General features: G+C 43.2%; 2 long non-coding RNA genes and 1 pseudogene across 3 annotated transcripts, besides 5 other annotated features; 1 reads left to right on the forward strand and 2 right to left on the reverse strand.

Annotated features, from left to right (window-relative positions):
• Positions 19,152 to 19,901: an enhancer, noted in NCBI's record as "OCT4-NANOG-H3K27ac-H3K4me1 hESC enhancer chr7:68568933-68569682 (GRCh37/hg19 assembly coordinates)". NCBI's record gives its function as "activates a minimal SCP1, AML or CMV promoter by ChIP-STARR-seq in naive H9 embryonic stem cells {active_cell/tissue: H9 hESC(naive)}" and the evidence as "EXISTENCE:reporter gene assay evidence [ECO:0000049][PMID:30033119]".
• Positions 19,882 to 21,081: an enhancer, noted in NCBI's record as "CDK7 strongly-dependent group 2 enhancer chr7:68569663-68570862 (GRCh37/hg19 assembly coordinates)". NCBI's record gives its function as "activates an origin of replication core promoter dependent on BRD2, BRD4, P300/CBP, MED14 and CDK7 cofactors, with strong dependence on CDK7, by STARR-seq in HCT116 cells {active_cell/tissue: HCT116}" and the evidence as "EXISTENCE:reporter gene assay evidence [ECO:0000049][PMID:35650434]".
• Positions 19,902 to 20,650: an enhancer, noted in NCBI's record as "H3K27ac-H3K4me1 hESC enhancer chr7:68569683-68570431 (GRCh37/hg19 assembly coordinates)". NCBI's record gives its function as "activates a minimal SCP1, AML or CMV promoter by ChIP-STARR-seq in primed H9 embryonic stem cells {active_cell/tissue: H9 hESC(primed)}" and the evidence as "EXISTENCE:reporter gene assay evidence [ECO:0000049][PMID:30033119]".
• LOC105375343 (uncharacterized) lies at positions 31,076 to 65,409 on the reverse strand. The gene is made up of 3 exons (XR_927647.1): positions 65,323 to 65,409; positions 61,178 to 61,332; positions 31,076 to 31,288 (listed from the first exon to the last, which is right to left on the reverse strand). It is a non-coding gene; the product is annotated as an uncharacterized LOC105375343 (long non-coding RNA).
• RNU6-832P (RNA, U6 small nuclear 832, pseudogene) lies at positions 40,476 to 40,580 on the forward strand (annotated as a pseudogene).
• Positions 46,687 to 47,092: a silencer, noted in NCBI's record as "fragment chr7:68596468-68596873 (GRCh37/hg19 assembly coordinates)". NCBI's record gives its function as "represses an EF-1alpha promoter that drives an FKBP-Casp9 reporter gene in an ReSE screen in both phorbol 12-myristate 13-acetate-treated (for megakaryocytic differentiation) and untreated K562 erythroleukemia cells {active_cell/tissue: K562 | K562(+PMA)}" and the evidence as "EXISTENCE:reporter gene assay evidence [ECO:0000049][PMID:32094911]".
• A 12,217-nt stretch (positions 65,410 to 77,626) lies between the features above and the next one.
• LOC105375344 (uncharacterized) lies at positions 77,627 to 89,679 on the reverse strand. 2 transcript variants are annotated; one of them, XR_001745023.1, is made up of 3 exons: positions 89,526 to 89,679; positions 87,872 to 87,951; positions 77,627 to 78,463 (listed from the first exon to the last, which is right to left on the reverse strand). It is a non-coding gene; the product is annotated as an uncharacterized LOC105375344 (long non-coding RNA). The 2 variants fall into 2 exon arrangements; XR_927648.1 differs by lacking the exon at positions 89,526 to 89,679 and having other exon boundaries at positions 87,872 to 88,038.
• Positions 102,325 to 103,524: an enhancer, noted in NCBI's record as "BRD4-independent group 4 enhancer chr7:68652106-68653305 (GRCh37/hg19 assembly coordinates)". NCBI's record gives its function as "activates an origin of replication core promoter dependent on BRD2, P300/CBP, MED14 and CDK7 cofactors, and independent of BRD4, by STARR-seq in HCT116 cells {active_cell/tissue: HCT116}" and the evidence as "EXISTENCE:reporter gene assay evidence [ECO:0000049][PMID:35650434]".

Genomic DNA, 144,179 nt, shown 5'->3' on the forward strand with positions numbered 1-144,179 from the left:
GGGGATTTAGAAAATACCACCTTCTAAGACTCACCTACTCAATCCACCTGTGGGCGGTTATTTTTTTTTTTTTTTTGAATGAGCATGGTTGTGCTCCAATCAAACTTTATTCATAAAAACAGTCAGTGGGGTAGATTTGACTCATGGACCAAAATTTGACAATCCATTTTTTTTGAACAGCATTATTGTGTTTTTATTAATCCTTCACATAATTATTTTAAAATATGTAATGTACAGCATGAGTTCTATGTAGCCTTTTGAAGAGTGACACTGGAACCTATCAGGGGATGGGGGGCAAGGGGAGGGAGAGTATTAGGACAAATACCTAATGCATGTGGGGCTTAAAACCTAGATGACGGGTTGATAGGTGCAGCAAACCACCATGGCACACGTATACCTGTGTAACAAACCTGCACATTCTGCACATGTATCCCAGAAATTAAAGTAAAAAAAAAGATAGGGTGGTTATTTACAAAAAGAGTTATATAGCAACACCCAATTGGGGATAGTTTAAACTTATCTTCCTAGGGGCGGGGGCTACTCAAATAAATGTAGAGTGCAGTAAGTCCTCAATTAATGTCCTCAATAGGTTCTTGGAAACTGCGGCTTTAAGTGAAACAATATATAACAAAATCAATTTTACCACAGGCTAATTGATATAAACAAGAGTTCAATTCCCTCGGCATGCCTCTGGTCACAAAAACATCACCAAACTTCTAGACCAAAAACGCTTCTAGTATTAAACATTGAAATAAGTGTGCATTTTAAATATAGTCAAGAAAGATTAGGCCTGGCATGGTGGCTCACACCTGTAATCACAGCACTTTGGAAGGCTGAAGCAGGTGGATCACTTGAATCCGGGAATCCGAGACCAGCCTGGGTAGCATAGGGGGACCTTGTCTCTACCAAAAATACAAAAATTGGCCCATCTCATAATCTGGTCTCAAAATAAATAAATAAATAAATAAATAAATAGATAGATAAAAATGTAAAAATAATGGATTAATAGAAACAATTAAGATAATTATTTATCCAATTTTTGGTGAATCAGTGAGTGACATAGTCACTCACTGATTAGTGAGTCATAGTGGTGATAGATTAAATTCAGGAATAAACGTTTGCAAAGTGAGAATTGTAAGGTACTCTTCCTGCCACCATGCAGTTCAACAACACTCACAAATGTGCCAGTCCCACTGAACTCTTGCATATCATATCATTTATTGTCGTGCATTTGTGTGATTATCGTATACTTTACAAAATTTTATTTGACAATAATTTGTATTTATTTATTTATTTCCTTACTCGCCAACCGACTCATTCCAGTTCAGGGTTGCAGGTGGCTAGAGCCTATCCTAACATCTCAGGGCACAAGGTCAAGAACCAGCCTTGGCCAGGTCACCATATTCCATCACAGAGTACACCCCTACACACACCCATATTCATGCAGACTTGGAGAACGTAGATATGCCAGTTCACCTAACTCACACATCCTTGGGACATGGGAGAAAATCATCCAAGTACCTGAAGAAAACCCAGACAGGCAAGGGGAAAATGTACAAACTCCACACAGACAATAGCTCCAGCCAGGAATCAGTTTGTTTGTTTGTTTTCTTATCACCGCTATAATAAAACAACATTGAACAAAATGACATTATCCAAAGACCCACTGTGTATCACTTCTGAGTAGTAAGGGAAACATGTATGGTCAACCAGGCATCAGTTCTCTTTCTGTGCCGCTCTTCAAAAACATCCGTGGTAAATGCCCCACTGTTAATAGGCAGCTAGACATGCAAATAGGTTGCTGTCACACAGCGTGGTAAAGGGGGTACCCACAAGGGGTTCAACCGGATACCAAGAAGAGGCACCTCATCTATCCCTGTGAAGACAGGATGCAGAAGGACCAGGGAGCGCTTTCAGAGGAGGTGATAGCAAATCTGAGTCATGAAAGAGTAGATATTCTGTCTCTTGCGCCACTTTTAAAATTTTCACCCAATATGACCTTTCCCTTCTGTGATGGATAATTTCATGTGTCAACTTGATTAAGCTTATGGTGCTCAGATGTTTGGTGGAATACCAGTCTAGATGTTGCTGTGAAGGGTTTTTTTAGATGTGATTAACCCTCAACCCACCCATGGGTGGTTATTCACAATAAAGAGTTAAAAAGCAGAATCCAATGGAGGGGTATTTTAACCCTATCTTCCACAAGGGTGGGGGCACTCCAATAAATGTAAATATAGATTACAGTGCATCCTCTTGGTAAACTCTGAATAAAGCTGATAATTGTCGATAATGTGATGGGCTTCGTCCAATCAATTGAAGGCCTTACAGGCAAAGAACGGAGGTTCCCTGAAGTAGAAGGGATTCTGTCCCAAGGCTGCAACATGGAAGCCCTGCCCGAGTTTCCTGCCTGCTGCCCTGTGGAATTCAGCCTCAACTCTGCCACATCAACTCTCACCCAGGTCTTCAGCCTGCTGACCTATCCTGTAGATTCTAGACTTGCCATCCCCACGATCACATAAGCTAATGTCTTAAAATAGATGACATACGGATGAATGGATGGGGAGATGATAGATAGATTAGATAGATAGATAGATAGATAGATAGATAGATAGATAGATAGATGATAGATAGATAATAGAAAGATGATAGAGGAGACAGCCAGGGATATAGGGAGACAGAGATAATAGAGATAGATGGAGAGATAACTAGGTAGATAGAGATATAGACACATGACAGAGAGATAGATAACAGAGACATAGATAGATAGATAGATAGATAGATAGATAGATAGATAGATGATAGATAGATAGATAGATAGATAGATAGATAGATAGATAGATAGATGAGATAGCTAGGGAGATAGGGAGAGAGGTAATAGAGATAGATGAAGAGATAGAGAGATAACTAGGTAGAGATATAGACACATGACAGAGAGATAGATAACAGAGATAGATAGATGATAGATAGACAGATATAGACACACAGAGAGAGAGAGAGAGAGAGAGAGAGAGAGAGAGAGAGGCCGGGCACGGTGGCTCACACCTGTAATCCCAGCACTTTGGGAGGCCAAGACGGGTGGATCACCTGAGGTCAGGAGTTCGAGACCAGCCTGACCAACACGGTGAAACCCTGTCTCTACAAAAAAAAAAAAATACAAAAATTAGCCAGGCGTGGTGGCACATGCCTGTCATTCCAGCTACTTGGGAGGCTGAGGCAGGAGAATCACTTGAACCTGGGGGGCGGAGGTTGCAGTGAGCCGAGATCGCACCATTGCACTCCAGCCTGGGTAACAAGAGCGAAACTCCGTTTCATGAAAAAAAAAGAAAAAGAGATAGATAGATAGATAGATAGATAGATAGATAGATAGATAGATAAGATAAGATAGAAATAGATGACAGAGACAGGTAGGTAGATATACAAGTATAGAAAGATAGATGATAGATATAGATAGATACATACATAGAATAGATGAATGAATGAGTGAATGGAAGATAGGTAGATGATAGATAGATGATAGATAGATAGATAGATAGATAGATAGATAGATAGATAGATAAATGATGGATGGATGGAAGATAGATAGACATAATAGATGATGGAAGATGATAGATGATAGATAGATAGATAGATAGATAGATAGATAGATAGATAGGATAGAAATAGATGATAGAGACAGGTAGGTAGATACACAAGTAGAGAGAGATAGATGATAGATATAGATAGATAGATAGATAGATAGATACATACATACATAGAATAGAAGAATGAATGAATGGATGATAGGTAGACAGATGATAGATAGATCGATAGATACATAGATAGATAGATAGATAGATAGATAGATAGATAGATAGATAGATGATGGATGGATGGAAGATAGAGATAGACATAATAGATGATGGAAGATAGATAGATAGATAGATAGATAATAGATATATAGATATATATCCTATTCGTTCTGCTCCTCTGACGAGCCCTCATTACCCACACAATTGGTGGGTTTAACTGCTTGGTGAGTGACTGTCCAATGACCAAAACCAAGGAGAATTTCACAAGGGGATTTTATAATGTTACGTGCACCATGTAAGGAGAACACTGGGGATAGTTCCCAAAGCTCCCCTAACAAAGGTGAACACAGGGCTTTTATTGGGATGGTTAGCTGAGTCACTGAGTGTCCGGGTGGAGTGAGAGCAGTGCAGACACAGTCGCAATCATGCTTCTACATACATTGTACCTATGGAAAATGGTGAGTAAGTTCCCCCAACCTCGGCGGGGTTTTCAGGACGACCATGAAGAGTGTTTCCCAAAGCTCATCTCCAACTCAGGCATCTCTGGATCCAACCAGTTTTTGTTTTTTTCTGGAGCTGAACTTCTTCCTGCAACTTTTTGAAACAAGAAATCAAGGTGCAGCTTTTTCACAGTGTGGACCAGAAAACCCAGGAACTCTGAGTACGCCCAATGCACCTCCTAAATCACAAATCTCTAGGGGGAGGGAGTTCTGATAGAGCTAATTCAGGACCAGTGACAGCAGCAACCACTCCATGAGGCCTGGGCAGGGGGCGAGTGTGAATCTAAAAGTCAGTCCTTCCATGGGGTGGCTGCACCACCACCACCAAAAAAACGGAGCGACTTCCCTGGCAGCTTAGACATTCCTCTCCTGAAAGAGCAAGAAATCCCTGGGGCCAGTCCCTTGTGGGGATGCAGAGATGTACTGCTAAGTGCCAGCACCCAGGGAAGGTGCTCAGAGGAAGGTCCTCTGGGATCTCTATTCTCTTATTCAAGGGACTGGGAATGCCACCAGGACTTGGAATGACAGTAGGCAAGAGACTCAGGGACAGGGCAAGGGTGGCGGAGAGAAGGAAGAGAATTTACAAAGGCTACAAGTGGAGCAAGAAAAAAAATCCACTGCCAACAGGTGGGTCTCTGAATTCTCATGCATTCCCTCTGCTGTCCTCTGCCCCCCCAAAATGGAATCTGAAATTCATGGTTCTAAAATTCTATAGGTGATTCTCTCCATTCCTCATCATACTCCACAGACTGGATGCTTGTTTGATGAGGGTTTACCTACACCGATTGATGTTCCTGGTCTCAGGAGCTTGGTTCTCAAAAAGGAGCTGAGACAAACAGCTCCAGAACCCCAGAAGCAGCCCCCAGGACACTTGGGAGTTGACTCAAACTTGCAGGAAATACAGCAATAAAGTGAAGGCAAGAACTGGTCTCAAAAGGAGCTCATAGAACACAGAGATGCAGACAGGGCGCAGTGGTTCTTAGGCCTGTAATCCCAGAGCTTTGGGAGACGAGGTGGGAAGATTGCTTAAGTTCAGGAGTTTGAGGCCAGCCTGGACAACATAGCAAGACCCCGTTTCTTTTTTTTTTTTTAAGTTAAAAATTAGCTGAGTGTGGTGGCACATGCTTGCAGTCCCAGCTACTCAGGAGGTTGAGGTGGAAGGATCACTTGAGCTTGGAAGTTGGAGGCTGCAGTGAGCTCTCATGGCACCACTGCACTCCAGCCTGGGCATCAGAGCAAGACCCTGTCTCTATAAATACATGAATAGGTATATAAATATATAAATAAAGAAATGAATGAAGATGAGCGATTGGGGTGGATGGAGAAGTAAGGAAAGTCTTCCTTAGTCATGCTTTGAAGAAAGGCTCCAATTTGGTAGCTGAGCACTGTGATAAAGGATACGTCTTATTGAAACAAAGTATGTGGGGGAAGGACAGGAGCAGCGAGGAGACCCACCTGTGCTAGACTGTGCAACTCAGGTGTGGAAGTTGACGGGAAGAAAGGAAAGAAGGAAGGAAAGAAGAAAGGAAGGGAGGGAGGGAGGAAGGAAGGAAGGGAAAGAAAGAGAAGGAAGGAAGGAAAGAAAGAGAGAGAGAAAGATGAAAGAAAGAAAAAGAGAGAGAGAAAAAGAAGAAAGAAAGAAAAAGAAAGAAGAAAGAAAGAAGAAAGAAAGAATGAAAGAAAGAAAGAAAAGAAAAGAGAGGAGGGAGAGAAAAGGAAGGAAGGAATGAGGGAAGGAAGGGAGGGAGGGAAGGAGGGAGGGAAGGTAGCGGAGGGAGGGAGGGAAAGAAAGAACAACAAAGAAAGGCAAGTGAGGCTGTACCTGGGCTTTTGGCTTATCTATGAGCCCCACCCTAAAAGTGCAAGACACTCTCTACAGCTCTACAGGCAGCATTCATTCTGAAATTCTCCCTGACTCTCTCCTCACACCTGATTCTGGTTCTCTCAGAGCCAACCCTGCTCACTGTCCCAGGCTCCAGCCTCACCGTGACACTTGGTATGGTTGGCCCACCCCCAAGTCTCAGCTGTTCTTAATAAAAATCCTGGTTTGTCACACCGTTAATTGGCCTCCATCTGCCTTGGAAAAGCCCCCTCTGATTTGATTTGGCTCCTCGAACAGGCTCCCCTCAGTTCCCCATGAGCAATGAGCAGGCCTCCAGGTCACAACACCCCTTGCTGCTGTCACCTGCTTCTCCACTCGACATTTTTCCCTGAGTCCCTATCATCAACAGTTGTCATTGCAGCTCCCATTTTAAATGCTCATTATTTGCCATTTTTAATAGAGATACAAATCCAGATTATAAAAAGCACTTGTAAAAATAGAACATCTTTGCTTATAGAATAAAGCAGTTCGTGTGCACACGCACCCACACAAACACACGAAACCAACCGTTTGTGAAATGCCTGTTTGCAAAATAAAGCCGCATTCTCAAAGCTGTGAATCACACTGTCCCCAGAAAACGGTGCCACTTGGCTGTGACCACAGGACAGGGTCAGTGAATCAGTCTGCTACAAGCCAACTGAGGAATTGCAGCCTTGTAGGATGCATTCAATGGTCATTTCTACCTGTCACTAATTTCCCTTTCTGGATGAGCAACAGCTCTATTAATCAGGAAAGACCTTGATGGATGCAGCTTTCCTATCTCCAGATTCAGGTGCACTGTGGGTAGCTTGCAGAGCATGACAAGGGCACCAGGCCGGCCAGACTGCTCGCCACTGCCTGCATGGGTCAGTGAATCTGATTACAGTGCTGCTTGGTCCAAAGTGTCTCGCTCTGTTTTTTTTATTTATTTTTTTTCCCCTCTCCCTAAAGAGTGGTGTGATTACTTTATGCCAACCCACTCAAGGATAATTCATACTGTCAGGAAACCCTTGTGTTTGCCCATTATCCGACAGTTTTGGGCTCACCTCATATTCCAGAGTGGCATGATATAATGTAACACATTTTGAAATACTGTAAGGCAATAACCAAAATAACACAGTTTGACATCTTGAATCTCAGAGGAGGTAGGCACACTCTGGCTACACCGTATTTCCACTTCCCCAGTATCTGCTACTGATAGAATTTGACTTTTTACAGCATTATGTGTTTTTAAATGTAATTAGAAAAGTGAGGTGTTAGCATAAAAGAAAATTCTCAGGCTTGAGAAGAACAGTCAGTGGCATATCCATCCTCAAATTGAGACCCTCCAGTGGGACTCCATGAGCCCACGCATATGACACACTGTAGATTTTAAAGAATCAGTGCACGGCCGGGCACAGTGGCTCATGCCTGTAATCCCAGCACTTTGGGAGGCCAAGGCAGGCAGATCATGAGGTCAGGAGTTCGAGACCAGCCTGGCCAACAGGATGAAACCCCATCTCTACTAAAAATACAAAAATTAGCCGGGCGTGCTGGCACGTGCCTGTAATTCCAGCTACTCAGGAGGCTGAGGCAGGAGAATCACTTGAACCTGGGAGGGAGAGGTTGCAGTGAATTGAGATGGCGCCATTGCACTCCAGCCTGGATGACAGAGCAAGACTCCATCTCAAAAAAATAAAAAAGAATCAGTGCACACCTCATACCCCATATCATATGATGAGACACTGCCGACTCATTTACAGGAGCCTCAAAGCCCTTTGTACATCAAACCCATCCAACTGAACCACAGCTATTCACTGTGCACCTACTACGTGCAAGGCTTTAAAAGGAAATAGTTGGTAGGTGGATTGGAAATCAGGAGGGTCATGATGAGGTGCACCTGTCAGCTTAGGGTAAACATGGAAAATTTTCCGGAAAGTTTTCAGACCTGCTTGCCCAGTTGATCTGAGGGTTCTTTACGTGAGCCAAAAGGAAAGGTTTGGGCCAAGCAGAGAGTCTTGTGATGCTGTCTCAGCGTCAGCATCGCGAAGTTCCGAAAAGCCAAGAAAATTCACGACCCCAGCACTAAGGTCCAGACTTGGCACAGAGTCCATTCTAAAGAAAACAAACAAATTCTTGCAAACAAAGAAACTCCTCACAGTCCTTCCTCCTCCTCAAATTATTACCCAATCCATCTTTTCTTTCACTGTAAACATTTTATTTTATTATTTTATTTTTTGAGATGGAGTATTGCTCTGTCACTCAGGCTGGAGTGCAGTGGTGCAATCTCGGCTCACTGCAACCTCCGCCTCCTGGCTTTAAGCAATTCTCATGCCTCAGCCTACTGAGTAGCTGGGATTACAGGTGTGTGCCACCACGCCTAGCTAATTTTTTTGTATTTTCAGTAGAGACAAGGTTTCACCATGTTGGCCAAGCTGGTCTCAAACTCCTGACCTCACGCAATCCACCCCCATCGTCCTCCCAAAGTGTTGCTATTACAGGTATGAGCCACCGTGACCAGCCTCCAGATATAAATATTTCAAAGTAGCTAGAAGAGAGAATTTTGAATGTTCTCACCACAAAGAAAGGATAAATGTTTGAGATGAAGGATATGCTAAGTACCTTAATTTGATCATTACACAATATATACACGTATCAAAACATCACACTGTACCCCATAAATATGTACAATTATCATGTGTCCATGAAAAATAAAATAAAACTTAAAAAAAAGAAGTATGATGTCACATCTCTTGAAAACCTTTCACCATTCTCAATTGACTGAGGAATTGTTTAGCATGACATTCAGAACTCTGAGATTCTTGCTACATTCTATATTTTCTGGTCTTATGTCCAGGGAACAGTCCCCAACCTTTTTGGCACCAGGGACAGGTTTTACAGAAGACAATTTTTCCACAAGAGGGGGTGGCAAGGGGACATGGTTTCAGGATGAAACTGTTCCACCTCAGATCATCAGGCATTAGATTTTCATAAGGAGAACACAACCTAGATCCGTTGTATGCACAGTTCACAATAAGTTTCATGCTCCTATGAGAATCTAATGCCGCTGCTGATCTGGCAGGAGGTAGAGCTCAGGTGAGAATACACACCTGCCCATGGCTCACCTATCTGGTTCCTGACAGGCCACAGACTGGTACCTGTGCCAAGGGATGCTAGAAATTACCTCACTCCAATTCTACAGGAAACGTTATCATCCCCAATCATACTTATGCTGCCAATCTTTGTCTTGCCATCCCTTCAATCTAGAATTCTTTGCAGCCCCTTTCCTGTCTACAAGACCCCAACTTATTTCCAAGCCCATTGTAAATGTCATCTTCCCATGAATTCAGTAAAAGCTAAGCAGTTTTATCGAAACTTTAAATCAATTGTTGGATTTATTTTATGTTTCATAACACATAAGCAACTAAATTGTCTCTTCACTGAGCACTTACTATGTGCTAGCCTTTGTATATTCAGCCTTGACACACACTCTATGTTTTAGGCTGTTCTTGCGTTGTTATAAAGAAATTCCTGAGACTGGGCAGTTTATGAATAAAGAGGTTTAATTGGCTCTTGGTTCTGCAGGCTGTACAGCAAGCATGACACTGGCATCTGCTCAGCTTCTGGGGAGGTGTCTGAGAGCTTTTATTCATGGTGGAAAGGGAGGTGGGAGCAGACACATCACAGGGCAAAGGCAGGAGCAAGAGAAAGAGTTGCTGGGAGAAGTGTCACACATTGTTAAACGACCAGATCTTGCGAGAACTCACTCGGACAAGGACAGCACCAAGGAGATGGTGCTAAACCATTCATGAGAAATCCACTTCCATAATCCAATCATCTCCCACCAAGCTCCACTTCCAACACTGGGAATTGGGCAGGGACAAATATCCAAGCTGTGTCACCCTGCAACATAGATACTGCTATTATCCCTACTTTTACAGAGCAAGAAACCAAATTGAATTAAAAGGTCTTAGACTTTCCCCAGGTCACACAGCAAACAGGAAAGCTAGGAATCTAACCCAGATCGACGGACACCAGAGCCTGTTTTTATTTAACACACTATTTGGTACACCCTCAAAAGAAAGAGGTCTCGTTTAATTTATCTTTAATGCTCCATATCTAGGCTGCAGTCCGTGATCAATAAATGTCTGTTGATAGAAGGAGAGAGAGTAGAATATCATCAGACTTTCCCAAGGTTCACCAGGGAAACCAGGAGACTCCTTTGTAATTTGGCTGAAGTAACTATTCAGTGAACATTGAATCAACTGTGAATTGAATTGAGTTACCCCAAGTAATAGAGCTAGATATGTCTCACGAATTGAAGACAGAGAACTCCCTTCTATATGAGTTTGCAACTTATCACTGTCAGAAAGACTGGGCAGGGAGAGCTGGGCTCAAGCCAGCATACACAAAAGAGTCTAAAAAATAATCAATTGAATTCAAATCGCCATACATCATGGATGTTTAGACCCAGGGAGGACCTGGGAGACCATCTGCTTCTCTTCTTTCATTTCACAGAAGAAGAAAATAAGGGCTAGTAGAGAATGTGGCCCCAGCAAAATCATCCAGGTTGGTGGAACCACATCCCTTGCTGCCAGAATGCCTGCCTACATTATTTTCTTTCTTTCTACATATTTTTCATTATTATTGCCTTGGATGCCTATTTAGAATTTTTACTTATTATTTAATTAATGAATATACTGGGTTTTTTGTTGTTGTTATTATTTCTGGGGGCCTTTTTGGGGCAGGGTCTCACTCTGTTACCCAGACTGTAGTGCAGCAGCACAATTGAGGCTCACTACAGCCTCAGCTGCATAGGCTCAAGAGGTCCCCCAACCTCAGCCTCCCAAATAGCTGTGACCACAGACGTGTGTCACCACTCCCAGCTTATCTCTTTATTATTTGAGGAGATCAGGTCTCCCTATGTTGCCCAGGCATGTCTCAAATTCCTGGGCTCAAGCAATTCTCCTGTCTCTGCCTCCCAGACTGCTGGGATTACAGTCATGAGCCACCGCGCCTTTACTGTTTTACTTTAAAGGATTGTCGCTTAAATGTTTTGTTTCCATTTTTGACCCCTATAAAAGGGTAATTTATAACATCAGCCAGCAAATAAAAGCCATATGTCTATGAAACTTCCACTTTTAGATATGGAATGTGACCTTTCTAGCCATCAGTCCAGCAAACGATTTTACAGGCCCTCATGGTTGAGATAAATGAGACCAAGTCAAACCAAAGGGGGACAAGGCAGGGGTCAGAAGGCAGGAGAACGGTGTTAAAATACTTAGGAGTTGCAATGCGCTCAACTGCAATACACATAAAACACCACTCAAATAATAAAGGGAATGCACGCCAGCTCATGCCACTGAAAAGTCCACAGGAAAGGTTGGCATCAGGTAAGGCTTGTTCTGGTCACACATACAGTACATTCATGACTCGATTTCACCTGCTTTGCAACTGAGGTTGCCGAGGTGAAAAAAAATCATAGTTTTCCATCCTCAAGGAGCTCCCTGCCTATTGAGGGAGACAAATAGATTATAGCCATCTCCTAAAAACAGTCATCTGAGTATGCTGAATCCACTTCCTCACCACCTATTCAGCCTTGAGCCCACTGTGAGTACACACTGAGAGATAGGCAGGCCACTTGAGAACAGAGCAAGGGGTACTTCCCCAGCCTAGGCAACCACTCAAACTCCTCCTCAGAGTGGCCAGGAGGTACTCTGCATCCTTAAAGAACTCAATAAAATTAGTCTGGGAAGAAACATAAGCACAGGGACAAAAAATAATTATGGGTCACAGTAGGAAATTATGGACTATTAAGTGGTAGCAGGGAGCAATTCAGAAAGAGAAAGGGAAGAGAAGAAGAAGCAGGTGGACCCAGATCACAGAAAGCCTTTCATATAGGGTGGAGAGATGCCATATACAGGAAGCATTGCCCTTTAAGGACTCCCAACAAAGGTAGATTTGGGGGTTCTTGGCATAGAGGACTGGCCAGCCTGAGCAACAGAATAAGGCCCTTTTAAAAAACAAAAAACAAAAAACACGTCCATGATGGGGACAACAGTGCAACAGTGGGGAGACAGAGACCTTCCAATAATGGGCTAAAAAGTGAATACCGTAAGAGTTGGAGAAGTGGAGCCAGGATACCCAGAAACTCCTTCCAGAAGTTTGATCATAGAAACAGGTGAAAGACTGGACAGAAACTAGAAATGAATATTGCAATGTAAAGGGGACAGTCAGTCCTCTTCCTGGCCCGAATTAAGTGAAGTAAGTACTGGAAGAATAAGTCGGAGATTTTTTTGTAGGCCCAGAATTCTGGGAAAACCTTTTTCACATGCCCGAGTAAGGGTTGCTGCTGTACAAGCTATTGATCTATTAGGTCCACGGGTTCTGGCCACGTGCAGTGAACCCTATGACCACAGTGTGCTTACTATATCACACTGGCTGGGTGCAGTGGTTGACGCCTATAATCCCAGCACTTTGGGAGGCCAAGAAGGGACGATCACTTGAGGCCAGGAGTTTGAGACCACCCTGGGCAACATAGCAAGATCACGTCTGTACAAATAATTTATAAATTATCCCAGTGTGGTTGTGCACACCTGTGGTCCTGGCTACCCAGGAGGCTGAGGTGAAAGGATTGCCTGAGCCCAGGAGGTCAAGGCTGCAGTGAGTCGTGATCATGCCACTGCACTTCAGCCTGGGTGACACAGCAAGACGCTGTCTCAAAAAAAAAAAAAGCTTAAGAACTTCAAAGATGTATTCTTACATTAGCTGAAGAACCAGCAGAATTCTCTACCTGGGGTCCATCAGAAAATTGCCCTAAAGCACCCACTGTACCAAATTAGATCCTCTTCTTTTTATGTTTTGTTTGTTTTGTTTTGCTTTGTTTTGTTTTGTTTTGTTTGAGACAGGGTCTCACTCTATTGCCCAGGCTTTCACTGCAGCCTTGACCTCCTGCCTCAGCCTCTCAAGTAGCTAGGACTACAGGTGCACACCACCATGCCTGGCTAAGTTTTTCTTTTTTTTTTTTTTTTTTTTTTAAGTAAAGACAGGGACTCGGTATGTTACCAGGCTGGTCTTGAACTCCTGGGCTCAAGTGATCCTCCTGCCCCAGCCTCCCAGAGTGTTGGAATTACAGGTGTGAGCCACCGCACCCCACCCCACCTAAATTCTCTTCTGGTCCATTCCAAAAGGTTTTAGTTATGTTCTATTCCTATGAGAATAGAGAAAAATAGTTACTCAAGTCCGTTTCTGGGTTCTGTGGCTGAGATGAGGAACCTGGCTGGGGATAATTACGTGACAGCTTACTATTTATTTTATTGCATTCTGACTTTTTTAAAAGAAAAAAAAAAAGCTGGTCGTTTGGCAAGTAAACATAGCTTAGTCCAAATATTTAATTTAGCAAAATAAGCATCATGCCAGTGTAGATGTATGTGGGACTGCATGAATGCTACTACTCTCTTCAATGGTAGGAATTTATGCAGATGTTTTATCTGAAATGCGCAAATGAGACTCTTTCAGGTTTACAGAAAATGCAATGTGGGGGCCAGGTGCAGTGGCTCATGCCTGTAATCCCAGCACTTTTGGAGGCCGAGGTGGGCAGATCACCTGAGGTCAGGAGTTCAAGACCAGCCCGGCCAACATGGTGAAACCCCCTCTGTACTAAAAATACAAAAATTAGCTGGGCATGGTGGTGCGCGCCTGTAGCCCCAGCTACTTGGTAGGCTGAGGCAGGAGAACAGCTGGAGCCTGGGAGGCAGAGGTTGCAGTGAGCTGAGATCATGCCACTGCATCCCAGCCCTGCAGCCTGGGTGACAGAGAAAGACTTTGTCAAAAAAAAAAAAAAAAAAAAAAAAGCAATGGGTGGGGAGTTCAGAAGGGACTGCAGCAAGCCCCATCATGCTGGTAACAGGAACCAGGGTTTATTGACCCCTAATGGAATCTTCTCTCCTGTCCTCTGCTCTTTGTCTGTCAGAAGAGTGTTTTCTGATTATTTTCCATTAAATGCGTCATTTGCATTCACTCTCAGGAGAGCACTTTTGAAGCATCCTCATTCTTTTACGCAATCACTTAGCATGGTGCTCTGTGAAATCTGTGGTTTGAAAACCTTCGTGTTGCCCCTAATCACATGCTTTTCAGTTCTCCTCTCCCCTTGCTTGAATTCCTAGGACGTGTGCACCTGATAATCAAGACTTATTCATTGGAAGCCTTCATTGCATTTGATGTGGATAATACAAATTTTACTCGCGAAATGCTACTCAGGGTCTCACTTTTGAATGAAGACGTTGATTTACTTACATTTTCAGAACACACACAATAGGCGGAGAATTAAAATAATGGACAACAACTAATAGAAAACAGGTGTGACTCCAAAACTTAAATTGTGCATTCCCCGGTCTTGGAGAAGCGCTGGGAGAAGGATGTTTACCATACAATAACAGAGACAGCAAAAAATAAAATGAAATAAACAATACATTCACATTGAATGAGTGTGGCTTTCCAGCTGGGGCCCATTTCAGCATCTAGCAGCGCAACCAAAAATGAATAGACAAAGATGGCTAAACTAAGTTGATATTATTCCCCTAGACACTGGCAAGAAGATGGCAACAGTGTAATTTGATTTCAGTAAAATGTTTTCTAAACAAGTTCGGGGACCGTATCATCTGGGTTGACAAATTGAATACCAGGGATGAAGTTCTCCTAATAAGGTGGATGCGGTGACTTCATGAGAGAAACGCATCAATCAAATCCACTGGACTTGAGGGCCGGGTGCGGTGGCTCATGCCTGTAATCCTGGCATTTTGGGAGGCTGAGGTGGGTGGATCACCTGAGGTCAGGAGTTCAAGACCAGCCTGGGAAACATGGTGAAATCCTGTCTCTACTAAAAATACAACAAATTAGCCAGGAATGGCAGTGTGCGCCTGTAATCCCAGCTACTCGGGAGGCTGAGGCAGGAGAATTGTTTGAACCTGGGAGGCAGAGGTTGCAGTGAGCCAAGATCATGCCACTGCACTCCAGCCCGGGCAACAGAGCAAGACTTTGTTTTAAAAACAAACAAACAAACAAACCAAATCTACAGCTGAGAAGGCAACAAAATTTCAGGGAAACACAGAAAAGCACCAAAGGCCAAGCCTTCAGACTAGCTCCTGATGTGTGGCAAGGGAGGGTTTAATCTGCTGGCCTGCAATCCACAGGACAACTTGAAAGTGAAAAGGACTGTGTGTGGTTATTTCTTCTTTTCTTTTGTTTTGGTTTTTGTCTTTTAGAAACAGGATGTCGACGTGTCACCCACGCTGGACTGCAATGGCACAATCATAGCTCACTGCAGCCTTGAACTTCTGGGCTCAAACCATCCTTCTGCCTCAAACTCCCTAGTAGTAGCTGGGACTAAAGGCCTGTACCACCACTCCTGCCTTTTTTTTTTTCTGTAAATATGAGGTCTTGCTATGTTGTCCAGACTGGCCTGGAAGTCCTGGGCTCAAGGGATCCTCCTGCCTCAACCTCCCAAAGTGTTGAGATTATAGGCATGGTCTGCATGGTTATTTCTGGAATCCTGTGCCTACTCATGCTGTAACACTGAATTCGCTCCACTGGCCAGCTTTGGCTGAATGGCATCGTGTTTAAAGCACCTCTTTTCCTCCTATTCTAAGCTCTGAATTACACTCTGCCAAATTAGCCTGACTCCATACCCAGGGCATTTCAGAAAGATGGATCCATGTCACTTACGGGAACTAAGAAGGGACCAAAAAACTGTTATTTTTCTTTTCTTTTTTTTTTTTAAGACAGAGTCTCACTCTGTTGCCCAGGCTGGAGTGCAATGGTGCTACCTAGGCTCACTGCAACCTCCACCTCCTGGGTTCAAGTGATTCTCCTGCCTCAGACTCCCGAGTAGCTGGGATTACAGGCGTGTACCACCACACCAGGCTAATGTGTGTGTGTGGGTGTGTGTGTGTGTGTTTAGTAGAGAGAGGGATTCTCCATGTTGGCCAGGCTGGTCTTGAACTCCTGACCTAAGGTGATCCACCCACCGCAGCCTCCCAAACTGCTGGGATTACAGGTGTGAGCCACCACACCTGGCCAATAAACCAGAAAGGATTCATTCCGTAAGCTGGGGATTGAATTCAGGACACTATTGTGAAGGAGTAGAGCTTTAGCAACTGAGCTAATGCACAGAGTCATTTTTCTTTTGGGCACTGACCACCTGGAAAATCCAGGTAGGGAAGAGAAGAGAAGAACTGGAAAGCCTTTGTGACAGAAAAAAAAAAATACAGGCCTTATAATACAAGGATGATCAAGAAAGACACCTATAGACCCTATTCACATCTTCCATTCAAGATAGCTTCCTTCTTCCTTTAAAATGTCTTGGGGGCCAGGCACAGTGACTCAGGCCTGTATCCCAGTGCTTTGGGCAGCCAAGAGAGGAGGATCACTTGAGGCCAGGAGTTAGAGTCCAGCCTGGGCAACGGAGCAAGACCCTGTCTCTACAAAAAAATCTAAAACTTAGCCAGGCGTGGTGGTGCACGCCTGTAGTCCCAACAACTTGGAAGGCTGAGGCAGGAGAGTCGCTTGAGCCCAGGAGTTAGAGACCAGCCTGGGCAACAGAGCAAGACCCTGTCTCTACAAAAAAATATAAAAATTAGCCAGGTGGGGTGCTGTATGCCTGTAGTCCCAGCAACTCAGAAAACTGAGGTGGGAGGATCACTTGAGCCCAGGAGTTTGAGACTGCAGTGAGCTATGACTGTGCCACTGAACTCCAGCCTGGGTCTGGTTCCAGACAGAGCAAGACCCCATTCTGCAAGCCTGCCACCCCCCAAAAAGTGTCTGGCCATAGCTCCTCAGATTCTCTTTTATAGACAGTAAGAGCCAAAAGTTTGGAAAAAACCTTAGAGAAGTCATCTAGTCCAACTCTCTATTCAAGGCAGTGTCCACTATGGGCATAACTCTCAAAATTCATGAGAAACGTGTTGAAATACATATGCCTGAATCTTTCCCCAAAATATTCTGATTCAGTAGATCTAAGGCTGGGCCCAAGAATCTTCATTATTAACAAGCTCCCAGATGATCCTGATGCTGGAAATCTGCAGAATTCACTTGGTGAAATGCTATATCCTAAGTTTCCATGTGACACCAACGCTTCAAAACCTCTAGGGCTGTGGTTTTCATGTCCAAGCAGGCAGCCAGCACTCAGGCAGATTTTATTATTAAAAAGGAGGCCAAGGGGCTGAGCATGGTGGCTCATGCCTGTAGTCCCTGCACCTCGGGAGGCTGAGGAAGTCAGATCGTTTGAGCCAAGGAGTTCAAGACCAGCCTGGGTAACACGGCGAAACTATCCCTACAAGAAATACAAAAATTAGATGGGCAAGGTAGTGCGTACCTATAGTCCCAGCTACTCAGGAGGCTTAGGTGGGTGGATCACTTGAACCCAGGAGGCGGAGGTTGCGATGAACAGAGATAGCACCACTGCACCCCAGCTTGGGCAAGAGAACAAGACCCTGTCTCAAAAAAAAGAAAAATGAGGTCAAGGTAGGAGGATTGCTTGAGCCCAGGAGTCTGAGACCAGCCTGGGCAACATAGCCAGACCCTGTATCTACAAAACATAAAAGATTAGCAGGTTGTGCCTGTGGTCTCAGCTACTCAGGAGGCTAAGGCAGGAAGATCACTTGAGCCCAGGAGTTCGAGACTGCAGTGAGTTATGATCCCACCACTACACTCCAGCCTGGGCAACAGAGTGAGATCCTATCTCAAAATAAATAACTAATTTTAAAGGACTTGCTTGTTCATTAGCCCACTGGCGCCGGCTCTGCATCCCGGAGCTGCCTGCAGCTATTCTTCCTCCTAGAACGACCCTCCAGATATTAGAAGACCCCTGTTTGCCCTTCCCCCTGAGATTTCCCTTTTCCTTTCAGTTTCTTTCAATGGTTCCTTTTCCTGATTTAGGATCAAGTGCAAATGCATGGAGCTATGAGACCCACCATGACACTCACACCTGTCTCTGTCCAGGCCCATGGTTCCTCAGTGCTTGCTTCACACGTGAGATTTCCACAAAACCCAAGAGCGGTTGTCCACACACATTGCAGCCGTAGGTTTCCATGCCTTAGCTCATGGTTTGTTAGTTTTGTTTTATTTTCGTTTTTGTTTTTTTTTAATGTGAAATATGTTTCTCTGACTCCTCTCCTCTTCTCCGCCTTCTTTTTGAGGTGGTAGAACTTCAAGAGTCACTCAGGCCAGGTAGCCTCTAAGAAATCTTCATCACACCACAGATCAAACCCCATGCAATTTCTGTGTGCTTCGTTTCACCCCAGCCTTCCTCTACTATGGCATCAATCGCCATGTTATTCATAATTATCTGTATTCTAGCTGGGCATGGTGGCACTTATCTGTAGTCCCAGCTACTCGAGAGGCCTAAGCAGGAGGATCACTTGAGTCCAGGAGTTTGAGACCAGCCTAGACAACATAGCAAGACCCTGTCCCTACAAAAAAAAAAAAAAAAAAGTAAAAAATTAGCCAAGCATGGTGACATGCTCCTGTAATCCCAGCTACTCCAGAGGTCTAGGTGGGAGGATCACTTGAGTCCAGGAGTTTGAGACCAGCCTAGGCAACATAGCAAGACCCTGTCTCTAACAAAAGATAAAAAATTAGAGCGCTTGGTGGCATGCACTTGTAGTCCTAGCTACTCCGGAGGCCTGGATGGGAGGATCACTTGAGTCCAGGAGTTTGAGACCAACCTAGGCAACGTAGCAAGACCCTGTCTCTACCAAAAGATAAAAAATTTGAGCACATGGTTGTGCATGTACTTGTTGTCCCAGCTACTCCAGAAGCCCAGACAGTAGGATTGCTTGAGCCTCAAAGTCGAGGCTGCAGTGAGCTATGATCACGCCACTGTACTCAAGCCTGGGTGACAAAGCAAGTCTCAAAAAAATAATAATATTATAAAATAATATAAAAATATAAAATATATAATATTATAAAAAATATAAAATTTATAAAACATTATAAATAAATGTAATAGCCATATAAAGAGATATAGGGCAGAGTATGGGAAAAGAGTGCAGAGCTCTGAAACCCTCTCTGGGCACACCACCCTCCCAGCATCTCAATGTGTCCTCCAACTCAAAAGCTCTCTAAGTCCCATCCTTTACAGTTTTATGGAGGTTCCATTATGTAGGAACGACTGATTAAGTCACTTGCCATTAGTGATTCAATCTCCAGCCCCTCACCTCTCCCTGGAGGTCAGGGGATGGGGCTGAAACTTCCAGCCCTCTAACCCCATCGTTGGTTCCTCTGGCAACCAGCCCCCATCCTCCAGGAGTTACCTCATCAGCATAAACTCAAGTGTGGATGAAAGGAGCTTATTATGAATAACAAAAGATGCTCCTGAGTCAAATAGGAGTTTTGTTTTAAGTTCTTTGAGAAATCACCAAACTGCTTTCCACAACAGCTGAACGAATTTACACTCCCACCAGCAGTGTGTAAGCATTCCCTTGTCTAAGCAACCTCACCAGCATCTTTTATATTTTGACTTTTTAATAATAGCCGTCTTCACTGGTGTGAGATGGTGTCTCATTGTGGTTTTGATTTGCATTTCTCTAATGATTCGTGATGTTGAGCATTTTTCCATGTTTGTTGGCCACATGTATGTCTTCTTTCAATATGGGTCTATTCATCGACTTTGCCCACTTTTTAATGGGGTTGTTTGTTTTTTCTTGTTAATATGTTTAGGTTTCTTATAGATTATGGGTATTAGTCTTTGGTCGGATGCATAGTTTGCAAATATTTCCTCCTATTCTGTAGGTTGCCTGTTTACTCTGTTGATAGTTTCTTTTGCTGTGCAGAAGCACTTTAGTTTAATTAGGTTACATTTGTCGATTTTCGTTTTGGCTGCAGTTGCTTTTGGTGAAAAACTGCCTGTGCTTATGACCTGAGTGACAAAATAATCTGTACACCAAACCCCCGTGACACGCAATTTACCTATATAACGAGCCTGTACTTCAGGTCAGCTGCAGAGAGCCACTCACTTATGGTCACACCACAAAGGTGTAAACCAAAAATAAAATTCCTAGGCCCCAACCAACTGAGTGAACCCCTTTCTTAAACAAGGGGATCTGAAAAAACTAAAACTAAAAAACTAGTTCAGGTCATGGCAGAAAGAGGGGGACATGTCCCAATATACCCCTTCCCTTTGGAGTTCAGGCACAACTAACCAGCATTAACATTAAAATAGAGATCATAAGACCACAAAACAGACATTTTGTAGTAATAACGTCAGAGGCGTTTGAACCTGAGTGAGCAGAGTGACTCCATCTTGAACAGGGGCTGGGTAAAATAAGGCTGAGACCTGCTAGACTGCATTCCCAGGAGGTGAGGAATTCTTAGTCACAGGATAAGACAGGAGGTTGGCATAAGACACAGGTCACAAAGACCTTGCTGATAAAACAGGATGCAGAAAAGAAGCCGGCCAAGACCCACCAAGATGGTGATGAAAGTGACCTCTGGTTGTCCTCACTGCTCATTACACTCTAATTATAATGCATTAGCATGCTAAGAGACACTCCCACCAGTGCCATGACAGTTTACAAATGCCATAGCAACACCTGGAAGTTACCCTACATGGTGTAAAGCAGGCAGAAACCCTCAGTTCCAGAAAAATTGCTCACTCCTTTCCTGGAAAACTCATGAATAACCCACTTCTTGTTTAGCATATAATCAAGACATAACTATAAGTAACCTTCGTCCAGCAGCCTACACCCCTACTCTGCCTATGGAACAGCCATTCTTTACTCCTTTACTTTCCTAATAAACTTGCTTTCACTTTACTCTATGGACTCACCCCAAATTCTTTCTTGTGCAAAATCCAGGAGCCCTCTCTTGGGGTCTGGATCAAAACCCCTTTCCAGTAACAGTAATATACCAATTTCCAACCTGATTCTGGTATAGCATCACATGACAGAGAGCAGGCTCTGAAGGAAATCACAGTATTTTACCCCAAAATATATGTCTTTGTCATATTTTGAAATGACCCTGCAAAGCCGTCTCTTGTGGGAGAAATTTGCGTTCTGTAGAGAATCTCCTTCCCTTTCCAGGCCTTTTCCTGACCCAGGAGAGAATTAACTAAGAGTCTGACACCTTTTAAGATCCTAAAAGAGGCATTTACCATCCATTCTCTCTGAAGCCTGTTACCTAGAGGCTTCTTCTATGTAAAACCCAACTTCCCTATCTTAACTCAAGCATCTATTTTTCTGCTGACTTCAACTCTTTAGGCAAAGCTAACTTCTTCAACCAACTGTCAACCAGAAAATCTTTAAATTTACCTAGTGACACGTCAGCTCCAGCTTCAAGATGGCCTGTGTTTCAGGGCTGAACCAATATATACTTTCTAAGAAGATGTTACCCGAAAGGTGTCCCAATCCAGACCCCAAGAGAAGGTTCTTAGACCTTGCACAGGAAAGAATTCGGGGCAAGTCCATAGAGTAAAATGAAAGCAAGTTTTTTAAGAAAGTAAAGGAATAAAAGAATGGCTACTCTGTAGGCAGAGCAGCGGCATGGGCCGCCCTACTGAGTATACTTACACTTACTTCTTGATTGTATGCTAAACAAGGGGTAGATTATTCATGAGTTTTCCAGGAAAGGGGTGGGCAATTCCTGGAACTGAGGGTTCTTCCCCTTTTTAGACATTATAGGGTAACTTCCAGGTGTTACCATAGCATTTGTAAACTGTCTTGGTGCTGGTATGAGTGTCTCTTAGCATGCTAACGCATTCTAATTAACATACAATGAGCAGTGAGGATGACCAGAGATCACTTTTGTGGCCATTTTGGTTTTGGCCGGCTTCTCTTTTTTTTTTTTTTTTTTTTGAGATGGAGTTTCACTCTTGTTGCCCAGGGTGGAGTGCGATGGCGCCATTGCGGCTCACCACAACCTCCACCTCCTGGGTTCAAGCAATTCTGCCTCAGCCTCCTGAGTAGCTGGGATTACAGGCATGTACCACTACACCCAGCAAATTTTGTGTTTTTAGTAGAGACGGGGTTTCTCCATGTTGATCAGGCTGGTCTCGAACTCCCGACCTCAGGTGATCTGCCCACCTCGGCCTCCCAAAGTGTTGGGATTGCAGGTGTGAGCCACCACACCCGTTGGCCAGCTTCTTTACTGTTTTATCAGCAATGTCTTCGTGACCTGTATCTTGTGCCAACCTCCTATCTCCTCCTGGGAGATGCAGGAGGAAGAATTCCTAACTTCCTGGGAATGCAGCCCGGTAGGTCTCAGCCTTATTTCACCCAGCCCCTATTCAAGATGGAGTCGTTCTGGTTTAAACACCTCTGACATATTTTGACAAATTGGTTTATGTCTTTACCTGTAACTTCTGTCTCCCTAAAATGCATAAAACCAAGCTGTAACCCCACCACCTTGGGCACATGTTCTGAAGACCTCCTGAGGCTGTGTCATGGGCCATGGTCACTCTTATTTGGCTCAGAATAAACCTCTTCAAATGTTTGACAGAGTTTGGCTTTTGTTGTCTATAGCAATAACCTACATCTAAGTCACATCCTGACCCTGAATGTGGTGGGAATAGAAAGGCTGGGATGTTTTTGCTCGTCTTGGGACACTCCAGAGGCCAATACTGATCCAAGCTCCTGCTTCATTGGCTGAAGATTTGTGGGTTCTGCTCCAGTTCCCCATCTTTCTCAGTTCAGTCCTGTTTCCTTCTTGCTTCCTTTCCCCATAAACATCCTGCACCCCAACCTTTGTCTCAAAGCTGCTTCCAGAAAGCCCAGCCTGTGATACCACAGTCTCTTGACTACAAACCCACTGTTTACTTCCATAAGAATGACAGATACATATTTTTTTAAGCTTGAAAAACAAACCCTCAACACATCTATGCCTGAGGCAAAGCAGGGCAGAAGATCACAGGGTTTCTGTTATGCCAAAATCTCTCCTAGGTAAACGCTGCGTGCAGGCATCTAAGCCCCTGGAGGTGCTTCAATTTATATTTCATGTGCAAACACTCTAAGGAGGGCTGCGTGTGGAAGCCAGATCAAAACATTTATCCTCACTGTGTCTTGGAAAAAACTTATTAGCTGGCTGTATACAGATATTGAAGAGGAGCAGAAAAATGGAGGGAAAGAAAAAGAACAACCACCAAAAAAAAAAAAAATCTGTCGCTACCAGTTAAATAGAGAAGGCTGGTAGCAACAGATTTTTGGAGAGCCAGGGCTGCAGGTGGCAACTGTAATATATTGTTATGCATCGCCACCAGAGCCCTTGTAGAGCAACCGCAGACCATGTCTGACATTGCCTTCGCTGACCTTTTCAATATTGCCCCAGCGCGGTGGAGCTGGTGTTTCTAGAAGAATTCAAATCGAATGTACTCAGGCAGAAAGGATTTGGCTGTGGGCAAACCCTATCAGTCTCTTCACGTTTCGCCTTGTCATTCTCATGTAAATTGCAATTCTTTATTAGCATGGCCAGTCTTCTACCCAGGTGCAAGATGCTCCTGTCTAAATGTTAGCGAGGCCACATCTGCCTGCTCAGAGCAGCAGGGCTCCTCTGGCTATGACACCAGTTCAGATGGTTTCCCCGGGCATGCAGAGGCAGGGAGACTGCCAGGGTCCCACTTGAAAGTACAATGGGAATGTGAAGTTCAAAAAGAAAGGGGAGCTGGGCACGGTGGTGCAGGCCTGAAGTCCCAGCTACCTGGAAGTCTGAGGTGGGAGGATCGCTGGAGCCCAGGAGGACGAGGCTGCAGTGAGCTATGATTGCGCCACTGCACTCCAGCCTGAGTGACAAAGGGAGACCCCACCTCTAAAAAAGGAGAAGGAAGAAAGGGGAGACCAAACTTTGTCATTCAGTCAACTCTTTAATTTTTTTATTTTTACTTATTTATTCATCATTTTAGACACAGGCTCTCCCTCTGTTGCCCAGGCTGGACTGCAACAATGCAATCATAGCTCACTGCAGCCTCAAACTCCTGGGCTCTTGTCATCCTCCTTCCTCAGCCTCCTGAGCAGCTGGGACTACAGGCACGTGCCACCATGCCCAGTTAATTTTTTTAATTTTTTGTAGAGACGGGGGTATCACTATATTGCCCAGGCTGGCCTTGAACTCCTGTGCTCAAGTGATTCTTCCACCTTGGCCTCCCAAAGTGCTGGGCCTCCCAAAGCCACTGTTCTTGCCCTTCCTTTTATAAATTTCCCCAAGTACACCAATCTCTTCATGTCTCACCAGCACATAGTCATTGGCAGAGGAGACTCTGGGGAGAGCTGCCTTAGGAGACAGAGGGAGCCTTAGAGAGGCTTAGAGTGCAAGTTGGTAACACTGTGGATTATATAATCTTTCACTGCTTTCTCTGCTGCTAAAAGCATGACCAGGTTGGTAGCAATCATTTAAGGCCCCATGACTGCACATGGCAGTGCTCCAAGATCCCATAAGGACAGGCTCAGAGATCAGGATCTCCTGCCAAAGTGTTTCTCTTATTCCTATTCATTGCTTACCTTCCTTGCATACAGCCACAGTTCTCAAAGTGTCATCTGCATTGCAGAAGCATCGGTAGCACCTGGGAGCTTGTCAGAAATGCAAATCCCCAGGTGCCATCCTAGACTTACTGAGTCAGACAGTCTGGGGTGGGGCCTAGCAAACCGAGTTTTGGCAAGCTTTTCAGATGATTCTGATCCACGCCAAAGTGTAAGAGCTCCTGCTCTGATAGAAGCCTTTGTCTATCTCTCTAGCCTAATCTGCATCTAGCTCAGGGACTTTTAATCACTTGAGGGGAGGGGACTGTATTAGTCCATTTTCACACTGCTATTAAAGATGCTACCTGCGACTGGGTAATTTCTAATGAAAGGAGGTTTAATTGACTCACAGTTCTGCATGGCTGGGGAGGCCTCAGGAAACTTAAAATCATGGTGGAAGGCAAAGGGGAAAGCACGACACGTCTTACACGGCTACAAGAGCAAGACGGGGACAAGGGAACTGTCAAACACTTTTAAACCATTAGCTCTCATGATAACTCACACACTATAACGAGAACGGCATAGGGGAAATCCATCCGCATGATCCAATTACGTCCCACCAGGTCCCTCCCTCAACACATGGGGATTACAATTTGAGATGACACAGAGCCAGACCACGTCAGGGACAGTAGGTTTATCTCACCATGGTCGCCTCCTTAGAGGCGTATCTAAGGAGGAGAAACTTTGCCTGGCAAAGCAGTCAACAATTTAATGTTCCAGAAACATGGAGACAATGAATTAGAAGAGAATGAACTGACTTCTCCAGTGGCTGGAGGTCAATAATGTAGGGAAAACTAGAACCACCCCTTCCCTGGCATTTTTGGGGGCAGGTGAACCTCCTGGAGATATAGCCATACAAGGGAATCTACGAACTGTGATGTTAGGCCAAACTTGGTGGGTCATACCTATAATCCCAGCACTTTGGGAGGCTGTGGCAGGAAGATCTCTTGAGGCCAGGAGTTCGAGGCCAGCCCGAAGAACAAAGGGAGATCCTATCTCTACTAAAAATTAGTGAGGCAAAGTGATGTACACCTGTAGTACCAGCTACTTGGGAAGCTGAAGCAGGAGGATTGCTTGAGCCCAGGAGTTCGAGGCTACAGTGAGCTGTGATCGCACCACTGCACTCCAGCCTGGAGGACAGAGTGAGACTCCCCACTTGAAATAAAAGAGGAAGAAGAACTGCGATGTTGAGAACCCAGGTCTGATTTCACGTGGCACTTTCTCGGCTGGGCTATCAGTCCACATACACAGGAAACTGGTCATTAGTGAGAGATGGAGAGCAGCACCCAGGCACTTGCAGGCTTAGAACAGGAGCGATCAGGCTGTACCTCTGCAATGGGGGAGGACTTAATCCCAGCAAGTGGCAGAAATACTTGGCAGGAGAACCGAGGCAGCAGCCCAGTATGGGGACAGGATACAGAGGAAGATGGTTCTCGACCCAGATAGCAGGTCGATGGCAGCACAGTCATCTCCAGCTGGCTAAGGCCTGACTTACGCATCCTGTCCCAGATAAGGTTGGCTCAGGAGCTGGGGAGCCTCATTCTGATAGGAAAAGGATCAAAACAGCCTTGTGAGGAAAGACTAGAAAGACAAGAGCAGATGGATCCAATCCAAACTTACAGGTTTGAGAGTTTAAATAAATTCAAGGACTTTTCTCCCCACAAGCGAGGGATCTGAGGAGTCCATTGAAGCAAATACAACAGACACTCTGTGCTAAAAAAGAAAGAGCTTATAAAGAAGGCGGAAAAGGCTTCCATCACATCAAAAAGCTCTGAGAAAACAATATTTTGTCAAGTTAAGTGTAAAATAATCAAAAACATGTGGATAATGTCTCTAAAAATATACACAGCTCTGAAAATCAAGGTGGAGAAGAAGCTGATAAAATCTGTTTTGGTTTTGGCAGAATTCAACATGTTTGGGAGCGAGGTGCACCTCTTCAGGAAACAGGTTTTTCCTATTATTTTTCTTTCTCCCCACTCATAATCCTTGGGATTCAAGGAGGTTTAGAGGGAAAAGATCTTCAAAATCATCTCCTGGGCTCCCTCATTTAACACACGCTGAGGCTTCAGAAGGTTCAGTTATGTATAGAATTTCATAAATAAACAATGGTAAACCTTAGAGCACTGGAAAACCAGATCAGAGATTATTTTACTAAACAGAATTTCCTCTGTTATCTTTGTCTTCAAGTGACATATCCAGGAGCCATTCAAGACCAAGTGATTCACATACTCCATGGATCTTCTTTCCTACACTCAGGCCATACCTAGACATTGGGTGTATTCATCCTTTTTCACACTGCTATGAAGAAATACCTGAGACTTGGTAATTTATAAAGGAAAGATATTTAATTGACTCACAGTTCCCTATGGCTGGGGAGGCCTCAGGGAACTTATCATCATGGTGGAAGGGGAAGCAGGCACGTCTTACATGGCAGCTCGCAAGAGACAGCCTGTGAAGGAGGAACTGTCAAACACTTATAAAACCATCAGATCTTATGAGAATGAACTCACTATCACGAGAACAGCATGCAGGAAACCTCCCCCATCATCCAATCACCTCGCATAGGTCCCTCCCTCAACACATGGGGATTATGGGGATTACGAGTCAAGATAAGATTTGGTGGGGACACAGCCAAACCATATCATTGGATAAAGACAAATTTGATAGATACATCCTGGTCTTGGGCCTTGCCAAACTTGGGAGCTAAACCAGGAGAGATGCCCCACGTCTGCAGGGTTTGTGCCTTCTCACTTATCTTAGTTTGTAATCTGAAAAACAAAGTGTATTAGTCCTTTCTTAGATTGCTACCCAAGACTGGGTAATTTACGAAGAAAAGAGGTTTCATTGACTCACAGTTCCACAGGCTGTATAGGATGCATGGCTGGGAAGACTCAGGAAATGTACAATCATGGTGGAAGGTGAAGGGGAAGCAAGCACATCTTACATGGCAGGAGCAGGAGGAAGAGAGAGAAGGGGGATGTGCTACACACTTTTAAACAACCAGATCTCGTAAGAGCTCAGTCACTATCATGAGAACAGAAAGAGAATTACTGGAAGAGATTACCGAGAATGTAGCACAAAGAGATGAGGAAAGGAAATTTGGTCTAATATACACCTAATCAAAGTTCCAAGAGAAGAAAGTGTACAGAACACAGAAGAGAAAATATTAAGAGAAGTAATCGCTGAGAATTTTTAAAAAACAGTGGAAGATGTAAATCTTCAGATTTAGATACCACAACAAATCTAAAGCAGGAGTCGTAAAAAGACCATTGTATTAGTCCATTCTCATATTGCTATGAAGAACTACCTGAGACTGGGTAATTTATGAAGAAAATAGGTTTAATTGGCTCATCGTTCTGCAGGCTGTATAGGAAGCATGGCTGGGAGGCCTCGGGAAACTTACAATCATGGCAGAAGACAAAGTGGAAGCAAGCACATCTTCACATGTCAGATCAGGAGAGAGAGCAAAGGGGAAAGTGCTGCATACTTTTAAACAACTAGATCTTGTGAGAACTCACTATTATGAAAACAGCAAGAGGGAAATCTGCCCCGGTGATCCAATCACCTCCCACCAGGCCCCTCCTCCAACACTGGGGATTACAGTTCAATATAAGATTTGGATAAGGACAGAGCCAAACCATATCACAAAGTCAAGGTGTGGGAGTGAGGATCATTAAAAAGTAACTAAGAAGCCCAGCCATGAGATGCCAAGGTCCATCATTCATTGAGAGACATTAGAGACATGTACATAATTACATAATGATAAAAGGGTCAGTTTTCCAAGAAGACATAACACTCCTAAACGCACACATGCCAAACAACAGAGCCTCAAAATATATCAATCAAAACTGATAGAGCTGAACAGAGAAACAGGCCAATCCACAACTGGAGACTTCAACACTCTATTCTCAGCCATTGACGGAACTACTAAACAGAAAACCAGTATGAATACAGAAGAATTGAGTAACAGGGTCAACAAACAAGATCTAGTCGAAATATATACAACACCCTACCCAACATCAGCAGAATCTGCATTTTTTAATCAAGGGCCCATGTAACATTTACCAAGATTTGTGTTTAATGTGTGTGGTTACATTTAAGTCTATCACCTCCCATTTGTTTTCTACTTGTCCCTCTGTTGTGTCATTTGTCATCTTTTATCTTCTTTATTTGCTTATAAGCTATAACTCTGTGCTCTTTATTTTGATGGTTTTTTCCATTTTTTCAAATTTTTTCAATTTCTCACAATTTACTTTCAAACAACATACCATTTCACATGTAAGAAACTTATAATGATATACTTTCATTTATCTCTTTTTTGTGCTAATCATTTTGTGCTAATGATGCCATATATTTCACTTATATCTATGTTATAAACCCCAAAATATAGTATTATTTTGGTTTAAATAGTTGATTATCTTTTAAGGAGATTTAAATAGTAAGAAAATTTCTTACATGATATGATAGTTACCAGTTCTAATGCTCTCCATTTCTTATGAAGATCCATATTTCAATCTGGTGTGATTTTCCTTTTGCCTGAAGGACTTCCTTTAATATTTCTTAGAGTGTGAATGTGCTGGTGATTAATGGCTTCAGCTTTTGTATCCCTGAAAGAACCTTTATTTCATCTTAGTTTGGAAAGATTTTCATTTGGTATAAAATTGTAGGTGAACAAGTTTTTCTTTCAGTACTTAAAAAATGTTCCTCCTTTATCTTCTCTCTTGCGTTGTTTCAGATGAGAAATCTGATGTCATTCTGATTTTTATTTCTTGATACATAACATATCCTTTTGCTCCAGCTGCTTTCAAGATACTTTATCAACAGTTTGAATAATTTGATTATACTGCATCGTGGTGTAGGGCTTTTTAGTTTCTTGTGCTTAAGGTTCATTAAGCTTCTTGGGTCTGTGGGAATATAATTTTCATCAAATTTGAAATTTATTTGGTCACTATTTATCACAATTTTATCCCCTCCCTCTCTCTCCCCTAGGAGTTCCAATCATGTGTATATTAGGCTGCTTGAAGTTGTCTCATAGTTCACTGATGTGCCAATCACTTTTTTCTTGAATTTTCTTTTTGTGATTCATTTTGGTAAAAGGCAAAAGATTTATACAATCTGAAGAGAAACCAGAGTCTGTGTGATTCATTTTGGATCGTTTCTATTGTTGTGTCTTCAAGTTTATGAGTCATTTTTTCTACCGTGTCTAATTTTTGTTAATCCCATGTGCTTTTTATCTCAGACATTATAGTTTTTACCTCTACAATTCTGATTTAGAACTGTTTATGTGTTCAATGACTATGCTTAACCTTTTGAATACATGGAATATATTCATAAAATATATTTTGATGTCCTTGTCTGCTCTCTTCATCATAGACTATATTGTCATATTTCTTTGTATACCTGCTAATCTTATACTGGTGGACTATGTAAATTTTACCTTATTGGATGTTGGATTGTTTGAATTCCTGTGACATTTTTGAAATAACTATATTATTAGGATTTTCATAACAATTTTGAGTTCTTGGATGCAGTTAAATTATTTGGGAATAGTTTGATCCTTTGGGGTCATGCTATTATGATTTGTTAGGCAGATCTGAAGCCCTGTCCAATCCAGAGCAAATTATCTCCAAATATTGAGGCAAGACCTTCTTGAGTATTCTACCCAATGTCCCATGAATTATAAGTTTTTCCAGTTTGGCTGGTGGAAACAGGTGTTTTTTCCTGATGCTATGTGAGCTCTGGGAACTGTTTTCTAATCCTTTTAGTTCCCTTGCATCCATGTAATCACCAGCATTTTGCTAGGTGCTTGAGGGGGCATCTCTGCAAATCTTCAGAGTTCTTGCAGCTCTCTCCTCTCCAGTATTCTGCCTTATGAACTCCAGTCACTGTGGTCTCCCTGGACTCTCAGCTCCCTCTTTTCAACTAAGGGAGTCTGTTGGGCTCTTTCTGGGTTCTGCCTCCCTGGGCCACAGCCTAGAAACTCAAGACAGTAAGCTGAGACTATAGTAGGACTCACCTCATTTTTTTCTTGTCTCTCCAGGACCACTGTTCTTTTTCTTTTTTTAAATTGTTTTGAGGCCAGGTGTAGTGGCTCACATCTGTAATCTCAACACTTTGGGAGGTCAAGGTGGGTGGATAGCTTGAGCCCAGGAGTTCAAGACCAGCCTGGGCAACATGGCACAACCCCATCTTTACAAAAAAATAATAATAATACAAATTAGCCTGGTGGTGTGTACCTGTAGTCCCAGTTCCTTGAGAGGCTGAGGTGGGAGGATCACTTGAGCCCAGGAGGTTGAGGCTGCAGTGAGCTGTGATCATACCACTGCACTCCAGCCTGGGTGGCAGAGCAAGACCCCATCTCAAAACAAAAAAGATTGTTTTATATATTTTGTCAGAGTATTTTTATTGTTTCTGGCAGGATGGAAAATCCCCTCTCTGTCACTTCATCTCGGGTGAAAACAAAAGTCCTATAGGAGCTTAATCTGGGGCCAGAGGCCAGCCACAGGATCTCAGCAGAGGCCAAAACTAAGGATTCATCATACGGCATCCAGCAGGAATGTTGTCTCTCTGGATCCCCTGGTCAGCAATCTCATTCGTCATTTTTAATCCTAGTGCTGGTCTGAAATGCAAAACAATACCTTCTCTTTGTGCTCATGCTGGCTAAACATGGGAAAAGAAAGAGAAGTTCAAAGTGAGTTTTATTTAATACAGAGTTTGTTGAATTGTTTTAATTGAAAACAGGTCATTGACCCAAGTTTTTAAAATTGCAATTTAAATTTAATTTATTTTGGCTGGGCACAGTGGCTCACGCCTGTAATCCCAGGACTTTGGGAGGCCAAGGCAGGCAGATCACTTCAGGTCAGGAGTTTGAAACCAGCCTGGCCAACATGGTGAAACACCATCTCCACTAAAAACACAAAATTAGTCAGACATGGTGGCACGTACCTGTAATCCCAGGTACTCAGGAGGCAGAGGCAGGGGAATTGCTTGAACCCCGGAGGCGGAGGTTGCAGTGAACCAAGATTGCACCACTGCACTCCCAGCCTGGGTGATGGAGCAAGACTCTGTCTCAAAAATAAATAAATAAATATATATATACATATATTTAATTTGTTTTAACTATCATATAATAGAATCATAACATCATGGCTTTCAAAACAACTTTTAAAATAATGGTATTAAAAAGCACTGCAACTATGTAGCTCTTATAATTTACAAGCAATTTCATATGCATTATCTTTTTAAATTGTTTCCAACCTCTTTAGTACAGATACCTATACTAAGGCTTTTAATGGTTATTTGACCCCATATTTGTCAGCTACAGCTAAGACTCAAATTCAGATTATTATTTAACTCTGATGTATAATGTCTAAGTAATGATAGACTCTTAACTTTAAAAAGTTGATGTCATGGGGGAAAAAGTTGGAGTCTGTTCTGAATTAAAGGAGTCCAGAGAGACAAAAATAACAGAAGTCAAAGCATCGCTCTTGATTCGATCCTGGTTCAAGAAACAAACCAAAACTACAAAAGACATTTAGGGAGAAAATTTGAATATGGATTGGATTAGATCTTATCAGAGAATTGTCCTAAGTGTCACAAGTGTGACCATGATAGTGTCATTTGTAGGGGAATGTTGTTATTCCTAGGACACATGTAGGGAAAAAATTGGGGGGGTAAAATATCATGAACTTTACAACTTACAAGTGGTTTAGGATCAACTATATGTATATTCATACACATACGTAAGTAAAGCAAATATGATAAAATGTTATCAGTTGCTGAGTCTAAGCAGTGGGTGTATAGGAATTTAATGTATGATTCATTCAATCTTTCTGTATGTTTGAAAGTTTTAACAACAAAAAAGATGGGGGTTGCCGCGTGCCATGCATGACTCTAATCCCAGCACTTTGGGAGGCTGAGATGGGCAGATCACTTGAGGTCAGGAGTTCAAGACCACCCTGGCCAACATGGTAAAACGCTGTCTCTACTAAAAATATAAAACGTAGCCAGGAGCGGAGGTGGGCATCTGTGATCCCAGCTACATGAAAGGCTGAGGCAGAAGGATTGTTTGAACCTGGGAGGCTGAGGTTGCAGTGAGCTGAGAGTACACCACTGCAATCCAGCCTGAGTGAGAGAGCAAAACTCCATCTCAAAAAAAAAAAAAAAAAAGAAGAAGAAGAAGATGGGGAAGGGAGTAACCATATTAGCCTCTAAAACAAAACAACAAAAAGAATCTGCAGATAGACAAGGTATGACTGTAACCCTATCCTTGCAGAAAATAAAGAATCCCAGGACTGTGAATTTTCCTTCCCGACATTGGCCATGCATATAATCTTTGAGACAGATAAGTAAAATGTGAAATGCATTTACTTGAAACCAAAAACCTATTTGGATTAAAGTAGTGTTGAAGTGAGTAAACTACAATTTATGCAAATATATCAGAATGCTTTAGGCCTTCCTTGTTATACTCAGATACTTTTTATCATAGAAACCTACTTCCCAATAGCCAGAAAAAGAAATTTTTAAGTAACAATCTTAACATGACATCAGGTGTTGAGATGTATAGTCAGCTCTCATTATTCCCAGTAGTTTATGGTCTATAAAGTTTCCGCAAATGCTGAATTAGTAAATACCGAATCATTGCTTCTAGGGGAAATATGTACATATCTAGATATATATCATACATCCCAGCACTTTGGGAGGCCGAGGTGGGCAGATCACCTGAGGTCAGAAGTTCAAGACCAGCCTGACCAACATGGCAAAACCCCACCTCTACTAAAAAATACAAAAAAATTAAAAAATCAGCTGGGCGTCGTGGCGGGCGCCTGTAATCCCAGCTACTTAGGAGGCTGAGGCAGGTAGAATTGCTTGAATCCAGAAGGCAGAAGTTGCAGTGAGCCAAGACCATGCCACTGTACTCCAGCCTAGGCGACATAGAGAGACTCTGTCTCAGAGAAATTATATATATATAATCTTAAATCCTACAAACAATGAATCCTGGTGGATTCTCTTTTCTTTATTTTTACAAAGGAGAAAATGAGGTTTAGAAGTGTTCAATGACATGCCTGAGGCTACCTTCTCCCAAGTGTTAGATTTGGAATTCAAACCTAGTCCATCAGGTCCCAGAACCAGAGCTTCTCTCCCTACACTTCGCTGTTCCACCTGCATCTTCTGGATATCTCTGTGTGAGGCTAAAACAAGAAGAAAGAGCATTGCTTTGTTGCACCTCAGCTGGGAAATTGTGCCTCACATGCCTCAGATTTTTTTTTTTTTTTTTTTTTTGAGATGGAATCTCTCTCTATTTCCCAGGCGGGAGTGCAGTAGTGCGATCTCAGCTCACTGCAACCTCCGCCTCCCGGGTTCAAGTGATTCTCCTGCCTCAGCCTCCTGAGTAGCTGGGGTTACAGGCACACACCACCACGCCAGGTTAATTTTTGTATTTTTAGTAGAGACGAGGTTTCACCATGTTAGCCAGGCTGGTCTCGAACTTGTGACCTCGTGATCCACCCACCTTGTCCTCTTAAAGTGCTGGAATTACAGGAGTGAGCCACCACACCCAGGTGATGCCTCAGGTTTTTAACTGCTTCACACGCATCTGCGAATGACCATGAAAGCGCAGGAAGTATTGGTTTAGGGGACTACAAATGAATTTTAGCACGTTGGTAAATTTGTGAATACAGAATCTGCACATAATGAGGGTTGACTGTAATTTTACGTTTTTTTTTTTTTTTTTTGAGACAGGGTCTCACTTTACCACCCAGGCTGGAGTGCAGTGGCATGATCTTGACTCACTGCAGCCTTGACCTCCCAGATTCAAGCAATCCTCCCTCCTCAGCCTCCCAAGTAGCACACCACCATGCCTGGCTAATTTTTGTATTTTTTTAAGAAACGAGGTTTCGCCGCCACGTTGCCCAGGCTACAATCTTGAACTTTTCTATTAAATTGTAGTGGATGGTATCCATGTAAAAGTAATTTTATTTATTTTAATTTTTAATTTTTAATTTTTTTTTTTTGAGACAGTGTCTCACTCTGTCACCCAGGCTGGAGTGCAATGGTGAGATTGTAGCTTATAGTGGCCCCAACCTCCTGGGCTCAAGAGAGCCTCTCTCCACAACGCCCCCAGTGGCTGGGACTACAGGTACATACCACCAGGCCCAGCTAATGCTAGTTTTTCTTTTTTGTGGAGATGGAGTCTCACTATGTTGTCTAGGATGCTCTTGGCCTAGACCTGGCCAAGTGATCCTCCCACCTCAGCCTCCCAAAGTGCTGGGATTACAGACATGAGTCGCCATGCCCATCCTAAATGTACTTTTGTATGCTCAACAGTGTTCACCCCAAAAAGGTCCTCAGTATATCTTTGATAAACAATTGAACGACTGAATGTAAAGTTAATACCCTATACCCAATAATAGGTGATGGTTTATGGATAAGACAATTTGGAAATAAGATAAAGAAGACCAGGCAGATTCCCTCTAATTCTTTCTCAGCTTTCACCATCAAAACCAAAGATGAATAAGCCCTTTAGAAAAATGTTGGCAGAGCGTGGTGGCTCACGCCTGTAATCCCAGCACTTTGGGAGGCTGAGGTGGGTGGATCACCTGAGGTCTGGAGTTCAAGATCAGCCTGGCCAACATGGCAAAACCCCGTCTCTATGAAAAATACAAAAAAATTATCCAGGGGTGGTGGTGCGCACCTATAATCCCAGCTAATTAGGAGGCTGAGGCAGGAGAATTTCCTGAATCTGGGAAGCAGAGGTTGGAGGGAGCCAAGATCATGCCATTGCACTCCAGTCTGGGTGACAGAGTGAGACTCTGTCTCAAAAAAAAAAAGAAAAAGAAAAAAAAAGAAAAAGAAAAATGTTAAAGCTCATGATATTGCCTCCAGAACCTATGGGACAGGCTGAGCAAGAGTGCACATAGAGCAGTTTCCAAGCAGTTTCTAAATGACAAAATAGGTTACATACCTATGAAAATGGTAAATCATTGTTTAAAGATCAAGACAGATTTTCTCAGTTTATGAATGGTGCTAGTTTCCAGTCTACAAAGGCATGTGTTAACCCAAAATATCTAAGACAGATCTCAGTCAATTTAGAAAGTTTATTTTGCCTAGGTTAAGGATGCATCTGTGACACAGCCTCAGGAGGTCCTGATGGCATGTCGCCAAGGTGGTCGGGGGCACGTCTTGGTTTTGAACATTTTAGGGAGACATGAGACATCAATCAATATATGTATGATGTACATTGGTTCGGTCCAGAGAGGCAGGACAGCTCCAAGTGGGGAGGGGGCTTCCAGGTCATGGGTAGATAAGAAACAAATGGTTGCATTCTTTTGAGTTTCTGATTAGTCTTTCCAAAGAAAACAATCAGGTATGTATTTATCTCGGTGAGAAGAGGGGTTACTTTGAATAGAATGGGAGGCAGGTTTGTCCTAAGCAGATCCCAGCTTGACTTTTCCCCTTAGCTTAATGATATTGGGGTCCTAGGATTTATTTTCCTTTCAAACAAGTATTACACAGACTGTAGCTTGTTACCGAGGTATATTAACTGTCAGGAAATGTGTTAACTACAAGCTTTAGTGCTAGATTGTCTGTCCACAAATCACATGATCAGTGAATGATTCTGTCACTCCTTTCAAAGCCCGTCACTGCACATCTGTTATTCAGTTCACACACAGACAGCAAAGTGTGTAGGCGTGTTGCCTCCCTGTCTAATCCCAGTGTTCAATCCATGTGACATTTTATAAAAATGGATAAGTGGAAGAGGGAGTTGGCCAGCAAAGATCAAAGTGTAGCAAAGAAACAAAAGGTGATAATACTGGGAATGAAATTTGATGGTAAAATAAATGGAGTTATAAAAGTAGCAGCTGACCATGGAAATGTTCATGCTGCAGCTGATACCTTAGACACCCAATCAGAGAATTAGTGAAGGCGAGCTCATCAACATAAATGAAGATTTATAAAAAGAATGAAGGTGTCCCAGAAGAAGTGGTGCCAGTGGTAAACAACTTCGCATTAAAGGAACTCTCAGAGATATTTCCCAAAATTGAAAGCACAAAGAATAGAACGTTGAAAGCTGATTCAGCCTTACACCACAGTATGACAGTTCACCAAAATGTTCACTCCGTGTCATAAGTTGTAAAAACAGAAGAAGGCAAGCACTGTTGAAACTACCCTTGAGATATATTTCACAAAGAAATCAAGATTTTAGTTCCCTATATTTCATTCATTTAAAATTTCAGTGTACTAAATAAATATTCATTTTTATTTTTAAATTTTTCTATACATTTATAATTGACAGTAAGAAAGTTTTTAAAGTTCTGACTTTTAAAGTTCATGAAACAATCATAATTTTTCCCATTGATTCTTTTTTTTTTTATATGGAGTCTTGCTGTGTCCTCCTCGCTGGCGTGCAGTGGCAAAGTCTCAGCTCACTGCAACCTCCACTTCCCAGGTTGAAGTGATTCTCCTGGCTCAGCCTCCCAAGTAGCTGGGACTACAGGTGCATGCCACCACACCCGGCTAATTTTTTTGTATTTTTAGTAGAGATGGGGTCTCGCCACGTTTGCCAGACTGGTCTCAAACTCCTGGCCTCAAGCCCTCCTCCTGCCTTGGCCTTTCAAAGTGCTGGGATTACAGGCATGAGCCACCGCACCAACCAATAGCCTTTAAAGGAGCATTTGGTTATACAAAAGAAAATCTAGATGAAAGAGACAGGAACAGGGAGGATAAATTTATCTTCATTGGTTAAATGCATTTTCCTTAGTTAAGGCATTCTGGCATAAGATTTATTTATTTATTTTTAAGAGACAGGGTCTTGCTCAGTGACTCATGCTGGAGTGCAGTGGTACAATCATAGCTCACTGTGGCCTCCAGCTCCTGGGCTCAAGTGATCTTCCTGCCTCAGCCTCCCGAGTAGCTGGGACTCCAGGCATGTGCCACCACACTGAGCTAATTTTTATTTATTTATTTATTTATTTATTTATTTGTAGAGATGGGGGGTCTCACTACATTGCTCAGGCTGGTCTCAAACCCCTGGCCCCAAGTTATCCTCCTGACTTGGCCTCCCAAAGCACTGAGATTACAAACGTGAGCCACCACATCTGTCCAAAATTATATATATTTAGTGCTAAGACATTTGAAGATTTCACTTGGCAGGCTCAAAGAGTTTTTTACACGTTGTTGAGGCAGCTACAGATAGTATTAGCAGGTGTTGGCTCTAAGGAGAATGAAGCTTTCACAAAAGAACATTCAGCTGAAACCAAGGAGAACTATAGCTTTTAAGGGAATTTCTGGGGTGATGGTTGGCCATTAAATTTTAGGAACAGCAACTTCTGCTGTTTATTTTGAAGTCATTTTCTGCCCTGTGCTATCATTTTCCTCTGTCCCCCAAGCCAAAGTTCTCTGGTGAAGTCACTTGCGGGTTGGTGGTGCTATGGAGTTGAAGGAGAGGCACCTCCTTTCACATTTGGTGTGCAATCATAAGAAAGATACAGCATTTGCAGACAGCCAGCGATGTGTTGGGGACTTGGCAGTCAGAACCATCTAGCATGCCCTGCGGAGGTTGGGGGAATACCAGATTCACTGCAAAGAAGCAGGATAGAAGCTTCATTTATATGATTTGGCTAATACAGGAAGGTGTGACCTCAGAAGGCTAGAGAAATGAGACACTCGAGTTGCCGGCTGTGCTCCCTGCAGAACATCTCCTAATTGAGATTGTTGCTGGCAGCCTGGGCCCCTTTTCAATGGTCTGAACGTCTACACACCTGCCCTGCTTCTTACCAGATTCACACCAGCTTTACAGCTTAGATATTCCACCTGCCACCCGCCAGGGCCAACTGCCTCTTTCCTGCCTGCTCAGGGAAATCAGCCCAGATCCCCTACGGCAGCCACCACATGGGAAGACTGTCCTCAGTTTTTGGCTCAGGCGAGTATGCACTAATCTGTGTCTCCATCCCCAATCCACAGGATCCCCAAGGAGTTTAATCCACTGCAGCTAACCTGTGCATCCGAGGAAGAAGGCGACATCTCTGAAAATCCCATGCCTTGTTCCTTATTTCCCAGTCTCTTAAAAATCCCCTGATCCCCTGAATTCAGCTAAATCTCTCTCCATCAGAAGATTTGTTCCCTGTGGTCTGTAATCCCAGCACTTTGGGAGGCCAAGAGGGGCGGATCACCTGAGGTTAGGAGTTCGAGACCAGCCTGGCCAACATGGAGAAACCCCGTCTCTATTAAAAATACAAAAAAAAAATAAAAAAAAATTAGCTGGGCATGCTGGTTCATGCCTGTAATCCCAGCTACTCAGGAGACTGAGGCAGGAGAATCACTTGAACCCAGGAGACAGAGGTTGCAATGAGCCAAGAGCTCACCATTGCACTCCAGCCTGGGCCACAGAGTGAGACTCTGTCTCAAAAAAAAAAAAAAAAAAAAAAAAGATTTGTTCCCAATAGAACAAGCAAATTATCTTGAAAAAGAAGCCACAACATAGAACACAGCAGTTTGAAAAGAGATGTTCATTCATTCATTCACTGAAGAAAGGTTGCTAAGCTGCCACTATGCATTAAGTGTGAAGACATGATATTGATTTTAAAAAAGATACACAAAATACAGTCAGTCACTGCTGCTCTTTTGAAGTGACGTCCAGAGGAGGTTAGTCCAATTATCTTGCAGCTGATGTATGTACAAACTGCTGTCAGTGTCATGAAGGGAAGGAACTCACTTCTTTGAGAGTTTTTTTTTTTTCTTTTTTTTAGACAGGGTCTCCCTCTGTCACCCAGGCTGGAGTGAAGTAGCAAGGTCATAGCTCATTGCAGCCTCAAACTCCTGGGCTCAAATGATCCTCCTCCCTTGGCCTCGTGAGTAGCTGGTACTACTACAGGCACACACCACCACACCGGGCTAATATTTAATTTTTTTTTTTTTGAGACAGAGTCTTGCTCTGTCACCAGGCTGGAATGCAGTGGTGCTATCTCAGCTCACTGTAACCTCCACCTCCCGTGTTCAAGCGAATCCCCTGCCTCAGCCTCCCAAGTAGCTGGGATTACAGGTACGCACCACTACGCCTGGCTAAGTTTTTGCATTTTAGTAGAGAAGGGGTTTCACCATGTTGGCCAAGATTGTCTCGATCTCCTGACCTCATTATCCACCTGCCTCGGCCTCCCTAAGTGCTGGGATTACAGGCGTGAGCCACCGCACCTGGCCTAATATTTAAATTTTTTGTGAAGATGGGGTGTAATTATGTTGCCCAGGCTGGTCTCAAACTCCTGATCTCAAGCAATCCTCCTGCCTCGGCCTCCCAAAGTGCTGGGATTAAGGCATGAGCTATCACACCTGGCCTCTGGAAGTTTTTAAGAGAAGAGTCTGGCCTGGCCTGGGCAGCCATGAACCACTTCCCTGATGGGATGTAGTGCTGGGGAGATCTGGGGATCAGTAAGAGAAATCTAGGCCAAGAGGCAGAGATGGGAGAACAACATGCCTCAGGAAGGCAGGCAGGTACATATGGATCGAGGGAATAGAGAAAATTGTGGGAGCCATAGGACTCCAGGGTGTGGAAAGCATGCGGTATGAGAGGCAAGACCATGCACAGCCCCTACAGAGGCCACATACACGAGAAGAGACTTAACACAGCCTTGCTCTGTAACCGAACCAGGGTTCAGCTGCTGACCACTTGAAAGCCTTACACAAGAGACAAGAATTTGTGGGAAGAAAAGCTGGTTTATTTGGAGAGCAAGCAAAGAAAGAAGATGGTGGACTATCATCCCAAAGTACCATCTTGAGTCACAACCAGTTTTAGGCTCTTTTTATGTTAAGAGCAGGGGGAAGGGGGGCGGCTAGGATCAAGATGTAACTGACAGTGCTTGCTTCGGCAGCACATATACTAAAATTGGAACGGTACAGAGAAAAGTAGCAAGGCCCCTGGGCAAAGATGACATGCAAATTCCTGAAGCATTCCACATTTAAAAAAATAATTTAAATTTTAAAAAGAGGTAACCGACCACCGCAGATATCTGGGCACTAGTGAGGGTCCAAGGAGGTTGGAAACTTCTCTGTCCTTGGTCAGGTCACAATGCTCATATAAATTTTACAACAAAACAGCTAGTTGTTGACATACTTCTCCCTTAATCCCAGAGTTAGTTTTTAAAACTACATGATTGCTGTGTGTGTGTGTTATTATCCCAGTGTTCTAAAATTATCCTAGGCTACGTGCAGGAATGAGTAAAGGTCCCTTAAACAAAAATGTAGTTAGTTATGTTTGTTCTTTTACTGTTTCTCTGCTGTAGTTCAAAGATGGCTTCCTAATGAAATGAAGCTCCCAGGACTCATACCCTCATGCAATCGCCGTTCCTCAAATCTCAACAGGCCTGTGACTCTGCATGGCTTCTGAAGCTGTCATAAGAAGCCTTGGCCGGGCACGGTGGCTCACGCCTGTAATCCCAGCACTTTGGGAGGCCGAGACAGGCAAATCACGAGGTCAGGAGATCGAGACCATCCTGGCTAACATGGTGGAACCCTGTCTCTACTAAAAATTCAAAAAATTAGCCGGATGTGGTGGCGGGCGCCTGTAGTCCCAGCTACTCGGGAGGCTGAGGCAGGAGAATGGTGTGAATCTGGTAGGCAGAGCTTGCAGTGAGCCGAGATCGCACCACTGCACGCCAGCCTGGGAGACAGAGCAAGACTCTGTCTCAAAAAAAAAAAGTCTTGTGGCTTCCACTGGGAGATCTTGGAAAGTTTACACTGTAAGTGCTTTGCAGTTGGCTACCCCAGGTTAACATGAAAAGAGAGTGTTGCCCAGCTAACCCATGTAGCTCTGCTACCCCCACTGAGACAGCAGACATATCAGAGAAGAGCTGAACCTTCAGATGACCCCAACTGTAATCAGTATCTAAATGCAAAACTGTTTGAGAGATTCACAATAGCAAAGAAATGGAATCAACCCAAATGCCCATCAATAATAGACTGGGTAAAGAAAATGTGGTACATATACACCATGGAATACTACAAAGCGATAAAAAGGAATGAGATCATGTCCTTTGTAGGGACATGGATGGAGTTGGAGGCCATTATCCTCAACAAACTAACGCAGGAGCAGGAAACCGAACACTGCATGTTCCCACTTACAAGTGGGAGCTGAATGATGAGAACACACGGACACATGGGGAGAACTGCACACACTGTGGCCCATCATGAGAGTGGGGAGAGGGAGAGCTTCAGGAAGAATAGCTAATGCATATGGGGCTTAATACCTATGTGATGGGATGATCTGTGAGGCAAACCACCATGGCACACATTTAGCTATGTAACAAACCTGCACATCCTGCACACGTACCCCTGAACCTAAAATAAAAGTTGAAGATTTAAAAAAAAACTTTTGGCGAGACCCCAAGTGAAAACCATCCAGCTGAGCCCAGTTCACCCACAGACCTGTAAGAGCCAAATAAATATTTACTTTAAACCACTGCATTTTGTGCTGGTTTGTTCTGCAGAAGTAGAGGAACAAACTTCGTGCCTGGAAGTTGGCGCTTCCAAAAAAAGAAGAAAGAAAAAGAAAATATTAAAACAAGGGTGAAGACATACAAATGTGCCAGTGGATCAATAGGGTTGCCCGTTTCACATCTTGAGAATGAATGCTGCCCAGACAGCCTCAAAGGCACAGAGCCTGCTGGATGGAGTTTGGCTCCTGTCCACCTGTTGAATTTCTATAGTCTTTAATTTGTCTGAGTCATGTGTTTTCCTGACTGACACCGATAGTTCAGTGTGTCCTTCTGGGCACAGTGCTATAAAATTGCAGTCGAGTTGATTAATAAGGTGTCTCTATTCCCCTCTTTCCTTCACTGCCATTTACAAGAAAATAGCGTGAGTGAGTGGCAGAATATAGCCCTGTCAGGATCCTGCCTTCACAGAAATAAAGAAAAATGTGAAACTGTCAAATCTCAAGTGTTCTATATCCAAAGGAACATTACTGCATCCTCTCTGGCATCCCTCAACATCCCATAATGCTCCTATCAGTGAAGAAAAACAATAGCGTGATGTGCAGATGCTTCTTCTGAGTTTATTTTTATTTGGTTCGGTAATAACCAGAGTGATTTCTGAATCCCAATAAGACAGCTACACACAGTATTCTTGTCTTTCCTTTCAGACAGAAATATAGTTTATTCACCACGCCAGCCACACTAAAATGCCCAGAAAGTTTCACATTGGTCTATGAAAGAATTCTAGTGTCATTGGCAGAGATTTTAGGTGTTATCTAATCTACCTAGTAACCGGATTCATTGATTTCTTCATTCAAAAATTTGCTATTGAATACCCACTATGAGTCAGGCACTGTGATTGACTAATCCACTTTTTCCTCTTGTGGTTGGTAACTGTGGTCGGTAACTGTGGTCTGTAAACTAAAAATGAACGCCGAAGCCCCACCTCCCCGCCTGCTGCCCCAACCTACTGAACAAACTCTCTTGGCCAAGGGGACCCCAGAAAAACCTTAAAACTGAGTTCCCAACCACGATGGGATGGGGGCGTCAGACATGCCTCATAATACATGCCCTTTTGCAGTTCAGACATGGCTGACCAGCACTAATGTTAAAATAGAGACCACGAGACTGACAGAACAGATTCTTTGTGGCAATAAGACACCAAATTCTAAACAGGATCTAAGGTCATATCAGGCAGGGTTAAGTCAGACACCCCTACACTTCAAGAATGAACTACATTCTAACGGCCACAAGGTTTTTATTTTTCTCTAGCAGCTAAACAAGCACTGACCTTGGGATAAGTATTATTAAAATAATTAGCTCACCACCAGACACTAACTGACCCGCACCCCCATTCCACCAGTCACAACTACAGCTTTGATTGGACAAGAGGCTGCTTTCTGTATCTTTCTCCTGACAAGAAGACCACTAGCCATGAGCTGGTTCCAGCTGGTTTACAGAGGCTGCACACTTGAGTAGCTCCATATCCCGAAAAGATGTTTTGACATTTAGAGGCTAACTGTAATATGTTTAAGTGCTAAGTCTCCGCCACCGTGTGAACATGGGTCCTATGTTAGATGTACGTTTGTTCAATCCACATATATTAGGACCACCTTCATGAATATTCATAGCTCTTCCTTAACCTGTTGAATATGTATGTTTAGCCAACCTGTTCGTCATAAACTCCTGCCCTAGCTCCTCCTCCTCCTTTGACGTGCCTATCTATGGTCTGGGCCAAAGGCTATGCTTCCCAGCATATGCGATGGCCATCTTGCAGGATGTAATTCTTTACAAGAAATAAAGTCTTCTCTAAATTTATAAATTTGTGATTTTTTTTTAAGTTAACAGGTCTTAGCCTACAGAGCTTTATTTACTTTGGAGTTCTGGCAGAGCTACCTCTGAGCCAAGGTTTGGGCATGTGATAATCTGTGTGTTTCTATTGCCCAGTCTTCCAGAATGGTGTTGGTGCTTTTTTTTTTTTTTTTTTTTTTTGGAAACTTGGTTGTCCAGTTCTTTCTTCAATTCCAAGACATATTTTCTATTCTTTCAATAAACTTTTTCTTAGTTGAAATTACCTGGAGTCCATTTTTTGTGGCTTACAACTAAGCAACACCAACTGATACAGTTCTACTTACAGCTGAGATGGCATTTGTTTTCTCCTAAACTTCATCCAGTTTCAAATAAAATAGACAGCTCTATAGGTGTCTGTCTTAACCACCTTAGGTGTTGGTGCCACCTCTATGCAATGGAAGAAATCAGTTTTGACCCTGAAACCTTAAGTCTTGAGTATCTGTTCTCTGCTAGGCCAGATGGGGAAGTCCAAGTTGAAGACACAATGCGTGTGCACATCTAATCTGCCCTAATAGACTGTAAACTCCTTGCTGTGAGAGACTATGGCTTGTTCAATTTCATATCCTTAAAAATGGTGATTCCTAAGCATGGATGCTTCAAGGGTAGTAGATGTGGTTTTTGAGACTCATCAGAATATAGACAGTCATTAGATGGATGGAAGTCTTAGAAACAGATAACAGTATCTTGGGAAATTGGAAGGGATTTGTATTAGTTCATTCTCACATTGCTATAAAGAAGTATCTGAGACTGGGTGGTTTATAAAGATAACAGGTTTAATTGGTTCACAGTCTGTATAGGCTGTACAGAAAGTACGATGCTGTAATCTGCTCAGCTTCTGGGGAGGTCTCAGCAAACTTACAATCATGGCAGAAGGCAAAGTGGGGTGCCAGCATTACACATGTTGGGAGCAGGAGGAAGAGAGAGGGGGGAGGTACCACACACTTCTAAACAACCGGATCTCATGACAACTCATTATCACAGTGACAGCATCAAGGGGGAATGGTGTTAAACCACAGAAACCACCCACATGATCCAATCACCTCCCACCAGGCCCTACCTCCAACACTGGGGATTACAATTAGACATGAGATTTGGGCAGGGACACAGCTCCAAATCACATCAGGATTTAAAAACTAAACCCGGGGTAATATCAACATTTAAGATAAAGAAAGACGTGGAAAGAAAAGCCGGCAACAGAAGCAGAGAAAGGAATCAGAGAAGTAAGAGCCAAGGGTGTTAGCACAGAAGTCAGTGGAGACCCAGGTTTTGAGAACCAGGCCATGGCCAACAGCACCACGTGCTGCAGAGAGTCCAGGCCAACTGTGCACTAAGAAGAGTTCAAAGAACTCAGCAACAAAAAAACCTCTGATGATTCCATTCCCAGCAGAGCGATGAGAACAAAAGCCAGCTTGCCCCGGTGGACACGCAGAATTGAGTCGTGACGATGACCCCTTATTGTGGTGCTTAAAGGGAAGAAGAAAGAGGGGGCAATATTTTGTGTGGCAAAAAAATGAGACGGAGAGGAGCTCTGGCTGTTCTTTGTAAAGGCTCAAATAATTAAATGAATTATTGAATGAATTATTATCTTTCAAAAGAAATGCCCTCACTAATGGTGAATACCCTGCACACCACTCAACCCCAAATTCCATTTTAAAATCATAAAAGTAATTGGCACTTGGATAGGACTTTGTAGTTGACAATGCATGGGTTAGTACTCTTTCTCTCTGGTGTTTAAGCAAAAGTGATTTACTCAAAACCCCAAACCAAGAATAGTCTTATATGGAATCTCCAACAAACTAAGGCTCTAAAACCCTTCCTTTGATCAGGGACTGAGAGCACTTGAAAAGAACACTGTGTAATCCTCCCACTCTCCGCCTCAAAAAAAAAAAAAAAGCAACAAGCACTGATGCAAATAGCAAGTGCTTTGAACTGAAAATCACACAATGGCAGGGGAGCATCAAAAGTGCCCACATGAAGGTTTTCTCTAATGGAGACAAAGACAAAAAAACCCGCTTCCTAACATGTTCAATAGGGCTTAGAGAGTAAAGCCAATGCCATTTTTATGCTATCTGGATGCCAAAAGTTTTACCCATATAATAATGCATGTTTCTAGTTATTTTATTCTATTTTTTAAATGCCTCTTAACATTACATGACAAGATCACGCATCTTTAGGTTAACATAATAAAGTAGCTCAGTGGCTATATTCTGTATTCCATCCTTTCTGCCCAATAGCCAGTCAATTTCTTCAGAGACGAGACCTTGTCTACCTAGTTCACATTATAGTCCCATGTCATAGCACCATGCCTGACATGTCATAATTTTGTTCAATTAATGAATGCCTTAGCTAAGCCCTCATCATCCTTTGCCTGAGTAATTATGTTCTCTAATGAATGCCTCTGCTTCCATTCTCCCTCCTGTATCAGTTATCTATTGCCTAGTAGCAAATCATGACAAAATTCAATGTCTTAAAACAATAGTAATCCTTTCTTCTGCCCTTGAATGTGCAATTTGGGCAGGGCTGAGCAGGGTCAGCCCCTCTCTGTCCCATGTGGAATTCACTGAGAATGAAGGATCCACTTTCAAGACGGTGTAGTCCCGTGGCTGGTAGTTAACACTGACTGTCAGCTGGGAGCTCAGCCCTGGCTTTCAGCTGGGGTCCTGAATTTCATTCCTTGTGGCTCTTTCCACAAATGCTTGGGCATCCTCATGGCATGTTGGTGAGTTCCAAGAACAAACATACCAAGAGGCCTAGGAGGAAGCTGTGTTGGGTTCTGTGATCTGGCTTGGGAGTCTCACAGTATCATAAGCCTGCCCAGATCTACTCAATGGAAGGAATACCCAAGTCACATTGTAAGAAGAGCCTGTTGGATGTCTGATATGGTTGCAGCCATGTATACAATCTCCCTCATTCTTTTTAACCATCTCTTTCAATGCTCCTACATGATTTTTTAAAACACAAATCTGATTGTGGTTAACTGTCAACTTAAAAACATCAGCTGTAGGCCAGGCGCAGTGGCTCACGCCTGTAATCCCAGCACTTTGGGAGGCCGAGGCAGGCGGATCATGAGGTCAGGAGATCGAGATCATCCTGGCTAACACGGTGAAACCCCATCTCTACTAAAAATACAAAAAATTAGCCAGGCATGGTGGCAGGCGCCTGTAGTCCCAGCTACTAGGGAGGCTGAGGCAAGAAAATGGCATAAACCCCAGAGGCGGAGCTTGCAGTGAGCTGAGATTGTGCCACTGCATTCCAGCCTGGGGGACAGAGTGAGATTCCATCTCAAAAAAAAAAAAAAAATCCATTGTTCCTAAGAACAAATTCTAGGCCAAGCACAGTGGCTCATGCCTGCAATCCCAACACTTTGGGAGGCTGAGATGGGAGAGCCCAGGAGTTCAAGACCAGCCTGGACAACACAGTGAGACTTCATCTCTACAAAAAAATTTAAAAATTAGCCGGACATGGTGCTGCACACCTATAGTCCCAGAAACTTGGGAGGCTGAAGCAAGAGGATCATTTGATCCCAGGAGGTTGAGGCTGCAGTGAGCTATGATCCTCACTGCACTCCAGCCTGGGTGACACAGTGAAACCCCATCTCAAAAAAATAAATAATAATAATAATAACAACAACAGCAAACCATGGAGGACACACAAATCTTCCATGACCTGGTGCCTGCAGCCCCCTGAGTTTCACCTCCTACATGACCCCCCAGAGCCACATCAGTTACACACTTTCCTCACATGTTCTTCCTGCTACCTCCAACAGGTCATTTCAACTGTCTCATCGGGTGCACGCTCACTTGGAAAAGATGAGTGATCATCCTTATCCTCACTGTCCTTTCTCTATTGCCTTCTGAGGATCACCCAGAGAAGGCTTCCACTGGACTGAGTACTCTCCATTTTAAGTAATCATTTCTTTTTCTTTCTTTTTTTTTTTTTTTTGAAACTAAATCTTGCTTTGTCACCCAGGCTGGAGTGCAGTGGCATGATCTCGGCACTCTACAACCTCTGTTTCCCGGGTTCAAGCCATTCTCCTGCCTTAGCCTTCTGAGTAGCTGGGATTACAGGTGTGCACCACCACACCCAGCTAATTTTTGTATTTTTGGTAGAGACGGGGTTTCCCCATATTGGCCAGGCTGGTCTCGAGCTCCCGACCTAATATGATCTTCCTCCCTTGGCATCCCAAAGTGCTGGGATTATAGGCATGAGCCACTGTGTCTGGCTAGTAACCATTTATTTTTCAGTCTGCCCTTGAAAATGATCTTGTGGAGTGAACAAACCTTGTTTAATTCATGTATATATCCCAGGACCTCACCACAATAATTGTTATCAATAATTGCTATCACGGTGTTAAAGGATAAAACTGAAATACAGAGAGTAAGTAACTTGCTCAATATCCCATAAATGACAGAGCTAAGATTTGAATTGAAGTCTTTCTGGGTCTAAAGCCCTCGCTCCCCGCAGAAAGGGACCGATGTGGTCTTGAAAGTACTATTAAGGTAATGAAGGGGCATCATGGTGTCTTCAGCTCTCAAAACTAACAAAACAAATGTAAAAGACAAATTTAAAACCAGCATAAATATAGACAATAAGCAAAAAAAAAAAAACAAAAGGCCACAAGGCTTACGTCAAAAACCTTTTTGGGTGTTATTTTGTTGTTGTTGCTTGAGACAGCATCTTGTTCTGTCACCCAGGCTGGAGTGCAGTGACACGATCATAGCTCACTGAAGCCTCAACCTCCTGGGCTCAAGTGATCCTCCCACCTCAGCCTCCAAGTAGCTGAGTCTACAGGTATGTGCCACCATGCCTCATTAATTTAAAACATTTTTTTAGAGGTCGGCGGGGGTGGGGGGGGGTCTCACCATATTGCCCAGGCTGGTCTCGAACTCCTCACCTCAAGTGATCCTCCTGCCTTGATCTCCCAAAGTGCTGGGATTACAGGCATGAGCCCACACACCTGACCCATAATCCTTTTTTGAAAGTCTAGAAATAATGTCTAAGAATTAGTGCTTCTCATAGCCATCTTCTCCCCAAAACCAGAACAGAATAAAGATGGTCAATGGACAAAATCCTAAGATAGCTCATGAATACCTCAATTTCTAGAGAAGCAGGCAGAGGGTATGTGTAGGCAGTTGGGGTGAAAAGGTGTAGAAAATGCTTCAAAGACTGAAGCCCTCCCCCATAATCTCGGTGTCTCACCTTTGTTTTTCCCTGGTGGAGAGGAAAGCCAGAGAGGAATGGAGAATGATTATAATTGCACAGAGCTAATTACCTTCAGCAATAACAGGGAGTTTGCGATGCAGTCACGAAAATAAATAAGACGTCCTGAGGGAAGGAGAGGCGTGGAAGGGAAAGAAACACACAGAGACTCAGTTCTGTCCCCCTCTTCCCACAGGTCAAAACATTGAGCCCCAAAGCCCCATGTTTCGCCTTCTGTGTCTTCCACAGACGGCGAGTGGTGAAAAACAGCCCCTGGGGAGAGATGGGGGAAGTCAAGGAAGAGGCTCACTGGGACCCAACATTGGTTCAAAGGGAAATTTCGGACTCTGCCTGGAATTGGGGAAACGGCTCAAATGGTCCGAGAGTGACCTTGGTGAGAGCCGTAGGACAAGACTTTTTAACAAACTTGAGGAAGAGAGAGCAGAAAACACCCACTCACCATAATACCCCACATCCCCAGCCTGCTTACCTGCGTGAACTCTCTCTCCCTCTCTCCCTTTCCCTCCCTGTCTCCCCTTTACTTTCTCCCTCTATCTCCCCCTTTCTCTTTTTCTCTTTCTCCCTGTCCTTCTCTCTCTCCCTTTTTCTTTCTCTCTCTCTCCCTCCCTTTCCCTCTCTCTCTTCCCTCCCTCTCTCCCCTTTACTTTCTCTCTCTCTCCCCCTTTCTCTTTTTCTCTCTTTCTCCCTGTCCTTCTCTCTCTCCCTTTTTCTCTCTCTCCCTCCCTCTCCCTCTATCTCTGTCTCTTTTTATCTTTATTTCTTCCTCTCTCTATCCCTTTCCCTCTTTCCTCCTCTTCCTCTCCCCCCCTCCCTCTTTTACTTCCTCTCTGTCTCTCTCCCTGTCTCTCATCTCTTTCTGTTTTTCCTCCCTCTCTCCCTCTCTTCCTGTTTCTCTCTCATTTCTACCTCTCTCTCATCTCTCTCCCTCTCCCTTTTTCCTCCCTCTTTCCCTCTTTCTCTTTCTGTCTCTCCCTTATCTCTACCTCTTTCTTCCTCTCCTCTCTCCCCTCCCTTCCTCCTTCACTCTCTACCTCCCTCCCTCTCTCCTTCTCCCTCTCCTTCCCTCTCTTTTCCACCCTTTCCTTGACCTCACACTCTGCAATCTCAGGCAAGGAGAAGATAAAAAGATACTAAGGTCAAGGAGACTTGACCCAAACTCTATTAGGACAATACCTGTAGCCATGTTTAACATGAGCAAATAGGGAATAAAGTCTTAGCACTAGCACTTGTGCTAAATAACTAGCAAAGAATATATATCAAAGGAAGAAAAGCAGCATGAAAAATACAGGCAAAGACACTTTACAACTGGTGTAGTGACTCACACCTGTAATCCCAGCACTTTGTGGGGTCGAGGCGAGAGAATTGCTTGAGCCCAGGAGTTCCGTACCAGCCTGGGCAACATAAGGAAACCCTAATTCCTACAAAAAATAGAAAAATAATTAACCAGGCACAGTGGCGCATGCTTGAAGTCCCAACTACTCAGGAGGCTGGGGTGGGAGGATTGCTTGAGCCCAGGAGGTTGAGGCTGTAGTGAGCCATGATTGTGCCACTGCACTCCAGCTTAGACGACACCCTCTCTCCAAAAAAACGACACTCTTCAGGTCTCTTGCTTTAGGATTGGATAGATATCCTGGGAAACGTTTCACTATGAAACAAGTAGATGCTGGGTATCCCACAGCAAATATAGCTCTGAATGCACAGAAAATTTCACAAGAAATTAAAGAAGGTTTCCAGGGATCGAAATGAAATAGGAGCTCATGCCAGAGTGGTGAGTACAACCATAAGCCAAAGCTGCCCTGGGGTGCGTGCGCTGGTGTCCGTATCCTGGACTTGGGTTTTGATGGCTTGGCCAGGAATAAGAGACCAAGTTTTCCATACGTCCTTGGTGAAGCATTGGAACTGAGACTCCTTACATCAGTGAGGACCCCACAAGAGCTATGCCTATAATACGAAGCTGAGCTAGGGAAAAAAAAAAATCCTTCCTCAAGCAAAGGAACCCAAAACAAACGCAAACATGTTTGTCTTGGCCAAGACGGTGAGTAGAGGAGGTCTCCTCTGAGAATGTGTAATCAAGCCCTGTCCTTATGTGAGTATGGTGTTGAATTTACTCTCTGATTGCTCCAGGAAACCCAAGGTAAGTGACTAGACTGAAGACGCACCATGCTGATAGCAGTCCTAAGAGAAAGACCTAAGAGAAACCAACACAAATCCTGTTGTAGAGGAAATCATTTCTATCCCAGGCTCTTCAGGAATCTCAAATAGAAAAGCCAGTCACATATGAGTTCACAATCAAAAATCATAAAAGACATGAGGACAAAAGTCACCTTCCTCAAGAGCCAATAAGATTAATATACAATACAGTCTCAAGAACCAAGAACTTTTAGTGTTAGAGTTATCAGATACAGATTGTAAAATAACTGCATTTAAAATATTTAAATAGGCCAGGTGCGGTGGCTCACACTAGTAATCCCAGCACTCTGGGAAGCCAAGGCGGGCAGATTGCTTGAGCCCAGGAGTTCAAGACCAGCCTGGGCAACATAGCAAAACTTTGTCTCTACCAAAAAAAAAAAAAAAAAAGCAAAAATTTGCCAGGTGTGGTTGTGGGCAGCAGTAGACCCAGCTACTAGGGTAGAAGGATAGCTTGGGCCTGGGAGGTCAAGGCTGCAGTGAGCTATGATTGCATCCCTGCACTCCAGACTGGGCAACAGAGAAAGAGAGAGCCTGTCTCAAAACAAAACAAATACATCAATATAAATAAATAAATAAAACATTTAAAGAAATAAAATGTATAATAAAAAATGACTGCAAATTTAGAGGCTCCCAAAATAACCACTGTAGTATTTGTGGTATAGTGGTTAGCATAGCTTCCTTCCAAAATAACCATATAACTTTAAAAAAAAAATAGAACTTCTAAACATGAACTATAAAATCATTAAAATTCAGAATTCAATGTGGTTTAAAGAGCTGAATGAACACAACTGAAAAGAGAATTGACCAGGTGTGGTGACTCATGCCTGTAATCCCAGCACTTTGGGAAGTGGATTGCTTGAGCTCAGGAGTTCAAGACCAGCCTGGGAAACATGGCAAAACCCCATCTCTACAAAAAATACAAAAACTTAGCCAGGCATGATGGTGCACACCTGTAGTACCAGCTATTTGGGAGGCTGAAGTAGAAGGATCTCTTGACCCCAGGAGGTTGAGACTTCAGTGAGCTGAAATCACACCACTGCACTCCAGCCTGGGTGACAAAAAAAGAGAATTAATGAACTGAAAGAGATTACCCAGAATGTAGCACAAAGAGACGAAGAAAGAATAATTTGGTCTAATATACACCTAATCAATGTTCCAAAACAAGAAAGCATATAGAACACAGAAGAGAAAATATTAAGAGAAGTGATGGCTGAGAATTTTAAAAAAATAGTGGAAGATGTAAATCTTCAGATTTAGATACTACAACAAATCTAAAGCAGGAGCCATAAAGAGACTATTGTATCAGTCTGTTATTGCATTGCTATAAAGAATTACCTGAGACTGGGTAATTTATGAGAAAATAGGTTTAATTGGCTCATGGTTCTATAGGCTGTATAGGAAGCATGGCTGGCAGGCCTCAGGAAACTTACAGCCATGGCAGAAGGTAAGGGAGAAGCAGGCACATCTTCACATGGCCAGAGAAGGAGGAAGAGCGAGAGAAGGGGCAGGTGCTACACACCAGCTCTTGTGAGAACTCACTCACCATCACGGGAACAGCAAGTGGGAAATCTGCTCCCTGTGATCCAATCACCTCCCACCAGGCCCCTCCTCCAACATTGGGGATTATAACTTGACATGAGATTCGGTCAGGGACACAAATCCAAGCCATATCTACCATCCAAGATACAGCATAGTAAAACCACAGAACACCAAAGGAAAAGGAAAAAAAAAACAATCTTTTTTGGCCAGTGAGAAATGACAGTTTCTCACTAATTAAACCACCGCCAGAAATCTTTAGCAACAACTATAAAATTCAGAAAATTATAGAATAATAACTTTAAAGCACCAAAAGACTCTCATTTTTTCTAATGTGTCAGCACTAAGCAAGTCTAAGAACTTTAAATATAATTTTATAAAATGGACATAAGAAGATGGCCCAACGAGAACTAAATTGGAATTTTTTTTTACTGGTTCATCAAGATGGGGGCTTACATTTAAAAATAAATATAAAAATAATAGGATGTGCTATTTCTTACCCACCTTCCCCCACAAAAAAAAAAAATTTAGAGAAAATATACCTAGCTAAACTATCATTCCATCCAAGATATAACATTAACCAATGACAAAGTCAAGAAATTCTGAGAGCCTGTGACCAACAGGTCCTCACTAAGGAACTATCCAAAGAATATACTTCAGGAGAGAGGAGATGACCTAGAAGGAGAGTCCAAGATTCAAGAAAAAATGGTAACTAAGTAAAGCAATAATCACATCAGAAGATCTAAAGCAAGTGTTGACAAACTATGGACCAAATCCAGTACATTGCCTATTTTTGTAAATAAAACTTTCTTGAAACACAACCACTCTTATTTGTTTATGGTTTTATGGCCGTTTCTGTAGTACAACAGCAGAGTTGAGTAACTGTGACATAGACCTTGTGGCCAGAAAATCTGTCCCTGCACAGAAAACTTCTGCTGACCCCTGATCTAAAGCATTTGCAAAACAACTGATTTGTGGGTTAAAAGAAAAAAAATCAGCATAAAATTAAATATTGATCTACAATAATATGTAAAACAGAGGATAAGTTATTTAAAGTATTCTAAGGTCTATGATTGTTCAGAGATAGAAATATTCTATTTAACTTTGGTCTCTAAGTTACTTAAGCATATCAAAATTTTAAGGGTACTGACTAAAAGAATAGAATAGGTCAAGTGCGGTGGCTTACGCCTATAATCCCAGCACTTTGGGAGGCCAAGGCGGGCAGATTACTTGAGGTTAGGAGTTCGAGACCAGCCTGGCCAACATGGTGAAGCCATATCTCTACTAAAAATACAAAAAAATTAGTCCGCAAGCCTGTAGTCTCAGCTACTCGGGAGGCTGAGGCAGGAGAATCTCTTGAACAGGGGAGCTGGAGGTTGCAGTGAACTGAGATCATGCCACTGCACTCCAGCCTGGGCAACAAAGCAAGACTCTGTCTCAAAAAAATGAATAAATAAATAAAATAAAAGAATAGGATAGAGTGAAAACTTCCAAAACAATAGAGAGGACAATGAAACTTACAAATACAATCAATCCAAAAGAAAACTGAAAAAGAAAATCCATAAAGCACAGAAAAGGCAGATCAAATAGAAAGCAGAAACTATAATGCAAGAAAGAAGATTAAATATATCAGTAAATGTAATGGAGTGACTAATATTTTCCAGTAAATAGAGAATGTCAGATTGAGTTTAAAAATACACACACACACACACATACACACACACACACCACACACACACACATATATACTAGTATACAAATGAGAGTTTGAAAGGCAAAAAAAATCTGGCATAATTTACTGATATCAGAGAAAATAAACTTTAAAGCAAGCAAGTATTATTATGAATAAAAAGGATTGCTATCATGATCAAAGGTTTGCTTCCCCAGGAAGGTAGTTTTATATTTGTTCATGATTAGTAGCACAATCTCATTTATAAGATAAAAATTACAGAACTACATGAGAAATTGTCAAATCCTTCAACAGAATGGAATAGGAAAACACACCTTTCCTAGGAATAAATAAAGCAAGCAGTAAATTACGGAAGGGTTGAACTACACAATTAACAAGCTTGACCTAATGAATATGCGTATGTGCGTCCCTGCACCAAACAATTAGGGGAATCATATTCCTCTCAACCACTCATGAAACATTTATAAAAACTGACCACACTGTAAGTCAGAAAGTTCTTTAAATTTTTGTAGGACTGGCATCTAATAGACCACATTCACCAAAATTTAATGGTTAGAAATCAGCAATAAAAAGGTAACTAAATCCCATGCATTTAGACATTTCAAAAACATACCTTAAAAAGATCTTTTTATTCTGAAAATCACAAGCACACTTTAATTCGTGGGTCAAAGAGGAAATTAGCATGGGAGTGTTTCACTACTTGAGACTGAACCATAATAAAATCTTATACATTTAAAGTGTTAGTATGCACTAAAGCAATACTCATAGGGAAATGTATAATCCTAACTGCTTATATCAAAAAGATAAAGAGTAAAAATTAATGATCAAATCATCTAATGTAAGAAGTTAGTGACAGAACACAGAATAAACTTGAGGAAAGTAGCAGGAAGAAAATAATAAACATAGAAATGCCAGGGCACGGTGGTTCACGCCTGTAATCCCAGCACTTTGGGAGGCCAAGGCAGGAGGTCAGGAGATCGAGACCATCCTGGCTAACAGAGTGACACCCCGTCTCTACTAAAAATACAAAAAATTAGCCGTGCGTGATGGCGGGTGCCTGTAGTCCCAGCTACTTGGGAGGCTGAGGCAGGAGAATGGTGTGAACCCGGGAAGTGGAGCTTGTGGTGAGCCGAGATGGTGCCACTGCACTCACTCCAGCGTGGGTGACAGAGTGAGACTCCGTCTCAAAAAAAAAAAAAAGAAAAAAAAAGATGAAAGGAATGAAGTCTAAAATAAAGATACAATAGATACAATAGAAAAAATTGTCAAAGCCAAAAATAGCTTCTTGGGAAAGACACAGAATGAAAAATGCTACATGATTTCACTTACATGTGAAATCCAAAACAAACAAACAAACAAAAACAACACTTGAATATGTAGAAATAGAGAATAGAACAGTGGTTACCAGGGGTGGGGGAGTGGGGAGATGGGGAGATGGAAGTCAAAGTGTACAAAGTTACAGTTATACAGAATGAATAAGTCTGGAGAGCCGATATATAACATCAAGACTGTAGTTAATAGTATTGCACTGTATACTGAAAATTTGCTAAGAAGGTAGATTTTAGGTACTTTCACCATGAAAAATAGCTAACTATGTGGGATGATGAATATTTTAATTTGTCTGTAATAATCATTTTACTATGTATATGTATATCGAAGCATTTTGTACACCAGAAATATATACAATAAAAAAAATAAATATTCCATTGAGAGCATTTAAAAAAAAAGTGGGGGAAAGGCATCATATCATGATTTTAAAAGGCATAACTCAAAGCGAACAGGCTGAGCGCAGTGGCTCATGCCTTTAATTCCAACACTTTGGGAGACCAAAGCGGGAGGATCGCTTGAGGCCAGGAGTTCAAGACTAGCCTGGGCAACATAGCAAAACCCTGTCTCTACAAAAAAATATTTTTTTGAGACAGAGTCTCATTCTGTCACCCAGGCTGGAGTGTGGTGGTGCTATCTCGGGTCACTGCAACCTCCACCTCCTGAGTCCAAGCAATTTTCCTGCCTCAGCCTCCCGAGTAGCTGGGATTACAGGCACCTGCCACCAAGCCCCACTAATTTTTATATTTTTGGTAGAAATGGGATTTCACCATGTTGGCCAGGCTGGTCTCAAACTCCTGATCTCAAGTGAACCGCCCACCTCAGCCTCCCAAAGTGCTGGGATTACAGGCGTGAGCCACTGCTCCTGGCCCTCTGCAATAATTTTAAAAATTAGTCAGGTGTGGTGTCACATGCCTGTAGTCCCAGCTACTCAGGAGGCTGAGGCGAGAGGATCACTTGAGCCCAGAGTTCAAGTCTGCAGTGAGACGTGATTGCACCATTGCACTCCAGCCTGGGAGACAGAGTGAGAACTTGTCTCTTAAAAAATATTTTTAATTAAAACAAATTTTAAAAGAGAACAGATTAAATAAAGATAACAAGAAAGATGATGTACATAGTAAGAAAACCAGAAACATCCTAATATCTAAAAACAGAAGAAGAAATGGACATTGTCTTGGGGGGAGAAAGTTTATCCAGGTCACTCAAGAAGAAAGAGGAGACTTGAACACTCCTGAAATAACTAAACAGATTGAATCTGTACCTTATCCAATAACAAAGAACAAACTCACAGAAATGCCCCCAAATAAGTATATAAGCTTTTGGTTTTGTAAGTTTTTTTCTTTTATTCCTATTCATCACTTACAGTAAAGTTATTCATAGCCTATAAAGCTAAGATCTTCAGCTACCAAATCTGATGACTGGAGATTATCTGCTACCAAATCTGATAATTGGAGATTCAGGGAAAACTGCGTAACCAGATACTTCAAACTTCAAGAGAATCAGTCATTCGATCTCATAAACAGCATGTAAGTTCCCTAAAACAACAGAGTAAGGCATTGATGTTTAAGGAACTTCGACCCAACACTTGGGAAAAGTTGAGTTTCACGTTAAAGATGCGAAGAGTCAATGAGATGTTAAGTGGCCCAGATAAGAAATTAAGATCTTCCATCCCCTGAGTTTTCCCATGAAACCCAAAGTGAATCTAAAAAGTCCCCAAAATCTTTCTGGAGCAGATGTTCAAAGCGTCCCAGGCTGTAGTTCTGTAGTTCTCTGAGCTACAAGTTTCACCCCTCACTTGGGCTAAAATTCCCCCTTTAATGTCTCCAGGGCACTCATGGCAAACCCTCAATTCCCACCTCGCTCCCCCGTCAAAAAGCTGCTTGCTTTTTGCCTCAGAAACCTGGAAAAAGTGAAGAGCAGGTGGTTTTGGAGTGTCAGAACTGAAAACGAATGTTTAGCCTTGGAATGAAGAGGGAGCTGGTAGGCACAGGAGACTGAGATCTCAAGACGGCTCTTCTAGCACACATAGAAGGAAAGAGCTATGCCCCAGTATCCAAGGGCACTTCTAAGATGCTACTTAATCCTGTTATGTCTGGTAGTCATGGGCAGTGGACAAGAAAGAAGGACAGGAACACAATACAGCCATGGTCTTTTCCTACCCAACCCCACCCTGTGACCCCACCTGTCCACATTCAGCACAAGCTTAGTGAATGCAATTAAACTTCCATGCCCAATCCACTGGAAACTGGAAATGTGGCTTGTAAATGACCCACCTTCTTCTGCTATGATGGTGCCTATTGAAGCCAGTATTGCACTCTGTAACAACCAGCGGGGAACTATGGAAAAGGCAAGACTTGGAAGGACCAGGGACCAGAGCTTATATCCTGCATCGGGGTGGTCTCACATCTCACCATTTAGGATATGCCTCAGCAAAATTTAATTTTAATGTACCGTTACAGAAGCTTTCGTTGAAAACTCCAATCCCTGCAGACTTGCTATTGGCCCTGGAGTCATAGCATTGCCTTGTTTCTTGGCTGAGGCAGCCCTGGGCATGACTTGAAGTTCCCGTGGTCCTGGAAGTTTCTGTTGCAAGCTATCACTGCCTCTACAGACCTGGCAGCACTGTGGCAGGTACTACTGTCACTAGCAGGAATGGCCAAAGAGCATCTTGCCTCATACCTGTGCCCTGTACCTCTTTCTCTGTCATTCCAGGGCTCCCACATTGCTGTTGGGGTACAGGATGCCTCAGGACCCACTAAGCACTTAGCCTGGAAATTCTGGGTAAACTTTGAACAGTGGAAGACAGATGTCAATAGATCATTTCTTTCATCCCTTTCCCTCTTGGCAACGTGGCCTCTCTGAAGACAACCCGAGAAACTGAGATATCACCATTGACGTTGTGCAAAGTGGGCAATACATGTCCTTATATTTGCTCTCCCTCCTTTTGGGCTGACTCCTGCTACCCTGGGATGGCACTCCCCAATAACGTGTTGAGCTTTAAGCCCTGAAGCTTAAGACACTATTCTTTAAAAGTGAGTTTTGGCTGGGAGCAGTGGCTCACACCTGTAATTCCAGTGCTTTGGGAGGTCAAGGCAGGAGGATCACTTGAGGCCAGGAGTTTGAGACCAGCCTGGGCAACATAGTGAGACCCCATCTCTAAAAAAATATAAAAATTATCTGAGAATGGTGGTACACGCCTGTAGTCCCAGCTACTCAGGAGTCTGGAGCAGGAGGACCGCTTGAGACCAAGAGTTGGAGGATGCAGTGAGCTAGAATCACACCACTGCACTCCATCCTGAGTGACAGAACGGGACCCTAAAAAAAATGGGTTTTATCTTTGTCACTTTGTGCTGCCACCTTTAGAAACTGCCCTCCTAGTTTTATGGGCCATGAGCCCAAACCAACGCTGACCACTCACACAGTACTCCAGCCCACCCCTTCCCCAGTCCCACCCTCACACTAAATCCATTAGAGAACTAAGCAATAGATTATGTACAAAACAAAGACTCAGCTTCAACTTCTGCAAAAGAGCTTTCTACTTGAGCATGCCACAAACATACTTTTGTCCTGTAGCCAGAAAGGGAACACTGAAGAATCTGTTTTCAAGCAAAGTCTCGTTCAACAAAATATGAGCTAAGGGGGAAGGAGTGGCACCATGCTTCAAGGCAGATTGTCATCACAAATTAAAGCATTTTAACACTCAAATATAATAGCTTATTTTCTGACAGCTGGGTGGCTTCCTCAGATTTTATTAACAAGAAAAAAAATTAATTGTATAAAATCAGAATGTTTGAAAGTAATTTCTCTCATCACACATAAGGGTGATATAAAACAGAGATATAATAGAAAATTAAAAACTTTGCTAGTCCACTAGGTATTATGTCACATCTTATGGTCCTGAATCACTAGATTTCAAAAAAAGAAAAGCAAATGAAGTTACTATTATGGCTTTTTTTTTGGAAGACGGAATCTCGCTCTGTCACCTAGGCTGGAGTGCAGTGGTACGATCTTAGCTCACTGCAGCCTCAATCTCTCAGGCTCAAGTGATCCTCCCACCTCAGCCCCTCGAGTAGCTGGGACTACAGGTGCGAGCCACCATGCCCTACTAATTTTTGTATTTTTAGTAGAGACAGGGTTTCACCATGTTACCCAGGCTGGTCTCGAACTCCTGACATCAAGTGATCCTCCCAGCTCGGCCTCCCAGAGTGCTGTGATTACACAGGAGTGAGCCATGGTGCCTGGCCTAAAATAAAATATTTTTACATGAAATATTTTCTTTAATGATTAGAATTTTAATTAATAGACAGAAACACAGGAGGATATTATATAGCCCTAGTGGCCATTCTCTTCTATATCGAATGTTGCCACCTCATGATTAGGAACAGAGAGGTCTTGTGATGTTTGTTGGTTCTTTAATAAACCACAAGACATGAGTTTTTCTTTTTATTTTCTTTCTTTTTTTTTTTTTTTGAAGTGGGATCTCACTCTGTTGCCCAGACTAGAGTACAGTAGCTCCATCATAGCTCACTGCAGCCTCCATCTCCTGGGCTCAAGGGATCCTCCCAGCTCAGTCACCTGAGTAGCTGAGACTAGAGGCATGCCGGCCACCATGCTTGGCTAATGTTTGTATTTTTTGTAGAGACAGACAGGGTCTTGCTGTGTTGCCCAGGCTGGTCTTGAACTCCTGAGCTCAAGCAATATAATCACCTCGGGGTCTCACTATGTTGCCCAGGCTGGATATGAGTGTTTCTATGGGAACATTTATGTCTTTTTCATAAATTCGTTCTCCTTTTTCAATGATGCTAAATATACAGCACAAATATCAATACTAACATGAAATTTGAAAGGAGACGTGTGCTTTATACAAGCAAATGTGGTCAGTCATTGCTATTTATCCAACTTTTCAAACAGACTCACAAAGATAAGCATGGAAGATTACAACTACACAAGTGTGCTAAATGTGCTGCCTCATGTGAGATCCTGAATAGGTGGAAGATAGGTAGATACCCTCCATTCATTCAAAGGGACAAACAAAAACATTTACTGAGCATGGCTATCTCCCAGACACTGGACTTATCATTCTATATACATTATTTCCTCTGACTCTGTAATAGTTAGGGTAACGTTAGCTGCTCTAACAAATAAACCCCCCAAGTCTCCGTGGATCATCACCCTCTCCTCTAATTATCTACTGTAGATGTTCCTGGTTAATGCACATATTTTTTCCATACAGTGAATCCAGGACTTGGTTTTTTTTCCATCTGTGGCCTCCACCTGTATCTCCCAGGATCCTGGAGTCTTCTTCGGTTTTCTCCCAGTTGGCAGGCAAGAGAAGAAGACGTGGAGGAGGCATCCAGTCGTCTAAATGTGTTGGCTCATATGTACACAGATCACGCCTGTCCACGTGGTGAGCCTAGTTCCAGCCTCACCTGGATACAAGATGAGAACCAGCAAATGCATCACCTGGTTAGACGCCACCCAGAAACAACTGTACATTACATAAAGGGAAGTGCATGTTTTAGGGCAAAACTAGCCATCTCTGCAACAAATGCTCTCTCTTTCTCTCTCTTCCTCCTTCCTTTTCTCCCTCTCTCTCCCCCTCTCTCCCTCCCTCTCTTCCTCCCTGTATCTCTCTCCCTCCTCCTTCCTCCCTCTTCTTTTTTTCTCTCTCTCTCCCTCATTCTCTCTCCCTCTTTCTCTCTCTCAAACACATATACCTACAGCTGTGCACACACAAACAAACACTATGAAGTCGGCATATTTTCTTTTCCATTTTACTAATGACAAAATGAACCAAGAGAAGTCTTATACATTCTCTGAGGTCTCAGAGTAAATGGGTTGTGATAATAATCCCAGTCTGGGAGACTCTAAAATCCTGACTCTTTCTAATGTATCATGTGATTTATAACAATAATTTGTACAGCCCCTTTGATAGAAAAGTGCTTAGGGCTTATTGGGAACTGGTGTGTGAAGTGACATGTCCTCCCTCAGTTCATATAAATAATGTATTTCTTACCATCTTACCAATCAATTTGGATTGAATTAGTATGTATCCCAAAGGGCTTGAACAAACGACATATTTATTTATTTACTTATGAGGTTTTTTTTTTCAGATTCATTTTAGAGAACAGCAAAATATTTTTATAGCATAATTTTTAACATGGCAAAAATTATTTTACAAGATACATTGGTTTGGTTGTAATTTGAATGGAATACTTATATTCATAATGTTTTAAACAACTTTGATTCGGTTTATGGTTCACTAAAAATAAAAGCGATACTTGGAATTGGTTCTGCCTAGGTTCAGGAAATTAATGTGGTTAGTTCTGGTTTATAGTTCAATGGAGTTCTGGGTCCTGGTAAAAACAGAGTCTCATTTCAAGCAAAATAGATTGCTACATGTTTTTAAAAATATCTTTCACTGTAAAGTTGTTTCCTTGTGCTTTGAGGCAGTACATCTTTGATAAGATGAACAGCCCTGGGCCAGGTGTGGTGGCTCATGCCTGTAAGCCCAGCACTTTGGGAGACCGAGGCAGGAGAATCACTTGAGGCCAGGAGCTCGAGACAAGACTGGGCAAGATAGAGAGACCCTGTCTTACACAAAAATAAAAAAAAATATATTAGCCAAGCATGGTGGTGATCGCCTGTAGATGCGGCTATTTGAGAGGCTGAGGCAGGAGGACGGCTTGAGCCCAGGAATTCAAGGCTGCAGTGAGCTATGATGGTGCCAGTGCACTCCAGCCTGGGTGACACAGCAAGACCCTGTCTCAAAAAGAGTGGTATTTCTGAGTTGAGGTTTCCGGAGAACCTCACCTGGAAAGTAAGCATGAACATGTTCCAGCTATTTGGATCAGTATAATGAGCCAATCCAAAACTTAGTGACATAAAACAGCCATTGCATTATGCTCATGGATTCTGTAGGTCTGAAATTTAAGAAGGACACTGGAGAACAGCTTGTCTCTGTTCTACAATGTCTGGGGCCTCAGCTAGAAAGCCTCGAAGGCTGTGAGTGACATGACAGCTAGAGGCTGAAACCATTTGAAGAAATCTGGGGGTTGATACTGACTAGGACCTCAGATGAATCTGTTGGCTAGGACATCACCATGTGACCTCCCCACATGGCCTGGGTTTTCTCATTGCATGGTGGCTGCATTCCAAGAGCAAATATCTCAAGAGAACAAAGCAGAAGTGAAGGACATTTTAATGACCTACTTGAGAAATCATATGGCATCATTTCCACCATCCTCTATTGGTGGAGGTGTTACAGGAAATGGCTCCCGATCCCAATCCCAAGACCCTGAGTGAGGGTTCTTGGATCTCACACAAGAAAGAATTCAGGGTGAGTCCACAGTGCAAAGCAAAAACAAGTTTATCAAGAAAGTAGAAGAATAAAAGAACGGCGGCCAGGCACGATGGCTCATGCCTGTAATCCCAGCACTTTGGGAGGCCGAGGTGGGTGGGTGACCTGAGGTCAGAAGTTCGAGATCAGCCTGGCCAACATGGTGAAACCCCATCTCTACTAAAAACAGAAAAAAATTAGCTTGGCGTGGTGGCAGGCGCCTGTAGTCCCAACTACTCAGGAGGCTGAGGCAGGAGAATCACTTGAACCCAGGGCGGAGCTTGCAGTGAGCCAAGGTTGTGCCATTGCACTCCAGCCTGGGCGAGAGAGCAAGACTCCATCTCAAAAAAAAAAAAAAAAAAAAAAAAAAGAATGCTACTCCATAGACAGAGCAGACCTGAGGGCTGCTGGTTGCCCATTTTTATGGTTATTTCTTGATGATATGCTAAACAACGGGTGGATTTTTCATGCCTCCCTTTTTAGACCATATAGGGTAACTTCCTGACATTGTCATGGCATTTGTAAACTGTCATGGTGCTGATGGGAGTGTAGCAACAAGGATGACCAGAGGTCACTCTTATTGCCATCTTGGTTTTGTTGGGTCTTAGCCAGCTTCTTTACTGCAAACTGTTTTATCAGCAAGGTTTTTATGACCTGTATCTTGAGCTGACCTCCTATTTCATTCTGTGACTTAGAATGCCTTACCTGTCTGGGAATGCAGCCCAGTAGGTCTCAGCCTCATTTTACCCAGCTCCTATTCAAGATGGAGTTGCTCTGGTTCAGACGCCTCTGACAGAGGCAATTGCAAAGCTCTTCCTAGGCTCCAGGCTAGGAGACAGGGAACACATCATTAAATGAAAGGGTTGTCAAGGTCACATGTTGGAAGAGGCTGCGGGAGGGGAGAGATTGCTCTATCTTTGGAAAATACAGTCTACTATCAGGAATTCAAGTGATACAGTCAAGAAGGTGGCAGCTGCCTCTCCACTGTTTCTCTTAAGTTGCTGCTGTTCCCTGAATCACCGCAGGTGTGGCCATGCTTCTTCACCATTCTTCCCCACAGTGGAAGCCAGGCCAGACTATAATGCTTGATGGACTTCGAGAAAGGCTTGGAATTAACAAGAGAATGACAATGCTGACAACTTCCCTCTATAGACTAGCTGTAGCTGTTCTCAGATGCACAGACTTGGCCCCTGAAGAGTAGAACTCTCATTCCCAAGGTCCTGGAATGCCACCAGGTTGTAAGAGTCAGCCTCTCTCCCAACAGCAGCAATACCCAGGAAGGTAGCTCCTCCACTCAACATCCAGGACATAGTTCTCTGAGGCACAAGTAAAGTCTGTGGTCTCCCACTCCAATCTGTCCTTCTCACCCCAAGCTGGTTGGCAGTGGAATACATCCCTTCAAATTTAAGATCTAATCATTGGGTTCCCCCAAAAAAACATCAGAACACTTCAGTATGATATTGTCTATTTCTCAGAGCATAGAGCATTGAATACTGAGTCCACCAGGTATGGGGCTTCCAAAGAATAGTCCAGGCTAGGTTTCAGCCATTCTGTTCAGGCCCTTGGTATTCTCATCCAGCAGAAAGGTAAGAACATGTCTTCCTCTGTCTTCCAGGTTGAGCTCACAATTTCCTGTGAGCAAATGCATAGGAATACATACACCCACAGCTTCTATATAATCACAGCCAATATATAATCACACTTGACACTCAAAATTACCTATTGCAATAGGTATTCATTTTGCATACTAGGAAACAAAGGCTTAGCAGAAGTGAAGGGGCATGTTCAAGTGTCTTAAACTAGGATTAATAGCTTAGCCTCTAACTCCCAGTTTTTCTCTCCCTTGGACTACATTGGCAGTGCAGATTCAGAAATTGTAATTTTGAGTCTCACGCCCATGAGTCAATATTTCCTACTTGATATTAACCAATTCATCATTTCCTTTACAGGAGCCTTTGCCACGGGTTGTAGGTAGCTCCCCTATCTCCCTCCTCCCTCTCCAACCCTCCCTTTTGAGGCCATCAATTTATTTCCCATCATTATCGCTTTGGTTTTCAGTTTTCCCTAAGTGATAGAATACCTTGTATCCCAAAGAGAAATGCCGCTACTCTGCGAAGCCAGCCTTTGAGTCTCTTTTTAAAGAGAGTTCCTACAGTGTGGCAGATTTTAATGACCTCCATCTCTCATGCCTGCATTAGGTCACCTGAGCCACGCTGCTCAAAATGGTCTAACCACCTCATAATGCAGGCCGAGGCAGGCTCAGACTCACTGTGGGGCACCCGGCCTAATTCATTATACTACTCAAAGCCATATATCACAGGATTCTCCCACCTTTTCTCCCTTCCCTCCTACCAAAAGGAGAGCTCACATGAAATCTATTTACATGGAATGATTATTCAATTAATTTTTTCATTACATTTGCCGGAAAGCATTGCCAGGATTTCTAAAGCTGTCCTGTGTGTTTGCATTAATGATGGCAGTGGTTCATGATACTTAATTTAGCAATCGTGGCCCATTTGGAGGTCATGCCCTGCCATATGCAGACTGGAGACAGTGGAGGGGTGGCTTCCTGGTCAGGAACACGTGAGTGCCTGACACGTGTTTAGGAAATGGAGGTATTAACATCTCTGCAAGCTGTCCCCACTGCTCCATCCCCACTGTGGTAAGCCTTAACACAAGCTTGGACCCATGTCCTTTCTAGCCCTAATTCCTTTCTCTGTCTGTTTGATGCCTTCCAACCCAAGGGGGAAGCTGAAGCAGGAGGATCTCTTGAGCCCAGGAGTTCAAGGCTGCAGTGAGCTATAATCACACCACTGCACTCCAGCCTGGGGGCTGGAGTAAGACCCTGTCTCAAATAAATAACTAAAGTGTACATCTGACTTTGTGGCTCCCTTGTCTCATACACATCAGTGGTACCCAGTGGCCCAGGGAATAGAATCCAAGCTGCTGGCTTGCCTTGCATGCAATACTCTTTGTGATCCAGCCTTGACCCCCCTGGCCTCAGCTCTCACTACCTACTCTCCCAAGATGAGATCCACGTTTCAACCCAACACCACTAAACCACCACAACTTCTCAGACATACAAGCCCTCCCTGGTGCCCACACTATTCCCTCTGCCTTGAAATGTCCTTTACCTTCTTGACCACCTGGAAAATGTGCTCCCATTATCGAATACCCAGCTCAAATATCACTTCTTTGGAGATGATTGCTTACACCTCCAGAGAAGGTCTAGCAATCCTTCTCTGTGGCCTCCAAGCACATTGTACATGCTTTAATCACAGCCCTTACCTCATATTCTAATTACTTGCTTAGAGTTCTGGTCATCCTTTCTTCTTCTTTTTTTTTTTTTTCTTTTCAATAGAGACAGGGTCTCACTCTGTTACCCCAGCTGGAGTGCAACGGTGTGATCATAGCTCACTGCAGCTTGGATCTCCTGGGCTCAAGGGATCCTTCCGCTCTCAGCCTCCCAAGCAGCTGGGACTGCCACCATGCCCAGCTAATTTTAAAAAAAATTTTTTAGGGACAAGGTCTCACTATGTTATCCAGGTTAGTCTCAAACTCCTGGCCTCAAGTGATCCTCCTGCCTTAGCCTCCCAAAGCACTGGAATTACAGGCATGAACCACCATGCCCAACCGCTGGTCACTCTTTCTTGTACTCCTAATATGGGGACATTCAAATGAGTACTTTTAAAAAAATACGGATTATTTGTAATTCAACTAGACCTATGGAGAAGCCCAGGAATTGGTGTTTTTAAGTTTCCAAAGCTGTTTTCTTTTGCTACCAGCCTGGCAAAATCCATGAACCTTGAGTTTGGGAACAACCACCCCAGCATGTGGCCTGCCTCAGCCCAGACGTCTGATGATTGCTCCCTGGATGAATGGAGGAAAGTGTATCTGTTGAGCAGGTGGGGTCACAGAGGAAGGTTATGCTGATGAAGGTGAGGAGAGTAGCTGGCCTTTCCTTCCTCTGACCATTATAGGCCAATGCTGATCTAAGACAGATCCTAGTTCTACAAACCCATTTAAAAAGAAACGGATGATTGATGGGCATTTCGAGTGGATAAAGAAACTGTGATATATATATATATGATGGAATACTACTCACCCATAATAAGGAATGAATTAATGGCATTCACAGCAACCTGGATGAGATTGGAGACTATTATTCTAAGTGAAATAATTCAGGAATGGAAAACCAAACATCATATGTTCTCACTCATAAGTGGGTGCTAAGCTATGAGGATGCAAAGGCATAAGAATGACACAATGGACTTTGGGGACTCAGAGGGGAGAGTGAGAAGGGGGTGAGGGATAAAAGACTACAAATTGGGTGCAGCATATACTGCTTCGGTGATGGGTGCACCAAATCTCACAGATCATCACTGAAAAACTTACTCACGTACCCAAATACCACCTGTTCCCCAATAATCTATGGAAATAAAAAATTTTTTTAAAAAAGAAATGGGTGAGACATCAATTTGGGTCTCATTTAAGTGCACTTTGACTTCTAGGTTCCAAATACAGTGTATCCCATCACCCTCACATCTGCCCTTTCCTGTGGGTTCCTTGTCCTTAGCCCACACAGCCTCAGGATCTACTGCTGAAAGTCCAAGGATGCCTGTGGAAATCCCAGCCCCCGCTCACTTTGTCCAGGCACTGGGAGACCCTCCCAGATCCACTGGCCCTCTGGGCTGTAAACCAACATTGTAAATGTCACCTCCTGTTCTACTGTGGCTGAAGTTAAGCCGCCTAGACTGCTTCTGCTTCCTTTCTGGAGGGCCGACATTTCAGGGGGCTTGTTCATGGCTCCCGAATTGTCTTCCCCTCCTGGATTTACTTAGAGAAAGCAAGCTCCTTCTGAAGCACTGAGTAACTGATTATAAGACTTTTGCTGGTCAGGCGTTCATCATTGGTTTGGCAATATCCTCACTGGATGGATAGAAACCTTTCCCTGTGAGGACCGGCGAGTGGAGTGGGGAATTTGTCTCTCCTTGTGGCTACGGAAATGGCTGCTAAGTTCACGTTGGAAACTGTGATGCCTTTGTGAAAAGAACTGGTCCTCCCTACCATGCAGGGTTGGGGCAACCTCTGCGCATTGTTGACATAAGGTTCACAGAATTCGCTGTCTGCTGGGTGCTGTCTCCTGGCTGCCTCCCAGGTCATTGAAATGCCTGCCACCGACACCACCATAAGCTTCCTGACTTGGACACTTTACCTTCCTAGAAGTAACCAATATATTTTTAGGGACTGAGCTCTTAGCTAAGTCATCATTACCCATCATGCCCTAGGTGAGAACATTCCAGGGAAACCTAGAAAATTATAGGGAAATCAAAAAAATATGAGAAAAAGTGGAAAAAACTAACATTTGATGAGTTTCTCTTCAGTGCCTGGGATAAAACTATATCCTTCTACTAAAGGTTTACAACTACCTCCTGACAAAGGTAGTATTCTCCCCGTTTATGCATAGGGAAACTGAGGCTCCTATGGGCTGGGTTACTTGCCTGATTTTGTATGGATGTCAAGGCCATGGCTATCTGACCCCCAAAGCCTTAATCTTTTCATTATTCAATCCTTTCTCCAAGTGGGTCCTTCCAGCAGGGCCTGAAGTAAAAGTCTGAGGTTTTGTGTACCTATTGGGCATTTTAATTTGGGAAAATCATGTAAAGAAAGAGACAGTGCTTGGAGTACACATTCCCAAGGCTTCAGCAGCGTGAGACCTCAAGGTTCTAGAAGAGTGAGCTCCAGAGGGCTCAAGGCTCAAGACCCCTTCACTACTGAGCTCTGGAAGCTCAGCCCTCTCTGATCCTCTGGCGAACACACGGAGAGGCAATTGGCCAATTCATTTCTTTGGAAAGAGCCAGCTGTGAGAATTCAAAATTGAACACACATTTATTAAGAACATACACTGTGCAGGTATTGAACTATGGGACAGAAATGGGGCGAAGAAGGAGAAAATTCAAAAGAATGATTAGATGAAGATGTCTGTATTAGTCTGTTTTCATGCGCTAATAAAGACATCCCTGAGACTGGGTAACTTATAAAGAAAAAAGAGGTTTAATAGACTCACAGTTCCACGTGGCTGGGGAGGCCTCACAATCATGGTGGAAGGCAGAAGGTGAAAGGCGCTTCTCACCTGGTGGCAGACAAGAGAGAATGAAGACCAAGTGAAAGGGGTTTCCCCTTATAAAACCATCAGCTCTCGTGAGACTTATTCAATACCATGAGAACAGTATGGGGGAAACTGCCCCCATGATTCAATTATCTCCCACAGGCTCCCTCCAACAGCATGTGGGAATTATGGGAGCTACAATTCAGATGAGACTTGGGTAGGGACACAATCAAATCATATCAATGTCTTCAAGGAGACAGAGAGAGGATAGACTCACAAAGGCATAACTACAATAAGCCTGAGAGTCTCCCTGCATTCTGATAACTAGAAATGTGCTTAAAATGTGGGAGTGAGTCCACAAGGGGCAATTCATTCTGGTGGGCAAAAGGGGTGTAGGGAAAACAGGCATTTGAAGAATGAAGAGAACATTCCCCCGCTGTGGCCCCAGCCTGTGTGAGGGTAGCTGGCGGGATATGGGCCTCCGGAGTGGTCAATTCCCTCCCATCCACATAAAGGTGGCAGGTGATTATTTTATGTCCCCAGGCAGATTTATTTAACTTCTTTTTGGTAGAGACATATAAATGTGATCATAGTCCCTGCTGTAAAGTTTTGCAGGCCCTTTTAAAAACTTGGGCTCTTAATTCACTTCATTGCCTACCGGGGACAGTGGAGTCTTCCACGGATACTTCAGGGGGAGAAAGGAGGCGGGACTTTCATCAGCACCAGTCCTGTCTCCTGAGGGGCCTTCTCCTTTGCTTCCTTCCTGCTCCCCTCCCTTCCCCCTCCCCCTCCCCTCCTCTCCCCTCCCCTCCTCTCCTCTCCTCTCCCCTTCCCTCTCCTCTGGACTTTGTGAAATCTGGGTGGTAAAGTCAGCTGGCCAGCCACAAAAAGACATGGGAGTCCTTTGTGATGTGTAGGATGGTTTCGTGAAGGTCCTTCTGCTTTCTGCTGTCAGGATGCCCATCACTTTCTGCCTCAGCCTCCCAGGAATCACCACCTGTGGGCAACCATCTCAGTTCCTCTCTTGGGGATTAGCAAAGACTCCGCAGTCATCGGGTCAGTAGACCAGTTCTCTGTTTCCCAGACACAAAGCCAGGAATTCCAATGCTAGTCTTTAAGCTACTCGATGGCCAAGGTTCCTCTTCCATTATCTAACTAAACACAAGGTTAACCTATAACTTTCCTATAACTTGAGCTCACTGGTCTTCATCTGAAACTGTCAGGGGAATCTGTGAAATGTCTCCTGATGTTATGGAAAAGGCCATATGGCCTTCTGCCTGTGTCACTGAAGAAGGAAAACCAAGAGCTCTTTAATCTCCTTTGCATTGTTATTAAAATTAATATGTGGGCCGGGCACGGTGGCTCACTCCTGGAATCCCAGCACTTTGGCAGGCCAAAGCAGACGGATCACTTGAGGCCAGGAGTGTGAGACCAGCCTGGCCAACATGGTGAAACCCCATCACTACTAAAAATACAAAATTTAGCCAGGCATGGTGGCAAAGGCCTGTAATCCCAGCTACTCAGGAGGCTGAGGCAGGAGAATCACTTGAACCTGGGAGGCAGAGGTTGCAATAAGCCCAGATTGTGCCATTGCACTCCAGCCTGGGTGACAGAGTGAGACTCTGTCTCAAAAAAAAAAAAAAAAAAAAAAAAAAATTAGTATGTGATCTTTCTAGGAAATTTGAAATATTCTAGAATGTATTTAAAGAAAAAACTCACAACTTCACAATCCAGAGATAGTCACTGTTAACATGTTGGTAGATTTTCTTCACACATATACACATGATTTGCAATTTATTACTTTCTCCTGCTATTTTCATCAACTAGTCATCATAAGAAGCCCATCTAGCACAGCCATAGGCTCCTGTGAGAAATCTTGGCCCAGAATAGTCACTGATTGGCCTTTATTATCTTTGTTCTTGTATCTTATAAGTAGCAGCACAGAGAAGTCTATAGGAACAAGATGCTTGGAACTTTGGGGTTTGTGACATTGTACACATTAGATTTTAAAATGTGTAGGTTCTAAGTTAGGATTCAGTTAGGAATCTCTTGGTTGTGACAGAAAATATACTCAAAGTGCCTTAAGCAGAAGGGTTAAGGCACTTCAGGGATGTGTTGGTTCACACTACTAAAAATTCAGGGAGAAACAAATAATTAGACATGGTGGAATTCAGAGATTCACACTATGCCACTAAGACCTGGGCTTTCTCCACCTCAGCTCTGCTGCTGTGTGATTTCCAGCTCACCTTGGCTTTGTCTTCATGGTGGCAAAATGGCAGTGAGCTGCTCCAGGTTTGTCTTCATGACCTCATGGCTAGAAATCATGAAGATTTGAAGAAAATTTCAAATCAAGTTCTAGCCAAAGTCCCATATCATTGGGTTTGAAGCAGTCACCTGCTCATCTCTGAGCCAATCCCATGTCCCAGATGATATGGCTCTCTGATTGGCCAGACCTTTGACACATGCCCTTTCCTGGAGCCAATAGGAGTAGTCTCTGCCTCCAAACTTAATGGGCTAAGAAGGGAGAGGTCCTCCCCTGCAAGGAACTGGGGCACTATCACCAATGTTACAATCTTCTGAAGGAATCAGTGTTAATGACACAGTCCATTGCTGTGGTTGCTGCTACCATGTATGCAAAGGATTCCTGCTCACACCTCCAGGGGTGCTGATGCTGAGACATGAGTAGCAGGAGAGAAATACAACATGTGACTTTCTATCTTTTGATGAACGATACACTTCAAAGAAGACTTACAGAGTGATGCCTGACCCTCTTACCCTCAGCCCTAAGTTTCAAAACCCAGGTTAAATACCTTGCTAAATTCCACCTGCTTTGTGATATTGAATGAAGTCCAGCCTCTGGTCCCATCATCTAGCACAGCCATGGGCTCCTGTAAGAAGTCTTGGCCCAGAATAGTCACTGATTGGCCATTGCTTAACTCTTCCTTTGTTCTTGTATCCTGTTGGTAGCAGCAGAGAGAAATCTGCAGGAATAAAATGCTTGGGTCTTTGGGATTTGCGAGACTACACACATTAGATTTTAAAATGTATAGATTCTAAGACTTATCCAGATGTTAGTTTTCAATGTCTCGTTTGTCATTAGTTTCACTGTGTTTGCACACTTCTTGTAACATTTTTGAAAAATTTGAAAACTTTCAGTAAATGTCTTGGCACTAAAAAAGCAATGATAAAATAAAATGTATAAGTTCTAGATATGTGAGTGTTAGTGCCATGTAGAATATAGGAGGGCTCCCATCACAGCAATCAGAACAAAAGGAAAGGATGTTGGTGAACAAAAATAACCATGTGCACAGCAAGCATTTTCCCATGTCCTTAAACATTCTCTGAAAGCATGATTTTAATGGCTGCTTAATACACAATTATGAAATGCGCCATATTAACCAATCACTGTTGGATGCTTTTCTAGTTGTGTTTGTTTTCAACTGTTATAATATAATGCTATAAGGAACATCCTTACATATAAATCTTTAACTGCTTCTTTATTTTCTCAGAATAAATTCCCATCAGTGGAAGTATTTGGTGATAGCCTCAGAAAAGCATTAAATTACAGAACCACCCACTAGGTGTGTCCTGGATCTCACCTGACCCTTATCACAATGGAGAATCTGAATCTTGGCCATTCATTCAGACCGTCTTAATTTGCGCATTCCCTTGCTTTGTGAACATGAGGAAAAGAGAATACTGGGATTGAAGGGTAGTGTAAAGTAGATAACAGGCTACAAGTGATTTCTGCCATTCAGCCTTGGAAGAGTTAAAGTTAAATCTAAATAAGAAAGTGAAGTCAAAAGCTATAGTTTGTTGAGTTGTATATGGAATGAAGTCGTGACAATGTCCCTCCGGACTCCTTCTTGACGTGAAACTGCTCTGAACAGTGTGATATTGGTAGAACCTTCGGTTTTGGGCAAGTCAACTAGAAAAAATTCTTTTGTCCACCATTTAGTGTTTGTTAAAGTCAACTAAATATGTTAAATAAAATCTACTTTTTTCTATCTAATCATTCAAGCTACATAGAGACAAAATTTAATCCAGTGATTCATTCATTCAATAAATATTTCATAAGATTTTTATTTGAAAGACATTATTCTAGATACTTGAGGCTACAGAATTTGAAATGAAGAAAATGAATCTGCTTTCTTTTTTTTTTTTTTGAGATGGAGTTTTACTCTTGTTGCCCAGGTTGGAGTGCAATGGCACAATCTCAGCTCACTGCACCCTCCCCCTCCAAGTTCAAGCAATTCTCCTGCCTCAGCCTCCCAAGTAGCTGGGATTACAGGCAAGCCACCATGCCTGGCTAATTTTGTATTTTTACTGAGACGGGGTTTTTCCATGTTGGTCAGGCTGGTCTCAAACTCCCAACCTCAGGTGATCCACAAGCCTCAGCCTCCCAAAGTGCTGGGATTACAGGTGTGAGCCACCATGCCCGGCCTGAATCTACTTTCTAATAGCTAAGTGAATTATTCTACACATCAAGGAAGAAATCGGAAATATGTACATTACCCTTACTGGGATGAAATAGTTCCTAGGTAAAAATAAGACTTAGTGGAAATTAACTGATTTTATTTTATTAACTTATCCAGAGAAAGAATGTGTTAGACCAAAGGGAGATGTGATCACAGAACATAGAAAAGGGACTATGGGAGAGATTTATTTTGGCAATGCCCATCAGAGCACTCTTTTGGTATCCTAAGAAGTCCACAGAAACACATGATTTGTTTGATTTCTCTGCGGACATCAATGCATCGGACTATCACTGCCTGATAATATTAAACTTTCAAATCTGCCACCAAGTCCCCTTGCTCTGATCTCTCATAATCCATGCAACTTTCTGATAATTTGGCTTTCTATGTAGTTTCCCTAGATGGAGAAAATTTGCAGATCAGGCAAATGTGAATGTCTGCTCCTCTTGTAAGTTGTATTTCTCATCGTAAATTAGTGAATTGACATTTTGATTTATATACAAGAGATTCTTGTGAGCTGGGTTAATTTGCACCCTGAGAAATTACTCCACTTAATATGCTGAGAGAATCAAGCTTCTAAGCCCCTAAGGCTGAGGGTTAGAGTTACTAAAGTAGTACTATCCTATATAGCCACTGATGGCCAACCAACCTGCCTGATATGTGGACATTGTTCAACAAATGCTTCTTGACTTACATGGATTTGAATTGAATGGATTTGATTTAATTAAGGTTGGGTGAGAGATAAGGGCAGGCTCATCGACTTGGGAAGTCACCAGTACAGATCAGATGAATCTATATGAATAGAGGAGATTGTGCCAGAATCATGGAATTTGTCGAGGGGTGGAAAGGGGAGCTGATGGCAGTAACTTAGGGAATGCCCATTAGAAGGATCTGGAGGTGGGGCATGGTGGCTCACATCTTTAATCCCAGCACTTTGGGAGGCCAAGGTGGGAGGATCGCTTGAGCCCAGGAGTTCGAGACCAGCCTGGGCAACATAGTAATATCCCATTTCTATAAAAATTTTAAAAGTTAGCTGGGTGTGATGGCATGTGCCTGTAGTCCCCCAGCTACTTGGGAGGCTGAGATGGGAGGATCGCTTCAGCCTAGGAGGTGGAGGCTGCAGTGATATATGATCACGCCACTGCACTCCAGCCTGGGTGACAGGGTGTCTCAAAGAAAAAGTAGGGGGAATTTGGAAGAGGAAGAACAGTTACTGGGGCATGTGAAGTTGAGTAAGAGAGGAAATCTCAGTGGACTGAAGATAATATAAGGAAACACCCCAAATTCTACTGTGTTCTTCTCCATCTCTACCCCATCCACCAATTATCTACTGGCTTTAAAGGTTATTTATATAACCCTAAATTTTTAGCTCAAGCCTTGACCTTTTTCCTGGGTTCCAAACTCCTATATCCAACAGACTGTTTGCCATCTATGAGATTTCTAGGACTCCTTAACATACTTGAAACAGAACTATGGATGCTTCCCCTACAAAGGGGAGGGATTTTTTTCCTCTCCCACTCTCCTCAGCTTAGTAAATGCTGCACCAGTTCAAGTCAGAAACCAAAGCATCACCCTTGATTCTTCTATTTTCTCTACACACTCCCTCCATGCATCAAGCCCATCACTATCACCTGTGACTCTATTTCCAAAATAGGTTTCATTCATAAACTTCCCTCCATCCACACTACTCTTAGTCAAACTGTCAATATTTCCTGCATTCTAGAAGATCATCTTGACTATATCCCTGGCACCTCTATTCTTTTGTGAATGCACATTGGCTCACGGTGGTCCCCTAGAGCCCAAATACATGCAATGGTTTTCCATTGTAACTAGGACAAAACACAAAGTAAGTCCTCACGATTGCCTAAAATTTCTGCATGAACTAGTCCCAAAGAGCCCTACAATTCCATTTCCTACCGCTGATGGCTACTACCCAGCCATGCTGGCTTGCTTTCTTTTGTATGAATATGCCAAGCTCTTTCATTTCTCAGGGGCTTGGCACTTGCTATTCTTTCTGCCCTAGGGCCCTATCTCCAATCTTTGCAAGACCTTAATTGTGATTCAGATCCCACTTGCAATGGACTGCATGACTGTACCCCCTACCCCCAAATCCATATGTTGAAATCCTAACCCCAAGTGTGATGATTTTAGGAAGTGGGGCCTTTGGAAGGTAATTTAGGTCATAAGAGAAGTCCTCATGAATGGGATGAGTGCCCTTATGAAAGAGACCCCAGCCTGGGTGCGGTGGCTCATGTTTATAATCTCAGCACTTTGGGAGGCTGAGGCGGGTGGATCACTTGAGGTCAGGAGTTTGAGACCAGCCTTGCCAACATGGTGAAATCCCAACTCTACTAAAAAATACAAAAATTAGCTGAGCGTGGTGGTGCACGCTTGTAATCTGAGCTACTTAGGAAGCTGAGGTGGGAAGATCACTTGAACCTGGGAGGTAGAGATTGCAGTGAGCCAAGATAGCACCACTGCACTCCAGCCTGGGTGACAGAGCAAGACTCTGTCTCAAAAAAAAAAAAAAAAAAAGAGAGAGAGAGACCCCCCACAGAGCTCATGTGAGGATATGAGAAGCTGGTGATCTACAACCCAGAAGAGGGCCCTCACCAGAACCCAACCATGCTGGAACCCTGAGATCAGACTTTCAGCCTTCAAAACTAAGAGAAATAAAATTCTGTGGTTTATAATCCACCCAGTCTATGGTACTTTGTGACAGCAGCCTACACTAACTAAGACACCACTCAGATATCTCCTCACTACCTCTAAGGACTTGATCACATTATCCAGTCCCAACTAGAGCCACACTGTAACACATCACCTTGTTCCATTTTTTCCATGGTGCCTCTCTGTTAACTTGTTAATTGTCTTTCTTGCTCCACCTCCCCACCACACCTAATCTATGAGAGCAGGGACATTTTGTCCCCACCACTGCTTTCTCCAGAACCTGAAAGACTGCCTGGCACATAGTAGGTGCTCAGCAAACATTTATTCAATAAACAATGAATAAATGTATGGGAGGTCGATGCAGAAGGATCACTTGACTCCAGGAGTTTGAGACCAAAATGGGCAATATGGCAATACCCTGTCTCTACAAAAAAATTAAAAGTTAGCCAGGTATGGTGGTGCACACTTGTCATCCCAGCTACTCGGAAAGCCAAGGTGAGAGGATCACTTTAGCCAGTAGATAATCTGTGGACAGAGCAGAGATAGAGAAGAACATACTAAAACTTGGGGTGTTTTTACATTATCTTCAACCCACTGAGATTTCCTCTCTTACTGAACTTCAAATGTCCCAGTAACTGTTCTTCCTCTTCCAGATCCCTTTTTTTTGTTTGTTTGAGACAGGGTCTTTCTCTGTTACTCAGGCTGGAGTTGAGTGGCATAATCATAGCTCGCTGCAGCCTGGACCATAGCTGGGACTACAAGCACATGCTACCACGCCTGGCTAATTTTTAAATTTTTTGTAGAGACAGGGTCTCAGTATGTTGCCCAGGGTGGTCTTGAACTCCTGGGATCAAGCAATCCTCCTGCCTTGGCCTCCCAAAGTGTTGGGATTACAGGTGTGAGCCCAGGAGTTCAAGGCTGCAGTGAGCTATGATTGCACCACTGCACTCTAGCTGGGGCTACAGAGCAAGACCCTGTATCTTAACCAAAAAAAAAAAAAAAAATGGAGTAAGAAGGTAAAGGTAAGAAACTAAAAGGAGACTATATAAGAGAAGGAGGAGAAAATAAACCTCCTCATTTTTTGCCAGAACATACTATTCCCCACCAAGAATCCCCAGTAACAAACCTAGTTCCATTGGCAATACTTTTTATTTTGCATTCAAAGACTCAAATTCTTGATCTCTGGCTCTTCTTAACAGCCTCAGGAAACAGGCCAGAAAGGAAAACAAAATCCAACTGCCCTGTCACATACCAGAAAAATGATTTTCATGCGTTCAAACTCAATATTTATACTGGAATACAAAAATGTGATTCTGAGAGAGAAAATAAAAGTAATGAGGAGATACAATTAATTGCAATCTAGACCTGCTTTCTATTTTTTTCACCTTGAGCAGATAAGTTAACCTCTCTGACCCTTAATATTCCAGGCAGGGAAGTAGATGGACCAATACTTTCCTCTTCTTAACTCTCAAGTCTATTTTAACTCATAAAATGTGAAAAATATATAACAATGGCTTAAGGTTAGACAGTTTATAGGTTATAGAGCTTGAGAATTTTTTGATAGCTTTGGAGAAAAGAGTAAATTATTATTTTTATGGTCATAATTCAGGGTCAGTTTATCACATTATAGAGCTTTGAAAAGAATTATTCTTTAACCAGAGAAATAACATGTGTATATTACTGACTGTTATGCTAGTAATAAGATCCATGACTACAGCATCAATGAAAGGAAGAAACTAGAATGAGAGGAATGGAAAATCAATTTGTCTACTTTTCCAACCCAACATTTATATGCTGACACCAAGTGCTGATAGTTACTGAGTCAAGTATCAGATGTTTATGTAATGCCTCAAACACCGCGGGCTGCCAGGATTTCCTTCTGAAAATTCCAACTGGCTGACTTCAGTTCCAAATAGGATTTCTTTCTTCTTCTGTACATCCGTGGTATGACATTGAATATTTTCCACCTGTGTTTGGTAGGATGAGATAAATGAATTAACAGCTATATATGTTAGACATAATTTTTGTTACAATACTGTAAGAAACCTTGACTAATATTGACTTTAAAATATTGGGGCTTATTTGTCTTATCCAACAAGAATTCCAGGAGATGAGGCTGAGATGGCAAATCAATGATCCATCGGGAAGCCAGCAGTGGTGAGCTTGAGCTGCTAAATGTTTAACAACCATTCTGAAGGGACAGTAATATTTTGTTATGTTTGTCAATTTCCATAGCATACATACTTCCACCACGGTTTGATTTCCAGCTATCAACGTGACACAACTAAGTGCAGAGTTGGAAGAAACGCTCAATTGCATTCCAGTACAAAACATTTCCACTATAAATATTATACACGTAAATAATCTCATGAGCATTATAGTAAAGCAGTAAAAAAAAATGTTTGCACTATTATCTTTGTTTTAACATAACTTGTTTCATTGTAAGTTTATATAAGGCCATTTTTAATCATGGCTGTGCTGAACAACAAACATGCAAAATTCTTGAGAAGTTATTGGTCAAATCTTGCAAGCTGGTAAAAGCCAGTTCCAACACAAGCTCTTCACATCATTTTGCTCTGCCATCTTTAATGTGTGGACCTTCATCCATGTGCCTATTGCTTCATAGACACAGGATGGTTACTGCCCTTCTGAGCCTCACGTGTGCATGCAGGAAGAAGAGAAAGGAAAGGTACAAAATAGCTAATGCATCATGCCAATTAAAATATATATGTATTTCCCAAAACCCCACCTAAAGGCTTCAGTTTACAATGCATTGGCCAGAATTGAGTCATGTGTGCCTAGTTTGAAGATGGCTAGGTGGAAGAGGAAACACAAATGATGGCTGAGTTGGCCAGCCAAATGGGTCTGCCATGATAATAAAAATGTATTTATGGAACTCCAAAGTTCAAGACACCATGCTTTGCACAGTGAGGCAGAGAAGAAAATAGAGCGGTTCAAAACTCAGTGCTTGCCATCCAAGATTCTTGGAAGGTAAGGCTAGGCGGAGTGGCTCCCACCTGTAATCCTAACACTTTGGGAGGCCAAGGCGGGAGGATCACTTTAGCCTAGAAATTCAAGATCAGCCTAGGAAATATAGCAAGACTTCTTCCCTACAAAAAAATTTAAAAATTAGTCAGGTGCCGTGGCACATGCCTATGGTCTCATCTTTTCAATAGGCTGAGGTGGGAGTCCAGGAATTTGAAGCTGCAGTGGGCTATGATCATGCCACCGTACTCCAGCCTGGGCAACAAAGCCAGACCCTGTCTCTTAAACAAACAAACAAACAAACAAAGATTCTTGGAAGATAAGACAGAGAAATACAACCAACAATTCCAGTTTAATTTTCCTTTAACAACACACTAAGAGCCAAGTGTTGGTCCAGAAGCTAAGTATCTCTATTGTTGGTAGAGGCAGACATCACTCTTGTCTGGGGGATCCCTTCCATCAGAAGGGGTTATCCTCACAGAAAGAAAAGTCAAGTCAAACAAGTAACTGCCAATGAGTTTATAAATTCTGCTTAATTTAAATCATAAATTACTGTATATGGGTACAGCCTTTGGGCACTCCCCTATTTCAGTTATTTTAGCTAATTGCATGGGAGGTTTAAATTTGTGTTGAAACATGTGGGCTAAAATTAAATTGCTCTATCAGCATTGACCTACCTGCTTTTTCTGGGTAACAGATAACTGTCATTTTTCTAAGCTTAGTTCAATTCTTTTCAATGCCCTCTGGAAAAACTTTACTGGTATCAAATGCTTTTTTTTTTTTTAAATGTTCTATTTTAAAAATTCTTTCTATGCAAGAAAGAATACCACCATGATGGTTAAAAGCATCATGTTACCATTTCCAAAGATAAGCATAATACTAGTCGGTATGTTATGGCTGTATCTCTGGAACTTTCTATCACCATCAACATTGAATTAAATTATGCCCATATTTCTTTAAATTTTCTGAATCTCCTCCTGCACCTGGGCAGAGTGGGGACCCTCACTCGTCGTGTGAATAACTTCACCAAGATGAACAAGAAGAATGGTTGCTGTAAGTTGCTGAGCTACATAAGCCTTTGGGGCTGTTGAATCAGCCATCAATTTTGCCTGATGTAAAAGGTTATTCTCTTACTGCCTTTCAGTTTTGCCCTTTCAGCTCTGTACAGGCCACCACTGAATTTTTGCCTTAAAAAAAATTTAGCATCGTGGCTTGTCTGGCACAATGATAGGTCTGGAAAGTTCAGAGAAATTCTTGATACAAGGTCCTTCAGGACCTATGATAGACAACAGTTTCCTCTCCTCCCTGGAAACCTAATAACCTTTCTTTTTCCACAACCACCCCATCTTTCTCTCCATACGACCCAGTTTGCCCCATATAAAAATGATATGTTAATCAGCTATTGCTGCATAATAAACTTCCCCAAAACATACTGCCTCACTGCAGCAAGCATTTCTTTTGCTAGCTCCCAGGTCTGCGGACTTCGTGAGACGTCCCTGCTCTAGGCTGTGGGTCAGCTTAACCAGGCTGCAGACTGCAGGTTGAATTCAAGTCTTTTCTTCACCCATTTGTATTGCTAAAAAGTGTCGACGAAAAGAGTCAAAGTCTGTAAAATATTTGGAGATGTATTCTGAGCCAAATATGAGTGACCATGGCCTGTCACACAGCCCTCTCTGGAGATCCTGAGAACATGGGCTCAAGGTGGTCAGGGTGTAGCTTGGTTTTACACATTTTAGGGAGACATGAGACATCAGTCAAATACATTTAAGAAATACATCAGTTTGGTCCAAAAAGGTGGGACAACTCAAAGTGGGGGAGGGGAGGGGGGAGGGGGAGGAGAGGGGGAGGGGAAGGGAAGAGGGGAAGGGAAGAGGGGAAAGGGGGGGGAAGGGGGAGAAGGGGGAGGGGGAGGAGGGGGAGGGGGAGGGGAGGAGGGGGAGGGGAAGGGAAGAGGGGGAGGGGAAGGGAAGAGGGGGAGGGGGAAGGGGATGGGGAGGGGGGAAGGGGAGGGGGAGGGGGGAAGGGGAGGGGGACTTCCAGGCTATAGGCAAATGTAAACATTTTCTGGATGACAATGGGTTCAGTTTGTCTAAAGACCTGGGATCAATAGAAAGGAAATGTTCTAGGTGAGATAAAAGATTGTGGAGACCAAGGTCCTTTTGAAGTCTCACAGTGGCTGCCCTTAGAGACAATAGATGACAAATGTTTCCTATTCAGATCATTAAAAGATGCTAGACTCTCAGTTAATCTCTTCAGGATTGGGAGGGCCTGGAAGAAAAAGATCTAGCTATGTCAGAGATTCTTTACAGATGCAAATTTGCGCCCACAAAAGACAGCTTTGCAGGGCCATTTCAAAATATGCCAAAGAAACATGTTTTTGGGTAAAATATTTTGATTGTCTTCTTTATCATGTAGTGTTATGCCAGAGTCAGACTGGAAAGTAAGTCGTGATATATAGCATTAAATAAAACCCATCTGATGAGAATTTAGGGTTTGTAAGGCATGACTCCCCAGACCCTTTAGATAGGAATTTGGGCAAGATTAAAAAAAAAAAATAGCTTAGTCCTCAAAAGCAATATCTAGCATTGGGTAATTTACAAAAAAAATAATAATAATAATTAAAAATTTTTTTAAAAGTTTATTTGTCTCATGATTCTGATGTCTGGAAGTTAGGTATTGGGCATCTATATTTGTGATGGTCACAGAATGCTTTCCCTCATGGGGGAAGGTGATAGGGACCTGGTGTGTGCAGAGATCACCTGGTAAGAGAGAAAGCAAGACAGAGAGGCAGGAGGTGGCAAGCTCTTTGTAACAACCAGCTCTCCGTGAACTAACAGAGGCAGAGCTCTCTTACCTCCTCTCACCAGGGAGGACATCCATCTATTCATCAGGGATCCACCCCCATGACCCAAATACTTCCCATCAGGCACCATTGCCAACATTCGGGATCAAATTTCAACAACAGGCTTGGAGGGGACAAATACGCAAATGATAGCAGGTTCCCTCCATGTGTCTCTGCCTCTGTTTGGAGTAGCACCTACCCCGGCGTGGTCTTTTCATGGCGGACATCCAGGATACAAAAGGACAAGCAGGAACACGCAAAGCCCCTTGAGGACTCACACCTGCCACAAGCACTCACCTCCCACTGGCCAAATGCAGCATCAATGGGGAGGGAAATATACACCCCTCAGGCCATTGGAAAGTGCTTAAAATCACATGGCAAAGGATATGGATGAGTAATTCTAACTCAGGAAGAACTGGAAGAATTGCAAGCCAGGACTCCATCTTCCACAGATAACCCTTGCCTTTTGGAATCATCTGTTTTCTCACAAGCAGTTTGCACATCATGGTTTTGTAAAGAAGCTTTACACAGTGGCTCACGCCTGTAAACCTAGAACTACGGGAGGCCGAGGCAGGTGGATCACTTGAGCCCAAGTGTTTGAGACCAGCCTGGGCAACATAGCGAGACCTCATCTCTACCCCAGAAAAGTACAAAAATTAGCTGGGCATGGTGGTGTGCATCTGTAGTCCCAGTTACTCCGGAGGCTGAGGTGGGAGGATGGCTTGAGCCCGGGAGGTGGAGGCTGCAGTGAGTCAAGTTGGCACCACTGCACCACTGCACCACTCCAGCCTGGGAAACAGAACAAGACCCCTGTCTCCAAAAAAAGCTTCTCCAGTACCTGATTTTGTTCTTTCCTCCATAAGCCTACAAGAAATGCCTGTGAAATGCCCCGCTATTCAGCCTGAAGGCTAAGATGTAGGGGCCTCCTCTAAAAAAAAATCCTGGGCTTGGTAGCGGGTGCCTGTAATCCCAGCTACTCGAGCGTCTGAGGCAGGAGAATCGCTTGAACCCAGGAGGCAGAGGTTGCAGTAAGCTGAGATCGTGCCACTGCACTCCAGCCTGGGTGACAGAGCAAGACTCTATCTCAAAAAAGAAAAAAAAATAAGAAAAGTGTGGTAATGGAAACAACTTACACCAACATACTTGGTACAGTTGGTTGATAACACAAAGAAATATATGATTAAGAGCCAGAATGAGGACGGAAAGGTAAGATGTTGATGGGCATGAACAGAGCATTTTCATTTTCTTTTTCTTTTTCTTTTTTTTTTTTTTTGAGACAGAGTCTCGCTCTGTCGCCCAGGCTGGAGTGCAGTGGCGCGATCTCAGCTCACTGCAAGCTCCGCCTCCCGGGTTCACGCCATACTCCTGCCTCAGCCTCCCAAGTAGCTGGGACTACAGGCGCCCGCCACCACGCCCAGCCAATTTTTTGTATTTTTAGTAGACGTGGGGTTTCACCGTGTTAGCCAGGATGGTCTCAATCTCCTGACCTCGTGATCCGCCCGCCTTGGCCTCCCAAAGTGCTGGGATTCCAGGCGTGAGCCACCGTGCCCAGCCAGAACAGAGCATTATCAAAAGGAGAAGCACATCTCAAGATAGAAAAGTCTCACATGGGAATGACATAACCTCCGACGTATGTCATCCTTTTGCCAAAAAAAAAAAAATGTGAAAAATGAATAATTATGTTTAACCTGTCAGCAGGCTGGTTATATTTTGGCCCTGTTTCTATAATCCTAATTTTTGACTAATGAGCTTTCCACTATTTGATTTTTTAATAATAATAATAAGGCCTAGCATAGTGGCTCACACCTATAATCCCAGCACTTTGGGAGGCCCAGGTGGGAGGATTGCTTAAGCCCAGGAGTTGAAGACCAGACTGGGCAACATAGCCAGACCTTGTCTCTACTCAATATCAAAAAAATTAGCAGGGTGACACAGCAAGACCATGTCTCAAACAAAAAAAAAATTAGCCAGGCATAGTGGAGCATGCCTGTGGTCCCTGCTACTCAGGAGGCTGAATTGGGAGGATCACTTGAACCCAGAAGACTGAGGCCGCAATGAACTGTGATAGCACCACTGCACTCCAGCTTGGGCAACGGAGCATGACCCTGTCTCAAAAATAATAATAATAATAAATGCAGAATATCACAAATGGCGGTATTCTTCAGAATTCTTTTGTAATGCAAACATTTATAGCCCCAATTGATTCATTTTATAGATTCAGATTTCCTTCCTTAAAACCAGAAATGCCTTTCTACCGAGGCTTTTATTCATATGTAAAGAAATAACACCTAAGAAAACAGTGACTGAAAGATTTCATTCCAGGCTGCCTGGCAGGAAGAGACCTTGGTCACTCAGTTCTGTGGTTCCCTGGCAGTGGTGGTGCATGAAGAAATTGCCTTATGTCTTTTATCTGTTTCAACTGCAGAATGAAAGCAGAGACATCTGAGTTCTGTACGGGTTTGGATTCAGTTCCAGAGTTTGCTTCCTGGACTCAGAAACTGGCCATTGGTCTGAATTAGACTCTGAGAGCTGGCAGGTCACTGAGCCTTCCTTCATTTTATGGATGATGAAAAGGAAAATTGGGAGTTCAATAAAACTGGGACTAAAATCCAGGTCTCCTGATTTTCCAAGTGAAAGCAAGATTCTGCCAGTCACCTGCTGGGTGCCTCTTAGACTCCTAGAGCATTTGCTATAAGCCATGTCCTCTCCAGCCTCTGTAAGACTGACCCCCCAGAACAGCCTTGACTTCAGATGGAAGAACTTGATTCAAATCACAGCTTCCACGTATTAGCTGGTTGTCCTTGGGCAAACTGCACGCTCTCTCTTTGCTTCCATTCGCTCCTCTGCAAAATGGGGCTGATGATGTCTAATGTACAGTGGAGGCAGTGGAATAATGTATTGTACAGTGCCTGACATGTAGGAGCAGTGACAAACAGCCATAACGATGGTGACAATGAGGAAAAATGAGCATGGTGGACTTAGACACCTGTCCAGAGATAGACCTGCACAGAGAACTCGGAGAAGGGATGTGGCATGAACTTGTCTGAGACCCACGCGGGGCATCTGTAGTTTTTCTGCCCTGGGATAGCAGAAGCAATAGTTTCCCCGTCCTAGGTGTTATCATGAATTTAATGAGCTACTGTTCGTTCAGTGCACCTTTGGGGTGGGATAGAGGAAAGTAGTAATGGGTCTTGAGATTCTGAGATTTCCCTGAGGATAGGGAGATATTAGTTTGGTGCAAAACTAATTGCAGTTTTTGCTATACTTTTAATGGCATTATTATTATTATTATTATTATATATTTTTTTGAGACAGAGTCTCACTCCATCACCCAGGCTAGAATGCAACGGCACGATCTCGGCTCACTGCAACCTCCGCCCCCCGGGTTCAAGCGATTCTCCTGCCTCAGCCTCCCGAGTAGCTAGGATTACAAGCGTGCACCACTATGCCTGGCTAATTTTTGTATTTTTAGTAGAGATGGGTTTTCGCCATGTTGGCCAGGCTGATCTCGAACTCCTGACCTCAAGTGATCCACCCACCTCAGCCTCCCCAAGTGCTGGGATTACAGGCTTGAGCCACCATGCCCAGCCAAATGGCATTACTTTTAATGGCAAAAACCACAATTAGTTTTGCACCACCCTAATAGATTTCCCAAAAGGAAAATGGAGATGCAGCCCATGGAGATTGGAAGAATGAGACAGTTGATGGGGGGGAAAAAGAACCTGAAGGTAGAGAACAGCAGGAAAAAAAATAATGCGCCACAAGGGACCCCTGTGGAGAGTCTATCTTCCTGGGGGCCTTCCTGGTGAGCTATGGAGAAATTATCCTTGACAGTTTTAAGTTTTTCCCTCCAATGTTGCAAGTCCCCGCATCCACAGCTTAATCCAAACTTGAGTGGTAGTATCATGGAGGACAAAGTATCAGGAGAACAATGAAAAGCGGGACCTGCCTGCACTGTTCCGGAGGTAAAAGTTGAAATATACAAACTCAAACTTCGCCACTCCCAAGGGCAAACATGCATTGTCAGTGATAGCACCACTGAGGTCTAGAAGGAAGACAGATCTGTTTTCCTGTCTTGTCTCACGATTTGAGAGGTGTTCTTCTCTTGCACGGTGAAGACCATCCTCTTCATTATGACAGTGACACAGAGCCCTCGTAGGTCCTAGCCTTCATCCTCTCTTTCCAAATGGCCCTTGTGTGGCCCATTGGAACTAAGAGAGGGGGCCATTGCTCGGCCATATACCTCCCAATGACCACATAAAGACCAGAGAGAAGCCCAGAATTACTGCCTGTTGGGATACCACAACTCTCTCTTAAGGATAAGTTACTATAAGTCTCAGTTTCTCCATCTGCAAAAGGGAAAGAATAGGTCCTACCTTATACAGGTATCACATCACTTCAATGAGCAGCTCCAGTTTTATTAAGGCATCCTCTGCAGCGCTTGGCACATGGTAAAGGCTCACATTGTTAGTTTCTCTCCTCCACCTCTTAATAACTCTCACTAAAGTGGCACATGGTAAAGGCTCACATTGTTAGTTTCTCTCCTCCACCTCTTAATAACTCTCACTAAAGTCAACTCTACCATTTTATCTGTGAAAAAATCAGTGCTTCCAACAGCACTGTGGCAGGACCTTAAAGTTGGGGACCCCAAGGAAAGCTTTGCACAAGAGGACATATTGAGCCTCTTCAGAAAGGCTACTCTGCCAGGAAATTGTTGCTAGGAATATGATCTAGCATTATTTCCAGGAAGAAAAAGTAACTCATTGGAAAACATGATTAGACATTTTTCAAATTTCCCCCTCCCCTTCCAAGCTGGGTTCATTTCTACCAAGGCGCAAGAGGCTGGTTAAAATACACTAAAATAGACTTCAAGGGAAAGAAGTTCCAATATGTCAATCTGAGGGTTGTGAGTAGACAGAGAAGGTGCAGTTCACCACTGGGGCTTGGTGATGAAGGGATGGGGAGGGCCTTAGGTGTCTCATGGGGAGGACGTCTTGTGCACCAACTTGAACCTTGGGTGTTCTTTTTTTTTTTTTTTTTTTTAGAGGCAAGGTCTGTCTCTATCACCCAGGCTGGAGTGCAGTGGTGCAATCATAGCTCACTGCAGCCTCCAACTCCTGGGCTCAAGTGATCCTCCTGTCTCAGCCCCCTGAGTAGCTTGAACTACAGATGTTCACCACCATACCTGGCTGATTTTTTTTTTTTTTAAGACATGGGGGTCTTGTTATATTGCCCAGGCTGGTCTTGATCTCCTAGGCTCAAGCGATCCTCCCACCTCAGCCTCCCAAAGTGTTGGGATTACAGGCATGAGCCACTGTGCCCAGCAACTCAAGTGTTCTTTATAAAAACCATTGGCAGTGACCTTGGTCTCTTCAACTTCAGTGATTCCTGACCAGACGCCAGCATGTCAGGAACTCAGTACAATGACCTCACTTCCAGGCCACCCAGTGCTGCCAAGGTGGACAGGAGGCTCCAGATTCCTAGGGATTTAGCCTTCAGGTATCTCCTTTCTGGAATGACTACTGCCGGGTTCCTCCGTGGAACTCACCATGTCGTCCCCCCATCGTCCTTCCCTGTATGTCTCTGCAGATTGTGAAAACACCAGCTGGTCCACCTCGGCTGCTAAGCCTAGGAGAGGAAAAAGCAAAGGAGTTATGGACATAGCTTTGAGGGTTTTTTTTTTTTATCATCTAACGGTTCAATATTTAGAGCAATATTGATTCGATTTATCTAGTGTTGTAATGTTCCATTGGTTGCTAGGCAACAGAGTTCTTTCTGCTGTGTACTCTGGGTGGCTCATGGGAGTTTGACTACCAAAGAGATTACTTTGTGTATGTGAGACTAAATGGACCATAGGTGCCATACATAAGTGCGGGGGGGATACTGTTTTACTGGGCAGTGTTAAGACCAGGTTTCCTATCACATCTTGGTAATTGCAATTCAGCCTCCAGAACAACACAGCCATTCATATTCACATTCCCCTACAAGATACCCTCTGAGAACAATTTAACACAAAGTTGTGCTGATGCATAAAACCCTATGTTGTGTGCTTACCATTCCATCCTCATAAACTTCAAACCTGCACTGGGGCAAGGATGGATTTATTCCTCCCGCTTTCCATCCCCCACAAGTCCACCGATAACCAAAAATAGCAACGTGGATTACAAAAGGGCACATTCTGGTTTGTGCTTCAATCCTAGTACGGCAGCATCTTTCTTCATTTCCCTTATCCCAACTTCTCCCCTGCTCACCCCAAAATTGCCTTCCCTGTCTTGGTTTTTCTTTTTGGGGGGCTCTTTTGTAAGTCCTTGACACCGATGCTTCCTATGACTTTAAAATCCCAAGTCAGAACAGCAGGTAATGAGGCCCTGTCAGCTTGGGCTATATGGTTCAGTGACTTGGCATTGATGACATTTATTTTGGAACCTGCATGATGGCCTGACCTATTTTAGGATCTCTTCTTTCACCATACCTCCCTCCTCCGTTTTTCCAATTAGAAGCGAAGATAAAGGGAAATTGGGGGAGGCTGGAGAGGGAGAGAGAGAAGAACCTGGAAAGTGATTCTCCAGGAATAACATGAGAAGCTGCCCACGTTGCCCATAACATTGGAACCACTGTCATAAAGACAATTTCAAGCCCTACTGGAAAGGCAAGAACTCAAGGCTGTGTCTGCAAAATGGGAAGAAACTCCAGAGGCAATTATCTGCCTAGTTGCCCTGTGCAGCCACAGGAAATACACAAACCAAAGCCCACATTTGGTACTGTTCAGCATTTTCCTCTGTGGGAAGACCTGTTCGGGAGAGAAGTGATCCCATTCTTCCTAAGAGAAAAGCTATCTAGAGGAGAGAAAGGAAGGGGAGGGGGCAGGGAGAGGCAAGTGCAGGCAAGTGGCCAACAATGTACATTTACAGGGAATAGAAATGGAAAACAGATGCTATGCAGGAGTATAAAGCATTGCCCTAGGAGCACCATCATCAGCCTCTGGAGAATAGAGTTTCTCAGATCCAGGCAAATCACACAGTAAGTCATTGGGAGCTGCAGACTTATTGTAAGCAGCTCTAAGCAATGGCCCTCCTGGGCTGCCTGGTACCCTGTCTCAACATCTTTCTCATGGCTGGGCAGTAGCCAGCATTCCTCTGAAAACCACTGAGGTTTTCTTGAATTGTGCACAGTGCAGCTGCCCTGGGTCATGGACCACTGACCTTGACTTCCTTCTTTCCTCCAGGAGTGCTACAACTCCTTCGTCAGACTCCCCAAATAGTGGCCTTGGTCCTTTCGCGTCCTTATAACTCCCACTCGCTTGGAATGAATTCCACTGGGGCCACTAGGAAACGGCTTACAGAGCTACCATCTCCCTCTTGGAGGTCCAGGTCTTGCTGCTCCTGTCAGGTAAGAAGCTCTGCTATAGATGAGAACACCTCATTGCTAGTTAAAGAGACAGGAACATCTATTCAGAGAAATGCTGGCTACACAGAAGACTCAGAGAAGGCAAGGAAGAGTGATAGAAAAAGGATGGCTTCCGATTTTGTCAATCTATTTTGCAGCTCATAGAAATTGTTGATTTAAATAATCTATTATAAGACTTCGTGGCTGGGCATAGTGGCTCATGCCTGTAATCCCAGCACTGTGGGAGGCCGAGGCAGGTGGATCACTTGAGATCAAGAGTTTGGGACCAACGTGGCCAACATGGTGAAACCGCATCTCTACTAACAATACAAAAATTAGCCAGGTGTGGTGGCATGCACCTGTAATCCCAGCTACTCAGGAGGCTGAGGCAGAAGAACCACTTGAACCCAAGAGGCAGAGGTTGCAGTGAGACTCCATCTCAAAAAAAAAAAAAAGGACTTTGTGAGCTCTGTCTTCAGGAAACAATTTGCTAGCTGGACTTATCACTACATTCCATTTTAATTTTTTTTTATTTTGGTAGAAAGAGGGTCAAGCAATTCTACTGCCTTGGTCTTCCAAAGCACTGGGATTGTAGGCATGAGCCACTGCACCCGGCCACTATGTTCAATTTTGGTGACTTGCCAGAGTGGACACTTATTTCTTACTTGTATTTCTGTGCTTATGACTTGCCTGGGCCCTTTATGTTCTTGGGAGCCGTCAGTAGTACTGTGCTCTGTCTGCTAATGGACTTGCTTCCTGGGCCACAACCTGGTCAGAGAAGAAAGTTATACCTCTGGCTTTCTACCTCCCAGAATGCTGGGACCCCACACCTCTTACATTCCTTATTCTGTCTCTTTAACTGGAAATGAGGTGTTCTCACATACCCCAGAGCTTCTTACCTTGCAGGAGCAGCAAGACCCGGACCTCCAAGAGGGAGATGGTGGCTCTGCGAGCCTTTTTCTAGCAGCCCTGATGGAATTTGTTCCAGGAGAGTAGGAGTTACAAGGAAGCAAAAGGACCAGGGCCTCTATTCGGAGAGTCTAACAAAGGAGTTGTAGCACTACTGGAGCAAAGAAGGAAGTCAAGGTCAGTGGTCCATGACCCAGGGCAGCTGTGCCGTGGACAACTCAAGAAAACCTCAATGACTATCAAGAATTGTCTATGCTTGAACCACCTGGGACCGGCCAAGGGGAAGAAAGGAATGTAAAAGGTGTGGGGTCCCAGCATTCTGGGAGGTAGAAAGCCAGAGGTATAACTGTCTTCTCTGATCAGGTTGTGGCCTCAGAAGCAAGCCCATTAGAGCAGGGGTCCCCAACCCTTGAATCACAGACCGGCACCAGTACTGGTACCGGTCTGTGGCCTGTTAGCAACCAGGCTGCACAGCAGGAGGTGAGCCACAGGCAGGCGAGCAAAGCTTCATCTGTACACACAGCCGCTCCCCATGACTCGCATCCCCACCTGAGCTCTGCCTCCTGTCAGATCAGTGGTGGCATTAGATTCTCATAGGAGCAGGAGCCCTGTTGTGAACTGTGCATGCCCGGGAACTAGGTTGCGAGCTCCTTATGAGAATCTAATGCCTGATGATCTGGCACTGTCTCCCATCACTTCCAGATGGGACCATCTACTTGCAGGAAAACAAGTTCAGGGCTCCCACTGATTCTACATGACAGCAAATTGTATAATTATTTTGTTATATATTACAATGTGATAATAATAGAAATAAAGTGCACAATAAATATAATGCCCTTGAATCATCCTGAAACCATCCCCCCCACCTCCGCTGTCTGTGGAAAAATTGTTTTCCACCAAACTAGTCCCTGGTGCCAAAAAGGTTGGGGACTGTTGTATTAGAACAGACAGAGGACAGCTCTGTTGAGGGGTCTCAAGAACATAAAGGGCCCAGGCAAGTCATAAGCAGATAAATAAAAGTAAGAAATTAAGGTCTACTATGACAAGTCACTAAAATTGAACATAGAGGCTAGGTGCAGTGGTTCACACCTATAATTCCAGCACCTTTGGAGGCTGAGGCAGGAGAATTGCTTGAGGCCAGGAATTTGAGACCAGCCTGGGCAACATAGCAAGACCCTGTCTCTACAAAAAAAAAAATTAAATTGAATCTAGTGATAAATCCAGCTAGCAAATTGTTCTCTGCAAACTGAGCCCGTGAAGTCTTGTCATAGATTATTTAAATCTACAACTTGTATGAGCTGCAAAATAGATTGACAAAATCAGAAGCTGTCCTTTTTCTAGTCACTCTTCTTTGCCTTCTCTGAGTCTGCTTTTAGAATTTCACATGGCAGGTAGGCACTGCAATATTCTGGGCCCAAAAATATTTTTCAGGAAACCAAGGTCGAAATATCAACCTGTCAGACGTTGTCTTAGGTTATTAGCCTGTCTGGTGGCTGCCTTGCAGAAGCTGGCTGGAAATCTGACCAGGTATGTGTTTCCCCCCTCTTTCCCTATATATTTCCTTTCTTTACCCAGCATATTTTCCTAGGATTATGATTCACATATTTAAAATTAGAGCAGAAAAAGTGGGGGAAAGAGGTGATTTATGTTCTTTCCCCATTCCTAGCAATGTTTAGCCTCTGGAATCTAGATTAACAATGTGATGTGCTGAGATCCTGAAGGAAAATGAAAGAGAGAGGAGGAAGAAAAGGAGGAGGATGAATTGAAGAAGATGGAGCTCACTGCAAATTATATTTCCAGTTCCCAGACTTAGAAGGACATTGCAACTGAAATTGCTTGTGCTTGTAAAATTCTATCATGCTCAAAGAACCTCTTTTTATAGATGAAATCAGGTTTAACAGACGAATGTTGTGCCTCAAATTAATTAGAATAAATTCGTTCCCTAATGAAATATACCATCAACCATGAAAAAAAAAACCTAAAGGGTAAGAAGTATTAATGTGTCGATTAAGAGGAATGATGATAAGGATGTCAGTTTATGGAAAGTAACGCTGTGTCTATATACACAGATGGCTTTGAAAGACATAGACTCTTCCAACACTTGGATCACAACCAACCAGTTACAAACTGCTTGGTTGCTTGACTGAATTCAGCTGGTTTGTTTTGAAAATAACCCACACTCTGCCTAACATCATCACTTTCCAAACCACTTTGCTGGGTGCTAGCTTCACGTGTCTGCCTAAGCTCAAACTGTTGATGGATGACACTTGGGAATTGGCTGAAGAAGAGAGTTAACAGAACGTCCTGAAATCAGGAGAGAACTAAACAAGAGCTGTGGCAGAAAGCCAGCTTCAGTCGAAGAGAGATACCAAACCGAGACAGTGGAAGTGTCAGAAAGAAAAATGGGTGATTCTAGAAAATTCCATCCTAAAACATGTCAAGGGAGCTGGGTTTTTCCTAGGCACCAGTGCTCAGGGGGCAATCCTTGAAAACAGGAAGAAGGAACCAGCTTGGTGATCTGGTCTTTCCATACGGGAATTTAGCGAGATGGGATAGTCAATGACACCTTGGCACTCTCCCCGACGTGGAATGTCATTCTTATTTTCATAATCCAGAAGTTTTTAAGAACAGAACTGTTGATGTACTGCTCAACTGACTTTTAGTTAGTTCCAAGAGAAAGATGGAGAAGTCCACAGAGAGCCGGCTCTTATTCTAAACAGCTGGGATGGAGTTGGAATGACATGAATGTAGACATTCACTTCTAGCATCTCACAGTATTCACACAGCTCCAGAGAAAGGCAGGGGGACTAATTCCTTTCTAATTAGTCACAGAAGCTTTTGATAAGAGCCCCAAGAGGTCCATGGCCCCAAATATCACTTGACACATGAGCACGTGAGTCGCTAAATGCATCCTGGATGAGATGGATAGGTGGTGCCAAGTCCTAAATCTCCTATGGGGTTTCCTTTGACAGCCCACTCTTATGATTTAGGGCACCATCGGTGGCCCTGGTTTGATTCATCACTTGGTAATTCATCTTCCCCAACAAGCTATGGTTCCTGTTTTGTAACGCCCTTCCATTCTTCTCCTTTGAAGAGAGACAGAAACAGTGATAAAAGGCAGGCTTTGGAACAGAATTCTAGATTTTTCCTTCCAGAATTAGCCCTCGATAAAAAGAAGAAACAAACAGACAACGAAATCAACTTAAAGAAAGACTGTACCTATAGACAAAACAATGACCATTTACATCAAATATGCCACCTGCATTATTTCACGTGTTTGTATAAGTCCCCTGACCAGCCATAGCAACATATGAACAAGTGAGTGGATTTTTCCATCTGAACATTCTGACTACTTAAAAGTTAAAAACACATATGGGTTTTTGTTTTTTTGTTTGTTTGTTTTGTTCTATTTTGTTTTTGAGATGGAGTCTTGCTGTCTCCCAGGCTGGAGTGCAGTGGCGCCACCTCGGCTCACTGCAACATCCGCCTCCCAGGTTCAAGCAATTCTCCTACCTCAGCCTCCCGAGTAGCTGGGACTACAGGCTTGCACCACCATGTCTGGCTAAATTTTTTGTATTTTAGTAGAGACACGGTTTTTCCATGTTTCCCAGGGTGGTCTCATACTCCTGAGCTCAGGCAATCCACCTGACTCAGCCTCCCAACATAAGGGTTTTTAAAGGAAAATTATATTTTGACTCTTATGTATATAAAGTCGTTAATATATTATGTCTCACAATTCTGTCCTACAAGTTATTACTGCCATTTTTTTTTTTTTTTGAGACAGGGTCTGCCTCCGTTGCCCTGGCTGGGGTGAAGTGGCATGATCTCAGCTCACTCCAGCTTTGGCCTCCTGGGCTCAAGTGGTCCTCCCACCTCAGCCTCCCCAGTAGCTAGGACTATAGGCATGCACCACCACACCTGACTAATTTTAGTACTTTTTGTAGAGATGGGATTCCACCATGTTGCTCAGGCTGGTCTCAAACTCCTGAGTTCAAGCGATCCTCCTACCTTGGCCTCCCAAAGTGCTGGGATTACAGGCGTTAGCCACCACGCCCAGCCGTTACTGCCATTTTGAATTTTGTTATGTATTATCTGCTTTGGCATTTGTAAGTCCCTATACTTCTTGCTTTTACAACATTTGTAAGCAATACTTACCGTGCTTTTATTATAGAAGCAATGTATATGCATTATAGTGAGCTTGGAAAAATAACATTTCAGGCTAATATAAAGAAAAAATGCTTAGTATACTACTATTACTGTATAATAGAAATAATCATCATTTACAACTTGTTAAATTTTGTATATTTACATATAACATACATATTAGATAAAATGTTTAAATATTAGGGTCATCTAATCTAAGGGTAACATAGTAACATGTTGCTTTTCTCTGTAAACTACCCTCATACTCTAGTCAGCCCTAATCAGCCTGTAATAAACTCTATCAGTCTGAAGGGAGTTTATTAGCGAAATAAAGCATAAAGGACACTGAAGTAAAATTCAGCTTTTGAAATTCAAAAATGGGATTCTGCATCAGACAGTACCTTGCAACCCGAGGCATGTTCTGAAGAAAGGTTTGTCTAAATCTCATAATCTCCCCTACCCTAACACAACCCAAGCCAACTATTTTTATCATTTAGATTGCAGGTTTTTATTTAAGAGACATACAGATGGAAAGAGGAAAGGGGAAATCTCACCCTCTAATATAGATGTGCCAATTTTCCCCTCTCCAGCCTGAGAAGGGCAGCTATACAGATGAATGAAGGTGTTACAGGAGGCAGATATATGGATAAATGAAGGTATTACAGAGTGCAAAGGAGACCCCAGACTACATTTGCCATCTACGACTCTACTTCTGAGTTTTGCCTCTCATGTTTCCCCAGCACCATCTTGGGGTGCAGTCACATGAATCTCGCTGCAGAGTATCAGTCAGACAGGGAGACACCCTGAGATTTGGCTCTCCGGAGCTGTCCTGGGTTCCCAGGTAGCAAGGATATGCAGTAGAGAGCCAGATGGGCTGCCCAGGGGTATGAAAGAGCAGGGTGGGTATATTAGTCTGTTCTCATGCTGCTATAAGGACATACCTGAGACTGGGTAATTTATAAAGAAAAGAAGTTTAATTGACTCATAGTCCCGCATGGCTAGGGAGGCCTAAGATGTTTAGATCCACAGATTTTAAACTTGGCTAAGTTTTTATTCATGTTTGAAGGTAGAAGCAAAATATTATAGAAAATGTAAGGATCTAGGAAATTTACCAACTACTTGCTCTTTGTGGGAAAAAATGGTTTTGGAAGACATTGTCTAACTGACCTAGAGCTAAATCAATATTATGAACTCATAAAAGTCAGTGCTCTGACATGCTTTGTATATAAAAATGAAACTTAACAATCATAGTCAAAGGCACCTCTTCACAGGGTGGCAGGAGAGAGAATGGATGCTGAGCAAAGGGGGAAGTCCCTTATAAAACCATCAGCTCTCATGGGAACTCACTCACTATCACAAGACCAGCATCAGGAAAACTGCCTCCGTGATTCAATTATCTCCACCTGGTCTTGCCCTTGACACATGGGGATTACTACAATTCAAGGTGAGATTTGGGTGGAGACACAGAGCCAAACCATATCAGTGGGCCTTCTGCAGAGCTGAGATGGGCCCCCAGGTCAGCAGCCTGGATGAAGGATGAGGCAGAAGTTCCAGGATCATTTTTTTCTTGAGACAGGGTCTCCCTGTGTTGCCCAGGCTGGAGTGCAGTAGTGTGATCATAGCTCACTACGGCCTCAAAGTCCTAGGCTGAAGCAATCCTCCTACCTCAGCCTCCCAAGTAGCTGGGACTACAGGCACACACCATCATGCTGAGCTAATTTTTATTTTTTTGGAGTGACAGGGGTCTTGCTATGTTTCCCCAGCTGATCTGTAACTCCTGGCCTCAAGCAATCCTCTCACTTCGGCCTCCCAAAGCTCTGAGATTACAGGAATGAGCCACTGTGCCTGGCTAGGGGTCATTTTTTATACAAAGGGTGTCAGAACACTGATTTTTTTTTTTTTTTGAGATGGAGTCTCACTCTGTTGCCCAGGCTGGTGTGCAGTGGCCCTATCTCAGCTCACTGCAACCTCCACCTCCCAGGTTCAAGCGATTCTCCTGCCTCAGCCTCCCCAGTAGCTGGGACTACAGGTGTGTGCCACCACACTCAGCTAATTTTTAGTATTTTTTAGTAGAGACGGGGTTTCACCGTGTTAGCCAGGATGGTCTCGATCTCCTCACCTCATGATCCACCTGCCTCGGCCTCCCAAAGTGCTGGGATTGCAGGCGTGAGCCACTGTGCCCAGCCAGAGCACTGACATTTATGAGTTCATAATATTGATTTAGCTCTAGGTCAATCAGACAATGTCTTCCAAAACAATTTTTGTTCCCACAAAGAGCAAGTAGTTGGTAAATTTCCTAGATCCTTACATTTTCTAGAATATTTTGCTTCTACCTTCAACCACAAATAAAAATTCAGGCAAGTTTAAAATTCAAGGATCTAAACATCTTTCCTGTAAAACCTGGGGTGAAAGTGATTATTTTCCTGCCTAGATATTCCTAGATATTTGCAAACTCTTGTATGGCTTGTTTTTTTGTTTTGTTTTTGTTTTTGTTTTTTTGATACAGGGCGTCACTCTGTCACCCTGGCTGGAGTACAGTGGCACAGACATTGCTCATTTCAACCTCCAAATCCTGAGCTTAAATGTTCCTCTGCCTCAACCTCCTGAGTAGCTGGGACTACCAGGCATGTGCTACCATGTCTGGTTAACTTTCTTATTTTTTGTAGAGATGGGAGTCTCACCATGTTACCCAGGCTGGTCTCCACCTCCTGGGCTCAAGCTATCCTCCCTCCTCAGCCTCCCAAAGTGCTGGGATTACAGGCATAAGCCACTGCACCAGGCCTGTGTGGCTTATTTTAATTCTTATAATTTTTTTTTAATTGCTAGAATATGAGTGTGTGTGTGTGTGTGTGTGTGTGTGTGTGTGTGTGTGTTACCTGTAATATAACAAACCATTTCGATCTTTAAATTCAGATATTTTTCCAGATTCATATAGATTAATCCTTAAACATACTTTTTTACATTTTCTTCCATTTGTCCTGTTTCTTTCCTCAGAAATCTCTATCATTCTTAAGGTTTCTGTATGTATGATCCATATCTGCCTAATTCTTCTGGCTTTTATCTCTTAGTTTTTTTTCTCCTGAACTCTGAGAGCTTCTCAAGTTTGTCTTCTATGTCATTGTGTTTTTTTATCTTAATACCGTATATCAGTTTCCTTGATTTCTTCTGCTAATTTCTCTTTCTTCCTGTTTGTCTCAGCTTGCTAAATCTGAATCTCATCCTGTTAAACCCTTCACCTCTTCCACTTCCTTCTTATGATTTTGCTTCCTCTTTGATCAAGGCAGTCTTCCTGCAACTATTGTGGTCACCAAACTGTTTTCGAAAAGGTTGTCTTTGTTCTTTCAGTAAATATTTCCAGAACTATATTTTTCTACTTAGTATACCAAGAGCTTCTGCCCTTTCCTTATTCTTCAGCATTTTTTTCACCTAGCCTATGTGAATTATTCTTTAATGTTCTCATCTTGAAAATAGGAAAGCATACCTATATTTGGAGTTCTCAAGAGATTTCATGTGAACGTCTTTGGGCTCTACTCACAAGTCCCATAAGTGCCAGGATGTCCCCTTTTCTTTAGATCAGAATGACTTGAATGAGGTTCCCTCAATCAGTGGCTACTTTTACATCGTTTAGCCTACTGATTTAATATATTGAGTCCCTGCGTGATGCAAAACGTTGGAAGCTACTTTGAGGTTATAGTTCTTAAGAATAATTATAACAGTAGTAGTAAGAAGACTCTCCCTTAGAAAGCCCCTTGACATCATCTTAGGTGATCTTTACCTAGGTTTAGATCAGAGAAGGGGATGTCCTGGCCCTTATGGGGCTTGTGAATGCCTAAATGATCCCAGTTCATTCTTAAGGATCTTACATACATTCATCTAGTCCTAATTTTCTGTTTTCTCCCATCCCCAAAGCTTGGTCTTCTACCCTTAAGAAATAATGGAGGCCCGGTGCAGTGACTCATGCCTGTAATCCCAGCACTTTGGGAGGCCGAGGCAGGTGGATCGCTTGAGGCCAGGAGTTTGAGACTAGCCTGGCCAACATGGCAAAACCCCATCTCTACTAAAAATACAAAAATTATCCAGGCATGATGGTACACACTTGTAATCCCAGCTACTTGGGAGGCTGAGTTGGGAGAATTGCTTGAACCCGGGAGGTGGAAGTTGCAGTAAGCAGAGATCATGCCACTGCACTCCAGACTGGGTGACAGAGTGAGACTCCATCTAAAAAAAAGAAAGAAAGAAAAAAGAAAAAGCAAGAAAGAATGGAATATAGACTTATTGGATAGCATTTGTATGTAGTAAAAATTAGACCTAAAAGTTTATAATGGATCAAATACAGCAGACATATATTTCTAGCTCATGTAAGAGTTCAAGAGCTCCTGAACAAGAAGCAGCTCTCCTCCATGCAGTGATTCTGGGACTCAAGTTCCTTGAGTCTCCATCCAGAAGACGGAGGAAAGGAAAGAGAACAAGGAGGAGACACACTCTCCTCTCAAAAGTCTTGGTCTAGGATGAGCACAAATCACTTCCACTCACATTTCATTGGAAATAACTAAATCATGACCATATTCAGCTTTGAGAGAAGTCTAGCTACGTGTTTAGAAAAAGGAAAAGGAGACTGATGTGGGTGAACAAGTCTGCCACAACATTAGAAACTATCACCACCAGTACATACTGCTATGCATATTTTTCCTGCCTTCTCCCCTGGTCACCATTATTTTTCTTGGTTGTAAAAAATATAACTCTCAAATTCATCTACTATGGCTCCTGTGGCTCCTTCTCTTCCTGGCTATTTTGAGTAAGATGGCCCATCCATCCCAACCTCAGCCCCTGGGGTGCAAATTCTAAAACCAGCCCAGGGAGCCTCAGATCATACTAGAAATTAATCAGAGAAAATGACAAGGAGAGGAGGAAGTGGCCAACGTAAGCTAATTCCTCTTCTCTGCTTGTTTCAGAAGACTCATATTTTCTCTGGCAACAGACGCAAAACAAAGCAAGTCAACACACCCCCAACTCAACAGTTCTCAACGTGTGGTCCTCGGGTCAGAGCCTTAGCCTCATCTGTGTACTTATTAGAAATGCAAATTTTCAGGCTCCACTCCTGACCTGTTGAATTAGAAACTCGGGAATAAGGCTCAGCAATCTGTTTGAACAAGCCCTTCAGGTGATTCTGTTATACACTAAAGTTGGAGAACCACTACTCTAAATAAAGCATGGCTGTGACCCGGGCCCTAGCAAGGAACCCTATGTGAACTAGCAGCAGTTTATTTTCATTGTAAGCACAACATGTAAGAGGAATGAAATTCTAATCTTATGAAACTGAAAGTACAGAATGATGATAGTAAAACTCAAAGCTCTATTCCGACTTATGAGGGAAACTTTTAAAATTAAAGTCTTCATTAAATAGGAAGATTTCATCACTCACAAATGGTTGCTTGTTTTCCTTAAGGCTAGTTATCCCATGCCCTGTGCTAAATCAACATGACCATTGGTGATAAACACAGAGACATAAAATATCTGATGTGAAAGGAATTTCGGTGACCATCAAGTCAATCCCCTTTATTTTATTTTATTTATTTATTTATTTTGAGATGGAGTCTCGCTCACTCTCCCAGACTGGAGTGCTGTGGTGCGATCTCAGCTCATGGCAACCTCCACCTCCTGTGTTCAAACATTCCCCTGCCTCAGCCTTCCAAGAAACTGGGATTACAGGTGTGCACCACCACCATGCCCAGCTACTTTTTGAATTTTCAGTAGACACAGGGTTTCACCATGTTGGCCAGTCTGGTCTCGAACTCCTCACGTGATCCACCTGCCTCGGCCTCCCAAAATGCTGAGATTACAGGCCTAAGCCACCACGCCTGGCCAGATCCTCTTTATTTCAGAAACTGGAAAACTGAGGTCCAGGAAGAGTAAGTGGATTTTCCAAGGTCCCTCCCTCTGGGTGCAGGGAGAGCCAGAACTAGTGCCCAAAACTCCTGATTCTGAACCCAAGCACTCATTCTGCCTACATCATCTCATGCAATCATGTTTGTGAAATCCTCTGAAACATACAAAGTGCAAAGTGGTTGCATTCTATTAATATCAAATTGGGTTGGGATAATTTGAATTCCAAATCTTAAAGAGCCAAAGTTAAACGTGTGTGCAAATTTGTTCTCTAAGCCCTGTCCAAACGCAAATAAAAAATGAATGAACAGTATCGTCATAGAATTATAGAGCACTTTGGAGCATTAATGTTGATATTAAGAAATGTAGTGGAAAAGCATCAGGCAGTACGCTCTGATATCTCCTTTTCACGTTTTCCTCTAAAATGCCTGTGGTATCATAGAGATTTCAGATACATTTCCACCAACTGTAAGACCAATGGGCCTGAATAGGGAACAGGAATCTGTGGGTTCTATAGACCTCATTTCACAAAGAAACGCATTGTAAAAGAAAGCGGGAAACGTGATTTTTCTCTCACTGTCCCAAGAAACTAGAACAAAAGCAACAAGAAATCTGGATCGCACAGATGGTACATAAAACACTCTTACCTGCCACTTTCCCCTGCCTCAGTCTTCCCACATCATTTCAACAACCCTTCAGAGACAGCGCCTCCTAGGAACCCACTGGCTGACCTGATCAGAGACGTTCAGTTTCCGAATGCAGTAAGAGCCAGAGTCATGCGCTGTGGCAGAGCTAGAACATGTCAGAGATGGAGAGCAAGCGAGGCAGTAATGGGCTTGTGTCCCAGGTCACTGATAAATGGAGTTGGGTGACCCTGAGTTGGTTTTATAGGTGGTCTTGCTGCCTAGTACCCCGTTGGCTCAGACAGGGCTGTAATAGCCTCGGGAACCCTGTTTACCTTGCAGTTGCCTTTCCCCAGGAGCGGTGTTCCATCCCGTTTATTTTTTAGGGTGTGAGCTAAAATAGTCATCTCCCTGCTCTGACTTGGGAATCTTTTCCTTTTTTTTTTTTTTTTTTTTTTTTTTTTTTTGAGACAGAGTCTCGCTCTGTCGCCCAGGCTGGAGTGCAGTGGCGCCATCTCTCCGCTTACTGCAAGCTCCGCCTCCCAGGTTCACGCCATTCTCCTGCCTCAGCCTCCTGAGTAGCTGGAACTACAGGCGCCCGCCACCACGCCCAGCTAATTTTTTGTATTTTTAGTAGAGACGGGGTTTCACCATGTTAGTCAGGATGGTCTGGATCTCCTGACCTCATGATCCACCCGCCTCGGCCTCCCAAAGTGCTGGGATTACAGGCGTGAGCCATCACGCCCGGCCGGGAATCATTTTTTAATAGCTTTATTTATATATAATTCACATACCATACAATTCATCCATTGAAATTGTACATTTCAATGGTGTTTAGTATATTCACAGATCTGTGCAACCATAGCCACAATTTTAGAACTATTTCATCACCTTTAAAAGAAACCCTATGCTCTTTCACTATCACCTTTCTATTCCCACATCCTTCCCAGCTTTAAGCAACCACTAATTTACTTTATCCATAGATTTCCTTGTTATGAACATAATATGAATGGAGTCATATAGCATGTGGTCTTTTTTGATTGGCTTCTTTCACTCGGCATAGCGTTTGTATGAGTCATTCATGTCGTAATAGGTACCAGTGCGTCATTCCTTTTCATTGCTGAATACTATTCCACTGTATGAATTTAACTGCATTTTATGTATCCATTCTTCAGCTGATGAACATTTGGGTGGTTTCCGCCTTTTTTCCATTATGAATCATAGAACTGGAATCTTAGAATTGTCATCCAGTCTAAGGGAAAAAAAATTTTTGAATTAGGTAATTTCCTTAATAACTGGCTACTTTTACATTATTTAGCCTATTGATTTAATGTATTGAGCCCCTGCAAAATGTAAAACACATTGGAAGCTACTTTGAGGTTATAATTCTTAAGAATATTTATAACAGTAGTAGTAATGTCTCTCTTACAAAGCCCCTTGACATTATTTTAGATAATCTCTATAACACTACAAATCTGATATTACCAGTCCCCTTTCATAGAAGACATAAACTCTGATAATTCAGGATCACTAGAAGACAGTTTGGAAGACTTCTAGTCCAGTCTCTTGGAACGATATATTTTCATATCATTTTCATAGGAAAGAAATCCTTTTAGAACCATTTTCCATAACAAGGCTTTTACAGTCCTAGGTTCTGAAGACAAGCCTATTTCCCCTACTCTAAATTCCATATCTCTTTTTCTACCTTGTAAAACATCACCTTTTGCCTTTTATCATCACATCTGGGTTTAGGGTTATTCTCTTTGCCGGTAGTCCATAGGAGAAAGATTGCATCAGAAGTCCTCTGAGACGGCTGCTAGCCCTAAAGGTTCTGTAGCATTTTATTCACAGATGTGGAATGATTCCACCATTAAAACAGTGCCCGTGGCCTTCCTATCAGTGGTTCCTTTCTGTGAGTCTGCGTAAACTCAATAGAAATGCTGGCCATGTGGACTCCTGCTGGGTGGACCTGGAATCACAGGAAGCCAGAGTCTTGGGTGGGTCAATGCCAGGGAGGGTCATGTGTTTGCTACAGGAATAATATCATGAGGAAGGGAGACTCCCACCAGAGCAGGGAATGAGTGAGAACTCAGAAGGCAAAGAGATGAGTCAGAGGCTGGAAATGGAAAGAAACATAAGATGAGTTAGGCCTGTAGATGAATCAAGGTAACTGAAGTCTTAGTTATGTTGTATCTTCGTGTCTTTCTGGAAAGCAGAGTTGTCTAACAACCTAAATGTCCATCAGTTGTGACAAATTAAACTATGGTAAATCCACACTCTCAGTTCTTTAAACAGTGGTAGAAAGCTACACATTTTTCTGGGAAGATATTCGTGGTATAGTATTGAGTAAAAACAGGTTATGAAACACCATGAATATTATGTCATTCATGTAAAAATGTGTGTGTATGAATATATGTGTATATGATTATGTGTGTGTATATGTGTATGTAATTATGTGTGTGTATCTGTGCACTTGTGTATATAATTTTATGTCTCTAAGTAGAAATGCACATAAAGAGATCGCTGGCAGCTTAAATGAATATTTACCAAAATTAAAATTGCTCTCAGAATAAGAGGATTTTCTGGTGATTTTTTTACTTTTCATTTAGCACTTTCTATATTATTTTGCTACTATCTTCTCCTTAAAACTTACTAAATGCTCAAAATCTACAGTCTACTTTAAGATAATACTATTGACCAGATATTCACTATTTGCTAGTTACATGCATTATCTTGGCAGGACTTCACAGCAATTCTCAGAAGTAAAATATTATTATTTTTTGAATGAGGCAAGCAGGACTTTAGAATGTTGAGAAATTGATCCACAGTCACATAGCAAGCAAATGACAGAGCTGGAACAGTAATGTCAGACTAACTCCACAGTAGACGCCCTCAATCACTGTACCATACTACGATAAAGAATACAAGAAATACAGGCCTTCTCTAGTAAGGACCATGACAATCCATGAGCATCATTTCCCATGTTACTTCTTCTCCAGGGACACAGTGAGAAGATTATTAAGAACTCGAATCAGCCTTGACAAGGAAGGTTCAGCACTCACAAACCTATTCAAAATTGAGTGATTTAATCCTCTTCATATACCAATGTGATGATTACTTTTATGTGTCAACTTGACTGGGCTAAGGGATGCCCAGATGGCTAGTAAAACATTATTTCCGGGTTCATCTATGAAGATGTTTCTGGAAGAGATTAGGATTTGAGTCAGTATCAGACCGAGTAAAGAAGATTGGCCCTCACCAATGTGGAAGGACACCATCTAATCCATTGAGGGCCTGAATGGTACAAAAAGGTAGAGAAAGGGCAAATTAACACTTTCTTTTTGAGCTGAGACATCAATCTTCTGCTTTCAGACATCAGAGCTCTGGGTTCTTGGGCCTTTGAACTCTAGGACTTACAGCAGCGGCACCCCCAGTTCTCAGGCCTTCAGATTTAAACCAGGAGTTAACATCATCAGCTCCCCTGATTCTCAGGTCTTCAGGCTTAGACTGAATTACGCCACGGGCTTTCCTGGGTCTCCAGGTTGCAGGTGGCAGATGGTGGAACTTCTCAGGCTCCATAATCCTGTGAGCCAATTCCCAAGATAAATCTCCTCTCATACATAAATATACACACATTACATAGACATTATATATTACATATTATATATGCAGTATAGATTATATATACATTATATATTACATAGAATATATACACTACATATCATATAATACAATATATACATTGCATACTATATATGTGTTATATATCCTATATATGTATTATATATACATTATTGCTTTTATTATGCTATATGTATTATATCTATATAACATATATAGAATATATAATACATATATAGAATATATAATTATTATATTTTCTACATTTATATTATATATAATTATATATTATGTTATATATAATTATATAGCTATTATATAATTATATTTTCTAGTACATTATTATATCTATATAATATATATTATATATACAAGGTATATATTATATCCACATTATATACGTTATATATAATATTATATATAATCTAGCTAACATAGATATATCTATAGATATACTGTATTAGGTTGGTGCAAAAGTAATTGCAGTTTTTAACATTGAAAGTAATGGCAAAAACCGCAATAACTTTTGCACCAACTTAATAAATATATATACATATATATATATGTACATATCCTGGAGTCCAAAGTCCTTGAGTCCTGGAGCCCCAAAACACCTAGGGCCACCCCGATTGAGGATGCTCAGGCCATGTGGAGATTCCCTCACTGAAAGTCAGAGTAACCGCCACACTTGAGCGAAGACATCTCTGTGTGAATTTAGCCTCCAGATGACAAACCAACCCCAGCTACTGAGTCTCTCCATCTGAGGCCCAGACTCCACCTGTCAAAGTCCAGCTATCCTTGTCTAATTCCTAGCCCATGGAATCCATGAGCATAATAAAATGGTTGTTTTATGTCACCAAGTTTTGGAGGGTCCACTGTGCAGCAACAGTAAACCAGAACAGATACGCATGCCTCCAGCCCCAACTCCATCTCCTTCCTTCAATAGCTGGTCCATTTCACTGAATTCTTAATAGTTGGATTTCAGCCTTGGGGGTTATTTGGACAGGAGTTATTGACTGCAATCTCTTTCTCCATAAAGCTCAGACAAGTTGCAAGCTCCCTGAAGGCAGGAATGAGTTTGTCATTTTAACAATTATAGCTCAACACCAGCCACAGTGCCTGGAGCATAGGAACAGGCCGTTTCAGTTATCTATCACATTCTTGAAGCCATCCCAAAGCTTAGTGACTTAACACAGGGGTCAGCAAATTATTGTCCACAGGCAAGTCCAGCCTGCCAGCTCTGTTTCTAAATAAAGTCTGATGGGAACACAGCCAGACTCATTCATTTACATATTGTCTATAGCTGCCTTCACTCTACAGTGGCAGAAGTGAGTAGTTACAACAGGAACCATAAAGCCCTCCTGCGTAGCCTAAAATATTTACTATCTGGCCCTTTACAGAAAATGTTTATTGGTCCCTGGCTCAACACAACAATAATTTATTATTTTTACAACTTCTGTGGTTGGCTGGGATCAGCTGAGCAGGCTTTTCCCCTCTGCACGGTGACTAATGAGATTGCATTTATCTGAGAGCTTGGCTGGTGCTAAGACATTAAGGGTGGTCTCCCTCACATGACTGGGGCCTTGGTGCTGTTGGCTGGGACATCTTGCTGGTGCATCTCAAATCTCTTCCACTTAGCCTTCCATTCTCTGTCTCTCTTCTCTCTCTCTGTCACTCACTTCTCATCATTCATTAACTCATCTCAAGTTTTCCTAGTAAAGCCTCCAAGAAAGAAAGCAAAAGCAGAAGCTACCAACCCTCTTTAGATCACGCCCAGGATTGCTTGAGGATAACTTGAGCCCAGGAGCTCAAGACCAGCCTGGGCAATATAGCAAGACTCCAGTGCTATGAAAAATAGTTAAAAAAAAAATTAGCCAGGCATAGTGGTGTACGCCTGTAGTCCCAGCTACTTGGGAGGCTGAGGTGGGAGGATCACTTGAACCCAACAGTTGGACAACCTACACAGCATCATTTCCACTGCATTCTATCAGTCACAGCAAGTTGCAAGTCAGCCAAGATTGAAGGGGAGGAGACTGCCCACTCCTGGCTGGGTGGAGCCACATGGGTACACAGAGAAGGCAGGAACTGTTGGGTTTTTTTGCATCTTTGGATGCAATCTACCATAAAGAGCACATGGTCACTATTTGCTGAGTGAATGCAGGAGAGTTCACAAAGGCATAAAAGTAGAAAGAAAACTGAGCAAGAGAAAGGCAATGCCCTGAAGGATACTTCCTAGCTTATCACATGGAAGGCAAGGTCTGTGCGAGTTGTCTGCAGTAGGAAGGGCCCAGTGAAGCCACAGAAGAGAACAGGTTCCCACTGAGTATGGAAAGAACATGAAACAAATAAGAAATACGGTCAATGAAACTATCTGGGGAGGGAGGAGCTGCAGGGGTGAGGTGGAGGGGAAATTAGACTGGATCTATACAGCAAGAAACTCCAACTCTCTCTGAAAAAGTGCAAAAACCACATTTCAGGTGTACCAGCTTTTTTTAGAAGTTGTCTAGAAGGTTTTCCAGCTTTCACCCAAACGCACCTCCCACACACACACAAAAATAGACTTCATAAGTTAATGGCAGACAAGAGCTAGCAAGGATTGATGGGGAGGCAAAGCAATGAACTGTTATGAGTATCTGCAGCATCTGACTGAGTGTATTGAATGGCCTTCTACGGTACTAGTCATGTGTCAGACCAGACACCTGATCTCAGTGGATATGCCTCCTCAGGCTGTGAGTTCTGTTATGACAGCATCTGACCCAGGCTGGTTAGTTTATATGCTTGGAAGTACTTGTTACAATCCAAGGCAGAAATACGATAGTCTTCAACAACAAACAACAGAGCATTATCTTCCAATGGTACATGTAGGTTGCAATGAACAAAGCCAGCAACTCAGTAAGTGAAATGACTAGAAGAAAATAGTTCCTATTTATTATTTCATTGAATCCTCTGAAGAAGTTGAAATTTACCCATTTCATAGAAGAGAAAACTGACCCTTCATGGTGGCTCACGCCTGTAATCTCAGTGCTTTGGGAAGCCAAGATGGGAGGACTGCTTGAGGCCAGGAGTTCAAGACCAGCCTGGGCAACATAGTGAGACCCCAGATCCACAAAAAAATTAGAAATAAGCCAGCTACTTGGGAGGCTGAGGCAGGAGGATGGCTTGGGCCCAGGAGTTGAAGGCTGCAGTGAGCTATGATTGCACCACTGCACTCCAACCTGGGTGTCAGAGTGAGACCCTGTCTCTAAAAAGCAGAATAGGAAACTGAGGCTTCAAGATAAAGAATTCCCCCACATTCATGCAGCTAACATGTGGAGAAGGTAGGATTTATACCCAGCTTTGCTATAGCCTGTAACATGTCATGCTGCTTCCTGGTAGGATACAGAAATTTCTATATAAAGAAAAAATCAATTAAAAAAAAGAAAGAAATTTCATTTATCTGGAAAAATTTGTCTGAAAATATGGCCGGGCACAGTGGCTCACGCCTGTAATCCTAGCACTTTGGGAGCTGACTTTGCCCTGTCACTCTATCCTGCTGTGTTTACATCATCCTAATGGCTCAGAATTTAGGTGGCAGTTACTTGTGCAACACTGGTGGGAATGTAAAATGGCACAGCCACTACAGAAACCAGCATGGCAGTTCCTCAAAAAATTAGAAAAAAATTACCATGTGATCCATCAATTCCACTTCTGGGTATATACCCAAAAGAATTGAAAGCAATGTCTGAAAGAGATATTCGTACCCCCATGTTCACACCAGCATTATTCGCAGCAGCCAAAGCATGGAAGCAACTCAAGTGGATCCAACCAATGGATGAATGGATAAACAGAGGGTTGTTGGAATGCAGTATAGACATTTATGTGTATACTCTGATTATAAGTATATAAAATAACTGCATAGAGACCAACTGGAAGAGAATTTAAAACCGAAAATTGTTACCATAGAAGGGTGGTAGAATTATCAGTGACTTTTTTTCTTTTTGAAAATATTTTATTTAAATCATAGATTAAACATTATTATCAGAATGATTTAAGATCCAGGAAGCATCTCGAAATGTATTATTACTTTCCATCATAAACCCAGTTTTCAGAGATTTATAACTCAGACCTTTCTATATGTATGAGTCATAAACAGAGAGAGAAGAAGAGAGAGAAAGAGAGAGGAAGGGTGGGAAAGAGAGAATGGTCAAGCAAATGTATGCCTTAAAAGATTGATTGGTTGATTGATTAATATTTCAAATACCCTGCCCTAGACTGAGTTAGGAAATGCATAGAAGCACAAAAATGTAATAACAGGGAAAATAGTTTGAGGGTTCTGCAAGAAGTTTAAACACACAATTACCATAAAACCCAGTGATTTCACTCCTAAGCATATTCCCAGAAGCATTTTAAACACGTAGCCAAGCAAAAACTTGTACACGTGTGTTCATAGCAGCACCATTACCAAAAGGTGGAAACAACCCAAATGTCAATTAACCGATGAATGGATAAACCAAACATGGTATAACCATACAATGGAATATTATTCAGCCATAAAAAGGAATGAAGTTCTGATACGTGGAACAACATGAATGAACCTTGAAAACACCATGCTAAGTGCATGAAGCTAGACACAAAAGGCCACGTATTGTACGATTCCACTTAAAGGAAATATCAAAAATAGGCAAATCAATAGATAGATGAAAAGTAAATTAATGGTTACCAGGCACCAGAAGAAGAAATAAAGGGGGCGTGACCGCTTAATAGATAGGCAGGAGGTCTCCCTTAGAGGGGATGAAAATGTTTGGTGATAGACAGTGATAGTGATAGTGATAGACAGTTTTGTAACAGATAGTGACAGGGATAGTGACAGTTTGGTGATGGTGGTGATAGACAGCGGTGATAGTTGCACAACGTTATGAATGTACTAAATGTCACTGCATCTACACTTTTAAATGGCTAAAATGGTGAAATTTATATGATGTATACTTTACTACTTTTTTTTTTAAGTGCAACACTAGGTTCATGACCTCAAGTTCATGGCCTCATAGCCAGGAAGTAGGCACCCATGCTGAAAGACAAGAGTAGTGGCCATGTTCATGTCCACAATGCCCAGCATAATTCTTGGAATATTATAGGGACTGGAAAGATGGGACAAAGGGAAGAACTATGGGAGGGGAGGGAGAGGGGAATGGGATAGGGGAGCCTGGCATACCTGAATTGAATTAAGTACCTTATACAAAATGTACCCTAGAGCCACATATTCCTTCTGAATAGTTTCAAGATTGTGTTCACATCTCCTGCTTAAAAAGAATGCCCTCGTTAAAGTCATAATGAGCTGCAGCCATACTCCACTCCTGAAAGTGCTGGTCACTTGATTTGAATAGATAAATTGCTTTTCCCCAGAAGCACGCAGGACAACATATAAAATGTAATTGTCAATACTAGTCCATGAGGAGTTTAAGGGACACATCCTGGAGGGGCATGTAAGCTTTTTAGACAGTCTCTAATAAAGTAGAAAGAGTGCAGGTGTAGGCCAGGCATGGTGGTTCACACCTGTAATCCCAACATTTTGGGAGGCCGTGGTGGGCAGATCATGAGGTCAGGAGATTGAGACCATCCTGGCCAACAGGGTGAAACCCCATCTCTACCAAAATACAAAAAATTAGCCAGGTATGATGGCATGTGCCTGTAGTCCCAGATTCTCGGGAGGCTGAGGCAGGAGAATCGCTTGAACCTGGGAGGCGGGGGTTGCAGTGAGTCGATATCGTGCCACTGCACTCCAGCCTGGCGACAGAGCAAGACTCTGTCTCAAAAAATAAAAATAAAAATAAAAATAAAAAATAAAAAAGAGTGCAAGTGTAGATAAAATAACTTAAATGAAGACACTTGGCAGAGAGTCTGGCTTATAGTAGATCCTGAGTAACTGTACACTGAACCTTCACTAATAGGAAAATCAAGAAATCAAGCTTTTGGTTCTAGGTAGGCTGAAGTGCATGACATTAAGGAAATCACTCAACCACTCCCAACTCAGTTTTGTCCAACCATGACTAGAGGCAGCTGCATGAGATGATCTTTAACATTCCTCTTAGCCTTTGTACGTATCATAGCATATAGATTAAGAACACCGTTTCTGGAGTGGACTCAGCGACATTGGAGACATCAAAAGGTGGGAGGGTGGGAAGAGGGTGAGAGACAAAATACCACCTATTGGGTAAAATGGACACTATGGGGTGATGGGTGCACTAAAAGCCTAGACTTCACTATACAATATGTCCTTGTAACACAACTGCATTTGTGTCCCTAAATCCACAAAAATAAAAAAATTAAATAATTTTTTTAAAGAACACTTTCTTTGGAATGTCTAGCTCCAGCCCTAACTTCTTCCAGAAACTCCAAGCCTTCATTTGGTAGCCACGCATACATCTCAAAATGAACAGGGTTGAACAAAAGTTTTGACTCCCCCACGAGTTTGCTCTTCCCACTTTGCCCATCTTGGTAAATGGCACTGCTATCCACTCAGCCACTCAAATCTCATATTCCTGTGAATCCTCAATTTCACCTCACCCTTTCTATCCAGCAGCCCAAGAGCCATGCACATCTTACCTACCTGCAATCCATTCACATACTGACATCAGAATATTCTTTTTAAAATTAAACCTGATTGGGTTTCTCAACTGCTTCAACAGTTTCCCATTGAGTTACCAATAAAATCCAAACTCCCAACAATGCTACAGGCCCTACGACCCTTCCTCTGCCTTCTCTTGGACTTCATTACCCCCCTCCCTCCAGCCTCCACTATTCAAACACACTGGTTTGGCCCCTTCCCTCATCTAGGCCTTTGCACTGGCCATACCCTTCCCATAAATGATATCTGCTTTCCTGGCTTGCCCACAACTTTCTGATTCCAACATAAATATTACCACCTCAGTGAGTATCTCCATCACCCACCCAAATTAAATGACTTCATCAACTCACTTTATTTTACTATCTGCATAAAACTTAGATTTTTTTCTTGCTTATTCATTGAATTATTATCCTTTTCCTTCAGAGAACTTTTTAAGTCCCATGAGAGCAAGAACCTGTCTGTCCTATTGACTGCTATATCTCTAGCACCAAGGACAGTGACTGGAACATACTAAACGTAACAGTTATCTATTGCTGTGTAACAAACTATCCCAGAGCTTAGCAGAATAAAACAACAAAAAATGCATTATCTCACACAGTTTCTGGGAGTCAGAAATCAGGGCTACTCAGCTGGGTGGTTCTGGTTTGTCTCTCATTAGATTGCAGTTAAGATGTCATCAGGCTACAGTCATCTGAAGGTTCAATTGGGGCCTTCCAAGATGGCCCCCTCCCATGGCTGGTGGCAAGATGCCTAATTCAAGTGAGGCCAAGAAAGAAGCCACAGGGTCTTTTATGATGTAGACTTGAAAGTCTTCTACAATATCCTACTAGTTGCATAGGTCAGCCCTATTCACTGAGGAAGAGGACTGCCTCCTTGTGAATATCAGGAGGCAGGGATTGTTGGGGGCCTGCGTGGAAGCTGGCTACCACACTAAGTATTCAATTAATATGCATTCATGAATAAACTCATGATCAAACACTACAAAGGGCCAGGTGTGGTGGCTCACACCTGTAATCCCAGAACTTTGGGATGCCAAGGGAGGAGAATCACTTGAGCCCAGGAGTTTCAGACCAGCCTAGGAAACATAGAGTGAGACCCATCTCCACACACACACACAAAAAAATACCTGGGCGTGGTGGCTTGCACCTGTGGTTCCAGCTACTCTGAAGGGTGAGGTAAGAGGATCACTTGCCCCTGGGAGGCTGAGGCTGCAGTGAGCCACGATCACATCACTATACTCCAACCTGGGCAACAGAGTAAGACCCTATCTCAAAAAAAAAAAAAACAGCAAAAAGGAATCTGACTACTTACACTTAAATTCTAGCTCTTGCACTTGCTAGCTGAGTGGTTTTGGCAAACAAGCCAACTTCTCTAAGCCTTAGTTTCCTCATCTGTAAAATAAGATCATTGTAAGAATTAAATTATGTATTCAATGCAAAAGCACTTAACATGATGTGGAGCATATAATAAAGGCTTAATAAATGTTGGCTATTTTTTGTTGTAGTTACTATTAATTCTTGGCCATAGGCTCCTCATGAATACTCCTTGTAAGGGTGTATCTTTCAAGGACAGGAAAATTCACTCACCTAGAAAGAAATGTTTAAAGCCTTTTGCCTGAGCCAGAAAAATCCAAAACATTTTCAAGACTGCCATGAAAACAAGGTAATTGGCAGTAGACTACCTGAAGATTTATTGAATCCACCAAGGCCACTGAAGAAAACTGAAATCTGAAAAAATTGGATCGAGATGCCAGCTGAGCACTTGCTTTGGTCACTCCTCATGCCCAGGAAAAAACAGAAAATCAATACTATTGCTAGAATATAAAAAAATGTACCATCAGCAGACCAGAAACTTTTAGGAATTCATAAAAAAGAGAGAGCAGATGTGCATAATCATACTTAGCTGATAATAATGTCAAATGGTAAAGCATTTTTGGGGGGCATTGGCTGCATGTATCAAAAATATTTAATACGCATGTTATTTATACTGTTTCCATAATAGAAATGTATCTTAAAGATGTATACTCAAACATGTACCCAAGAATTGTCTGTGTATATTTGTGTATAAGCATATTCACTAAAATATTTTTCTGTAATTGCAAAAAAAATAGAAACAATCAAAAGTTCTAGGAGTGGTCATCATTAAACAAATTATGAAATACTATGCAGCCATGAAAAATGATAAGGAAGCTTCATTTGTACTGACATGGAAAGTCATTTTTGAATATGTTCTCATTTTTTATTATTTCTTATTTCTTATTTATATTTAAAATTAGGTGATAAAAAGAAAGTTGCAGAAGATTGTGCAAACAATATGATGCCACTTCTGTAAAAATAAAGTCATATAGTCATAAGTAAACACAGATTATGTGTGTGTCCCTAAATGCATACAAAAAATCAGAATCTTACAAACCAACCTGTTAAAAGTGTTGTATCAGCCACATCCAGTAAGGAATTGGAAATCACAAAAGTTATTTGCATAGAAAGAATTTAATAAAAAGAAGTTATTAACTGGGTATAGAGTTGTTGACTAAGTAACTGGAAGTTACCATAGTGGTAGCAACTACACAAAGCAGTAAACACTCCCAGGACTCCCAAGGCTGGGGGAACAAAGAGAAGAGGCTGGAATCATTAAAACCTTGAAGCTTCGAAAAGGAGCTACTGTGGGGTTGGGACTCTAACCTCTAAGGAGAGGAGAATGATCAATGCTGGTGTCTCAGAGTGGGACATAATGAAGTTTGTCTGCAAACACCAGAGAAACTACAAACTGAATTCAGTCACTACTACCGAAAGGATTGGCCACCGCCGGAGTAAAACAGTGCTTCTTGGGTGGCACTTGGCAAGAACGGGAAGCAGAAGTCCAACAGAAGCAGACAGAAAGTTCACAAGAAGCACACAGGAAGTTCACAGAAAGCACACAGGAAATCCACAGCAAGATGACAGGAGGTCTACTAGAAGCAGACAGGACGTCCACAGGAAGCAGACAGGAAGTCCACCAGAAGCACACAGAAAGTCCACAGCAAAGAAACAGGAAATACATGAGAAGCACACAGAAAGTCCACAAGAGGAAGACAGGAAGTCCACAGCAAGCCAACAGGAGGTCCACAAGAAGCACACAGGAAGTCCACAAGAAGTACACAGGAAGTCCATAGGAACTCCACAGCAAGACAACAGGAGATCCACAAGACACACACTGGAAATCCACAGGAAGCAGACAGAAAGTCCACAAGAAGCACACAGGAACTCCACAGGAAGCAGAAAGGCAGTCCACAACAAGCCACAATGAGGTCCATCGGAAGTAGACACAAAAAATCCACAGGAAGAAGATAGGAAATCCACCATGGGCCAACAGGAGGTCCACAGGAGGCAGACAGGAAGTTCACAGGAAGCACACAGGAAATCCACAGCAAGTCAATAGGATAAGAAGCACACAGGAAGTCCACAGGAAGCACACAGGAAGTCCACAGGAAGCACACAGAAAAGAGTAATTACTTCCTCCTCTCCCCGTGCAGTCTCCCTCTAGCCCACCCTTGGCAGAGCCCTACAAAGCCAAATATGGTCTGCAGAGTCAGATCCCTACTCCAGGATTACAAAGAAGACTAAATACTAGAGTCAGTGACTCCATTCAGAGTCCCAGTGGTGAGGAGACTTCCTGAGGTCATGTTGACAAGACTTTGTTTGAGACTCCAGGCAGATGTATTTGCAAACTCTCAGAGAAGTGATGAGCAATTGCCTCAGATGCAATCCATGAAGCATTCTTCAGAAGCAAGCTAGGGCTGGAAGACAGTAACTCAATTACTAGAGGTGGCACTTCTCAAAACAGCATATATTTCCATTTTTGTGAAGCCGGAAGAGTCTTTTATGTTTAATTTTTATCAAGCTGTGAAATGAGGTTTTAGCTGTGGGTGTCTCATTGATGCCAGCCGTGCTCAGGAGGCTCTGTCTCTGGAGTGTCTTTAAAATCGTGCCCCTGCAGTGTCCCCCATAGGCAAGAGCACACAGCCCAGTTGAGATGGGAACTTTTTCCTTAAAAGTTTCCTCAGAAGGTTTTATCTTTCCTTACTATTTTTTTTTCTATTTCATTCATCCTATTATCTTAGGAAGCCCCATTCAGCAGCAGTGTCAGTGGCTCACCAAAAGCATGTCAAAATTAATAAAAGCTTCAGGGCAGCAAAATTGCCTTTTTGGCACTGAGGGCTGGTGGACACGTGTGTGTGTGTGTGTGCGCGCACATATGTGCATGTATGCATGTGAGTGTGTGCATGCGCGTGTGTCTGAAAGAGACAGAATATAAAAATAAGACTTACAGTTTTGCTTTTACAAGACACCTGAAAAATCCAACTAGGGTTTAAAAGAAAAAACAGCTCTTAAATTTACCTTAAAGAAATGCAGCTGATATACATCAAAATAATAATATTCTGTGAGTCTGCACCTTAAGCTTGAATCCAGTGTTGGGTTCATTTGCTTTTTTGGAAAGGAGGATAGTAGAAAACCCAGTGTTATCCACACCACAAAGCATAAAACCAATGAAGAACTAAGAATTGTGGGAGTGGAAAGAGTTATGTTGGTCCTTCGAGAAACACCCTCTTAGTCTAAGCTTTGTAAACTGACATCCAGAGAAGATAAATAATCTATCCAGGGCCATGCAGCTGCTAAGAGGAAGAGCCAGAAATAGAACCCAGGTCTCCCTGGTCAGTGCTGTGTCCATTGCCCCACAGTGCTTTTCCATATCAGTAAATACATATGTAACTAGATGGAGAACATGAAATGTTCACCAGGAATCCTCTTGGGGTCAGCAGGCCATGCGTTAGGAAGAAACAGCCAATGACACATTTAGAGTCATTTAAAACTCAAAAGGTAAGTTCAAGGAATTAAAGATGGTTTCCCAACTATCTTCAAATAATAGATCCTGTTAAATGGAGATTTTCCAAGTTTCTTCTCGAATATGAGAACACAGTTCAGGGTCAGAAGCTGGTACAGCTCTACTTAAGTTGGTGAGTATGGGGAGAAATGGGAATATTTGTACACTGTTGTGGGAATGTAATAAATTAGAACAACCTCTGTGGAAAACAGTGTGGCAAGTTCTCAAAAAGCTAAAAATAGAACTACTATTCAATCCAGCAATCCCACTACTGGGTATCTACCCAAAGGAAAGTAAATCATTATATAAAAAAGACACCTGCACTCACTTGTTTATCACAGCATTATTCACAAAAACAAAGTCACGGAATAAACCTAAGTGTCTACCAATAATGATTAGATAAAGAAAATGTGGTACATATATACCATGGAATACTACTCAGCCATAAAAAAGAATGAAATCATGTGTTTTGCAGCAACACAGATGAAACTGGAGGCCATTATCCTAAGTAAAATAACTCAGAAACAGAAAGTCAACTGCCACATGTTCTCACTATACCAAGTAAAATGGAAATAAATTCATATACCTTTATTTGGGGGATCAAGAAACAAGTAAAATAACCATCTTTGAACAGGATAGTGTGACCAGAACACCACCACTGATAGTTGAAGTCATTGCTATAGCTGCCATTAAACGCCTCCACAGATGCTTCCAAGCATAAATTCTACTTGGTTCTTATCTCTGTTTCACTTGTTTTTAGAAGCAAAGACCCAGGAGGGGGCATCCAATTGGTTGAGCAGAGGTCATATGCCACAACATGGCCACCAAGGGGCCAAAATAGAAGGTCTCCATTTTCTATAGGTAGGTGCACATTAATTCCCCAACATTTCACTCAGTGAGAGAGTTCTCCAAGACAGGAAATGGGACTGGATGTCAGAACTCAAAAATAAAGATGACAAAGCCCTCTACAAAAGGATAACATAGATTTGCTTTGACCTCGACCCTGTCCCTCTCTCATCCACAGTCTGCTTTTTCACAGTTGGAATTCTCAGACTTGGATTCTTTACCACAGGGTTTTTCTTCAATGGCCTTTGTGGTCAATGGGAGAATTCTGTATTCATAATCTACTAAGGCAGCAACACAGAAAATCTCTTGACCAACAGTTTCATGACCTGCCTTAAGGAAGCATTGGAGATACTCATATAGTCACAACTACACCAACAGATACATGCCTTCTTGCTATGAAAGCAACGCCCAGGGAATCAGTACATACTCAATCCCCCCAACTGCAGGCCAAGTGACTTTCAGAAAGTCAACTTTCTAAGCCCTGGATTTTTGCACCTATAAAGTAAGGTTAACAATCTCTGTCTTATAGGATTGTTATGAGAGGTAAATGCAATAACATTCAAAAGGGTCTGGCAAACTGCCTGTTACAGAGGAAGGTCTCAGATGTAAGAGTTAGTTTATCATCTTTAAAAGTTTATGAGATAGTTAGAAAGACCAGATGTATCCTTTCTGTGAGCTGAAAAGTTTTGCAACCATGCTATCCAAGAGTTTTCAAAATGGATTCAGCTGCCCAATTCCCCTTTGCAAATTCATGGAGCCCCCAAATATAAAACAAATAAAGCTGAGCTGTTTCGGCTGAAGCTTTCAGGAGCTTGGAACCTGGCCCACTCAAGTGACCCCCCATCCCTTCATGCTCTTCTTCCTGCCTCCACACAGGAGTTGCATCTATCAGAAACTCTCAGACCTCTCTGCAGAACTGGAGCGCTCCATGAAACACAACAGAAAACCACCATCTACTCCAATCACTTATTCTACAGAGGGGGAAAATTTGAGGTTCAGAGAGAAGTAATTTTCTCAAAGGCTTTGTAAGAAGTTCCTTCTCTATTGAAAGTTAGTCATTCCTTATACTTAAAACTCATCTTCAGGATGGATAGATAAGTAATAAAGCAAGCAGAACAAAATGTTAATGGTAGAATCCAGGTGGCAGGTGTATGCGTGTTCACTGTAACATTCTTCTAAATTGGCTAAATATTTGAAAATTTACATAATGAAATATTGAGGAAAATTTGGAAGAGAAAGCTAAACTTTGTGGTCAGAGGCCAATGAGGTTTCTAAAAAAATAAAACGGTCTCAGTTTTACAGTTTATCAACTTCAAGCTATTGAAATAAGTATTCCCCTGAATTGTGTCATCATGTCAAGAGGTAAGTTTAAGATTCTTTTTCTTCTCAGGATATCCAAGACCACAAGAAAACATGTGCTGGCTGGGGATTTCTCTTGGAGAATAAAATTACCAAAAGAAACATGCAAACACTTTTATTTTATGTTATTTATTTATTTATTTATTTTCCTTTTTTCTTTTTCTTTCTTTTTTTTTTTTTTTTTTTTTTTGAGACAGAGTCTTGCTCTGTCACCAGGCTGGAGTGCAGTGGCACAGTCTTGGATCACTGCAACCTCCGCCTCCTGGGTTCAAGCGATTCCCCTGCCTCAGCCACCCAAGTGGCTGGGACTATAGGCACCTGCCACCACACCTGGCTAATTTTTGTATTTTTAGTACAGACGGGGTTTCACCATGTTGGCCAGGATGGTCTCTATCTCCTGACCTCGTGATCCACCCGCCTCGGCCTCCCAAAGTGCTGGGGTTACAGGCGTGAGCCACTGTGCCCGGCCTATTTATTCTTTATTTTTTAGAGACAGGTTCTCGCTCTGTTGCCTAGGCTGGAGTGCAGTGGCCTGATCATAGTTCACTATAGCCTTGACCTCCTGAGCTCTAAGTGACTCTTTCACCTCAGTCTCCCAGGTGGCTGGAAATATAGGCACATGCCACCATGTCTGACTAATTTTTAATTTTTTTTGTAGAGAAGAGCTCTCACTATGTTGCCCAGGCTGGTTTCCAACTCCTGGCCTCAAGTGATCCTCCCAGCTAGGCCTTCCAAAGTGCTAAGATTACAGGCATGAGCTATCACATCCAGCTGGAAACCCTTTTAAAAGAGCGAATCTACAGAAGATATCATGAGTAATTTAGAAAAGCTACAATTCCTGGACGAAAGAACCAACTATACCACTACCAAACTGTTGTAATTACTGTAGCTTTGTATTGGATCACACAATATATACATATATCAAAACATCACGTAGCACACCATAAATATATATAATTTTTGTCAATTAAAAATATTTTAAACCCAACTATAGAATCTAGAAATAAAACTTTTATTTGAAAAAAAAGGAAAATTGTTCATAGATTTGTGTTGATAATTTTATCTGAAGTGTAATCATTCTACACACTCACACACAGAGTACACACAGGTAAACACCCCCAGGAGGTGGTCAGGAGCAACTGAGGGCAGAGGTCCAGGTTCTCAGGCCATGTTGTGGGTGGAAAAGAGAATAATGAACACAGAGAAGAAAGAATCCAGTAATGCTTAAAAAAAAACAAATAATAGTTTCCATGTCAAAAGAACAGCTTTCAACAAACAGCTCTCCATTTTTCAAGGAGGAAAGGAAAGTGATGGCCCTAAAAATAGAGCAAGATTATCCAAACTGAATAACATGGGTCCCAGGAGGAATAGAAAAGGTAAGTAACTTTGAAATCATAATTAAGGAAATAATTGGGGAAACATTTCCCAGATCTATAAAGAGAGCTCAGCAGACAAATGGAAGAAATGCTCAGAATTCTGGCCAGAAATGTCCCTAAAAGAAAAGTCCCAACGCCACGTAATTACAAACAGTAAAAATGGAAAGAAAGATACAGAAAGAAAACAGAATGCCAAGAATAAAGGATAATTAATTGGGAAGAGAGTTAAGGGAGCCAGCAAGTTGTACAGAGGGGAGAGACCTGCCTTTGGAGTTAGTAGATTCAAATAGGCATCTGGCTCTCTCACTTTGTGGACATGAGGCTTATTCACCATGTTGTCTTGGCCAGCTGACACCATCTTGTTAGTTACCTCATCTATGAATGGGGGTGGTTATAACTGCTTTGTATGGTAGTCATAGGGATTGGCTGAGATAACCTACATTTGTGGTTTCCAAACATACCCAGGCTGCCCCAGGAGGTGAAGAGCTGAAAGGAGCTCTGCGGGGAGAGGGGCAGCTCCCTTCCCTGGCTCCCACCTGTCATGACATCACGTTACTCCAAATACATCTGGTTTGTATTATTAGTCTTCTTTGTGAGACTTTGTTCGCAGAGAATGTTCTATAGCAGAAAAATAGTTTGAAAACTACTAACCAGAGTGAGGGTCTTTAATAACCTGGGAAGAATGAAACTAATGTATTATGATCCATTCATTCATATATTCAGCAAATATGGACTGTACCTGGAGCTGTTCTAAGCACTAAAGATTACAGTCATACAGCCAGGTGCAGTGTCTCATGCCTACAATCCCATCACTTTAGGAGGCTAAGGCAGGAGGATTACTTGAGCCCAGGAGTTGGAGGCTACAGTGAGCTATGACTGCACCACTGCACTCCAGCCCTAGTGACAGAGCAAGATCCTGTCTTTAAAAAATAAAATAAACAGATACAGCAGTGAGCACAATTGTGGGAAAGACAGATGGTCAACACACTAATAAATATATAACTTGTCAAGTGCCATGAAGAAACATAAAGTGAGGTCAAAGGAGTGGATGACTGATGGTGTTTTTTAGCAGGGTGGTTAGGAAAAAGACTTTGCTGATGAAATGGTATTTGAACACACATAAAAGAAAGAGGGGCCAAACCATGCAGACATATGGTGGAAGAACATTCCAACAAGCATAGGGAACAGAGGAGGGCAGAGAGGGAGAAAAGAGGAGATACATGGGCAAGATCTCATGAGACCTTGCTAGTACAGATTTCTTTCTGAATGCACTTTTTGTTTCTTCGATGAGGCCAATGAGATGAGGATCTACTAGAGGGTTTGGAACACAGGAAGTACATGATCTTCTTTGTATTTTAGATGGATCATTCTGAATGCTGTGGGGAGACTAGACTCCAAGGAGTCAAGAGTGTAAATAAGAAACCCATTTAGGAGGTGAGGATAGAGAGAGAAGTAGAGAAGCAGGGGAGGAGGTGGTGAGCAGGGCACAGATTCAGGATGAACTCGGAAATCAGAGCTGCAGCATTTGTTGATGGGTTGAATATGATGTGAGAGAGAAGCATCTAGGGTGGCTCTCAAGTTCTGAGCTAGACAACTGGTAGAATGGGGCTGCTGAGACAAGAAGATGGGTGGTGTAAATCTGGAGGAATTTTGGTGGGAAAAGAAGAAGAATCAAGATTTCTGTTTTGGTACCTTTAAATGTGAGATGCCTCTTTGCAAGAAGAGATAACCAGACACTTGTAAATGCAAGCCTGGGGGTAGGGAAGAGACTGAGTTAGAGCTCAACCCATAGCCTTGTCTCAGTCTATTTTGTGTTGTTATAAAGGAATATCTGAGGCTGGGTAATTTGTAAAGAAAAGAGGCTTATTTGGCTCACGGTTCTGCAGACTTTATGAGAAGCATGGCACCACCTGGGCGCGGTGGCTCACCCCTGTAATCCCAGCACTTTGGGAGGCCCAGGCAGGTGGATCACTTGAGGTCAGGAGTTTGAGACCAGCCTGGTCAACAGGGCGAAACCCTGTCTCTACTAAAAAATACCAAAATTAGCCAAGCATGGTGGTGCACACCTGTAGTCCCAGCTACTTGGGAGGCTGAGGTGGGAGGATCATTTGAACCTGGGAGGCAGAGGTTGCAATGAGCTGAGAGCACGCCACTGTACTCCAGCCTGGGCAACGGAGTAAGACTCCATCTCAAAAAAAAGAAGAAGAAGCGTGGCTCCAACATCTGCTTGGCTTCTGGTGAGGCCTTTTGTGCTGTATCATATACAGCTGAGAAGGTCAAAGGGGAAGACAGACCAAACCCAAGGGGGTACTAGCTTTATAACAACACACTCTCTCAGGAAGGAATCCATGCCCCCAAGAACCATCCCAGTCTCGCAAGAGCAAGAACTCACTCACTAGGGCAAGAACAGCACCAAGACATTCACGAAGGATCCGCCCCCATGAGCCAAACACTCCCCTCTAGACTTCACCTCCCAATACCACCAGCTGTGGAATTAAATTTCAACATGAGATGTGGTGGTGACACACAACCTGTACCCAAACCATAGCAGGACTTACCATGCATGAAGGGTCCTGAGTACAGGGAGCCTGGGGAAGCCTCTAGAAATGGGGACAAATGGAGAAGAGGTTGTTAACATCACTTATCAAGGACCACTTTTTTTTTGAGATGGAGTCTGGCCCTGACACCCACGCTTGAGTGGAGTGTTGTGATCTCAGCTCTCTCCAACCTCCTCCTCCTTGAACCTCCGGGTTCAAGTGATTCTCATGCCTCAGCTGCCCCAGTAGCTGGGACTACAGGCCCACACCACCACACCCAGCTAAGTTTTGTATTTTTAGTAGAGGCGGAGTTTCCCCATGTTGGCCAGGCTGGTCTCGAACTCCTGACCTCAAGTGATCCACCAGCCTCAGCCTCCCAAAGTGCTGGGGTTACAGGTGTGAGTCATCGTGCCTGGCCTCAAGGACCACTTTAGAAGTATAATCTTTAACCTATTGTATCTGCTACCACAGTAAAAGAATGAAAGTTATCCAAAATAAGTAATTAAAATATTTTACTGTGTCATTTTATAATACCATGAAATCTCAAAGGGAAATAAGAAAAAAAATTATGTTTCCAAGGCACAAAAATATATCAAAAAGTAGAGATTAGGAAGAATACAAGTCCAATGGAACATCTCCAGTCCACTCTAAAATTAGAGTTTAAAACAGAGTTGTAGGTTCAAATATATCTGTTTTATTTTGTTAAATAGGTTTAATTACAAAACAATACCTGGCTGATAGAAAAAGTTTCCTTCCGGTTGCATTTAAATAGAAATAGAAAAGCTCAAAGTATTGAATAGAAAGAATATTTGTGATTGGAGAAAACAAAGAACTTCATTAAGCGGTAAAGAAGACACGTTGAAGAAGCAAAGGATAAATGTAACGATTATAAAATTAAGCAGTAATGGGCTGTATTCAGCTCCTACTTTTCAATATCATCTACTTAGCAGCCCTGAAGCAGCCTTTCCCAATTTTTAATTAAAATGCCTTTAAAAACACAGAAAAATAATAAAATCCATAACTCCATGGAAAACCAGGACCAACAGTCAATCTATTTCTAGATAGAATTGGGAGATTTTCCCCTACGGGGTCAATGGAACAAATAGCTCACTTGGGCTGAAAGTAGACAGATATTATTCTTCCTCTCCAGTGTTTTGTCTCCAGTTCAAAGTATGTATCACCAGAAACTTGAGCAGTTAGCCCATCTCCTGCAAAAACGTTCCTTTTTTTTTTTTTTTGAGACAGAGTTTCGCTCTTGTTGCCCAGGCTGGATTGCAACAGTGTGATCTTGGCTCACTACAACCTCCACCTCCCAGGTTCAAGCAATTCTCCTGCCTCAGCCTTCCAAGTAGCTGGGACTACAGGCCTGCACCCCCACACACGGCTAATTTCGTGTTTTTAGCAGAGACGGGGTTTCTCCATGTTGGTCAGGCTAGTCTCAAACTCCTGACCTCAGGTGATCTGCCTGCCTTGGCCTCCCAAAGGGCTAATGTTCCTTTTTAAAGGCCATCAGAGTGCAATTTCCCTTGCCCCAAACTCCACCTCTCCTCACCCAAATCAGGGGCTCTTTTTCCAACATTCAATCGGAACCTGCCATTCTCAAAAAATATCGAACCCAAGTAGATGGACTGGACGGTCTGGAGTCCGGGAGTAGGATGCACCTTGAAAGGTGAAACCCTAAGGAAGGGTTATTATTTTATTCATTTACTTATGAGTAATGAGTAAAGATGAGCTTTTGTAGTGCTCTATTCTGGGAGCTGTGGGTATGGTTTCACTTCCTACACTTGTTAGAACCTCAGGCTTTGGGAGTGAAAGACATCATCTCTTGTAGCAGAACCTCCCTAGAGTAAACTCACCACACACTGAGAATCAGTCTTTTTTTTTTTTTTTTTTTTTTTGAGATGGAGTTTCGCTCTTGTCTCCCAGGCTGGAGTGCAATGTCGTGATCTTGGCTCACTGCAACCTCTGCCTCCCAGGTTCAAGCAATTTTCCTGCCTCAGCCTCCTGAGTAGCTGGGATTATAGGCACACGCCACCATGCCCAGCAAATTTTTGTAATTTTAGTAGAGATGGGGTTTCACCATGTGGGCCAGGCTTGTCTCAAACTCCTGACCTCAGGAAATCCACCCACCTTAGCCTCCCAAAGTGCTGGGATTATAGGAGTGAGCCACCGTGCCCGGCCGAGAATCAGTCTTAAAAGCTGCATTCACTGAAGCTCTAAGAAGGGTGTTTGACCCAGTACGTAAGTTAACACCATAGGCAATGCACATATTCAACCATTAGTACGTACCATGACTAAACATATCTCCCTCCTGTCAAGGACAAGGAAAGAGACCCCCCGCAGTGACCACCACGTGCAAAATGCGTAAATAACAGGTCAGGTATGGTGGCTTATGTCTGTAATACCCATGCTTTGGGAGGCTGAGGTGGGAGGATCACTTGAGGCCAGGAGTTCAAGACTAGCCTGGGAAACATAGAGATCCTGTCTCTACAAAAAAGTTTAAAAATCAGCTTGGCATGGTGGTGCATGCCTGTAGTTCCAGCTACTCAGGAGGCTGAGGAGGGAAGTTGAGCCTGGGAGTTTAAGACTGCAGTGAACTTTGATTGCACCACTGCACCCCATCCTGGGCAACAGAGTACAACTCTGTCTCTAAAATAAATAAATAAATTTGTAAAATCATAATAGAAGACCTGATGAAACAAAAACGCATAATAAGTGGGAAAGGATTTCACTACCTAGACTAAAAGGAGGAGCAATAAAAGAGGAAATTTTATTTATTTTATTTTATTTTATTTTTTGGGACAGAGTTTCACTCTGTCGCCCAGGCTGGAATGCAGTGGTGCAATTTTGGCTCACTGCAACCTCCCCCTCCCAGGCTCAACCATCCTCCCATCTCAGCCTCCTGAGTAGCTGGGACTCCAGACATGGATCACCTCGCCAGGCTAATTTTTATATGTTTTTTTGTAGAGACAGGGTCTTGCCATGTTGCCCAGGCTGGTCTTGATCTCCTGGGCTCAAGAGATCCACCTACCTCAGCATCCCAAAGTGTTGGGATAACAGGCGTGAGCCACCATGCCTGGCCTAGAAAACTTCTTCTTGATAGGCAACATCTACCTCTGTGATCCGGGAATGCAAAGCCAAAAGAGAAAAGGCTGAGATGGAAACACAACAAAATAAGAAGGAAACTAAGCAAGATAAGAAAAATGTACTGAGAGATTTAAAACATTATTGGGCAAAGAGAGTGAACATTTTGTTAACTATTATATTGCCAAGGCCTAACACATCAGATCTATAGGGTACTAATCTGTATTCCAAAAATTGCCTAGGCAAAGCACAGAAAGGTCATTACTTCATATCCTAAATACTAGAATATGCTGGGCTCTGTGTAAAAATAGTCCTCTATTAGTAGGTTAATATATCTTGATTTTTCTGATAATCTGATCATCTAATCACAAGCTATTGGATTATGATTCACCTCATTAATAACGAACAATTCACATTGCTGATACATTGGATGTAGTTGGGTAAAATAGGAACAGCTACAAAACAGAATCAAGTTCATTAGATCAGGAGTCCCCAAATCCTGGGCTGAGGACTGGTACCAGTCTGTGGCCTGTTAGGAACTAGGCTGCAGAACAGGAGATGAGCAGGAGGCCAGCGGCGAGCTTGACCGCCTGAGCTCCACCTCCTGAGCTCTACCTCCTGTCAGATTAACAATAGCATTGGACCAGGCACAGCGGCTCATGCCTGTAATCCTAGCACTTCGGGAGGCTGAGACTGGTGGATTGCTTAAGGCCAGGAGTTCAAAACCAGCCTGGCCAACATGGGGAAACCCCCTCTCTACTAAAAATACACCAAATTAGCCGGGCGTGGTGGTGGGTGCCTGTAATCCCAGCTACTCGGGAGGCTGAGGCAGGAGAATCGCTTGAACCTGGGAAGCAGAGGTTGCAGTGAGCCAAGATCATGCCACTGCACTCTAGCCTGAGCAACAAGAGTGAAACTCCATCTCAAAAAAAAAAAAAGGATTCTCATAGGAATACTGATATGAGAGGGGGCAGGGAAGTGCTGGGTAGAGAGGGGTGGGGTCCCTGGCAAGGACTCCACCCTTGGGCCTGTGCCCACAGACCTAGGTGAGGACAGGCATTCCTGTTTTAGTGCCCAAATGTTGCATTTTCCAAAACCACTCTGGCCCACCACGCCCCCTGTCCTGTGCCTATAAAAACTCTGAGACCCCAGCAGGCACACACACAAGCAGCTGGACATCGAGAGGAACACACTGGCAGAAAAACACACTGACAGACGCTGGCAGGCCATCAATGATGGAATAACACGGACGCCAAGGGGGATTCGGCAGAGGGCAGTCGGAGGAGAGCACGGCCGCTGAGCAGCCCAACTCCAGGGGAAGATCACCTTCCACTCCACCCTCCTTCTGGCTCCCCATCCATCTGCTAAGAGCTACCGCCACCACTCAGTAAAGCCTTGCACCCATCCTCCAAGCCCACTTGTGGTCCAATTTTTCTAGTACACTAGGACAAGAAACCTGGATACAGAAAGCCCCCTGTCCTTGCGATAAGGCAGAGGGTCTAAATGAGCTGATTAACACAAGCTGCCTGCAGAGGGCTAAGCTGAAAGAGCACAGGGTAACAGATGCCCACACCTGTTACAGCTTCGGGAGCTGTAGACACTCACCGCTAGACTTGCCTGTCTGCATGCTCCCCCTAGGGGTTTGAGAAGAGGGGCACTGAAGAAGTGAGCCACACCCACATTGCACACCCTGTGAGGGAGATAAGGAAAAAGGTGTTTTTTGTTTTTTGTTTTTTTGAGATGGAGTTATGCTCTTGTTGCCCAGGCTGGAGTGCAATGGCGCGATCTCGGCTCTCTGCAACCTCCACCTCCCAGGTTCAAGCAATTGTCTTGCCTCAGCCTCCTGAGTAGCTGGGGACTACAGGCACACACCATCACACCCGGCTAATTTTGTATTTTTAGTAGAGACGGGGTTTCTGCGTGTTGCTCAGGCTGGTCTCAAACTCCCGACCTCAGGTGATCCGCCCTCCTTGGCCTCCCAAAGTGCTGGGATTACCCGTTTCAGCGTGAACCCTATTGTAAACTGCACATGTGAGGGATCTAGGTTGTGCGCTCCTTATGAGAATCTAATAATGCCTGATGATCTGAGGTGGAACAGTTTCATGCCACTACATCCCCACCCCCACCCCCACCCCTTATCTGTGGAAAAATTGCCTTCCATGAAGCCAGCCACTGGTGCCAAAAAGGTTGGGGACCGCTGCATGAGATCCTATGGAGATAACTCTGTGACTCTGGCCTTATTAGGGTTATGCCCTGAAGAGCTAATAAGTGAATGGCATTTCTCCAAAATCAGAGAATCATTGAAAGCCATTTAAAACCATTAGGATCAGTACCTCTTTTGGTTTGGACATATACTTACACGCTTTCCTCTTGTTCAAGATAACTCCCTGCACTAGCAATACCTCCCCATCACATTGGTTAAAGGATATAATAATTGAGCAATACTTCATCCTGTTCAAAGACATCCATCATGTCATCAGAGCCTTACAGCAACCCTGAAAGGAAATAGAACAGGTGTCTGCCTGTGTCCACGCTGGAGAAGTCAGTGCAGAAAGAAAGAGATGACTGTGGCTTCCCAAGACCGGCAGGGGAAAGGATGGTAGATTCGTGTCTCTCATCATAAACCTTTGCTCCCTTTCCAGCCACTGTGAAACTTCAGGACACAGTGCCCAAATCTAACACCTGAGTCACGGAAACCTTAGTCTACAAACACACCCAGGACTTCCTCACAAGGGACTGGCTGAGAAACTGCTCGAATGACAGTTTGCAAAGAACCTTAAAAACAAATCAACGAGGCCAGGCCCTGTGGCTCACACCTGTAATTCCAGCACTTTGGGAGGCCAAGGTGGGCAGATCACCTGAAGTCAGGAGTTCAAGACCAGCCTGGCCAACATGGTGAAACCCCGTCTCTACTAAAAATACAAAAAAATTAGCCGAGCATGGTGGCAGGTGCCTGTAGTGCCAGCTACTCAGGAGGCTGAAGCAGGAGAATCACTTGACAAACCCAGGAGGCGGAGGTTGCAGTGAGCCAAGATCATGCCACTGCACTCCAGCCTGGGCGACAAGAGCGAGACTCCATCTCAAACAAAAAACAAAAACCAATCAACAAAAACACGGTCGATCTCAGGTACTTTGGGGAAGGGAGGTATAGGAGGGGTACATATAGAAGGGTGGTTCTAGATTGCTGATGTGTTGCATTCTTGAGCTGAATGTTGGCACATGGATGTGCTCAAATTGTGACAGTTCATTGAGCTGTGTCCTTATAATTTATGCACATTTCTGTGTCAAGTTTATGCTTCCATAAAAGTAGAGATTTTCTTTTTTTTTTTTTTTGAGACAGAGTCTCGCACTGTTGCCCGGGCTGGAGTGCAGTGGCACAATGTCGGCTCACCACAACCTCCGCTTCCTGGGTTCAAGCGATTCTCCTGCCTCAGCCTCCTGAATAGCTGGGATTACAGGCATGCACCATCACGCTCAGGTACTTTTTGTATTTTTAGTAGAGATGGGTTTTGCCATGTTGCTCAGGCTGGTCTCGAACTCCTGACCTTGTGATACACCCTCCTCAGCCTCCCAAAGTGCTGGGATTATAGGCGTGAGCCACCGCACCCGGCCAATGTAGAGATTGTTTAAAGGCACAGATGTCTTGCTAATTCCATGCTCGCCTTTGCCTCTTTGTCTCTCGGTTTTTGCATTCTTCTTCTCTCCCCTCCCAGGGTGAATCACCCTACTTGTTAAAATTGTACTACAGCAAATGTTAGTAAATTATGTGCCTTGTGGTGGTGATTAAGTCAAATCAAACACATTTGTCACTGAAGAGATGGCCTCCAGCTGTTTATCTGGGAAATATAATTGAATACTAATGGAATAAACACTGGAAGTCGCCAGTTTTATTTTTACTATAGGTGCGGGCTAAAATATGAGAGAGTGAATTTCACTGAGTTTAAAATACAAACAGAATTTTTAAAATACACCATAGTTTTTCCAAAGAATTTAACACAGGTGATTTCAAAATCAATTCCTCTCACTCCATCCATAAAGAAACACAGAGGATGCCCTTATTTGCATAGTACAACTGGGACTTTATTTTAAGCCCAAACTTACTATGTTCACTTCTTATTTATCAACTTGTCTCTGCATTTCACATTGCATTTGCTCAATTTGCATTTTCCAAAAATACTTGTTATATTGCTTACCTTTGAGCCACACTTGCTGCCAAATAGAAGTTTTAAAGATTTCAACAAAAATGAGCTGGGCACAGCGGCTCATGCCTGTAATACCCATGTTTTTGGAGGCTAAGGCAGGAGGATCACTTGAGGCCAGGAGTTTGAGACCAGCCTGGGCAATATAGTGAGACCCCCGTCTCTACTAAAGCAGATTTGTTTTAATTAGCCAATCCACCTCACACCTGTAGTCCCAATTGCTCAGAAGGCTGAAGTAGGAAGATCACTTGAGCCCAGGAGTTCAAGGTTACTTACCTTGAGCTGTGATTGAGCCGCTGCACTCCAGCCTAGCTGACAGAATAACACCCTGTCTCAAAAAATACACCTATATTTGACAAAAGTGATAATGAACTTCGAACATATTTAAGCAACTCAAAAAGTAGATTTATGCTTTAGAAGACAATGATATTGCAAATAGAAGTAAAATGTTTGCATAAAATTTAACAAATTTAAAAAACGTCCAATGATGGCTGGGCGCGGTGGCTCATGCCTGTAATCCCAGCACTTTGGGAGGCCGAGGCGGGCGGATCACGAGGTCAGGAGATCGAGACCATCCTGGCTAACATGGTGAACCTCCGTCTCTACTAAAAATACAAAAAATTAGCCGGGTGTGATGGCGGGCACCTGTAGTCCCAGCTACTTGGGAGGCTGAGGCAGGAGAATGGCGTGAACCCAGGAGGCTGAGCTTGCAGTGAGCCGAGATGGCGCCACTGCACTCCAGCCTAGGCGACACAGCAAGACTCCATCTCAAAAAAAAAAAAAAAAAAATTAAAAGTCCAAAGACATTCTATAATACTTCTGAAACATCCTGCATGCTCTCCAAATTGAACTACAAACTTGGATGCAGTTCACTCTGAGGATGCCTGCCATCCTAGAGAGGTGAAATACAGCAGACACAGACCCAATACACACACCAAGACATTAGCACAGTTTGTTGTTATCAAGCATCTTTTGACTTTTGGTTTACCTAGTTGCAAAGGTGCGAGGTCCACCTTCCACGATCCCCTCTTTGGACAAAGCCACTAACACAGGGAGCAGTTAAGCAACACATCCAAGCTCCCAAGACTGAAACCCAGTACTATTTTGTGACTGTACATGAAGATAGAAATCACACAGTTCAGCCGGGTGCGGTGGTTCACGCCTGTAATCCCAGCACTTTGGGAGGCCAAAGCAGGTGGATCAGCTGCGATCAGGAGTTCGAGACCAGCCTGGTCAACATGGCGAAACACTGTCTCTACTAAAAATACAAAAATTAGCTGGGTGTGGTGTCACACGCTTGTAATCTCAGCTACATGAGAGGCCGAGGCATGAGAATCACTTGAACCTGGGAGGCAAAGGTTGCAGTGAGCCGATATCATGCCACTGCACTCCAGCCTGGGAGACAGAGCAAGACTCTGTCTCAAAAAAAAAAAAAAAAAGAAAAGAAAAAAAGAAAAGAAAAGAAATCACACAGGTCAAGCATTCATGAACTGCAGTGGTAGTGTAACAGGAGGCAAAATATGCTTGTACTGGGGATGCTGTCATAGACATGGACTGAATGGTGGAGGTGGAGCTGACCAAGACCAGGACCAAACTGATCAGTGATGACAGGAGTAGTGGAAGGAGATGCAGTGGAGTAGGCAATAGGCAGTCTACGTCAGGGGACAGTCAGTATTTGCAAAGCATGACACTAGGCTATTATTATCAGAGGTCTTGCAGAAAGGCAGAGCCCTGGATCAGAAAAGTCCATCATGATGCAGGCAATAGGGGTTAACTTTCAGGAGAGCTACAAGTGTTCTGGACGAAGCTGAGTACTGGGTTCAGGAGACCTTGCAGGGTTTCAAGACCATCTGCAGTCAGAAATCAAAGAGATTCTATTACAGGCATGTATTAAAGTGTTCACTTTTTTTTTTGAGATGGAGTTTCATTCTTGTTGCCCAGGCTGGAGTGCAATGGCACGATCTCAGCTCACTGCAACCTCTGCCCCCTGGGTTCAAGCGATTCTCCTGCCTCAGCCTTCCGAGTAACTGGGAATCCAGGTGCCTGCCACCACACCCAGCTAATTTTTGTATTTTTAGCAGAGACAGGGTTTCCCCAAGTTGGCCAGGCTGGTCTCGAACTCCTGATCTCGGGTGATCCACCTGCCTCAGCCTCCCAAAGTGCTGGGATTACAGGTGTAAGCCACCACACCCGGCAAGGTGTTCACTTTTCTAACTTCTCCCGTATGTATGTGTGTGTGTATATATGTGTGCATGTGGGTGTGTATATATATACACATATATACATATATATAAACGTATATACGTATATATACGCACATATACACGTATATACATATGTATACACACATATATACATATATATGTGTGTGCATATATATATATATATATATATGTATTTGAGACAGGGTCTCTGTCACCCAAGCTCTGGCATGCAGTGGCGCAATCACAGCTCAGCTCACTGCAGCCTTGACCTCCCAGGCTCAGATGATCCTCCCACCTCAGCCTCCCAAGTAGCTGGGACTACAGGTATGCGCCACCACACCAGGCTAATTTTTGTATTTTTTTGTAGAGACAGGGTTTCACTATGTTGCCCAGGCTAGTCTTGAACTCCTGAGCTCAAGTGATCCTCCCGCCTCAGCCTCCCAAAGTGCTGGGATCACAGCCATGAGCCACTGTCCCCAGTGCTCTCTCCCATATAGTTTTGCATTTAGCCCATCACCTCCCACTTCTGAGAAAGGCTTGTCCAAACCAGTCAACCCCAGGAAGGGAGAGAGAGAGGAGACAAGTCATCAGTTCTTTACCCCGCCACCTCTTCCAGATGACTGCTTGCCTCTCTCTCTGGTTAACACGAGCCTGTTCACTGAGCCACAATTTTCAGAAAAATTCAATCTCCTTGAGTTAGAACCAGAGAAACACATTGTTCATCAATATTTTTTGCTCCATCAAATCAGCCTTACCTCTCCCCTTCAACCATCTTTCCATTCAAAATTCTTTAAAAATACACACAAAGGGGAACAGGCAGGCCAGCATGCATGCTAATTACATTGTGTTCATTTCTCCTCAAGCACAGCCTGCTAACAGAATCATGTTACGCATTTGTTTCACTCTCTGTTCTATTCTATAATGCACAGTTGTTAGACTCTCGCTTGGCAGACACAGTAGAACCAAAGGGATTATACACTTCGCATCTGGAAATATTCCACAATCATTATAGACCAAAATCTGTGCTGGGTTTCTTCCCTCCTATGCCAACCAGGTAAAACAAGAAAGAGAGAAGGATACATTTGCTCACCCAGAGAAGCCCCATCAGAGAAACCGCCAGGATAATGGGAATCACATGTTCTCAGAGCCGGTTCTGGACGTGAAACCTACATGTAGCAAGTAAGCAAAGAGAGGACTTGGAAAGGCTTAGGTGATAGGCTTTTAACGCTGTCAAGGGAAACATTCAAATCCTTCAAATCGTGAATACTATGCCAGCACATTTTTTCTCCAAAAACTGGAGCACAACTCCAGACCTTTAACGAGGCAGAGTCATAGAGCGACTAACCAACCAATACTCAAATCTGGGGAAGTTGGGTGGGCTTACTGATGTCGTCGCTCTCACCGCAGGTCTCACATAGGGCAGGTTTCTGATTCCTGCCTCTGCACAGATTTCTGCAATGCACGGAGTTATGGGGCCACTCTAGGATAATGAAATCCACAAAAGTGAAATCGTCACAAGGAAAAACTTAGCATCGTGGTGCTCAACCTTTGACGTGCATCAGAACAGCTCTCCGAATGTCTGGGTGCAAACCTACCTAGTCAGAATCGCTGAGGATGGGATCCAGGTGCGCCTAATTGTAAATGACGGCAGGCACGAGTTGGCTGTGCCCCCCTCCCCTGTTCAGAACAATGGTTTCTCGAAAAATACTGATATGCAGTTTCATTTATTTTTACATCTCACTCTACCATCTGTGATAATGAGTGATTTCTTCTTTGGAGAAGATTTCATCACAGAAATATTCCATGGGAGGACACCTCACTGTAAATTAAAACTGAGTGAAAAATGCGAGGGTCAGATCTCCATGCCGAATCCATTAGCTCTTATTCCCAGCCCTTTCTCACCTCATCTCAACTCCAGCTGACTCACAGCCAATATAGAAAAGGCAATAGCTTTACCAAATTGAGTGTCCACTTCTCAGGTATTCAAACACACAGAATTTTCCCTACCAAAAAGGAGCCAAGATTTTACAATCCCTATAAAATATGTGCACGTGGACCCAAGCCAGACGCAAATCATGACCTGGCCCTGTTTGGAGAGCTGGCTGTGGTGCAGGGAAAATAGCCCAAGCCAGGAGTTGAGAGACCCAAAGCCATTTCTGTTTTCACCACTTAATAGCTTTGGGGCTCTGGGCAAAGTGACTTCCTCTCAAAGCCTCAGCATCTTCAACTTGAAACAGGGCTGTAATACAAGTACATTGCTTTCCATATAAAGACAGGGTCTTGCTATGTTGTCCAGGCTGGTCTCAAACTCCTGGCCTTAAGTTAATATTCATGCACTCATCTTCCCTCCCTATCCTCACCTTCTAATCTGCTCCATCCTCAAGCTAGGAGCCTCACCAGGAACACCGGAAGAACTTGTGGATGAGACAGAGCTTCACCCTTGCTTGGTGCTGCTTTGCTCTTAACTGTTCTTTGACCCAGTTTCATGACATTATTTCTGCTCTCTACGGCAAGCCTTGCTGGCTCCAACCACAGCCACCCTCTATTTGATCCCCTCCCTGACAATCCCAGAACTGAACTGTTGCAGGAAGGAGAACTAACTCCCTCCAGACCTTGCTCTGACATTCAGCCTCAGTTTCCCATCGCCTAGGTGCCTCTGCCCCCACTTCTCAGGAGCATATTCTGATACCAAGACTTGCACCTTGTTCACCCAAACCAGGATCTCCCAAACCTGGGGCCTCACCTTTTCATTTGTTTTCTGTTTTAGTCCAGCTCCAAGTCACCCATTTAGCATTCTAATTATCATCTTGGACTGAAGCCCTAAACTTCAATCCCAACCCAGTGAGTGAGTGACTCAGCCTGTTGCCTATGGAGGAGACTTTTAAAATTTTTTTTTTTTTTTTTTAGGGACAGAGTCCTGCTCTGTCACTCAGGCTAGAGTGTAGTATGGCACTCGGGCTAGGTATGTACATAGCTCACTGCAGAGTCCACCTCCAGGGCTCAAAGGAGCCTCCCACCTCAGCCTCCTGAATAACTGAGACTACAGTCATGTGCCACCATGCCTAAATAATGTTTTTTATTTTTTGCTTTTTATTTTTATTTATTTATTTATTTTCAAGACGGAGTTTCGCTCTTGTTGCCCAGGCTGGAGTGCAGTGGTGCAATCTCAGCTCACTGCAACCTCCATCTTCAGTTTCAAGTGATTCTCCTGCCTCAGCCTCTCGAGTAGCTGGGGTTAAAGGCACCCGCCACCATACCGAGCTAATTTTTATATTTTTAGTAGAGACAGGGTTTCACCATGTTGGCCAGGCTGAAGAGACAGGATCTTGCCATGTTGCCCAGGCTGGTCTCAAATTCCTGGCCTCAAGTGATCCTCCTGCCTTGGCCTCCCAAAGTGCTGGGATTACAGGTATGAGCCACCATACCCAGCCCCAGGGAGGCCTTCTTAATGCCAAGAGTCTGCAGGACTGTCCAGCTAGATACACCCCACCCCCTTCCCAGGTGCTCCATTTCTGTGCACCGCCCACCCGCCAATCCTGCCCAAGTGGCAACTAGCAATTGCCTCACTTTTCTTCTATCTGCAGTCCCTGCAGCTAGGCTGATGGCCCCAGGCTCTGGCTCACCCCAGGAGGCGGGCTTGGTACCAAGACCCAATCCCTTCCAGCCTGGCTCACCCTTCCCGTCCCAGGTCAACGAAGTCCCACCCTTTATTCTGAGCCTTGTCCTCACAACCTGTTGACTCCACCCTACTTTAAAAAAATGCACACCCGACCTTGACTTAGAGTACCACCCTATCTGCTGCCACCCATATGCCTGGGGCGTTAAACCCTGGAGACCATTCCCTCCTTCTTTGAACAGTTTATCATTCCCTTGGCGACTGTATTCCTTTGCTTTTGTTGCTGTAACAAGTTACCACAAACTTAGTGGTTTAAAGGATACAATTGTATTATCTTCATTTATAAAGAAAGGGTGGTAATGTGAGCCATGGGGATGGCTATAAATACAGATGAAGCTTTGCTTGCTCGCTGGCCCAGTTCCTAACAGGCTGCAGACTGGACCTTCCTTCCTTCCTTCCATCCTTCCTTCTATCCTTCCTTCCTTCCTTCCTTCCTTCCTTCCTTCCTTCCTTCCTTCCTTCCTTTCATTCATCCTTCATTCCTTCCATCATTCTCTCCTTCCTTCTTTCCTTAGGTGAGGCAACATTTTTCCCATGCATTATTTTCTTTAACTTGCATAACAAATAGCTGCTATTCCTAGCTGTATATATCCAAAGGTATTCCTCCAGATCCAATAGCTGAAAAAGCAAGGTTTAACTATAGTATGAATTTATCCTTGAATACAAGAATTGGTCAAGGACTTCCTGCATGGTAGCAAGTAAAAGATGAGAAGAGTGCTGTAGATGAGAATAAATGACATCATGTTGACCTGTTCATGGCTCTCTTAGGTGATAACATAAATAGACAAGTATTTCCTCCTGCTGTGTGGCCAGTTCCTAACAGTCCAAGGACTGGTACCAGCACCGTCTGTGGCCCAGGGGTTGGGGACCCCTGAGGAGGTGGACATCTTTGGGAGCCACTATTGTGCCTACCACAGAGATGGGGGCATTTCTCTCTCCTAATTCTCTCTTCTTTGCTTTCCGACCATTCTGCCTAATTTTCCTTCACTGGCTTTTTATTCTCCTGTGATTTTGTGTGTGTGTGTGTGGCGGGGTCTTGCTCTGTTGCCCAGGCTGGAATGCCGTGGTACAATTTCAGCTCACTGCAACCTTCACCTCCTGGGCTCAAGCAATTCCCCCACCTCAGCCTCCCAGGGAGCTGGGACTACAGGCGTATGCCACCATTTCTTGCTAATTTTTGTATTTTTTAGTAGAGACAGGGACTCGCCATGTTGCCCAGGTTGGTCTCAAACTCCTGGGCTCAAGCAATCCAACCCCCTTGGCCTCTCAAAGTGCTGGGATTACATGTGTGAGCCACTGCACCTGGTCCCAGTGAGCTTAAATGTTGACCCCCCCCGCCACCCTGATTTCACCGTGGCCCTGTTTCTGCTATAAATCTCCTGGTGCACTCCTACCAATATGGCTTAGGTCATACACTGATGAATTCCTGAGTAGATATCTCCAGCCTAATCCTTTCCCCAAAGCTTCAGACCTGTATGCCCAGTGGTCAGACCTCTCTGCCTGGGTAGATGGCAAGACCAGTGTTCCCAGGGGGCATTGCACCCCAAAACAAAGTCAAAAAATAATAGCTAATGTCAGAGCCTCAACAAGGGGAACTCTGGGCATAGTTTTTTCCCTCCTGGGTGCAATGAGCAAAAAGAGACAAGTTGATTCTTGCAGAAGAAATCAACATGGACAAGCAGAAGGAATAAACATGTATTAATTTTTTACTAGTCTTCCTTTTTTGATATGTAAATAGCCCCATTTTCCCACATCTTGCTTTCCTAGTACCTTCTCCATGAAAGAAAAAGAATTACTTAAACATAATACAAAGAAGAAAATTACAGAGGATAAGAATGTAAATGGCTATCCCTTACTGAGAACTTATCAGGAATTTTGTAAAGCACAGTAAGTGAAATACTTTATCCCATTTAATCCCCACGAACAGCCAGTGAAGTAAAGTATTTTTTAAATCAAATGAAGAAAGTGTGGCCTTGGAGGTTAAGTAATTCACCATGTTCATACCACTGTAAAAGAAGCTGAGCCCAGACTTGAACCAAGGTCTGCCTGACAATGATGGCCACGCATCTTGAGATAAGACGGAAGGCAGATGTTCAATGAAGAGCATGTAAAAGCAAAAGGTAATAGCTTCTCTTCTTCCATTAGGCAACACTCATACTTTCTGGTGTCTTTTAATTTTTTTTTTTTTTGAGATGGAGTCTTGCTGTTACCCAGGCTGGAGTGCAGTGGCTCAATCTCAGTTCACTGCAACCTCCACCTCCCAGGTTTAAGCGATACTCCTGCCTCAGCCTCCCAAGGAGATGGGATTATAGGCCTGCACCACCTCGCCGAGCTAATTTTTTTTTTCCTAGACGCAGTCTTTCTCTGTCACCCAGGCTGGAGTGCGGTGGCGGAATCTTGGCTCAGTGAACCCTGCAACCTCCATCTCCTAGGTTCAAGCAATTCTCCTGCCTCAGCCTCCCAAGTAGCTGGGATTACAGGTGAGCACGACCACGCCTGGCTAATTTTTTTTTTTTTTTTTTTGTATTTTTAGTAGAGATGGGGTTTCACCATGTTGGCCAGGCTGGTCTCAAACTCCTGACCTCGTGATCTGCCCACCTCGGCCTCCCAAAGTGCTGGGATTACAGGTGTGAGCCATTGTGCCCAGCCTATTTTTTAATGTACAGTAAGTTATTGTGGACTGCAGTCGCCTTGTTGTGCTCTCAAATACTAGATCTTATTCGTTCTATCTAACTATATTTTTATACCCATTAACCATCCCCACATCCCCTCTACTGCCCTTCCCTTCCCAGCTTCTGATAACTATCCTTCTACTCTCTATCTCCATGAGTTCAATTGTTTTGTTTTGTTTTGAGACAGAGCCTCGCTCTGTCACCCACGCTGGAGTGTAGTGGCATTATCTCTGCTCACTGCAACCTCCGCTTCCCGGGTTCAAGCCATTCTCCTGTCTCAGCCTCCCAAATAGCTGGGATTACAGGCTCCCATCACCACGCCTGGCTAATTTTTTTTGTATTTTTAGTAGAGACAGGGTTTCACCATGTTGGCTAGGCTGGTCACAAATTCCTGACCTCAGATGATCCACCCACCTTGGCATCCCAAAGTGCTGGGATTACAGGTGTGAGCCACCTTGCCCAGCCCAATTGTTCTAATGTTTAGCTCCCACAAACGAATGAGAACATACCAAGTTTGACTTTCTCTGCCTGGTTTATTTTACTTAAGATAATGACCTCCAGTTTCTTTCATGCCATTGCAAATAACAGGATCTCATTCTTTTTTATAGCTGAATAGTACTCCTCCATTGTATATACGTACTCTGCCTCCTTTTTTTTTTTTTTTTTTTTTTTGAGAAGGAGTTTTGCTTTTGTTGCCCAGGCTGGAATGCAATGTCACAATCTTGGCTCACTGCAACCTCCGCCTCCTGGGTTCAAGCAATTCTCCTGCCTCAGCCTCAAAAGTAGCTGGGACTACAGGTGCCCGCCACCATGCCCAGATAATTTTTGTATTTTTAGTAGAGACGAGGTTTCACCGTGTTGCTCAGGCTGGTCTCAAACTCCTGACCTCAAATGATCCACCTCCCTCAGCCTCCCAAAGTCTGGGATTACAGGTGTGAGCCACTGTGCCCAGCCCCATTTTCTTTATCCATTCATCTGTTGATGGACACTTAGGCTGCTTCCAAATCTTGGCCATTGTGAACAGTGTTGTGATAAACATGGAGTGCAGATATCTCTTCCACATACTGCTTTCCTTTCATTTCAGGTACATACCCAGCAGTAGGATTGCTGGGTCTGATGGTAGCTCTATTTTAAGTTTTTGAGCAATCTCCATATCATTCTCCATAGTGTCTGTACCAGTTTCCATTTGCTCTCGTTTCTTTTCCACAGTCACTCCGGGACTCTGCAGCCTAGAGAGAAGAATCTCTGGCTCCCTGTTCACTCACATACTTGCCACCATTCCCCTGGCTCTGGAGTCAGATTACCCAGCCTGCCAGCCCCCAAGAGGGCTCCAGTAATGAAAGCGTCTGGAGGACAGATTGCCTGGGAACTGCCAGCCAGTCACCACTGGCCCCACCATGCCCCTGGATAATTTCCTCCAGTTAGTGGAAATTGTTGCTGGCTATTGATTTTAGAAGATGCCAAGGCAAAAGGAACAAATACAGCCCAGTACTCACGCAAGAAGGGAGACGCACCGCAGCTCCCTAACTCCTCCATGGTCAACAGGTGGTCTATGGAGACACGCTGCTCTTCCCGGGTCTGCTCCAGGATCCCAAGGGCATGGTCATCACCTAGGGGCCCAGGGTTCCTCCTCACTTAGGTGCTTATCCTAGAGGATGCAGTCTGGGCTTTGCACAACAGTGGACAATGATAGCACCCAGACAGAGCCCTGCAAAGTGCAATGAAGGGAGGTAGTTCCATCCATAATCCTCCAACAGGGAACAGATGAGCACGTTCCAACCTCCCCTCACCCACCTCCCTCCACCCTTCCCCTCCCTTTCTTCATGCCCATTACTTTTGTTAACTGAAAAAAAAAAATCACAGTTTATAAATGTGGAAAAGACTTCATTTCTTTATTTCTTTTTTATTTTTTTAAGATAGTCTCACTCTGTCACCCCGGCTGGAGTGCAGTGGTGTGATCATAGCTCACTGCAGCCCCAAACTCCTGGGCTCAAGCAATCCTCCCATCTCAGCCTCCTGAGTAGCTGGGACTACAGGTTCATGCCACCACACTTGGATAATTTTTTTTTTTTTTTTTTTTTGGTAGAGACAAGGTATTGCTATGTTGCCCAGGCTGGTCTCAAACTCCTGGGCTCAAGCAATCCTCCTGCCTCAGCCTCCCAGTGCTGAGATGAGATTACAAATGCAAAGACTTTATTTCTGGTAAAGGGTTACAGCCTGCAAGATGGTCATCCAGCAGGCTGGGAAGCACAGCCTCCAGCCAAGACCAGAAATAGGCATGTTGAAGAGGGAGGGGCTGGGGCAGGAACTTTATGCTGAATAGTTTGGCTAAACATATATATTCAACAGGTTACCAGAGGAGCTATGAATATTCATGAAGGTGGTCCTGACGCATGTATATTGAACAAACCACATGTAACATAATGACTCAGGTTCACTTTGGGGTGGAAACTTAACATTTCAATGTATCGCAGTTAGGCCCTGTATGTGAAAAGGACTTTTCAGGCCACAAAAGCACTCCGTGTGCAGCCTCTGCAAACCGGCCAGAACCAGTCCATAGTTGGTGGTCTTCTTATCAGGAGAAAGTTACTGAAATCAGGCACCTGTCCAATCAAAGCTGGAGTTATGGCTGGGGGAACAGGGGGTCAGTTAGCCAGCATCTGTGAGCTGGAAGAGTTGTAATTGTTTAAACATTGCTTATCTCTAGGGCAGTGATTGTTTTGCTGCTAGAGAAAAAGAAAAACCTTGTGGCAGTGAGAACATAATTTATTATTCCAGTGTAGGCGTTTGTGACTTAACCCCGCCTGACATGACCTTAGATCCTGTTTATAATTTGGTATCTTATTGCCACAAAGAGTCTGTTCTGCTGGTCTCCTGGTCTCTATTTTAACATTAATGCTGGTCACTTGTTGTGTCTAAACTGCAAAAGAACAGGGGTATTATGAGGCACACCTGACCTCCCGTCATGGCTGGGAACTCAAGTTTTTAAAATTTTTCTGTGGCCCCCTTGGCAAAGAGGAGGTCCATTCAGTTGACAGTGAGCAGGAATTTAGGAATTTTGTTAGTTTACACTTTCATTTTTGTTTTTGAGACAGAGTCTCACTCAGTCGCCCAGGCTGGAGTGCAGTGGCGTGATCTTGGCTCACTACAACCTATGCCTCCCTGGTTCAAGCGATTCTCATGCCTCAGCCTCCAGAGCAGCTGGTATTACAGGTGTGTGCCACCACACCCAGCTAATTTTTGTATTTTTAGTAGAGATAGGGTTTCACCACGTTGGTCAGGCTAGTCTCGAACTCTCAACCTCAAGTGATCCACCCGCCTTGGCCTCCCAAAGTGCTGGAATTACAGGCGTGAGCCACCACGCCTGGCCAGTTTACACTTTCTTTTCACAAATATTAAATTAGATGTTTCACTCCTATTTGGGGTGCTATAACAAAATGCCATAAACTGGGTGGCTTATAAACAACAGAAATTTGTTTCATACAGTTCTAGTTCTGGAGGCCGGAAGTCCAAGTTCAAGGTGCTGTCAGATTCAGTGTCTGGCGAGGGCTGATTCATCACAGACAGCTGTCTTTTCACCCTAACTTCATATGGCAGAAGCAATGAGGGATCTCTTTGGGGCCTATTTCTAATGAGGGCACTAACTTCATTCCTGAGGGCTCCACCCTCATGACCTAATCACCTCCCAAAGGCCTCACTTCTAATACCATCACCTTGGGTGTTAATATTTCAGCATATGAGTTTTGGGGAGACATAAATATTCAGTCCATTGCCATTTGACTCCAAAAGTCATTTCTAGGAAAAGAATGAAAAACAGAGACAGAGGAAAAAAAGGAAGGAAAGAAAGGAAGGAAAAAGAAAAGAAAACCCCCACCCTCTGCTTTGGAATAACATTTTGTTCATTTGCAACTTTATTACTTTAAAATTAATTTAGCATATGGGCCGGTAGTGGTGGCTCACGCCTGTATTCCCAGCACTTTGGGAGGGTGAGGCAGGTGGATCACTTGAGGTCAGGAGCTCGAGACCAGCCTTGCCAACATGGTGAAACCTCGTCTCTACTAAAAATACAAAAGAATTAGCCAGGCATGGTGGCGGGCGCCTGTAATCCCAGCTACTCGGGAGGCTGATGCAGGAGAATCGCTTGAACCAAGGAGGTAGAGGTTGCAGTGAGCCAACATCATGCCACTGCTCTCCAGCCTGGAGACAGAGCAAGACTCCATCTCAAAAACAAAAAACAAAAAACTAAACTAAACAAAATAAATAAAATTAATTTAGCATATGTATTCATTAAGCATACATTCATTCGTAGAGTTTTCAGATTAAATTTCCATATGATTAACTCTGCTCACAAATTTAAATCCCCTCATATATTGTATACTACGTCTACAAATATTTCCTTTCAAACTTCAAGTACCTAGAGGAAGATTTACAAATCTAACAGGAAATGTCACTAGGCCCTTCAACAGTTCATAAATCCAATCACTCAAAGCTTTAAATATAATCATTCAGAATCTTACATTCGATATAGTTTATAAACAGCCTTCTACTCTTAAATTGTTTATATTAAAATCACAAGTATAATCGCTTTTGTAAATTGACAAATAATAACTGTATATATTTATGGGGTACAATGTTTTGATGTCTTCATAGATGTGTACATTCTGAAATGATTAGATCAAGCCAATTAACATATCTATCACCTTACATACTTAACACTTTTGTGGTGACAACACTTAAAACCTACTCTTTCCGCTGTTTTGAAATATACAATACGTTATTATTAACTATAGTCCCCATATTGTGCAGCAGATCTCTAAAACGTATAGCATAACATTTAAAAAATATTCCAACACCTGCTGAAGTCTCTGAGTGCCTTGTAACCTGCAATGCGTTATCACAGCGGTCCTCAAGCTTTTTGGCACGAGGGACTGGTTTCCTGGAAGACAATTTTTCCATGGACTGAGGGGAGGGTAGATGGTTTAAGAGCATTATATTTATTGTGCACTTTATTTCTATTATTATGACATTGTAATATATAATAAAATAATTATACAACTCACCATCATGTAGAATCAGTGGGAACCCTGAGCTTTTTTCCAGCAACTAGATGGTCCCATCTGGGGGTGATGGGAGACAGTGACAGATCATAAGGCATCAGATTCTCATAAGGAGTGTGCAACCTAGATCCCTCACATGCACAGTTCACAATAGGGTTCATGTTCCTATGAGAATCTAACGCTACTGCTGACCTGTCAGGAGGTGGAGCTCAGGCGGAAATGCGAGCGATGGGGAGTGGCTGCAAATACAGATGAAGCTTGGCTTACTCACCTGCCGCTCACCTTCTGCTGTGCAGCCTGGTTCCTAACAGGTCACAGACTGGTACCTTCCTTCTTTCCTTCCTTCCTTTCTTTTTCTTCCTTCCTTCCTTCCTTCCTCCCTCCCTTCCTTCTTTCCTTCTTTCCATTCTTCCTTCCTTCCATTTTTCCTTTCATCCATCCTTCCTTCCTTTCATCCATTCTTCCTTCCTTTCATTCATCCTTCCTTTCTCCATCCTTCCTTCCTTTCATCCATTCTTCCTTCCTTTCATCCATTCTTCCTTCCTTTCTTTCTTCTGTCCTTCCATCCTTCCTTCTTTCCTTAGATGAGGCAACATTTTTCCCATGCATGATTTTCTTTAACTTGCAAAACAAATAATTGCTATTCCTGGCTGTATATATCCAAAAGTATTCCTCCAGATCCAATAGCTGAAAAAGCAATATTTAACCATACTGCAAATTTATCAATGAATGCAAGAATTGGTCAAGCACCACCTGTAGGCTGGTGAGTAAAAGATGAAATCGGTGCTCTAGATAAGAATGAATGTCACCATGTTGA

The sequence above is a fragment of the Homo sapiens genome, chromosome 7 (assembly GCF_000001405.40).
Source record: "Homo sapiens chromosome 7, GRCh38.p14 Primary Assembly".
Taxonomy (NCBI): domain Eukaryota; kingdom Metazoa; phylum Chordata; class Mammalia; order Primates; family Hominidae; genus Homo; species Homo sapiens.